The sequence below is a fragment of the Helianthus annuus genome, chromosome 1 (assembly GCF_002127325.2).
Source record: "Helianthus annuus cultivar XRQ/B chromosome 1, HanXRQr2.0-SUNRISE, whole genome shotgun sequence".
Lineage (NCBI taxonomy): Eukaryota > Viridiplantae > Streptophyta > Magnoliopsida > Asterales > Asteraceae > Helianthus > Helianthus annuus.
Genome location: NC_035433.2, coordinates 67851526 through 67995704, shown reverse-complemented (window position 1 = coordinate 67995704; position 144179 = coordinate 67851526). Strand labels below are relative to the sequence as shown.

At 36.8% G+C, this 144179-nt stretch overlaps 9 protein-coding genes, 4 long non-coding RNA genes and 1 other non-coding gene across 16 annotated transcripts; 8 read left to right on the top strand and 6 right to left on the bottom strand.

The window, feature by feature from the left end:
- The first annotated feature begins 14755 nt into the window (after nucleotides 1–14755).
- TRNAD-GUC lies at nucleotides 14756–14827 on the top strand. The gene has a single exon. It is a non-coding gene; the product is annotated as a tRNA-Asp (tRNA).
- Nucleotides 14828–20889: 6062 nt separating this feature from the next.
- Nucleotides 20890–21735, bottom strand: LOC110906545 (BCL-6 corepressor-like protein 1). The gene has a single exon (XM_022151683.1). It carries the CDS (start codon nucleotides 21733–21735, stop codon nucleotides 20890–20892), a length of 846 nt encoding a protein of 281 aa, XP_022007375.1.
- Nucleotides 21736–59931: 38196 nt separating this feature from the next.
- On the bottom strand, nucleotides 59932–61057 carry LOC118481738. Its single transcript, XR_004866060.1, has 2 exons — nucleotides 60481–61057; nucleotides 59932–60402 (listed from the first exon to the last, which is right to left on the bottom strand). It is a non-coding gene; the product is annotated as an uncharacterized LOC118481738 (long non-coding RNA).
- A 6104-nt stretch (nucleotides 61058–67161) lies between these two features.
- LOC110943319 (WUSCHEL-related homeobox 2) lies at nucleotides 67162–73338 on the top strand. Its single transcript, XM_022185069.2, has 2 exons — nucleotides 67162–67561; nucleotides 72943–73338. Exons 1-2 carry the CDS (start codon nucleotides 67201–67203, stop codon nucleotides 73305–73307), a joined length of 726 nt encoding a protein of 241 aa, XP_022040761.1. The 5' UTR covers nucleotides 67162–67200; the 3' UTR covers nucleotides 73308–73338.
- A 6566-nt stretch (nucleotides 73339–79904) lies between these two features.
- On the top strand, nucleotides 79905–85948 carry LOC110940771 (inner membrane protein PPF-1, chloroplastic). The gene is made up of 10 exons (XM_022182332.2): nucleotides 79905–80340; nucleotides 80827–80937; nucleotides 81073–81147; nucleotides 81506–81640; nucleotides 81805–81909; nucleotides 82931–83038; nucleotides 83126–83229; nucleotides 84223–84372; nucleotides 85391–85514; nucleotides 85613–85948. The coding sequence occupies exons 1-10, from the start codon at nucleotides 80002–80004 to the stop codon at nucleotides 85706–85708; spliced, it is 1347 nt and encodes a 448-aa protein (XP_022038024.1). The 5' UTR covers nucleotides 79905–80001; the 3' UTR covers nucleotides 85709–85948.
- A 1002-nt stretch (nucleotides 85949–86950) lies between these two features.
- Nucleotides 86951–88365, bottom strand: LOC110940770 (CLAVATA3/ESR (CLE)-related protein 46). Its single transcript, XM_022182331.2, has 3 exons — nucleotides 88238–88365; nucleotides 87619–87686; nucleotides 86951–87272 (listed from the first exon to the last, which is right to left on the bottom strand). Exons 1-3 carry the CDS (start codon nucleotides 88317–88319, stop codon nucleotides 87198–87200), a joined length of 225 nt encoding a protein of 74 aa, XP_022038023.1. The 5' UTR covers nucleotides 88320–88365; the 3' UTR covers nucleotides 86951–87197.
- A 4544-nt stretch (nucleotides 88366–92909) lies between these two features.
- LOC110940769 lies at nucleotides 92910–94454 on the bottom strand. Its single transcript, XM_022182330.2, has 3 exons — nucleotides 94266–94454; nucleotides 94148–94190; nucleotides 92910–93110 (listed from the first exon to the last, which is right to left on the bottom strand). Exons 1-3 carry the CDS (start codon nucleotides 94384–94386, stop codon nucleotides 93107–93109), a joined length of 168 nt encoding a protein of 55 aa, XP_022038022.1. The 5' UTR covers nucleotides 94387–94454; the 3' UTR covers nucleotides 92910–93106.
- Nucleotides 94455–98243: 3789 nt separating this feature from the next.
- LOC110940768 lies at nucleotides 98244–100718 on the top strand. Its single transcript, XR_004866059.1, has 4 exons — nucleotides 98244–98429; nucleotides 99894–99985; nucleotides 100047–100149; nucleotides 100569–100718. It is a non-coding gene; the product is annotated as an uncharacterized LOC110940768 (long non-coding RNA).
- Nucleotides 100719–101895: 1177 nt separating this feature from the next.
- On the top strand, nucleotides 101896–103713 carry LOC110940767 (structural maintenance of chromosomes protein 3). The gene is made up of 4 exons (XM_022182329.2): nucleotides 101896–102041; nucleotides 102172–102340; nucleotides 102731–102867; nucleotides 102945–103713. The coding sequence occupies exons 2-4, from the start codon at nucleotides 102194–102196 to the stop codon at nucleotides 103177–103179; spliced, it is 519 nt and encodes a 172-aa protein (XP_022038021.1). The 5' UTR covers nucleotides 101896–102041; nucleotides 102172–102193; the 3' UTR covers nucleotides 103180–103713.
- Nucleotides 103714–108615: 4902 nt separating this feature from the next.
- On the bottom strand, nucleotides 108616–110416 carry LOC110938918. 2 transcript variants are annotated; one of them, XR_002591812.2, is made up of 6 exons: nucleotides 110175–110416; nucleotides 109810–109957; nucleotides 109073–109575; nucleotides 108895–108945; nucleotides 108748–108810; nucleotides 108622–108654 (listed from the first exon to the last, which is right to left on the bottom strand). It is a non-coding gene; the product is annotated as an uncharacterized LOC110938918 (long non-coding RNA). The 2 variants fall into 2 exon arrangements; XR_002591813.2 differs by lacking the exon at nucleotides 108748–108810 and having other exon boundaries at nucleotides 108616–108654.
- Nucleotides 110417–112098: 1682 nt separating this feature from the next.
- On the top strand, nucleotides 112099–112614 carry LOC110940765 (histone H4). Its single transcript, XM_022182328.2, has one exon. The coding sequence runs from the start codon at nucleotides 112161–112163 to the stop codon at nucleotides 112470–112472; it is 312 nt and encodes a 103-aa protein (XP_022038020.1). The 5' UTR covers nucleotides 112099–112160; the 3' UTR covers nucleotides 112473–112614.
- Nucleotides 112615–115843: 3229 nt separating this feature from the next.
- Nucleotides 115844–123832, top strand: LOC118481728. Of its 2 annotated transcripts, XM_035976946.1 has the most exons (3): nucleotides 115845–116047; nucleotides 121211–121336; nucleotides 123397–123805. In XM_035976946.1, the coding sequence occupies exons 1-3, from the start codon at nucleotides 115946–115948 to the stop codon at nucleotides 123577–123579; spliced, it is 411 nt and encodes a 136-aa protein (XP_035832839.1). In that variant the 5' UTR covers nucleotides 115845–115945; the 3' UTR covers nucleotides 123580–123805. The 2 variants fall into 2 exon arrangements, 1 of the variants encoding a protein (XP_035832839.1); XR_004866058.1 differs by lacking the exon at nucleotides 121211–121336 and having other exon boundaries at nucleotides 115844–116047; nucleotides 123397–123832.
- A 14748-nt stretch (nucleotides 123833–138580) lies between these two features.
- LOC110896326 lies at nucleotides 138581–140104 on the bottom strand. The gene is made up of 3 exons (XR_002567838.2): nucleotides 139947–140104; nucleotides 139362–139429; nucleotides 138581–138771 (listed from the first exon to the last, which is right to left on the bottom strand). It is a non-coding gene; the product is annotated as an uncharacterized LOC110896326 (long non-coding RNA).
- A 550-nt stretch (nucleotides 140105–140654) lies between these two features.
- Nucleotides 140655–142059, top strand: LOC110892325. Its single transcript, XM_022139496.1, has 2 exons — nucleotides 140655–140955; nucleotides 141023–142059. The coding sequence occupies exons 1-2, from the start codon at nucleotides 140655–140657 to the stop codon at nucleotides 142057–142059; spliced, it is 1338 nt and encodes a 445-aa protein (XP_021995188.1).
- Nucleotides 142060–144179: the final 2120 nt, after the last annotated feature.

Here is a 144179-nt window from a genome sequence, read left to right as displayed (position 1 = left end):
TAAATGCTTTTTCGAAGTCGCACGGCCGTTCTCCCGATCGCACGACCGTGCACTTTAAGCATTATTGGTGGTGGGCCACCGTACTGCATGTCACACCCCAACCAATGGCGGAAACATCGGGATGAGACGAAGTGTGAAGATTGCTAGAGACATCATAACGCTATTTGTGACAATATTTAGAAATTCCAAATTTCATTTCATTTCATAACTTCAAATAGTCAACATTACAAGAAATTCAAATACAACAAGTTTAACATAACAACATGATAACATAACAAAATTTGATACAACATATTAAACCCTAACGTCTATATGTGTATCTAGGCATCAACGCTACTTCTTTTCTTAGCATCGTCCTCATCAACCTGTAACATGTTTAAAATAATTCAATGCAAAAGCAAATGCGAGTATACAAGTTTGGTACATACATAGCATAAGATAAAAATGTGAACAATTCCTCATAGCAAGCATGCGATTCAAGATAAACATTAAATATGGCATGTGTATAACATATCAAACCAAGAAAACGCAACTTGCTCATGACATAACCAAAGTTTCAGTAGAGGCGGGTCGTTAATCCTATAGCGCTACATATGTCAAGGTTTGGCTCGTACGAAGTTAATGATAAGTTCAACACATAAGAATCACCCAAATTTAAAGTATCAAGCCATCACATATACAAGCATTGTTATAGGAATGTTCGTTTGTTTAGACAAAAGTTCATGTGTAAGTTTCAATAGGTAAACATGTTACACCCCAAAAGTGGTAAAAGTAAAAGGTGAAAAGTACGAGTATACTCACAAAGTTTGCATATGTTTTCCGATTATCCAATTGTTGACGAGTAGAGATTTAGAGTCCGAATGTATAAGGGTTAAGGTTCAAGTATGTTTAGAGTCGAGATTCGGTGTTTAAAACAACATAAAAATAAGATATGAGAATAACATGGAAAATAATCATTTAGTACATATGATGCTTGTTCTTGACACTAGGAAACTCGAAGGAGTTTAGATGTTTTCATGGAACAAGGTTCCATTAGAATCGTGACAAGTTATCATAGTCTAGGATGATGTAATCTAGTACCCCGACATATGAACACTAGTTCATCATCAAAGATTCGATTATTCGAATAATATATTTAGGTTATATAATATATGTCCAATAGTTCAAGCATGAGGTAGAAGATTAAAATCTTCATTTTGGTACCTCTAAATGTCATAGAAGTCATGTAGGAGGTAGGAAGATCAAGTCTTCCATTTAGGCACCTCTATGTGTTCACCACTACACTTGATGTAAAAAAAAACAACCAAGGAGGGTCATGAACATACAATAAAGAATAAGAAATATACACAATAACTAAGAGAAATCATCAAATCATGTGAGGATTGTATGTTTGGACAACCCAAGTTGTTCCATAATCACTCATGTATCAAAGACAAAGTTTGACATGACTTGTGGGTTAAAAACCCTAAACAAAACACCAAGTTTATGAGGTTTAATCCTCTGATTTTAAATGTCTCAACCTTGTTTTTAAGCTTAACCAACCATGGGATAAGTTGTAAGCATTAGGACATAGGTATGAGATGTGTTCGACACAAGTTGCATAGGTTTAAACAAGTTTTTGATGAACATAAAAACAAACAGAAAGTTTATGGACTATTTTGGGGCATTTCCAGGTCTGATTTCTCCAAGGAGAAGTCTAGGAATCGAACCCCATGATTATACAAGCAAGTAGGAAAAAGAATCGAGTGAATCGGATAAGAATTGAGTGAGTTATGCTCATTTTCGTGAAGGGGTGTCAATCTACTCGAACCCTTACTTTCAGCTACGGTTTGGTGGATGTTTTGTGAGTTTTTAGGGTTGCAAAAGTGGTAGGGAGGCTGGTTATAAGTGGTATTTATAGGGGGAAGGATTAGGGTTTCAATGGGTTGGGCTTTGGAAGTGTTTAGAAGGGGTTACACCTTGAAACTAGCCCACAAAACCCAACTATATGGGGCTGAATTTTGCTGAATTGGGCTGCCATATTTCTTTATTTTTTTTATTTTTTTTTAAAACATTATAATGAGTAATTTTGTTAATTAAGTTGTGTAATAATATGCAACAATGTTTCCCCTAACTTGTAACAAGGTGAAATATGAAATAAAACATGATTTAACTAGGTAAAAAGTGTAATGTACAAGTTTTATTTACGAAGCAAGTTCCGTATTTTACAACGATTACGATGAAAGAATGGTTATAAGAACACAAGATTTCCAAAGATAGAATTTCACGTAAGGTTTCTAAATGTAGGATGTTTGAAAACGCAGGGCGTTACAGTCTCCCCTCCTTTAGGAAATTTCGTCCCGAAATTTATTCAAGAGGAAGGCTTGAAAGAGTTTTTGGCATAAAGGTGATCATTAAGAATTGAAACTTGGGAAGTTTGAAAGTTTTGAAAAGTACTAAATTTTGGAGAACGTCAAGGTAGATTTGCAAGGGGAAGTTTTTAAGGATAGTATAAAAAAAAATCATACTTTCGTAAGTATAGTTTCACAAGAATCAAGAATAGGGAGGCTATTTTATAGGTAACGAGGTAAGTTAGGACTCAAATGTTTAAACAAGCTGGATTGCGAACGAGTTTTGTATAAAATAATACGAGTATAGAATGAACGAATGACTCTTAAAGAGTACAAGTATGTGAATAGCATAAGTGTTGGATAGATGAACGTAGTGTGTTAAGGATGAAGTCTCGTCATGAATAATTGGATATAATGCGTTTGTGAGTTGCGTGAAGTTGTATTAGGTCCAAAAGGTCTGCAACACACTGAATTTCTCATGGCACGTTTTACGAAAGTTTGGTAACATGGTGAAAACACTTATATATAGGAAGTACCAGCGGCGTATCCACCATGTTTTAACCACATTACGTCCGTTTCGTTACTTGGGGTCATGTTACGTTCCGTGTCTTACCATACACAGTAGTACACTCTATGGTTCTCATACGCCTATCACTATAATCCCGTGTGCACCCGCGATTATACTGATTGTCGCATGATCCACATAGCTTGTACTAGTTATGTATGAATCAAGGTATACATGAATTTGAAAATAAGAATGTGTACGTAGAAGAATGTCGTATGTAAGCATGTTTATGTTTAAGCATGTATGGGACCCACGTAAGCGAATCCCTCGGATTACGCTCGCGTATAGGTACGAATGTACGAATCATGAGTAAGGATGAAAGTATGAGCATAAGTTTAAGTATGAATACGCATGTATGTATGAGCATAAACATAAAACGTGTAAGTAGTATGTGTACAAGCAGAAGCGTAAAATGTATAAGTAGTATGTGTATGAGTACAAGCATAAGACGTATGAACATAGGTGTAGGTATGAAAAATAAATATTGCGTATATGGTGTACGTTGAGACATTGCGGAGAAAAAAAAGGTTAAGTATGTAGATACGAACGATATAAATGATGTTATCGCGAGATATCGACTAAAATGTGTATGATGATGTGCATGTATAGTTGTTTAAACAAAACGTTGAGTTTGTCGAATCAAAATTAGATTGAGCTTGGTTTGAAAGGTAGAATATAGTTTGTATATGTAAAGGAACATAAAGTACTCATTGGTCATGCTTAACGTATTTTGTAATGATTGAAATGCTACTTTTGTTTAAAAAAAAGGAGTTCACGTATGTTGAAAATTGTCGGTCCCCATGAAGTCTTCTAGCCCACGTGTTTTGAAATTTGGATGACGAGTTAAGCGTTGTAGAGAAGGTTTTTTTTTTTTTTTTTAAATAACGGGTTTGTTTCATTTGCATCAAAACATGAAAATTTTGGACTTTGAAAGTTCTTGTGAAAACGTCGACCCTTAGAAAAGAAATTTAGTAAAAGGACTTAGTGATTGTTTAAAAAAATAAATTTAACAAATGATTTATTGATGTTGAAAAGAGTATTTGGTAAAACGATCATATAACATCCATGAGATCTTATAAGTAATTGAGAAAGGTTAGGTTGATTTCGATTAAGAATGGAAGTCTCTAGTATGATGATATAATGTGAGCGTATTTTAGTTAATAAGTCGGATATGAAGTTCATGGGCAAGAGATTCATTAGACCGATTAATTGATAGGTAGCATTTCATAAGGTTTTGAAATTCGTGAAATAAAATGTTTTAAGACCTGATTAAGAATCTCGTGTATATGATTTGAGTGAAAATGGATGGTAGAATAAGAAGTACGTTTGATAAACAATGTATTTTGAAATCGGTATAAGTAGGTATTTTGAATAATGATAAATGATTTAGGTATAAAACATGATCGGGTTTGCATAATAAAATATTTTGAAAGAGGAGTTTTGGTAACGGTCACCTAAGTAAGGGAATCACCCCTAACTCGTTGGTGAGGTCGTTTTAGGGGAAGAGGGGTGGAGTCAATCGTCAAGGTAAGGAAGTCACTCCAATCTCGATGATACATCTCCACTAGTTGTTACAAGGAATATGAATTTAAATTATATGAAAATCATGCATATATAAGTGTATCGAAAAGGTTCGATATGTTGTGCGTGTGAAAAGAGAAATCAAAGGTAAACTCGAGGTTGAAAGATTGCATCGTATAAAATGAACAATAGAAACACATGTTTGACCAAAGTTTGGAGTGTTCCAAACGGAACTTTGACTAACCAAAGTGGTCGAAAAGTCTTCTAAATTTGAGGAGCATGCTTTGGCCTAATAGGTAAAATACTCTCGCCGACAAGTCGGTTAACGGTATTTACCCTTCCGGTTACTACATGTCCCAAATCAATCGAAATTTCGAGACTTGGCGGGATTTATGAAAAAAATCAAGGAGTGGAACTAGCCACCAAGGTGCGGGTTTCACCCCTAACTTGACGGTTTCGTATCCTAAGTGTGGTTGGTACTCGTCGGGTCAAAATTTAATTTCAACACTTTGACGAGGGTCCACTAGAATTTGAAATTTGAACTTCTCCATCAAGGTGAGGATTTCACTCCTAACTTGATGGTGAATTTCGTGTAAAAAGAGAAGGAAAGTGGATGGATTGAGAGTTGTTCACCAAATTATGGGTTTCACGCCTATTTTGGTGAACTCGTCTCATTTGTGTAATATGTGTGTTGTCGGATTTAGAATAATCGAGTAGAACGCGTGAGGAAAAGTGTATATTAAAGATTAAACAAACAAGTATAACATGTCAAGATCATCACAATAAAAGTGAAATGATGAAACGAATATTAACGCATAAAAAGTATGTCAAGAACACACATAAAGGATAAAATGAAGAAACAAGTATTAACACATAATAAAATCAAGTATAGCATGTTAAGTGTTAACCCACAAGTGACACATATGCTTACAAGATCAAAAGAGAATAAATAAAAGCAAATAAGATAGCATGCTATTAATTTCAAGTAAAACATACGAATAAAGCTCTAGAACTATAGACTAGGTTAAAGCATTCCTACTTTTCCTAATTCCCTATAGTTATGGCTCTGATACCAATCTGTCACACCCCAACCAATGGCGGAAACATCGGGATGAGACGAAGTGTGAAGATTGCTAGAGACATCATAACGCTATTTGTGACAATATTTAGAAATTCCAAATTTCATTTCATTTCATAACTTCAAATAGTCAACATTACAAGAAATTCAAATACAACAAGTTTAACATAACAACATGATAACATAACAAAATTTGATACAACATATTAAACCCTAACGTCTATATGTGTATCTAGGCATCAACGCTACTTCTTTTCTTAGCATCGTCCTCATCAACCTGTAACATGTTTAAAATAATTCAATGCAAAAGCAAAGGCGAGTATACAAGTTTGGTACATACATAGCATAAGATAAAAATGTGAACAATTCCTCATAGCAAGCATGCGATTCAAGATAAACATTAAATATGGCATGTGTATAACATATCAAACCAAGAAAACGCAACTTGCTCATGACATAACCAAAGTTTCAGTAGAGGCGGGTCGTTAATCCTATAGCGCTACATATGTCAAGGTTTGGCTCGTACGAAGTTAATGATAAGTTCAACACATAAGAATCACCCAAATTTAAAGTATCAAGCCATCACATATACAAGCATTGTTATAGGAATGTTCGTGTGTTTAGACAAAAGTTCATGTGTAAGTTTCAATAGGTAAACATGTTACACCCCAAAAGTGGTAAAAGTAAAAGGGGAAAAGTACGAGTATACTCACAAAGTTTGCATATGTTTTCCGATTATCCAATTGTTGACGAGTAGAGATTTAGAGTCCGAATGTATAAGGGTTAAGGTTCAAGTATGTTTAGAGTCGAGATTCGGTGTTTAAAACAACATAAAAATAAGATATGAGAATAACATGGAAAATAATCATTTAGTACATATGATGCTTGTTCTTGACACTAGGAAACTCGAAAGAGTTTAGATGTTTTCATGGAACAAGGTTCCATTAGAATCGTGACAAGTTATCATAGTCTAGGATGATGTAATCTAGTACCCCGACATATGAACACTAGTTCATCATCAAAGATTCGATTATTCGAATAATATATTTAGGTTATATAATATATGTCCAATAGTTCAAGCATGAGGTAGAAGATTAAAATCTTCATTTTGGTACCTCTAAATGTCATAGAAGTCATGTAGGAGGTAGGAAGATCAAGTCTTCCATTTAGGCACCTCTATGTGTTCACCACTACACTTGATGTAAAAAAAACAACCAAGGAGGGTCATGAACATACAATAAAGAATAAGAAATATACACAATAACTAAGAGAAATCATCAAATCATGTAAGGATTGTATGTTTGGACAACCCAAGTTGTTCCATAATCACTCATGTATCAAAGACAAAGTTTGACATGACTTGTGGGTTAAAAACCCTAAACAAAACACCAAGTTTATGAGGTTTAATCCTCTGATTTTAAATGTCTCAACCTTGTTTTTAAGCTTAACCAACCATGGGATAAGTTGTAAGCATTAGGACATAGGTATGAGATGTGTTCGACACAAGTTGCATAGGTTTAAACAAGTTTTTGATGAACATAAAAACAAACAGAAAGTTTATGGACTATTTCGGGGCATTTCCAGGTCTGATTTCTCCAAGGAGAAGTCTAGGAATCGAACCCCATGATTATACAAGCAAGTAGGAAAAAGAATCGAGTGAATCGGATAAGAATTGAGTGAGTTATGCTCATTTTCGTGAAGGGGTGTCAATCTACTCGAACCCTTACTTTCAGCTACGGTTTGGTGGATGTTTTGTGAGTTTTTAGGGTTGCAAAAGTGGTAGGGAGGCTGGTTATAAGTGGTATTTATAGGGGGAAGGATTAGGGTTTCAATGGGTTGGGCTTTGGAAGTGTTTAGAAGGGGTTACACCTTGAAACTAGCCCACAAAACCCAACTATATGGGGCTGAATTTTGCTGAATTGGGCTGCCATATTTCTTTATTTTTTTTTATTTTTTTAAAACATTATAATGAGTAATTTTGTTAATTAAGTTGTGTAATAATATGCAACAATGTTTCCCCTAACTTGTAACAAGGTGAAATATGAAATAAAACATGATTTAACTAGGTAAAAAGTGTAATGTACAAGTTTTATTTACGAAGCAAGTTCCGTATTTTACAACGATTACGATGAAAGAATGGTTATAAGAACACAAGATTTCCAAAGATAGAATTTCACGTAAGGTTTCTAAATGTAGGATGTTTGAAAACGCAGGGCGTTACACTGCATGACGTCACAGATCGTTGACTAGTCTTCGGTCACGCACGGGCGTTCCACATTTGGCACGAGCGTTCCACACCGGCATTTTGTTGCACGCCTTGACTTGTGGTCGTTCAGCTCCGAGGTGTTCCTGGGATGTCGGATCCGCACGATCGTTCTTGATCGGGAACGGTCGTTCCATATCGGGCTTGCCTTGAATGCCTTGCACGGTGAGTTGCACGCCTGGTTCACTGCCGGGTCTTCTTGGTTTGTCGGATATGCACGGTCGTGCATATGGCCGCATGACCGTGCCAAACGCCCAGGTCAGTTTTCTTCACAGAATCTTCGCAGCCTTGTCGTTTTGTCCGGAAAGTCCTCGTTTTCGCTATCATCTTGTCTGGTATGCTGTTTTAGGCCTGTAAACAAAAATGTAGATAATTAAGTATCCGAATGACGGTTTTACGGCCGAAAACGCATAAAATGGGGGTAAAACGGGGGACTAAAATATGTGTAAATTAGCGAATATCAAATCTCCCCACACTTGAACCTTGCTTGTCCTCAAGCAAGCTGAACTAAAAAGCAATAAAAGATGGAACAAACAAGAACGATAATTTACACACTATTTTATTGAAAACTACTATAAACGGTTAGCCGGTTTGTCGAAAGACATCATCAAAAGACTCAAACCCAACAAGCATATGCAATTAACAGGCGACAACCAAAAAGCCGTGACTTCACATTTAATTGACTCACATGCTAATCTTCACACGACTCACAATGTTCACACACTCGGTTTTATTTATGAAACATACATAAAATGTGTATGTGTAAACACTCAACGCCTAGTCAATGAAACATGCAATATCATAAGCTTGTCATAAGATCTCGTCTCCACCAACTAACATGCAAATAAGTGTAAATCAAGAGGTCTTTACGGGTTGTAACGTTAGGCTTGGGCGAAGGGTATGGAAGTAGACATTTAAAGTGGCGAAAATGGTTAAAACTCGGTTTTAGCGTTTAACTAGCAAGAACATAATACAACTATACATACAAACGCCTTAAAAAGGCGACTAAAGCGCAATCGAGCTTATCAACGAAATTTTAACATTTAAGCATTCAAAATTGCTCGATTTCTATCAACTTCACCCTATTTTAGGGTGTTTTATTTTCTGGGTTGTGTTTTTTTTTTCTAATCTATATATATATAAATAACTATACAATAAACCGAAACAAATGCTAGTTAAACGATTATTTTGTCCGAGTTTCAATACCAAAAAGGGTTTAAAATATACAAAGGCTAAATTTGGCTAAGTGGGCGATAATGTGGGTAAACAAAGGTAAACGGGAAGGCTCGACATGGTTAATCCTAAAGGGTAATATAAGGTGAACGGAAAGCACAACACAAAGAACAAGGCTTACAACAAAAGGGGTAATCTAAGTGCCTCTATCACTTTTACACAAATTCACAAGTTCATGGTTTTAACAAGCATACTAGTGACAAGTTCTATATTACACATAACATCCGGCTCACTCCTATATCCGAAATGAACAAATATATAACAATAGGCTCAAATATGCTCACGTAACGGATGGAATGGGTAAAAGTGTGAAAACTATCATGCAAGTCTTTCTTTGTTTGTCACGCTTTCCGGTTTCCTTTTTTCAAAAATATTTTGTTTGTCGAGTTTTTATCAAGTCCGATGCTTTCTAAAACACAATCAACCTGATTATTTACTAAAATATATACAAAATACAGATATTTTTGAATGATTTTTCTGATTTTTGATTTTTTTTTATTATGAGGACAAACAAAGTTAACAAAGTTAACCCCCTCCCCACACTTGAACTTCGCATTGTCCCCAATGCGAAACCCGAAATATAGAGAAAAAGGATAATAATACTCCCCTCAAGATGATATCTGATGAATCGAGGCTTCCAAAGCTGCGTCTGTCATGTGCCCCGGTCAAAGACTTGATAGCCACAATCTGCAAATATGTCATATGGTACAGCGCAACAGAATAGTAACAGAATAAACCCAAATAAACCATAATGTACATAAATACTACTAGTCCAAACAAAGACACAACATAAAGTAAAGAGTTTTAAAATACAATACAATCCGAGGGTGTTCGAAATAGTATGCAAAAAGAACACCCGAAATAACAAGTACTAATAATAACCATAAAAACCACCAAGGAAAATCACCACCAACTCCTACTCGTCATCGCCGTCATCGTCTCTCGTGAAGGATGGGCCCGCACCACCGTAACCAGGTGGGTTCCACGGTGGGAACTGTGGAGGGTGCTGGAAGTAGTCGGGATATGCATGGTGCATCTCCCCGAATAAGTACGAAAACCCGGCACTCACCCCCTGGTATAAGCTCTCCTGGCTCTGCCTCAACTGATCCTGCGTGGCCCTGAGCTGATCCTGACTAGCCCGGATCTGGTCCTGGCTGGTCCTAATCTGATCGATGTACGCACCATGTTGTTCCTGCATGATACGCATCTGCTGGAACTGCTGATAAAACTCAGGCCAGTCCTGGTGCTGATAGAACTCATGGTGCTGCGGCTGGTGTGGCGGTGTCTGGTGTGGCGGTGTGTGTGGCTGGTGCTGCTCCTGCATCTCTACATCTTCTTCCTCTTCTTCTGCTGGGAATGGGGGTAACGGGTCCCAGACCTCGTTATTCAGCCCCCTCAACCTATCCCCGTGATCAGTCTCAACAATAACCCCCATCGCCTTCAGCGACTGATGTCAACATGCACTCCCTCAGTAATCAGGGTGAGACTCTGAAGTACCTCGTCAGTCATGAGGTGTTCGTTGTATGCAAGTTCGGTCACATATTGACCGCCATGTATCTGACTGTTAGGGGTCCTTCCTGAGCTCTTCACAAAGTATTCAGCCATACGCGCCGCTAAATTAATTGGCGCCTTCTCCACCAATGCGTAAAGAAAAATCAGATCTGGTGTTGGACAGTTACCAAGACTGTCCATGCGCCCGCATATAGTGTGGCTAAACACATGGTGCATCACCCGCACCAGAGGGTCTTTAAGTCGTGAGGCCTTTGACATCCTTGGGTTGTATGGGTCCCCAACAGCATTTGCAGCCCAAAACTCATCCCTTGCTGCATCAGACGGGAAAGTGAACTGCTCTGTGAAGACACTGGCATCATCCATGTCTTCCCTAGTGTAAATACCGAGTCTCCTTCCCAGACGACCAACCGACCACCGGTGCCATTTACCACACAATCGGAAAGCTATCCGCTCCTTGTGGCGGAATTTGGGTCTTCGCGCAGCAACTGGCTTTTCATAAGCATATGATGCAAAGAACTCTATGGTAAGCTCCAAGTACACGGGTCGGTTGCAACCGACCAGATTTATAAGTGGACGACTCATCATATTTTCTAAACGGTCGTATTGATTAAGTTCTTGCATAACTTCCCAATCAAGCCATCTAGGGACTCCGAATTGCCCCCTCCGGGCCCATAACTCGTCTCTTTTAGGAATGCACAAAGCTTCACGCTCGTTGTTAGGATCGAACTGTAGGAAGGGATGATCCATCTGTAATGGGGAACATTGTTAGAAAGACAGAAACAGGAGAAAATGGAATTGAAAACAGCCGAGCAGCAAATTATGAAGTTTCTGTCCAACTGATCTGGGCGAATGGCACGGGCGTGCGGCGATATGCACGGTCGTGCATCACCGACGATGTGCACCATCGGCCCAGTAAACTCGGAACAGCACGGCGTGCGAACATTGGAACGACCGTGCAACTCTGAACCAACATCAGAAGCACTGAACACCCAGAAAGGCACGACCGTTCCATACAAGAACGACCGTGCAACGCCGATTCTGCAGTATTTCGAACCCCTGATCTAATAATAGCCTGATTTTTCGCAAATTTCAACAAGTATTGGGCTAACAGGGGTCGGAATCACAATCGGGTGTTCACGATACTTTGATTCAACAAAGGTTAGGGTTTCGATTTGTTTATGAAGAGAACCCTAATAAATCCCTTGTTGAATCGGAGGAAATCTACCTAGAAAGCGAGAAAACAAGAAATCTAACACTAGCGACGTACCGTGCGAAGTTGGGTGCGAGACCGTGCGAAAAATCGTGCGATTTGGTGTAAAACCCGCTCTGGAACGGCTGCAGTTGCTAGGGTTCGCGAATGAGAGGTTTTGCAGCAGATGAAGGTATATATAATGTGCAAAATGACAAAAATGCCCTCAGCCTGCCGCACGGTCGTTCGCCGTTTGGCACGGTCGTGCGAATCCGACGACGCTCATTTTCCTCGGTGATGCACCGAGGGTGCGACCCACCGTGCCGGAACCTCGAAAACGCACGGTCGTGCAAATCCTGGCACGGGCGTGCATCAGCTGCAGATCAGAATTTTCTGCAGAAGATATTTCCAGCAACTGTTTTGGCCGTTTTTCGCCATTTCTTCGACACGCCTACTGTTCTAACAATGTTGCAACATAGAACCCTCGCTCGGCACGAATAGAAACTGTACAAACTAACGGAAACTACCTAACTAACCTAAATTACGCTAAAACTATAAAAACATAAAAATGGACAATTTTGCCCCTATAGCGCAAAATACGCTCTTGCTGCATTTTTAATCCACGAGTCAGCAGCGTAGACTCTCTCCTCCCTACACTTATGATGTGTGCGGGGTTTGGAGCTCAATGACCTCCATCACCGACTCTGTCGGTCCGGCAACGTATAACTTCAAGCGATGCCCGTTCAGTTTGAAAATAACGCCGTCCGCGTTCTCTATTGCAACAGTCCCATACGGAAATACCTCTTTAACCGTGTATGGGCCTGTCCAACGTGAATGAAGCTTTCCGGGAAATAAACGCAACCGCGAGTTGTAAAGAAGAACAAGATCGCCCGCTTGGAATTCTTTGTGGTCCTTCAAGCGTTTATCATGCAATCTCTTCGTGCGCTCCTTGTACAACACGGAGTTCTCATAAGCGCGCTGTCGCAACTCTTCCAACTCGTGAATCTGGAGGAACCGGGCTTCACCTCCGGCTTTTAGGTCCAGATTTGCGGTCTTTAGCGCCCACATCGCTTTATGTTCCAGCTCAACCGGTAAATGGCATGCCTTTCCGTAAACAAGCCTAAAGGGAGTAGTCCCAATAGGCGTCTTGTAAGCCGTACGGAAGGCCCACAACGCTTCATCAAGCTTATCTGACCAATCCTTGCGGTTTGCACCTACTGACCGCTCAAGGATTCTTTTCAGCCCCCGGTTCGTGACTTCCACCTGCCCGCTTGTCTGTGGATGATAGGGCGTGGATAGACGGTGATGCACACCGTAACGGGACAAGGCTCTCTCCAGCTGAGTATTGCAACAATGCGTCCCTCTGTCACTGATAAGCGCTTTCGGAGCACCGAACCGGGCAAATAAGCTTTTCAAAAATCTCACGACCACCCTGGCATCATTGGTGGGCAAGGCCTGTGCCTCCGCCCACTTCGATACATAGTCAACCGCGACCAGGATGTACTTATTACCTCGTGAGGGGGGAAATGGTCCCATGAAGTCTATCCCCCAGATATCAAAGACTTCACAAACCTGAATCCAGGTCTGAGGCATTTCATCACGTGCCGATATATTTGTCGCCCTCTGGCAAGCATCGCACGCTCTAACCCAACTCTGCGCATCACGAAATATAGTAGGCCAATAAAACCCGGAGTCCAACACTTTCTTGGCGGTAAAGTTGGCTCCATGGTGGCCTCCGGTAGGTCCCTCGTGACAGTGGCGCAGAATATCGGTCGCCTCCTTTCCTGAAACACATCTCCTAATCACCTGATCAGCACCAACCCGAAACAAGTAAGGGTCATCCCAAATGTAGTGCTTGACATCCGAAAAGAATTTCCTCTTTTGCTGGTGAGTCAACCCTTTAATCAGAATCCCGCAAGCAAGGTAGTTCGCAAGGTCAGCGAACCATGGCGACTCATCGCATATCTCAACACTCATCAAAGACTCGTGTGGGAAGTTGTCATTTATGGAATCCCAACGCGCGTCCACGATGTCTCCATGCTCTAATCGAGATAGATGGTCAGCCGCTACATTCAACGCACCCTTTTTATCTTGAATCTCAATATCAAACTCCTGCAGCAACAAGATCCACCTGATCAGACGTGGCTTAGCGTCCTGCTTGCTGAAGAGATATCGGATGGTTGCGTGATCAGTATACACAACGGTTTTCGAAAGCACCAAGTACGATCTAAATTTGTCAAATGCGAAAACGACCGCCAAGAGCTCTTTTTCAGTCGTGGTATAATGCTCTTGAGCGTCGTGAAGAGTTTTGCTCGCATAATAGATCGGATGAAAGTGCTTTTCTCTCTTTTGACCAAGAACGGCCCCTATGGCGTAATCACTCGCGTCGCACATAATTTCAAACGGCAAACTCCAGTCCGGTGCAACTAAAATAGGGGCCTCAATCAACTTTTGCTTGAGAAGGTCAAAGGCTCTCAAGCAATCATCTCCGAATATGAATGGAGCGTCTTTCTCCAACAGACGGGTCATGGCTGGCGATTTTTGAAAAATCTTTAATGAATCGCCGATAGAACCCGGCATGACCGAGAAAGCTCCGTATCGCTCTAACAGAGGTGGGAGGCGGAAGTCGTGAAATGATATCCACTTTGGCTGGATCGACCTCCATACCAGCATGCGAAATCTTGTGTCCCAGAACTATGCCCTCCTTCACCATGAAGTGGCATTTCTCCCAGTTCAGGACCAGATTCGTCTCCTCACACCTCTTCAACATCTTTCTCAAATTTTCCAAGCAGTGATCGAAGGAATCCCCAAATACCGAAAAATCATCCATGAAAACCTCCATGGAATCCTCGATCATGTCATGGAAAATTGCAACCATGCATCTCTGGAAGGTTGCTGGTGCATTACACAACCCAAAAGGCATCCGCCGGTAGGCGAATGTGCCGAAGGGGCATGTAAAGGTAGTCTTCTCCTGATCCTCAGGAGCGATAGGAATCTGAAAGTACCCAGAGAATCCGTCAAGGAAACTGTAATACAACTTCCCCGACAGACGTTCCAACATCTGGTCGTTGTAGTATAGTGGTAAGTATTCCCGCCTGTCACGCGGGTGACCCGGGTTCGATCCCCGGCAGCGGCGCCAAAAACTTGGTACGTGCGTGACTATACATATTTTTACAATGAAATTACACACGAATTGGTTTTAAATTTATAAAAGTGATTATTACTTTTACATCAAAACACACACGAAAGGGCAAGTGTACCCCGTCATATATGTAGTAAAGTATCGGTAAGAACCAAGTATCGATCCACAGGAATGGGCGGAGAAATAGTACTAGACCTTTGTCACTTAAATTATCGGTAAAAACATAAATTGTCTTGGTTTTAATTAATCTAAATTAAGCATAAATAAATACTTATAGAACATAGTAAAATATATATAAATAGCCTTGCTTAATACACAACTACAGCATGTCAACTAAGTCAGTTTTGGCACTAGAAGCATTCGGTCAATTTTCCAATTTAAGACAATTAGTATCCCTTTCGGAAATCCTAACATGACAATAATTCGGAAAGTTAAAACGATAAACACACTTTAACCACCTAAAATTGTTCTTTAACGTGCAATTGATTAATGTCTATGAAAATCTCCTAAAAATAAGTTAGTCATCCGTTAGGAGTTTTCTAACCTCACTTAATCAAGGAAAGCAACACCGATAAACACAATGCAACCACCGAGACAAGCATAAACTAGATTAAATCACAACCGAGTTCATTTTACAAATCTTGCACATAAATTCACCAAGATAGCAATTTTGGCCGAAACTACTAACTAAGCTAACAAATCATGGCAAGAATTCATAACAACACCATCTAACCCGTTAGAGTCCTTCCGTGAAGGCAAGCTTTCTTGATTAACAATAATTACATTTTATTAAACCACTAACCCGTTAGAGTATCATGGTGCCCACATTTTAACCAAGTTAAACTAGTTAACCAAATTAAAAGTTTACTAATACATGATTAAATAAGCTTCATTTTGCAACTATCTTACCTAACCAAGCACCAATCATCCAACACAATTACTTATAATCAAGAAATCAATATCAATAACAAGGTTGCAAACTAATCATCAAAGATAATCATAGAAAACACTTCCAAATTTCATTACAAACATAGATTAACATACTAATATTTATAATCAAGCAAGGGATTGTTGTGTTTTTGCCCAAAGGCTACATTAATACATAATAATCAGTCTAAATGCTTGAAACATAACAAAATAATGGAAAGATTTGAGAAACCAAACCATAAACAAGCATAAGAATGAGAATCTGGATAGTAAATGAGCAAAACCGGGCAATGTGGCTTGAATCCGAGTGAAAGCAGCAGCCTTCGGAGCCTCAAAATCGCCTACAGAGCTCCCAAAATGTCCAGAGTTACTACTAAAATGGTTCTGTTCTGTTTAAATGCTTTTTCAAAGTCGCACGGCCGTTCTCCCGATCGCACGACCGTGCACTTTAAGCATTATTGGTGGTGGGCCACAGTACTGCATGACGTCACAGATCGTTGACTAGTCTTCGGTCACGCACGGGCGTTCCACATTTGGCACGAGCGTTCCACACCGGCATTTTGTTGCACGCCTTGACTTGTGGTCGTTCAGCTCCGAGGTGTTCCTGGGATGTCGGATCCGCACGATCGTTCTTGATCGGGAACGGTCGTTCCATATCGGGCTTGCCTTGAATGCCTTGCACGGTGAGTTGCACGCCTGGTTCACTGCCGGGTCTTCTTGGTTTGTCGGATATGCACGGTCGTGCATATGGCCGCATGACCGTGCCAAACGCCCAGGTCAGTTTTCTTCACAGAATCTTCGCAGCCTTGTCGTTTTGTCCGGAAAGTCCTCATTTTCGCTATCATCTTGTCTGGTATGCTGTTTTAGGCCTGTAAACAAAAATGTAGATAATTAAGTATCCGAATGACGGTTTTACGGCCGAAAACGCATAAAATGGGGGTAAAACGGGGGACTAAAATATGTGTAAATTAGCGAATATCAAATCTCCCCACACTTGAACCTTGCTTGTCCTCAAGCAAGCTGAACTAAAAAGCAATAAAAGATGGAACAAACAAGAACGATAATTTACACACTATTTTATTGAAAACTACTATAAACGGTTAGCCGGTTTGTCGAAAGACATCATCAAAAGACTCAAACCCAACAAGCATATGCAATTAACAGGCGACAACCAAAGAGCCGTGACTTCACATTTAATTGACTCACATGCTAATCTTCACACGACTCACAATGTTCACACACTCGGTTTTATTTATGAAACATACATAAAATGTGTATGTGTAAACACTCAACGCCTAGTCAATGAAACATGCAATATCATAAGCTTTTCATAAGATCTCGTCTCCACCAACTAACATGCAAATAAGTGTAAATCAAGAGGTCTTTACGGGTTGTAACGTTAGGCTTGGGCGAAGGGTTTGGAAGTAGACATTTAAAGTGGCGAAAATGGTTAAAACTCGGTTTTAGCGTTTAACTAGCAAGAACATAATACAACTATACATACAAACGCCTTAAAAAGGCGACTAAAGCGCAATCGAGCTTATCAACGAAATTTTAACATTTAAGCATTCAAAATTGCTCGATTTCTATCAACTTCACCCTATTTTAGGGTGTTTTATTTTCTGGGTTGTGTTTTTTTTTTTTTTAATCTATATATATATAAATAACTATACAATAAACCGAAACAAATGCTAGTTAAACGATTATTTTGTCCGAGTTTCAATACCAAAAAATGTTTAAAATATACAAAGGCTAAATTTGGCTAAGTGGGCGATAATGTGGGTAAACAAAGGTAAACGGATGAATCGATAGAAATCCTTAAGATCTTGGTACATTTTATCCTAGGCCACCAATAGAAATCCTTAAGATCTTGGTACATTTTATCCGCTCCTGGATGAATCGAGTACCGTGACTTGTGAGCTTCATCAAAAATAACCTTCCTCAAACCACCAAACAAAGGAACCCAAATTCGTTTCATAAAGCATAAAGTTCCTTCCTTGTTTGGTATCAACTGCTTCTCCATCCCTCGGAGATACTCGCCCTCAATGTTCCTTTCCTTCAAAGCTTCTCTCTGCGCGGCACGAATGCGCAATGAGAGGTCTGTCTGGACAATCATTTCCAAAGCCCTAACCCTTATGAGCTTAATCCTTTCCTTTCGACTAAAGGCATCAGCGACCACATTCGCCTTCCCTGGATGGTACTTGATTTCACAATCGTAATCGTTTAACAGTTCAACCCAGCGTCTTTGCCTTATGTTAAGCTCCTTTTGGTTAAATATGTGCTGTAAGCTTTTGTGATCAGTGAAGATTGTACATCTCGTGCCATACAAATAATGTCGCCAGATCTTTAGCGCAAATACCACCGCGCCTAACTCAAAGTCGTGCGTGGTATAATTTTTCTCGTGTACCTTCAGCTGGCGCGAAGCATAGGCTATAACTTTCTGTCGCTGCATCAACACGCAACCTAAACCCTGATGCGAGGCGTCACAATATACCAGGAAGTCGTCCGTGCCTTCGGGTAGAGCTAAAATCGGTGCGTCACAAAGCTTGTTTTTCAACAATTGAAATGCTTCTAATGATACGAAACTATAATCGGCACCAGTATCAAACAGAACAGATGCAAAGCGTTGATTTATAGGGAACGTACCAGTGACAACGTTCGGGTCCTGGCGTGCTTCCCTTACCCCTATGTTGAGTACCCTTCCACGAGCTTGGTTGAGCTTTGGGCATTCCTTTTTAAAGTGTCCGACTTCTCCGCAGTTGAAACATCCTGGTCCTAGCATGTTACCATTACCACCTTGAGCATTGTTTGCTCCCCGATTCCCAGTTTGGTTTCCAACATTTCCCCGATTACCATTTCCACCATTGCGGTTCCCATTTTCGTTCCCACCGCGACTGTTGTTACCAAAACCCCTACGATCATTGTTTCCACGACCAGCACCCGTGCCAGCCCAGCAAGTATTTTTCGAATGGCCCTCCTTACCACAAGACTCGCATTTCCGCAACCTGCACTGACCCGAGTGATGGTACAGGCATATGTCACATTTGGGCAAAGCGCCCATGTAACCCTTCCCTTTACCTTCGACACCGGTTTTGGCCCTGGCCGGTGTGTTTGATTCACCCTTCTTGCTCACGCTGCTGGTTCCTTGCTTGAAGTTGGAAAATTTCCATTTGTTTTCACCAGACGACTCCACATGAGTCTCCTTCTTTTTCTGATCACCATTAGAAAACTTGTTTAGCCTGATGGCTTCTTCAGTCAGTGATATGCTCAGATCGATGGCTTCAGTAATGGTTGCCGGTTTCGACGTTGTAACCATGCTCATAATCTGAGGTGCTAACCCCCAGATGAAACGTTCCACGTGCTTGAATTCGGGCGTGACCATGTACGGCACCACATGGGACAGATCATGGAACCTTTCAACATACTCAGTGATTTTTGGGCCTTCCATCTTTAAGTTCCAAAATTCTGTTTCCAATTTCTGGATCTCAGCTCTGGAGCAATACTTCTTGCGCATCAGCTCTTTTAGTTCGGCCCAAGTCATGGTGTATGCTGCAGCCTCTCCTAAGGTTTAAACTTGGAGATTCCACCATGACAGGGCACCATCAGTAAAAAGCCTAGAGATGTATGTAACTTGTTGTCCCGGCGCACATTTGCTCATTCTTATTGTCGTTTTAGTCTTTTCAGTCCAATGGGTAAAAGCCACGGCACCTCCAGTGCCATCAAAGTTTAGCGGCTTGCAATCTAAGAATTGCTTGAAAGTACACCCTGTACAAGCAATGTCATTTACAGGAATTATTAGCAATTGCACAAGAAATGTCCAAATATAGGGTAATGTGTCTCCAGTGACTTATCATTAACATTTGGAGGGTTGTTGTTGTTGTTGTTGTTGTTGTTGTTGTTGTTGTTGTTGTTGTTGTTGTTGTTGGAGGTACTTGTGTCATTTTGGGAGGCCGCGTATTGCGCTACAGCTGCGGCGATTATCCCTTGTAGTTCCGCCTGGGTAGTAGGCATGCGTACTTCGCGTCGTGGGGGCATCTTCTAAAAGATGTTTCATATTGGTCAGGTCGTAGTAAGTATAATAAACATACATATATAGTAACATTTATCATCCACATAACATCTCGTGTTACAATCATAAAACAAATAATTTAACAAAGCATGTAATGAGAATACTGCGATTGAGCTTTTATATAATCAAGACCATAATACAATGTTTACAAGTTTTTCCAAACATATCATACAACCCAAAAGAGACTAAGGGTCACAATGCCCTTGTCTAAACTGTCTAGACAAATACAACAAGCAAAAGTCAAATATCCAGAGTCATGATGTCAAAATGTGGTCTTCAAAATGCTGTATAGTCTGGCTCAATCGCTGTCTTCTCATCAAAAGTAATCACTACCTGCAATAGACCAAAAGTAGCTATGCTGATAGCGGCGGAGGAGGTGGAAAGTGAGAGAAAAGAAACCGGCGCAAATGCACCAAGTCCTCCTCAAGAGCATAGGTGAAACGCAACAGGTAAGCAACCTGCTGGTCAAGAGGAAGGAAACGAATATCTGAGTCAGATTGTGATGGAAAAGGAGCGTGTGGTGCTGCAAACGGGGTCTGGCAGTGGCATGGATGATGTGGAGCTCTCCCCAACTCCTGAACATGTCGTCTCAGGGCGTCCTGCTGTAGCTGCAGTGACGTAAGTGTGTCCTCTATAGTGTATCCGACGTGAAATGGGTGATAAGGGTCGGATAATGGCATAACATGGGGTGATGACCATAGAAATGGCTCACCCATCGGAGCTGAAACTGGATAAGTAGTTTGTGGGGCAGATGTAAACGGCAAAGTAGTATGGGGAAACTGAGATGTGACAGGTACAGTAGACGACATGGGTGGAACAAAACCAGGATAAGGAATAAACTGGCCATCCCCTGACATAAATGGTACGTGGCCAAAAGGCTGCCTCGACGATCCCTCCTCAGGTCGTGGTGGAGGAATGTCCTGGAGGAAAGTAATTGGTAGATCGGTACGATGGGTATCAGATGTGTGTGGGTGGACAAATGGGATATCAACTGGTGCAGTAACAGGTGCGGTATGGGGAGCGACTGGGATCACATACGGAGGGTAGTCATCCTCCTCGATCACCCATTAAGGGTGTCCGCAAAACGAGGGTCTATGTGAGTAGCAAAAGGTGCATGATCGGCATGCACAGGGGTTGAATCGGGAAATAGTGGTGCAATGACTGGTAACTCAACAAAGACGGGGTCAGGCAGGGGTGCCATAACTGGAATCTCCATGACTGGTGGTGGTATGGCAGGAGCATCAATAACTGGTGGTATAAAAACGGGAGCATCTGCATGAACAGGGTCAAGAGCAGGAACGGGCTCTGGAACTATATCGGGCTCTGGATCAACAAGAGCAGGCTGATGATCAGCAGGCATATCAAGAATCTGATCATCCGGGAGAAAAGGAGCCTCAGCAGGCTGCTCCTCGAGGACTAACTCGTCCTCCATATCTATATCCTCATCATCGACAATACGAGGGAAGAAACCAAATCCCAACGGTGGAATAGAGGAAGCTACCGACTCAAAAGAATCTGGGACTGACGAATAAGAATGAGCCTCCATATCAGGACTCTCAACCAACGGAAGAGCGACATCATCCGCAATCGGGGCCCCGCCCTCATGGGCGTCCTCAGGGGGACCCTCGAAAAGATCGACGTCATCATCTGACACTACATCAAGTGGCAAATCCTCGACGGGAAGTGCAGCGAATGGAATAAGAGCAGGGATCTCCGCAAGAGGTGGATCCCCGGCTGGAATGCCATCAGCTAGCTGTATGTCGTCACCAAAATCTGGTAGCGCGAAGGGCTGAAATCCGTCATCGTCCGTACTGTCCGTGTCCGATGTGTACACCTCCGGGTCTGAGTGCATCGGGTCGTCAGAATCCACCGGCACTGGGTCAGAGACCCCATTCGATGAAGACATAGTGTCTGTAACAACACAACCACAAAGTGTGCACATACATCAATAATAGTCAAGTAAGCATGTAAGTCACAATTAATATATATAGGTAATCATCCTAGTCTTCCCCAGACTATCCCACCCAGCCTCTCAGACTGAACTCCCTAGCCTCTCAGACTACCCTGGTCTCTAAGACCAACCTCCCAGTCTCGAAGACTGAATTACCTCAGTCTCTAAGACTGAAATATAAATTTTGAAAGGTGTATTTGTGCCTTTTGTTTGTAAAACTGTTTGTGCCCTGGATCTGGACTTTTAGTGTATGCAAATATAAAAAAAATGTTTTCGTGAGAGCCCTAGTGATCATAGTCTAGACTCGAGGAAGAATCCTAGTTCGCTATGATCGAGGCTCTGATACCAAGCTGTCACACCCTGACTTTTGCGGAAGCGTGGGTTAATTTGGTGTGACTTCTTAATACCATAGCAACAATCACAACAATTACTACATGATTTAAAACATAAGATGTTCATCCATTCATTAAGACAAATACTACCACAACATCATTGTTGGAAAATGTCGACACTTACGATAAATTACAAACCATATTTGTTTAGAACATGTTTACCAGACACAACAAAAGACTTGAAATAAAAACATGGTTTAACGACATGTAACCCGTCCAAGAAAGGGACTACACCTCCTAAACCAACTACCCCAGATGACATCTTTATTCAACGCAGCTTAACATGCATGCAGACACTTGCCAGATCCTTTAGTTTCCTGAAATACATGTAGTTGGAAAAATCAACAAAAGTTGAGCGAGTTCATGTGTATGTGAGTCTGTATAAACCTTTGAAATGCGTCTGTATGTATGAAAAACCCTGGTATATAGCAATTAAGGAAATATAAAAGAGATCACCAATGGGTTGCAAAGCCACTGGTATGTGTGAAACGGTGCAGGAAGCACTCAAACCTAGCAAATTTGTACCGAGCCTCCGGCTGTAAGACACAGTCACTACTATGGGCCTCCCCGGCCTCATGGGTGTGGGCTCACTACACCCAAATAGATCTATCACTCATGTCCCTCGGTCCTACGACGAGGATTAATGGCCTTAAGTGTTGTACCCACCTTTCACATGATCTAAGCGTCTAAAAAAAACCCTCCTTAAGCTAACCTTACCATTTATAAAAGCGTCTGTAAATTGAAACATGTATTTCACCCCCGAAGTATAAAACTGAAAACAGTTAAAAGAAAAGGGGGACATGAACTCACTGAAGTGCGTCTCCTGTAACGTCAACCTCAAACTCGAACTGCTGCGTGACGACCTACGCGTACTAACGTCTATTAGACGAATGGCCGTGCCTTGGCTTAGGGTTTAGTGTTTTGAGTTGCGTTACGTTGGTGTTATACTTGTTAAAATAAGATTAATTATTTTAACTTAACCTTTGCATTTAGGAAAATAGTTAGGCAACTATTTTGTATCCACACTTCTTAATTATTTATATGTGTATTTCCTTCCCAAGGATGGGGGTATTTATACATGTATTTTGTGGTTTAAAGTATTGACATTATATATTTTTAAGTCCCACTTTAGAAAAAAAATATATAATATTTTATCTATCAAAAATAATATGTCCCAAAATATATATACTTTTCCAAAAATACAAATAATCACACAAGAGTTTTAGTAATAAATATATATTCTAAATATATATTTATCAAATTTTATTTACGAAAACCATCCTCCGGCACTTTTTTATTTTTGTAATAAAAATCATGGCGAAGTTTATTTCGAAAATAAAGTTAAAAATATCTTTGTAAATATTTGTTAGAAAAATATTTCTAAGTGTTGAAATTCTAGAAAAATTTCGCCAGAGTTTCCTTTGTAAACGGAGGCGTCCACGCTTATTAGCGTATCATTTTCTTTTAAAATCAATCAACAAACAACCTTTAAACAACTTTACATCACTAAGAGCAAAAATATACTTGTTACATAATATTCATGAACTTGATATTTCCCGAAAATGCGTAGTAACTTAGTGAAGCTTTTAGTAGGCTTAGCTACCTTCCAAAGTGTATTTATTTCGTTAAAAATCCCTTTCTAAAACGAGTTACGTTTCCACAACTTGTAAATAATATTTACAAAAATTAACTTTTTGAACTCTTCTTGTAAATAAATGTTTTTACATTTATTTTATTTATAAAAACAATGTAAGTTTTTGTAAGGTTATGATTTTTCCGATAACCGATTCCTTTACTTGGTTTATTTAGAAAGTTCCTTGTAAGACTTGAATCAACATACTCATTGTTGGGATTGAACCCTATCAGAGGAACAGATAATTAAAGCCAAAACTGGATCAGAGCAGTGGATCCTAAATAAGCAGATGTTTTCATACAAATCTCTCCCCTTGAAAGTGATTTCAACAACTACTGACCTCCTATCTGCTGATCTTGCTAAATGCTGACTTACAACTGCTGCTCAAGTAAAGACCTGATGAGAGACTAAAGCCCTGCTGATTCAATCTACTGCCTTGAGTCAAGCACTGCTGATCCGGACAAGTACTGCTGGGTTCACAGCAGTAGAAGGTTACAGCAGCTGATCAATAGTCTGTTTTGTAATGTAATGTAGTAGCAGTAGTTAACACAGCAGTGTTTGTATAGATCAGAGGTTAGAGTTTGTTAGGAGGTTAGATGTCACTTTCATGGTGACGTCAGCTAAGATGCTCAGTAGTTTGCAAGTGCCTATAAATAGTTCAGTACTTTGTACTGTTCTATTAGCTCTTTTGCACAATCGTCTTCTTTGCACGAACAAACAACTGAGCTCTGGCTGAGGGGGAGTTTGCATTCATTCATCAATCATTGTAATCGTTATTGAAATAAATTCAATCTTCCGATTCATTGTGTAAAGATGTTTGATCAAAGTATTACTCTCGTTTGATTGTATGCAAAGTTTGTTTTCATCTTAATTCCGCTGCACACTCATCCATTTTTCACTTTAATTACAAACACAAAATACAATCAGAATCAAACTCAGATCCAACAATTGGTATCAGAGCTTGGACAGTCAAATTTGATTTAACAATCATTTTGACGTAAATAGTTCAGCTCATAACAGTTGATACTGATCGTTTGTTCGTTTGTTGAAAAACAGAGCATGGATTAATCACAATTAAAGTTGATTTCTCAGTGTCTGTAAAACAACAAGAATGACGTCACAATCTCAGGATGATAAAAACAACATCGGCTCTCTTTTTAAACCACCTATGCTAAAAAGAAATGAGTACAACATCTGGCAGAGGAGGATGGGTCACATCCTCGCTCAACAAAGCACAGGTTGTTGGAGGTCTGTCGTCTTTGGTCCCCATGTTCCTACAGTGCCAAGCGCTGAAGATACTAAAAAGTTCGTTCCAAAACCAGTTGAAAACTATACCGAAACCGACTTTCAAAAGATCGAACTAGATGCTAAAGCGTTTAGCATCATAGCTTCAGCGCTGCCTAATGAAATATATGCTGGACTGTTACACTGTAACAGTGCCAAAGAGTTGTGGGACGCGCTTAAGGAACAGTTTGGGGGAACCGAAGAAGTCATAGAAAACAATAGGGAAATCCTGAACCAACAGTATGAAACATTTTGTCATGTTAAAGGTGAATCAGTAACGCAACAATTTGAGCGTTTCAGTTGTCTCATCAGTGAACTGAGGCTTGTTAAAACCACTTTTACAAATTCAACTCAAAATAGCAGGTTCCTCAGGTCACTGCCAGAAAAATGGGACACCATAGCTTTTGTCACCCGAAATTCACCTGAGTTCAAGGATCTGACCTTGACCCAACTTCACGATCGACTCCTGACCTACGAAAGGGAGTTGAACCAGAAAAGGAAGTTACAAGAGTCAGGAAAAACCGTTGATGATTATACATTCGGTAACACTGCTCTTTTGGGTCAAGAAGAATCTGGGAGTAGTGCTGAGGATCAGGGTTATGATCACTTCATTGACATAACTGCTGGTGCAAATTTTAACAACTCTGATCCTCACTCTACAAGTTATGCATTCACTGCAAACGAAAACCAGATGTCAAACAATCTAAGCTTTGAACTAAATGATCTACAGCATTTTGACCCCACTGATTTAGAGGAAATGGACATCCTGCATCAACTGGCCTTGCTAAGTGTTAGAACTAGCAAATTTTATAAAAGAACAGGGCGAAAGTTCCCAGGTTTGCATGGGAATCTAAGGGTTGGGTTGGATAAATCAAAAATTAAGTGCTACAAGTGTAATAGGTTGGGACACTTCGCTAGGGAGTGTAGGAGTCAAACTACTGGTCCCATAATCACTCATCCTAGCTCAAATCCTAGACCTCAAAATCAAGGCACTGTGCACTATGCCCAATATGCCCCAGCAGCTCAAGTGAACACTGCTCACTATGTTGCTGCCCCTGTGCCAGTGCACTATGTCCAAACCACTGTTCCACAAATCCAATATGTTCAAACCCCTGTCCCTCAGGCACAAGTGCAGCCTGCACCTCAAACCACTGCTCCAGCAGCAGTACAACCAGATCAACAAAGTTTTTTCACTCAAGGGTTTGTTGACTGGAGCAGTATGCCTGAAGACCTAAGTGATGAAAATTTTGCACTCTATGCTTCCAATGTTTCTTCTAATAATGAATTTTGTTTGATGGCATTAGAGTCAAACAGGAGGGGGTTGAAACTGAGGAGGAACAGCTGGATATTGAAACAGTGGATGAGGTGACTGAAGCAGTGGTTACTGCTGTGGCTGGTGAACTACTGTTGGAAGAAAGTTCAGGTACCCTGATTGAACCACTGACAGACCCATGGTCCGAAGAAAACAAGGAGGAGGAGAAAGAAGAAAAAGCATGTGAGAAAGAAGAAGGAGCTGAAGATGAAGAAAATCCTCAATGTGATTATGCAATGATGGCTGCTGCCAAGGTATCACCTCAAGTTCTTGAAAAACTGTGTTCTGACAATTGCATTATTGCTTTTGCTAACATCAAAGAGGTGAATGAAAACCTTCGGGATTAAATCTTATCTGATGAAGTCAAATTTGAAAGATCTCTAAAAGAACTTAAAAACAAATTGGCTGAAAAAGACAAAGAGATTAGCAGCATGAAAGAAGAGCAGAGTATAACCAAAACCCAACTCCAAACTTTGGTAGAAAAATACCAAGTTTGCAAAAAGGAGTTAGAGTCCACTCAGATCACATGTGAGAGATGGGTGGAATCATGCAAAGGGTATGAGGTTATGCTTGAAAAACAGATAAAAAGCAATGTGAAATTTGGGGTTGGTTATAGAAAACATGATTATGAAAACACTGCTTTTGAAAAATCTGTTTCAACCACTGATGTAACCACTGAGTTCATCCCCACAAACAAGAATGGCCAAGAAGTGAAAATCACTGACAAACTTGGTAACAAAATCACACTTGACAGACCATTGGGATCCTCTACTTTTGAGGAGCTTGAAAATCATCAGTTTAAACCAAAATGGTCTGATGAGTGTGATATTCTTGAAAATTTCAAGCCAATGGACTTTACATCAACTGATGGTGTTAAAGCTCCAAAAGCTAAAGTCATACCTCTCAATGGCATCCCAGCAGTGGTTAAAACCTCTGCTGCAAAGGAGTCTGAAAAGAGAAAGAAGAAAGAAAAAATTGATAACTTGTTTTGTGAATTCTGTGAGAAAAGGAATCATCTAACAAAAGACTGTTTCCACTTAAAAGCTTATGATATAAACAGAATAAGTGTCATAGTTCCAGCTGAAAGTTGCATTGTTTGTGGTAAAACAAACCACAAAACTCAAGCTTGTGTGTATCTCAAAAACTTTGATGTGAAAAAGAATGAGTACCTTGCTAAAACATCCTTGAGTCCATCATCATCATCATCTGTCAAATTCACCAAAAAACAACCACTGTTTGTACCAGTTCAAACAGCTGTCACAAAACAGCTGAACCAAACATCTGTCAAAAGAGGTGTTCAGGTTACTGATGCACCCCCTGCCAATCAGTTCAGAAAAGGCAAGGAAAAACAGTCTTACCAAAGGATTCCACACGTTTATGAGGCCTACAAAAGGCCCTCTAAACCTAAAGTGAATAGGCATCCTTTTGGTTATCAGCAGGTGATTGGTCAAGACCCTCAACAGTGGTTAGTAAGAAACAGTACTAAAACTGTCCAAACCCCTGACCAAACCACTGTCCATCACTCTGCATCCATACCAGACACTGCTGAATTCCCATCCAAAGCCCTGTTGGCTTTGGAGCCCTTAATGAACTAATCCTTTTACTTCATGTGCAGGGAGCTTCTGCATGCTTTGATAGTCATTGGTATGTAGATAGTGGAGGCTCCAGGCACATGACAGGATGTAAAGCCCTCCTCAAAGACTTTAAAATCCATGGAGGGGGTGATATATCCTTTGGGAATAATAGTAAAGGGAAAGTTCTAGGGTCTGGTATAGTGCAATCTGGAAATGTAAAATTTGAAAATGTCAATCTAATAGACAATCTAAAATTCAACCTTTTGAGTGTATCACAGATGAGTGACAAAGGGTTTGGGTCATTCTTCACAAAAGATTGTTGTAGGATTGTTAGACCAGAAATGGTCAAAAAGATTGAAGCAATAATCAAAACTGGTCAAACTAAACTTGTTGCTCAAAGAAGTGGCAATGTTTATGTTGTTGATATGTCAAAAGAGTGTCCCAAAGCTGATGCCTGTCTGTTCTCAGCTGCCTCTAACAAAGAGACAGAACTTTGGCACAGAAGGCTGGGGCACACAAATCTTAAGACAATCAGTGAAATTTCAAAAAATGGTTTGGTGAGAGGCCTACCACAAAAATTGTTTTCATGTCCTAAACATTGCATTTCCTGTTTAAAAGGAAAACAGCATAAAAGTTCTTACAAGTCCATTGAAGAGTCCAAAACAACTCAGTGTTTGCAAATGCTACACATGGATTTGTTTGGCCCAGTTCAAGTCATGAGCCTCAAAAAGAAAAGATATTGTTTGGTTATTATTGATGACTTTTCTAGGTTTACATGGACTTTCTTTTTACACTCAAAAGATGAGACTGCAGGCATTTTGCAAGACTTTGTGACACAGGTTGAAAAGCAATTTGACCTACCAGTGAAAAGTTTCAGGAGTGACAATGGCACAGAATTCAAAAATAAGGAGTTGGATGCCTTCTGTGTGAAGAAAGGGATTGTAAGGCAGTACAGCATCCCTAAAACACCAGAGCAAAATGGGGTTGTTGAAAGAAAGAACAGAACTTTGATTGAGGCTGCCAGAACTATGCTTGCAGATTCAGGTTTGCCATTAACTTTCTGGGCAGAGGCAGTAAACACTGCTTGCTATGTCCATAACAGAGTTTTAATAAATCCCAAGCACAAAAAGACTGCTTATGAAATTCTGTATAAAATCAAACCACTGATCTCATATTTCAAGGTGTTTGGCTGCCCATGCTTTATTTTGAACTTAAAAGATTCTATTTCAAAATTTGCAGCCAAAATTGATTGTGGTTATCATCTGGGATACTCAACCACTGCCAAGGCATACAAAGTGTTCAATACACGGACCAAGGCAGTGGAGGAGACTTTGAATGTAAAGTTCAATGAACTTTCATCAATGAAAATCCCAGCAAATCCTGCAGATCTGTTTGATCTTGAAAATTTTACTTTTGAAAATACTGCTGTCAAGACTAACAGTGCAGGTCCATCAGAGGATATAACACCAGACTATGGGTATGAAATCATCATCCCTCAAAGGTCTGCCACAAAGGGAAAAGCACCAGCTGTTCAAAACAGTTGTCAAAGCTCAACCACTGCTACCTCAACAGTTGTTGACCAAAGTAGCCCATCCACCACTGTTTCCACATCCTCAAACACTGCTGACAAAAGTCCTCAAACAGTGGATAAAAGTCAGCAGTTGTCCACTTCATTACCTCCTATTCCACCACCTTTTGCAGCCACTGCTGGGTCATCAAAGTCACCAGCAGTGGTTAGCTCAGATGATACACATTTGCAGCCTTCACCAACAAATGCCATCATACCATACCAAGGAGATTTAATCTTCTTGAGATCTCATCCACCTGATCAAATCATTGGCAACATCAATGAAGGGGTGCTCACAAGAAGCCAAACCCAAAACATTTGTCCTTTTGCTGGTTTTCTATCACTCCATCAGCCAGTCAAGTACCAAGAGGCACTGAAAGACAACAGCTGGGTAGAAGCCATGCAAGAGGAGCTCCAACAGTTTAAAAGACAACAAGTATGGGAGCTTGTACCACTGCCAGAAGAGGTTAGTCCCATTGGCACAAAGTGGGTCTTCAAGAACAAAACTGATGAAAGGGGCATTGTTGTCAAGAATAAAGCCAGGCTTGTGGTTCAAGGTTACAGACAGGAAGAGGGGATTAATTATGATGAAACATTCGCCTCTGTTGCAAGATTGGAAGCCATTAGACTGTTCCTGGCCTTTGCTGTCAACCACAACATGAAGGTGTTTCAAATGGATATCAAAAGTGCTTTCCTCTATGGTACAATTCAAGAAAAGGTGTATATATGTCAACCTCCAGGATTTGAGGATCCATTTTATCCTGATCATGTCTACAGGCTAAACAAAGCCTTGTATGGCCTGAAACAAGCACCAAGGGCCTGGTATGAAACTCTTTCCAACTTCTTACTCTCAAATGGTTTCAAAAGAGGTACCATTGATAAAACACTGTTTCTTAAATGGAGAGGGAAGGATTTAATGATTGTCCAAATTTATGTGGATGACATTATTTTTGGAATCACATGTAACAAAATGTGTGAAGAGTTTAGAGAACTCATGACAGCTGAGTTTGAAATGAGTGCAATGGGTGAGCTGCAATGCTTTCTTGGTCTCCAAGTACAGCAAATGCAAAATGGAACTTTCATTCATCAAAGCAAATATGCTAAAGAACTTTTGACCAAATTTGATATGAATGATTGTAAACCATGCAGCACACCCATGGCAACAAATAAGCTGGTCATGTCTGATGAAAAGGATGAGCTGATTGACCAAACACTCTATAGAAGCATGATTGGGTCTTTATTGTACCTAACTGCATCTAGACCAGACATCATGTTTGCAACATGTGTCTGTGCAACAAGTCAATCAGCTCCCAGAAAATCAAATCTCATTGCTGTAAAAAGGATCTTCAGATACATAAAAGGTGCTCCCACACTTGGTATCTGGTATCCAGCTAATGGGAATATCAAGCTTTCAGGTTTTTCAGACAGTGACTTTGCTGGATGTCAAACCACAAGGAAGTCCACTTCAGGAGGGTGCCAGTTTCTAGGTGATTGCTTAGTTTCTTGGCAAAGCAAAAAGCAAGCAGCAGTTTCAACATCCACTGCTGAGGCTGAATACATTGCTGTTGCAAGCTGTACAGCCCAACTCTTGTGGCTTCAAAATCAGTTACTGGATTTTGGTATCACTGCCTTAAAAACACCACTCATGTTGGACAGCCAGGCAGCAGAAAATATCATCAAAAATCCAGTTTCTCACTCTACCACCAAACACATCGACATCAGACATCACTTTGTGATGGATTGCTATGAAAAAGGTTTGATTTCTCTGCATCATGTCCCAACTAAAGACCAGCTGGCAGATGTGCTCACAAAAGCACTTGATACAGCCACTTTTGAAAGCTTGGTCTCTAGGATTGGGATGCTGAACATGGAATAACAAGTAACATCTTGTTTTTATTTGAATAAAAGCAACAAAATGTTTTCAGAAAATCAAAAATCCATCCTTAAAAATAGCTAAAAATGAAATTTTCATTAAAATCCTTAAAAGTCTGCCATAACCACTGATTGTTCAAAAGTTTGCTCTACTTCAAAAGTCTGTCCATTGCTGAAAGTCAACCCCTGTTCTCTCATTCCTTGGATAATCTCTGTTGTTCAAAAGCAGTGTCTTATCCACTGATATGCTATCCACTGATAGTGAAAATCATCCACTGCTTCCTTACTACTGCCTTCATCTCTCACTTTCATCAAAGTACTGTCCTTCACGTTCACCAGGGGTTGTCACGTGGGCAGTACATAGTGCTCAGACCTTTTGTAATGGCTGCCACGTCAGCACTCCCTTTCTTCCCTATAAAATCCCCCCCTCACCACCAAAACAGGGTTTTACTGTCAAATTGAATTCTTCAAAAATTCTCTTCTCAAAGCAGTTTTTCATCTCATCTTTCACAAATTTCTTCGATCATTCTACTCAAAATGACAAAATAGAAGTCTGCAAAACCCACATCCAAATCATCGTCGAAAACAGCCTTTCAAAAGGCAATCTCCACTGAAATCCAATATAAATCATCTCACAGTCTCCTGGGTCTTCTCACAAAACCAGGTACCACCGATGTCTTCGATTCCACCATTAACATCATGGCAAAATCAAAGTACAAAACTTTGTTCACCGCCAATGCACCAATCTATTTGGAGACCCAAAGGGAGTTCTGGAAGAATGCAACCCTTGCAAAACAAGGAGACACTGCAACCTCCATACACTCTTCTATAAAGGGTAAAGAAATCAAAATCACGCCACAATCCATTTCAGAGGTCTTTCAACTCGATGATCAAAAAGGTAAAACCTCTTTCACCAAAAATGAGTTACAAACTGACTTCATTGAAAGAGGGTATGAAGTCACGATGATGAAGAGACTTACCTTACAAAAAGGTTATTTTCCTTCTGCAACCAGATTTTTATTTCGTACCCTCCTACTATGTGTTTCAAACAAAACCACTTCTTTCAATGAAATCCCTTTAAAGATTCAAAATCTGGGATATGCAATTCTTCAAGAAGAAAATTTTAACTATTCTCAGGAAATCTTTAAAGATTTGGTTAATAATGTTGAAACAAAGTCATTCTTATTGTTTCCACGGTTTCTAAGTTACTATTTTGAAAAGAAATTCAGTAAGGATGATTTAGTTGTAATAAATCAAGGTGAGTCTACACAAATAAACTGTTTAACAACTGAAACTTTTTCAAGAATGTTAGCACCTTGCAAAACACAAGCAGAGGTGCCTGAGCAGAATTTAGCAGCTACCACTGCTCCTCAGGTATCTGCTGCTGAGCCCACTGCTCTAGGTGATCAAAGCAGCAGACCAACTGTTTTGAAACCCACACCTACAAATCCCAAAAAGCCAAACAAAAAGAAAAATCAAAAACCCCCCAAACCAATCAAATCGGCAACTCTGGAGGATGAGATACCAGAGCTACTGCCTGTGACAACACATATGTCACAAGAAACCACTGCTGCTACTTCCTCACAGCAGTTGGTACAAATACCTCAACCCATAACCAAAACTCCTCCTGCTTCTTCACAAAAAGAACAGGTTGTACACACAGGGCCACCACATTATGATGCTCTGGAAACACTCGTTTCCATCATCCACAGCCCAATGCCCGGGGCAAATCCTCTTTCTACAACCAACTTCACATCCACAATTCCACCAAAAACACAACTTTTGTTGGATGCAATCGATTTGAACCAGGCATTACTCAGTCCTTCTCAATCACCTGTTAATGAGAATATACCTCAACAACTGACTGAGCCTGATGTATCATTCCTTGCTAACCCTCCAACACAACCTGAAGAGGTTACACCCCTTGAGTTACAAGTAACTCTTGGTGGTAATCCAAGTGAAGCAGCCACTACAACTGTTGAACCCACCGGTTTACAGTTGGGCAGTGGTTACATCAATAAGACTTCCTTGGAGGCAATTCCTTTTATAGCACCTCTGCCAACCACCAGTGGATTTATTTATCCTACTGGCAACATCAAAAGGTTGTCAAGTGTTGAAGGGAGAAGACCCCAGTACCAAGAAAAAAGGGCATCAGTGGGTAATGTTTGGAGTATACTCCCTACCTCTACCACTGATAAAACCACTGTTAGTGGGAAATCAGATGATCCCATTCAATTGGGTGATGATTTAAAATATCAGGATTTGACGGAACGAATTGAAAAGTTGGATACATCCGTTACAGATCTTAAAAACATGCTATAGCAGGTGTTGAAAACTCAAAAGATGAAATCCACTGCTGTTCCATCTCAAGCACCTGCTCCACAACAGGCATCTGCTACAAATGAGCTCTGGAATCTATTTCAACCTTTTCTCCATCATCAAGCACAAATAGCAGATCAACAACATGAGAAACATGTTCAACAGTTGAGAAATGCAATGGAGTCAAGATTCAAGAACACTCAGGCTGATCTAAAGGCTCTCAAAACTCAGATCCTGCACACCACTGGCACTGCTCCTCCATCAGTTCTCTTCATTGATCAACTTCCCCCAGATAATGCCAAAAAAGGGGAGAAAAATCAGGAATGGAAAAGGAAGGGAATAGAGGATGGTCTCTACATTGCACCAGAAAATTCAAATATGACCAAACAGATCCCTCTGCCAGATGGAAGCAAGAAAATTGATGTGACCACAAATGCACTGGCAGAAGCAGTTGCAAGTGTAAAAAGGGATAGAGAGGCCAAAAGGAAAGCCAGGGTGGATTATCCGGATCAGGGTACTTCAGGGTCAAAAGATGATGAAAATCTTGTTGATGAAAAGAAGAAGCCTACAAGAAGAGTAAGGCTACCCAAATCCATTCCAACCAGACGTTCAAAGTCTGTTTCAAAACCACCACCTAAAACAGCTGTTGTAACTTCTGTTGTACCCACTACTGTTGGTACTTCAGTGGTTTCAACATCTGCTCCCACTTCAACACACACTACATACACTGCCTTACCACCATCACCACCAGAAACAAAATCACTTCCTGTCAAAAGACAGAAGACAGCAGTTGTTATAACATCTGCTGTAAAGACAACAGTGGTTGGAACACCAGTTGTTTCAACAACTGTTTGTCAATCACAAATCACTGCCTCTACATTCACCACCACTGTTCCATCCAAAACATCATCAGTCCCTCCTCAACCAAAGAGGAGAAGGCTAATTCTCAAAGATGATGACACTTCACCATCCCAAACATCTTCAAAATCTCTAGCTCTTGTCACAATACCAAAACCAGTTGCTATCTCTTCAGTTCAACTGCACAAGCCCTTACCTCCTGCAGGTGTTCAATTTCCTCTTGAACTAGAAGCTGTTAGAGAAGAAATAAAATCTTTTTACTATGAGGATGACCCTGCCAAAAGGAGGTTGCCATCAATAAAAGGATATCCCTGGCCTAAAAATGTTGATGAATATTTGAAGATCAAGGCCAGGCAAGCAGAGGATATCTCAAAGAGAAACACACAAGGGAAATCTGACAGAGAAATTTCTAGACACTATCAATATCTGCTCACACAAGTCAGCTCCCTAGAACGATTTGCAAAAAATGTCAGTCAACGAATTTCAGAAAGAGCAGCTGAAACTTTGAAGAAAGACTACATTGAAAGCATAATGGCTCACAAGAAGTACAAAGGAGAGAGATACATGTACAAAGAGTGGACTGTTCCTGAGCTTGAAAATGAAGCAGCAAGAATTCAAGACATGATAAAAGGGAAAGTCACTCACACTCCTCCTGACTGGGCAAAGTTTAGAAAGAATGTACCTGAAACAGGTAGAACTGAAGAGAATGAGAGAAGAACTGGTTGCTGCTGTTATGGAAACAAAAGACAAATTGCTAGATGGAAAGAAGATGTGGTCAGGACAACCTACAAAAGGTTGGAGGAATTAAGAAAGAAAGATCCAAAAGTTCCTCAAAAGCCTGACTATCCTGTAGCAGAGGTTTCAAAAAGACCATCAAAGCTGCAAAACAGGAGAACCACTGCTCCAACTGGTGCAGCCATCTACAAAAGAAGGACACACAAACAGTTGGGAGCTGAAACGGTTCAAGAAATTCTTACTGAAAAGCCATTGTACAAACAGGTGCATTGGTAATGTTGAAAGAAGAATTTGAACTAGAAAAATCTGCACATACTGCTCAGCCAGTTATGAACAGGCCAGCCTCACCAAATACCTCTGCAAATAAACATCTCCCAAGAAACCCACTAGGCTCAAAAATACAAAAGTGGGAAACTGACAAACAGACCTGCGTATTGACCTTGCTCAGGTCTGGTGGAGAAGTGGAGAAAATATCAAGGGAACAAGCTCTTGGCCTGAGTCTTGAAGATTTGAAGGATCTCCTTGATCTTCCACTTAGCAGGGATGATGAAGACACAGATGCCCTTAACTTTGAACTACAGTTTAAAGGTAAAATAAGGGAACTGTTGATGAGGCAATAAATGTCCACAATAATGAAGAGTTTTGGCATTATCTGTTCCAGGGGGAGATTGTTGGGATTGAACCCTATCAGAGGAACAGATAATTAAAGCCAAAACTGGATCAGAGCAGTGGATCCTAAATAAGCAGATGTTTTCATACAAATCTCTCCCCTTGAAAGTGATTTCAACAACTACTGACCTCCTATCTGCTGATCTTGCTAAATGCTGACTTACAACTGCTGCTCAAGTAAAGACCTGATGAGAGACTAAAGCCCTGCTGATTCAATCTACTGCCTTGAGTCAAGCACTGCTGATCCGGACAAGTACTGCTGGGTTCACAGCAGTAGAAGGTTACAGCAGCTGATCAATAGTCTGTTTTGTAATGTAATGTAGTAGCAGTAGTTAACACAGCAGTGTTTGTATAGATCAGAGGTTAGAGTTTGTTAGGAGGTTAGATGTCACTTTCATGGTGACGTCAGCTAAGATGCTCAGTAGTTTGCAAGTGCCTATAAATAGTTCAGTACTTTGTACTGTTCTATTAGCTCTTTTGCACAATCGTCTTCTTTGCACGAACAAACAACTGAGCTCTGGCTGAGGGGGAGTTTGCATTCATTCATCAATCATTGTAATCGTTATTGAAATAAATTCAATCTTCCGATTCATTGTGTAAAGATGTTTGATCAAAGTATTACTCTCGTTTGATTGTATGCAAAGTTTGTTTTCATCTTAATTCCGCTGCACACTCATCCATTTTTCACTTTAATTACAAACACAAAATACAATCAGAATCAAACTCAGATCCAACAATTGGTATCAGAGCTTGGACAGTCAAATTTGATTTAACAATCATTTTGACGTAAATAGTTCAGCTCATAACAGTTGATACTGATCGTTTGTTCGTTTGTTGAAAAACAGAGCATGGATTAATCACAATTAAAGTTGATTTCTCAGTGTCTGTAAAACAACAAGAATGACGTCACAATCTCAGGATGATAAAAACAACATCGGCTCTCTTTTTAAACCACCTATGCTAAAAAGAAATGAGTACAACATCTGGCAGAGGAGGATGGGTCACATCCTCGCTCAACAAAGCACAGGTTGTTGGAGGTCTGTCGTCTTTGGTCCCCATGTTCCTACAGTGCCAAGCGCTGAAGATACTAAAAAGTTCGTTCCAAAACCAGTTGAAAACTATACCGAAACCGACTTTCAAAAGATCGAACTAGATGCTAAAGCGTTTAGCATCATAGCTTCAGCGCTGCCTAATGAAATATATGCTGGACTGTTACACTGTAACAGTGCCAAAGAGTTGTGGGACGCGCTTAAGGAACAGTTTGGGGGAACCGAAGAAGTCATAGAAAACAATAGGGAAATCCTGAACCAACAGTATGAAACATTTTGTCATGTTAAAGGTGAATCACTAACGCAACAATTTGAGCGTTTCAGTTGTCTCATCAGTGAACTGAGGCTTGTTAAAACCACTTTTACAAATTCAACTCAAAATAGCAGGTTCCTCAGGTCACTGCCAGAAAAATGGGACACCATAGCTTTTGTCACCCGAAATTCACCTGAGTTCAAGGATCTGACCTTGACCCAACTTCACGATCGACTCCTGACCTACGAAAGGGAGTTGAACCAGAAAAGGAAGTTACAAGAGTCAGGAAAAACCGTTGATGATTATACATTCGGTAACACTGCTCTTTTGGGTCAAGAAGAATCTGGGAGTAGTGCTGAGGATCAGGGTTATGATCACTTCATTGACATAACTGCTGGTGCAAATTTTAACAACTCTGATCCTCACTCTACAAGTTATGCATTCACTGCAAACGAAAACCAGATGTCAAACAATCTAAGCTTTGAACTAAATGATCTACAGCATTTTGACCCCACTGATTTAGAGGAAATGGACATCCTGCATCAACTGGCCTTGCTAAGTGTTAGAACTAGCAAATTTTATAAAAGAACAGGGCGAAAGTTCCCAGGTTTGCATGGGAATCTAAGGGTTGGGTTGGATAAATCAAAAATTAAGTGCTACAAGTGTAATAGGTTGGGACACTTCGCTAGGGAGTGTAGGAGTCAAACTACTGGTCCCATAATCACTCATCCTAGCTCAAATCCTAGACCTCAAAATCAAGGCACTGTGCACTATGCCCAATATGCCCCAGCAGCTCAAGTGAACACTGCTCACTATGTTGCTGCCCCTGTGCCAGTGCACTATGTCCAAACCACTGTTCCACAAATCCAATATGTTCAAACCCCTGTCCCTCAGGCACAAGTGCAGCCTGCACCTCAAACCACTGCTCCAGCAGCAGTACAACCAGATCAACAAAGTTTTTTCACTCAAGGGTTTGTTGACTGGAGCAGTATGCCTGAAGACCTAAGTGATGAAAATTTTGCACTCTATGCTTCCAATGTTTCTTCTAATAATGAATTTTGTTTGATGGCATTAGAGTCAAACAGGAGGGGGTTGAAACTGAGGAGGAACAGCTGGATATTGAAACAGTGGATGAGGTGACTGAAGCAGTGGTTACTGCTGTGGCTGGTGAACTACTGTTGGAAGAAAGTTCAGGTACCCTGATTGAACCACTGACAGACCCATGGTCCGAAGAAAACAAGGAGGAGGAGAAAGAAGAAAAAGCATGTGAGAAAGAAGAAGGAGCTGAAGATGAAGAAAATCCTCAATGTGATTATGCAATGATGGCTGCTGCCAAGGTATCACCTCAAGTTCTTGAAAAACTGTGTTCTGACAATTGCATTATTGCTTTTGCTAACATCAAAGAGGTGAATGAAAACCTTCGGGATTAAATCTTATCTGATGAAGTCAAATTTGAAAGATCTCTAAAAGAACTTAAAAACAAATTGGCTGAAAAAGACAAAGAGATTAGCAGCATGAAAGAAGAGCAGAGTATAACCAAAACCCAACTCCAAACTTTGGTAGAAAAATACCAAGTTTGCAAAAAGGAGTTAGAGTCCACTCAGATCACATGTGAGAGATGGGTGGTTTAATTACAAACACAAAATACAATCAGAATCAAACTCAGATCCAACACTCATCAACTTACTAGTTGGTTTTTATTTTAGAAAAATCCGTTTTTATTCAAGTTTATGACTAAACTAGGAGGTGGTTATTTTTGTAATACATAACCATTCTCTAATCTTGTTAAATCATATTACTAAATATTATTTAACAAGATTCATTAGGTGATTAACATCACACATCCAAGATTTATCATAAAAATAACAACATACTCATAACAATATATTACTAGTCACATTATGTCATCTTCATGTTTCAATCATAAGTAAACTTTATGTTTAACTTTTATGTTTATGTTTAGTGTTCTTGTATTTTAGTTGTAACATAAGTATCATACTACATATTTTGACTAAGATCAAGATGAAACAAGGTGTAAAAATACTTACTACTAGCACAAGGCTAGGGTAGAAATTCTAGTGATGAAGATGAAGGAAAAAGATAATGAAAAAGCTAGAACAAAGCTCCTTTGAATGCCCTTCAACTTGTAACCTCCATGGATCACCTTCAAAGCTTTGAATGGAGCTTGATATTGATGAAGATGATGATGTTAAGTGGTGGTGGTGGTTTCGGTTTGGGGTGACCGAAAATGAGAGAGAGAGTGAAGGTGTGGGTGTGATCTTTGTGAAATGATGTGAGGAATGGTATGATGGTTTCATACCATACTGATAGCCACCCTACAACATATTTTTGCAACCTCAACAAGCAACATACATTAAACAATTGGAAAGAAATCAAGTTAGAAGATTAGGAAACATGGTAAAAATGATATGGTGGGTCCACTTGGGACCGATTTCGGCTTGGGGGGGGGGGGTAAAAGGGAACATTTTCTAACTAAAGTGTAAATGGTAGTTAAAATCCAAGTGTTGAACTTTTATATGTTTGTTAATTGATTTTTAGTGGGTGTTAGGGTGTTCGGGGATCACGACAAGCCAAGAAATAGTGAAACAATGTGTTTGACAAAAATTTAGTGTTCCGGGTAATGTCCGGTTATCCAGTTAGGTACTGCCCCGTTAAAGTGCTTAATTAGTCCAATAATGTCTTTTATATATATTTTTGTAACACAAATTATTCCCGGCACTTAGGAAAGTATACAGGACCATTCTGCCATATTTCTGCACTTTACTAGCATATTAAAATGCTGAATTTTATTAATAAATGTAGAATTCTGCATTTATAGTGTGTTTTAGGCACTTCCTGGCACTATAATTATCACCTAGTGACGCAGTTTTATGGTCCTCACTTCCCTACACTCCCTACTAGTGTAGTATCCTGTCTCTGGCTCATACCGGCCTCAATATAGTGTCTGTCTATGTGCTGGCATTGTCAGCATGTGTCTGAGTTATCCGCACACTGTGCTAACTATGCTTTGTGCATCAGGTTTGTCACTAAGAGTCTGTATGAAATAAATGGAGTGACTATATGTAAAGTGATGCACATGTATGTATGTAACATAAATCAATAAGCAGTTTAATTTAACAGTTGTAATCAAGCACAGTCATTAAGCACATAATTAAAATTAATTAATTGTACAGTACCTGTAATTGTGAGGGTTGTCACAGTACGAAGGCACCAGATTTGTAAGAAGCTTATGTTCTCCCACCGACACTTCAATTTCCGACCGTTTCAGCACTCTGGAGGACTTACGCTTTTGTTCCCGTATGCAGGCTGACCCGGCGCTCCCTTCAATCCACTGAGGATCGTGTTTCTTGATTAGTACACGTTCTGTGAGTTTACTCGAACCCATTTCATTTAACGCAATTTTGGGTGTTACATACGTTCTCCATCAAAACACAACACACAACGCAAACACTTTAAACGCTAACCGTTCCCGCATGCTATACGTGATTTGTTGAATGCTTATTACTATGCCTACACAGTGTTACACTAGACCACCTCTAGCAACGATAATACTATAGTTTGGACTCAGCACCTGTTTTCGCTTCGGCGAACATGTGTCGTGCAGACTCTACATCGCAGTCTCGTGGTGATGTGGTATCATTGTTGATAGTTACATGCTTCGCCCGTTATGTGTTACATGCTGGTGATGTGTAAACGCTTTTTATACTATATCTATGCAAACTTGTGTACTTACCTTTACTTTATGTGTTGACTTTTATTTTAACGTATGTGACAGGTTGATAGATTGTTCTGCTGAAATCAAGATAGGAAGTCTAGAAACTCATCTAATAAAAAAATCTAGGTTGTTGGACTTGTTTTGTTTTTGAGAACTCGCTGTCTGTAATAACTATGTGTTGAATGTTTGTTCGTTGGTACAGGACAATGAATCTTTAAAAATATTGGTAATGGATAGTTGTTATGGATTTTCTTGAGCCATTTAGATCGCCTAGTGTCGCGCCCCGATGATTCCGCCATCGGTTGGGGTGTGACAATTGCGAGTAGGGATGAGCACGGTATCCGTTCGGTACCGAATCAGTACCGGTACCGAAAGTACCAGAACCGAAAAATTGGGAAAAGTGGTACCGGTACCAAATACACTGGTTCAGTACCGGTACTTACCAGTGTTTTGCCCATAAATATCGGTACCGGTACCGAAAAACGAGGAAAATGGGAACCGATACCGAATATACCCGGTACGGTTCGGTAGCGGTACTGAGTACAAAATGCCCACCCCTAATTTCGAGGGTTCCCTTTGGGAAATCCTCGTAAAAGGCCACCGCCATCAGAGACCCCATGTACCGATACCTTCACTGCATCATTAGGTCATCGATCGTGCCCCGGTTTCACAACTGGGACAAGGTTAACCTAGGTGACCTTTTCTTTCTTTACTACATATTGTGGCGCCAGCCGTACGCTCGCGGCGTGCCTAGCGGAGTACTTTGTTGGCGCATATCATAGGCAGCAGCGTGGGAGGCCCCGTGGCGGGTCCTACATTACCACTATCGCGTGCTCACTAGGGATCGTGCCTGAGAGTAGTGACCCGCTTCTGTCCCCGGCCATTCCATCGACTACATTAGGTTGGGCGTTAGTATTGAGCATGTGTTTCATGCACATGTTTGACGGGATTGGTGTGCAGTTTTGGATGCGAGATTACCAGATTTTTCACCCATAGGTGTTGCCGGAGGTGATCCAGTTGTTATTGAGCTTATGGACGGAGTACTAGCACTTTCGGTTGTTCAGGCTGCTGCTCGGCAGGCTCAGCTTGAGGCTTTGGGTCTGGCTCAGGCTCAGGTTCAGGCTCAGCCTCCACCTCCGCTTCCGCTTCCGCATCCGCGTCTGCATTCGCCTCCGGCTGATCACGTCATTGACGACATGATCCCGCCACCGCCGACGCTGCCACCTCCGTACCCATCGCGGTACTCACAGCACATCTATGCAGACCTGTCTCCTGCTGCGCAGGCAGTGGCTCGAGACTTCGATTGACGCCTCCGACGTTCTGAGCGATACTAGTTATGGATTATTGAGACGCTCATGGAGCTCCGGGCTCACGCGGGATTGCCGCCCCATCCACTGCCACCGTCCTCGCCGCCAGTGTCACACCCCAACCGATGGCGGAAACATCGGAGTGAGACGAAATAGATTGCTCGAGACATCATAACACTAATAATTGTGACAAGTATTTAAATAATAAATTTCATTCCATTTCTAAAGAGCCAATTACAAGGATTTGAAGCAAATACAATTACATGAATAATGAAATACAATACAATAGGAGTACAAAACTTAAAGTGTGTATCTAAGCATCCCACTAGATTCCATGCATCATCAACATCATCGTTAAACCTGCAACATGTTTTAAAAGCATAGTTCAATACAAAGGTATTGGCGAGTACACTAGTTTTAGACTCGTGACATATGTATAAAAAGTATTTTCAATCCAACACAGCAATTTGGTATACAAGGTCGAACTATCATGCAAAACTAAAAGTCAAACCCAAGTGTCCACAAGAATAATAGCATCCCTCGATATAGCAATATCGAGACCGTAAAGTATGAATAATAGCATCCCTCGATACAGCAATATCGAGACCGTAAAGAATATAACTTAACAAAAACCCCGTCGGGTGGTGTGCTACTCCTATAGCGCTATAACTGTTAAGGCGGGTTAACAAGTAGTATGAATTCTAGCATGAACTTAAGCATAACAAAGCATGTATAAGGATTGATTGAATAAAGCATGTTTGTGAATCGTACATTTTAACAAGTGAAACATGTTGCACCCAAAGTGTATTAAAAGGAAAATGGGTCAAGTGTACTCACAAAATTGCTAAGTCTTCCGATTATCCAAGTGTTGACGAGTGTATGAGATTGGGAGGACGAATGTATAAGGGTTAAAGTTCAAGGTATGTTTAGAGTCGAGATTCGGAAATTAAAAAGGAATATGGAAAGTACATATGCAAAAGTAATCATCTATCACGTAATACTCATACTTGACACTATGAAACTCAAAGGAGTTTAAATGTTTTCATGGGTTAAAGTACCCATTAGAATCGTGACGAGTATTATGTTCTTAGGTGGTGTAACATACTATTTTGACAAATAACCATTAGGTTATCATCAAAAGTTTGGTTATCATAAGTATTATATACATTATATAGGTTATATCATAGACTATCAGTCCAAGATTATCACAAGAATGTCATAGAAGTAATGTAGGGGGTAGGAAGATAAATCTTCCATTTAGTTACCTCTTGTGTTTCACCAATGCACAAGTTGTCATAGACAACAAGGATGGTCATGAATACATACAATAAAGAATGGAAATACATACTATCTAACTAAGAAAACATCAAGTGATGTGTGGATTGAAGGTAGGATAGCCCAAGCTTATCCAAATAATCACACAACTTCAAGCTTTAAGCTTGTTCATCACTTGTGGGTTAAAACCCTTTTAAAAATAGAAAGTTTAGAGGATTAAAACCTCTGAATTTGTATGTTACAACCTTTTTTTAAGCGCACATAATCATAGTCTTGATTAGTGGAACAAGGACATAGGAATGTATGAAGAAAACATGATTTTTCTTCCAAAACAAAAAGATAAAAATGAGCAGAATTATAGGTGCACTTTGGACCTCAAAAATGGTGAGGTTTCACCTTAGTTTGCCCAAGCAAATTTGTGAAAACTTTCCTAGAGGTTATCCAAGTGTTAAGCAGAAAGAAACAAGAAGAAAATTGAAGTAGAAGTGAGTTAAAACTCACTTTTTATGGCTAGAACTTTCAAAAACGTGGCTGAAACTCAACTGAGTTTGGGAGAGTTTTTGAAGTGTTTGGAGGCTTGTAAAAGTGTAATAAGGAGTGGGGAATAGGGGTGTTCATAAAACTCGAGGCTCGCGACTCGCTCGAAGTTCGCTCGAAAAAAGTTTGGAAAAAGCTCGATTCGAAATCGGCTCGATTTTAAATGAGTTGGCAGCTCGGTTCGGTTTGTAAACGAGCCGAGCCCGAGCCAAGGTAAGTTCGGCTCGTGGCTCGCTCGTTATTTGGCTCGTTGGCTCGCTCGTTTGGCTCGTTTAAATTAAATTCTAAATAATATATGTATATATATTATATTATAAGTCATATATAAAAATATATAGCATATCATTTAAATTAGAGTAAACTGCCATTTTGGTCCTTTTGGTTTGGTCACTTTTACCACTTTAGTCCAAAACTCAAACTTTTTGCATCTGGGTCCCTGTGGTTTCAGTTTTATTGCCATTTTGGTCCAAAAATGAAACCAGGTCATATTTGTCTTATAAAATCCTGCAATTTTGTCATTTTCCTCAGGGGCAAATTAGGTCATATTTGTCTTATAAAATATGGTATTTATTTATAAAAAAGAAATGATCATTTTGCACCTGCGGAAAATGACAAAATAGCAGGATTTTATAAGACAAATATGACCTGATTTCATTTTCGGACCAAAATGGCAATAAAACTGAAACCACAAGGACCCAGATGCAAAAAGTTTGAGTTTTGGACTTTAGTGGCAAAAGTGACCAAACCACAGGGACCAAAATGACAGTTTACTCTATAAATTATAACCTGATTTGGATTATCTTTAGTTTATTGTATATGTTTTCTTTATTTTTAGTTAATACTCAATTTTTTGGAGCTTTCACAACTTAGTGGCACCTCAGAAATGAGAAACATGCTTAGTCAGTCATTCACAGTTTTGTAACCCTAATTCCCAAAATATGAAACCGCCGCTCACTTTACCACACTCCACAATTTACTTCTCTCACCGTCACATCCCTTTTTCCAACCATCTCTGCTCATCAAAGAACATTTGCCAACCACCAAGTAGTGAACAAGTTCAGATTCTTGAGCACTAAATCGTTTTCAACAGTATCTTCTCTTTCCCAACTTAGATCAATGATCCGATTTTTTATTTCACTTTTAATAATCGTTAAAGTCTACACCTTCCACATATCTAACTTGATTGTTTAAAAAACACGAGTCAAAACCGAGCGAGCCGAGCCAGCTCGAATTTTATACGAGTCGAGCTCGAGCTCACATTTTCAGCTCGATTGATGATTTCGAGCCGAGCCGAGCTGGCTCGTTTGAAGTTCAAACCGAGCTTGAGCTGGCCCTGGCTCAGCTCGACTTGGCTCGTTTACAGCCCCAGTGGGGAAGTGTTTATTATATAGGGAAGGGATTAGGGTTTCAATGGGTTGGGCTTTGGAAGTGTTTAGTGGGCTGAATAACTCAAAACAAAAGACTTAAGTGGGCTGATGCAAGGCTGTTAACAGCCCTATAATTTTTTTTTTTTTAACATTAGAAAGTATATATTTTATGTTTAATAAAGTGTTACATGTTGTCTAGTATGTATGTAACTTGTAACAAGGTCCAAAATGCATAAATGACATCCTTTAATTTAGCAAAAAGTGTGATAACATAGGTGCGTATAACACATGAAATGTAACAAGTATGTATGGTTTATAGTTTGGTATAATCAAGTGAAAAACATACAACTTAGTCATATAATCGAATAACCAAGTGTTTGAATGTATGGAGATTTAAGGATTACGAATACACAATGATCGTATACGAGTTAAACTTATGTTTATGAGAATTACGAGTCATGTATCAAAAGAGTGCACGTATCAATGTAGAAGATTAATTTTATTACGATCAAAGTCTCAGATACGATTACAAGGAATACAAGTTTCCAAAAATAGAATCGCACGACAAGCTTTCTAATTAAGGAAAGTTACGAATAAGCAGGGCGTTACAGCCAGTGTATCAGTAGCTTTAGTTTGTATTGTTTTCATTTTGTATTAGTTGTACTATTGTTTTATATGTACAAACTGATTTTATATATATTTATGCAGTTGTTCTATTATTACGTATGTTTGTTTGGATTGTTTGCACTTATTTCATACATCTCTTTCGCAACTTATTGTACGGTGTTTTAATTAAACATGTTCGTGTAATTCGACCAAATAAAATCGGTTAACATTTATAAAAACAATGGCATAAAGAAACGTATCTTATAAACGACTGTTATAAATCAACTATAACCGGTACACTCACGTTAAACGACCGTTATAAATCAACTTTAAATTATATATGTTTTATAAATATAAAACACAAATCTACAACTTTTGAACAAAAAAAACACAAACAAACAACAAACCAACACCCCACTTTTTACACCAAAACCCCACTTTTTCCACCCAAAAACAAACAGACACACATATGCGCTGTGCTTTGGCCAAAGCGCATCGCTTAGGTACAAGGTCAACAGACAAGGTCTGACAGGTTTAGTCCTTGTCTGTTGACTTTACATGTAAGCGTTGCGCTTTGGCCAAAGCGCATGCATATGTGTGCATAAAAAGCCAACTGGCGTGTGTGAATAACCAATGCCTATATTTATTATATATATAAAAATAAAAAAGATAGTTGTACAGTGATTGATGCTGGAGTTTTCAACTGCTCAGTGTGTTTCAGTTATCAATGCTTAAAGGTTAGTTTCTCTCTCTACACAAAGTTTTCAAAACCCCCCTTTGTCTCTATAAAATTAAAAGCATAGGTACATTGTGATGGTGGCGCCGATTCAGCGGCAGCGGAATATTGTGGTGGTCGCGGCGATTCGGCGGCGACGGGAATCTTAAGGTGGTAGCCGGCGATTGGGTAGCGCAAACTTATAGTAGTGGCCGACGACTAAGCAGTGAAATGGTGGCTGACGATTGGGTGGCGCAGACTTGTGATGGTGGCCAGCGACTGAGCAGCGGAAGCTTGTGGTGGTGACTTGATTTTTGAGGTCTCATCAGGAATGCGTTGGACATCGGTATTGCCAGTTCTGACCCTTTCTCAACTTCAGAAACAATCCATTCTAACCCTTCCTCAATTCCAGAACAACCCATTATAACTCGTTTCTAAATTTCCTTGTTTTAATTCTAACCCATTCTTAATTTTACCCAGACCCGAAATAACCCAGAAGGTCACTTTAATGACCCATTATGACCCAAAGTTAGGTTTACGGGTTACGTTTGCCAGGTATAATCCAAACCTTAGACTGTGGGGTATGGGGTGGGGGTTGGGGCGTGGGTTGGCTGAAAACGCCCAAGCCACCACCCCGGGTGGGCTTGGGTTTGGGCGTGGCCCAAGGGGCGGGAGTTTAAAGTTGGGCGTGGGGCGGGCTAGCGATCCTATATGGCCGGCTCCTATTCGCTGTTGGCTTGGTCATAGTGGGGGGCATTTAAATTTCAAATCTAACCGTTTGGCCAAGCCAAGAGGTTCACCCACCCAAATCGCTATATATATTAACCCCAACCCCACCGGCTGTCTGCTACCCCAACCCAAACACACTTGATCGAACCCGCTACCCCAACCCAAACACACTTGATCGATGGTCTCTTGGACACACGAAGAAGAGCTAGCTCTTGTCACAAGCGTTGTTGACGCAATGAAGGGCCGACAACCCGGTGAAACGCGTTACTGGCCGGAAGCTTTTGCTAGCTACCGGCATAACGTGGGAAACGACCGGCACAACTTAAACGCGTGCCAACATAAATGGCGCGAGCTACGGCCGAAGCTTGATCGTTTCAAAGCCTACTACGAAGCCGTTCTAAGCGGTGAGATAAGCCACGAAGACCGGGTGGCGGTGGCGAATATCGAGTTTCGGAGCAAGGAGCGGAAGCCGTTTGACAAGCTCGCTCTTTTTGAAATTTATCTAACGCTCTAGTTTTTTTTTTTTTAATCCTTTTTAGGTTTTTTTGTAATTTTTAGGAATTTTGTAATTTTTAGGAATTTTGTAATTTTTAGGAATTTAATAACATTTTAGGCTTTTTTTTAATATTGTGTGTATTTTTTAATTTTTATTTTTATTTCTATTTTAATAAACTGCGAAGCCACGCGGGCTAGCCACGCCCCGCCATACCCCACGGACATGTCACTCACCGGCGGGGGGGCTCGAACTCCACGTGTCAACTCATGCCCCCAATCCCCGTCCCACCATACCCTACGGTGTAAGGATGAGTTTAGTTGTTTACTCTTAATAGTATTATATTGTTTCCATACCCCACGGTTTAGTTGTTATTTTCTAATGAAAGTACTGTAAACAGTTATATAGACTAGTGAGTAATTTAGTTTATTATTTGGTTAACATGAGGCTTGAAAAAACAAAAGAACTTTAGAAACTAACCAATAACCTATTTGGTTAATATGAGGCTTGAAAAAACATAATAACTTTAGAAACTAACCAATAACCTAAATAAAAGTGTTATTTTACCCCCAAAGTATATTAGAAACTTTTTGATCGCTTAAAATTTTGTGCTAACTAAAATACACCTAAATTATAAGAAATAGATGAGTTGACAATAGTTTAGGTTGAAAAACAAACTTAATAATCATACATTCATACTCTATTTAAATTATTCATCACCTTATTAGTGAAGTGAATGTGTGGTGCTCAAACAAGTTGCAATACATAGACAAACATATTTAACATGACATTACGTTACCATAAAGTTACATTACATGACTTTACGCTATGTTAGATTACATAGCATAACCAAGAATAACATAACATTTACTGCCATTATATCATTTCTTAAAATGTATAAGAGAAAAATAAAATATGCTCAAAAGTAGTAGTACAATAATATTAATAAGTAATAATAATAACGCTCTTGAATAAAATTTATATTGAAATGTTGATAAAAATAAACACGTTGTAACGACGTACTTGAAACTTTATAAAACATCATTTCTTAAAAATAATAAGAGAATATCGTTTCTTAAAAATAATAAGAGAATACCGAAATATACTCGAAGGTAGTAACACTAAGAAAAAAAGGAATAATAATAATAATAATAATAATAATAATAATAATAATAATAATAATAATAATAATATTGTTGACGAAGGACGATGAATAGTAACTTTATTGTTACAATAATTGAAGGGTAAGGTCCTAAAAACCTTGCTTTGAGTACTTGGGATCATACCACATCCTCATCCTTCTAACCCTCTTTAGACCTTGTGCGGCCGCGCACTGGTCCTACAAAGAGAACTTAGAAGAAAAATAATGAGCAACGTCTGCGCGCCAAAACGAAACTAGCTAAACCTTGCGCCAATCTCCATAACAGCTAGGATAAAAGTGTTAGCTGACACTTCCGCATAATCAATATCCAGACTTGGATAAAAAACAACTTCTCTGCTACCACAGAATTAACATGAAGAAGAGCCACACAGGATTACAGTTGTATCCTTCTAGAAGCCTCCATGGTGCACCACCAGTCGGTTATAACCGAATGGACACGTGGCATTATCCCAGTCTCCGTTGAAGTCACGATGGTGGCACGGAATTGAAGAGAGATCTTCACTTGCCCACTTTACACGTGGCAATACCCCAACCGTTGATCAAGATAGCGATCCGTGTGCATACTCAAATCGTTAATGATTAACGGAGGGAAAATAACCGCTTACGGAAATAGCACTTTCCGTCAACTTTTCACCAACAAGTTTTCCCACCCAAACTTCGGCTATAAATAGAAGAATAATTCAGGTATAATTCTCAAGTTACATTCACTTCTTCTTCTTCATAAACCCTGTACTTATTCTCACGCCAGAGGGTGGTCATGGAGAGAACCCCCATTCTCCCCGTGGCGAGTCTAACGGTGGTTGTTTTGCAGTTATTGTGAGAGGAAGAAGAGCATTCACCCACGAACCGAACGAGAAGAGATAAACCCTTTTATGCAGATTGAAACCCCCTGGTTCAGTTGATTCTGATCAATTAAACCAGTGTTTCTTCATTGGCGCCCACCGATTTCTCAGTTTCATTCATCTCTTTTCGTTTCGATTCATTTTTTCTTTATTCTCTGTTCCATATGGCAGAGGACTCGTCAATTCACCCATCAAGTCCTCGATCTGAAATTGAGGGTACTATAACCCGAGATATCCAGATCGACGGAATCATGGGCAACGAAGAAAGCAACAAATGTCATCTGGAAGGAAATGGCCCCCTGGTACAAATGGGAGTTCGTAACCGTCCAGATCTACTCCTGTAAAAAACCCCAGAGCATTGGTTCACCAGGTTCCGCTGGGTCAAATCGCTTTCCCTGTGACTCTTTCAGATGGCGAACACTCGCGCATTGTTACAATGAATTTCATGGTTATGCCAGCAACATCGCGCCACGATGTACTGCTGGGAAGACGATCTCAGAGGGAGTTCAGCATGATTACTTCCATACCACACGCCGCTTGTGGTTTTCCGACGAAGTAGTGGCCGGCGACTAAGGAGTGAAATGGTGGCCGACGATTTGGTGGCGCAGACTTGTGATGGTGGCCAGCGACTGAGCAGCGGAAGCTTGTGGTGGTGACTTGATTTTTGAGGTCTCATCATGAATGCGTTGGACATTGGTATTGCCAGTTCTGACCCTTTCTCAACTTCAGAAACAATCCACTCTAACCCTTCCTCAATTCCAGAACAACCCATTATAACCCGTTTCTAAATTTCCTTGTTTTAATTCTACCCCGTTCTTAATTTTACCCAGACCCGAAATAACCCAGGAGATACTTTAATGACCAGGGCCGGCTCAACCATTTTGGTGGCCTAAGGCGAAGTAAAATCTTGTGGCCTTTTCCCCAAAAAAATGTATGTAATTGAAAGTTAAACTTGAAGGGCCCAAGTGTAATTATTTGAAAGATTGTGTTAAATTTTTAAAACAAGAAAAAAAATGCTGAACCAAGGATTCGAACCCGAGTCTCACCAACATCCATACATACACTAAACCACTACACTACCAACCATCAATCTGTTGATAACCCACACCCTAAATCTTTTATAACTGGACTGTGGTTTCATCTAATTATAGAGGCCCTAGAGTTTTGGTGGCCCAAGGCCCAAACCTCATTTGGCTTACCCTTAGGCCGGCCCTGTTAATGACCCATTATGACCCAAAATTAGGTTTACGGGTTACGTTTGCCAGGTATAATCCAAACCTTAAGGATGAGTTTAGTTGTTTACTCTTAATAGTATTATATTGTTTCCATTTAACTCTTCTAACGAAAGTGAGTAATTTAGTTTATTATTTGGTTAACATTAACATGTGGCTTGAAAAAACAAAAGAACTTTAGAAACTAACCAATAACCTATTTGGTTAACATGAGGCTTGAAAAACATATTAACTTTAGAAACTAACCAATAACCTAAATAAAAGTGTTATTTTACCCCCAATGTATATTAGAAACTTTTTGATCGCTTAAAATTTTGTATTAACTAAAATACACCTAAATTATAAGAAATAGATGAGTTGACAAGAGTTTAGGTTGAAAAACAAACTTAATAATCATACTCTATTTAAATTATTCATCACCTTATTAGTGAAGTGAATGTGTGGTGCTCAAACAAGTTGCAATACATAGACAAACATATTTAACATGACATTACGTTACCATAAAGTTACATTACATGACTTTACACTATTTTAGATTACATAGCATAACCAAGAATAACATAACATTTACTGCCATTATATCATTTCTTAAAATGTATAAGAGAAAAATAAAATATGCTCAAAAGTAGTAGTACAATAATATTAATAAGTAATAAGTAATAAGTGATAATAATAATAATAATAATAATAATAATAATAATAATAATAATAACGCTCTTGAATAAAATTTATATTGAAATGTTGATAAAAATAAACACGTTGTAACGACGTACTTGAAACTTTATAAAACATCGTTTCTTAAAAATAATAAGAGAATACCGAAATATACTCGAAGGTAGTAACAATAAGAAAAAAATGAATAATAATAATAATAATAATAATAATAATAATAATAATAATAATAATAATAATATTGTTGACGAAAGACGATGAATAGTAACTTTATTTTTATAATAATATATAATTTTTTTATTTATTTAATATATTATAATATTTTATTATTGTATTTACTTTTAATAACATATTTTTAATTTTTTTCCCTTTTTTAAAAGCATATATTTCCTATGCCATTTTTTAATAATTTTTTTTTTCTTTTTTAGAACATATATTAATTTATCGATTAATTTGATACTTTGTTTAATAATTTATGTTTATAACTTTTTTCTAAAAACATAAGTACGTAGTTGTGTTTGATTTTTTCCCCGACATTCTGTTATAAGTTTTATAAAAAACGAAGTTGTACTCTAAAGAAAGTATTTATTTGCTATCATAAAACGATACGATGATAAACTAAACCGTTCTAATAGTTTGGCTTTCTAAACAACGTGCTTTATTTTCAAATCACGTTTGTTTTACATTATTATTTTCTCGGTTTCGCTGAAACGCGCGACCTAAAAAAACTATTAATAATAATAACCAAAACGCACATTTCAAATTAAAAAAAAGGAGTCTAAATTTATGATTGGATCATGGATGTACCAACTTTATTTTATTTTATTTTTTTTTTTGACAGGCAACCGTATTTGACTTTGTATTTTGTATGCTTACTAATTTTGTATGCTTACTAATAATAATACCAAACATGAAAATAATAATATACCTAAATGAAAATTTATTTAAAACCTCTATATTTTAAAGAATGGTTTGGGGCTAAATGCTACGTTAGGCCCATCAGAAGGGCTCACTGATCAACCCAACCGAAATAATCGAAGTGTCAACCCCATTGGCCCATTAACCATTTTTTAGTTTTTATTTTATGTATTACCAAAGAACAACACCAACAACAACAACAATAATGTGATACTGAACGAATAAAAAATTTAGTAGCTATAAGTAGAGGAAACCAAAAAACTGTATATTTGATAGCTTGCTTATTGTCATGTTCTACATAATCAAGAAGGCATATATGGTCATCAAAAGAGATCAGACGTGAACACAAGAGGTATGAGATACAAAAAAAATTGACCAATCGCGGAATGATAACTTAGCTCGCTCTCATTGGTGATGCACTACTGAAACTTTCGCACATTATTGATTCGCTACATTTTGAAATAAGATCGGACTTTCTGCTGGTAATAGAAGTAGACTTTTAAATAAATATAACTTTTTTTTATTACGGGGGTATACTAAGGTCCTTTCATCAAAATGTATTTCGAGTTCATTGGGCTAATAGTACCGGGTACCATGAATTTGAATTTTTAAAAATAAAACTGATTTCTAACCGACTTCCAACTAGATTTAGAAAAACCTATTCGAAATCAAAAATTAAATTTGGATGGAGGTCGATTGGGTGTGGCAACCTACTCCCAGTACCAAATCACATGGAGACAAATTGTACTTTAATCTTGATATTTTTAGTAGAACTAGATGTAATCTCCACCGCATTGCGTTGGGGTTTGTTAGCAAATACAGTAATTTTCCGACATAACAAATCATGACATTTGCATTTATCAATTCAATTATTAAAATAACGGCCGATGGAAATAAAACTTTATTAAAGAAACCAAAATCAAACTAGCAAGGAGCAACGAGCTAGGTTGCACCACAATACAGCACCAAAGACAACCTATAGTAGAGAAGCAAAACACCAAAAAGCTATATTAAAAAGTTGGGACCTTTGGAAAGTGGGGGCCAAAGCTAAGGGGAGGGGTGGTCACTAGTGACCATTTTTCCATCACTCACAATATCCAATCATGTTCCGCCATGTCACAGCAACCATTTTTTCATCACTCACAACATTTTTTAGTGGGGGTGGTCATCACTCACCACCACACCCAACAATTTCCCCCCAACCAACAATTACCCTCACAAATAAAACCATCACGGCGTGGAAAAAGTAACGAAATCGTGTTTTTGTTATACTATAACGCGTTATACTTTCTTGTGGGGGTGGGAAAATGGATTTATCACGCGTTATATTTGATTTCGTGGAAAAAATAACGGACTGCCCCCTTATGCCTAATACTTTGATACACTTGCCCTTCGGTTGTCCCTACGACCATACGGAGTGGAAGGGCTTGAAGATGGGGCGTTATGCGACATGTAGACGCCACGTAAGCACGCGTCAGAAAAGTGGCGTAGTGGAAAAAAGGGAGTGTGGGATGGGGCGTGGAAGGGTGGCGTGCTGATACACGTGGCATACACTTTTTATAATTATTTTCAATTTAAAAAACAAAGAAAATCAATAAAAAAACTCACCACCGAATGAGAAGCCTCCACATCAAATATTACCCAACCTCCATGGCGGTGGATAACATGCCACCCTTCCCTCCACGCCATCCTAAACGCCAACAGCAGGGTGGTGTTGTGGCGTGGTTAAGGCCTCCACGCCAAAAACCATGCCCCACACCGTATGGTCTAAGAATAAATACTCACATCATGTATCCTTAATACCTATAGATTGACAAACAGAAGAAAATGATGTTGCAAATACCAAATGCCATAAAAAATGCTAAATGTTGGCAGCTAACTTGCTAAAAAAAATGTATATGCAAAAGGAATGTCCAAGATTCTAACTTTACTATTTCTCCTGTATGCAACTCAAATGTTAAAATTATATAAAGGGGGACGCTTCTATTAAATAATCAATTTTCCACCCAATGATTTATTTTATCCAACTCAGGACATAATAAACTGACATAAACGGATCCTAAGTCTCGGCCGGTGGTTCGGGTCTGGGTCCAGGAACCACTGTCACAGTCCCTCATAAAGATCAACTAAATAAAAAATGATTATCAATAATTTGATCTAAGCATCTAATCTGAATAATAGAGAAAGTGTACACCAACTTTAGCTTAACAATCTGTATAAACATTACCAATATCTCAAGGTTTGGATGTGTATTTCATAGGTTTAAAATACATGTACTTTTACTGAATAATCAAAAATTGTAAAAATCAAGATATCTTTTTGGAAAACTCTAATTATCTAGAAAATGTATAGATGCAAATCCAAACCTGATTAATCATGTGCATATTTCATTGAAGAAACAGCGGTTAACCAGGTGGTTAGTCCACGGGTCGAGTCTCGTTAGATAGGGTTGTCGAGGTATGACCCGGTTCGCCCAGGTCAAACCGGTCAACACTTGTTATAACCCGATTGCGCCATAACTGACTCGGTTAAATATGATAAATATATATCAGAAAGTAAACGAATCTCCAATAAATATGGAGATCCTAAAATATAGACTACATCTCCTATTTTGTGTAACAGTATCCCAACTCAATTACGATTCCTAAAATAGGGGAAACCCTAATTACCACCAACTATAAATAGGGGACTCATCCACAATATTCTACATGTTGTATTCTAACCCTAGAACTCTCTCTTTACATATTATCGCATATGAATACAATACTGACTTGATGGTCGGAGGGTGGTCCAGAGACTCCGGTCTCTGACCCCTTCTAACGTGTTTACTGTTTTGCAGATCTGGATCGAGACAGAGAAGGCGAGGTGCGATTGTGATTCATCTTTATCGTGGAAATATGTACCAGTATCGGTACGTGTTTCTACACAAATAAATTTGGAGGCAAATGGTGGGCCAGACCTTTCGTTATTATATCGACGATTCATATTTATTGTAGTTTAGTAGACTAAACTAATAATATATGGACTCTTGGATAAGTTTTTATGTTTAATATACTTTATCTACCAAACGAGAAAACCATTAAGTGTAAGACCCTAATACGTATTTGACAAAAAGTCGCAGCGGAAATTTGTGCCATAAAAATTTCTTTCATTAAAAACATCTCGACTTACTTGAACGTTCGTTTTAATATGTATCTTTTACAAAAATAAAGTATAAGTCCTGTTTACTAAAGTACATACTCAATTATCCTCGTACAATCTATCTTATGACTCGGTCTTCGATCTCTATTGCTCGTGATAACCGTCCGTGATTCGTACAACCTGCACTCACCACATACATTCATAACATTAGTACATAATACATAAACAAGATTCAGTCTCGTACACTTCCCATTTCGTTATCTTTCTGACTTTAAGCAATTCATCTGCGTATCCATATCCTGGTGAGGCTTTGATAATGTACCTGCATTACTTTTCATTCTCAAGGCACACTATTAATAACGTATTACTCGTCGTATCTCTATCATACATACATACATTCTTACATGCATACCTACACATCTACATACGTACATAGCTTCCTATATCTCTACATACATGCATACACTCATACGTACCTTCATATATACCAAATACATATCTGCATACACACATACATTACTACGTCTCTACATATGTACATATACACATACGTATCTTCACATATACATAAATACACATCTACATACGTACATACATTACTACGTCTCTACTTACTTTCATACACCCATACGTGCCTTCATACATACTTAAATACACGTCTACATATGTACATGCACTCTTACGTACACGTTCAAGATCTTACATACCTCTTGTATATCCATATATTAATCACGTGGTACTTAGACTTAGATTTATAGCTCATAGACGTCAAAAGAACGATCAAAATCATGTTTGGGAGGCCCGCCATGGTCCACGGATAATAAACCGAAGCCTACTATACCCAAATCAACTTAGGTAACAATTTTCAGGTTTTTGAACATGGGGAGGCCGTCGGCGACGGCCCTTGCATAAGTTAAAAGGTGTTCTGTTGAACTCCTTTTATGTTAAGATGTGTTTCTTTTGCACTCCTCTTAAGTTAAGAGGTGTTTCTTTTGCACTCCTCTTAAGTTAAGAGGTGTTTCTTTTGCACTCCTCTTAAGTTAAGAGGTGTTTTTGCTGCAGCTACGTTTCGTCGTCCGTACGCACTAAAACGCACATAACTTTTGAACCGTTTACCCGTTTAACCTCCCTTTTCTTCCTACATGCTTGTAAATTCACATTCTATTATATGAACTTGAAATCCAACATCCGGTTTAAGGAAAATATTCACTTAAGCTCTCGGCTTTATATACCCGCTTTCACTTATTCGACCCGTTCATGTTTTCATCAAACCACTCATTTGTTTTAACCCAAAACTTACATAAACGTTATAGCTATAATACTTTTACATTATCCGGGGTTCGTACTTGGGATTTATGCACCCGATACCCAGTATGCGTTAAACCTATTCATGTCATTCATTTATACGAAAGCAAACTTTGTTAATACAATTTCAAATGCGAAATTGTTTGTCTATTAACCATGACTCACAACCGAGTCTTTAGACTATCAATCCGCGTCTCTGATTCTTGGATAGCGTACTTATGTACAATTCTACCCATACCCGGTTATAGTACCGTAATCAATTACTTATACAACCCTTCCGGTATAGTAATAAAACCACAATTTTGCCCCATTCGGCCTACTTAACGTAAATCATCAATTTCATACAACCCTTCTTATTTGACTTCAATTATCATGCCTAATTAACTAGAACATAACCTTACTTAACAAACTAAGAAGTGATTCGGAAATCACTTAATTACCTTGTGCATCCGTGTCCGTATCCACTTCCTTGCCTCCTCTTGACCCGTTAGCCTTTCATGTTTGAGTCCATCTTGATATGATTCCTCTACTTTCATGCCACCAATTCACATTCTCGTTAGCATACACAATTGTACATGTTAAAGATCATATCAATTGCATATTTCACATTTGACTTTCATTAGTCAATTATAAGAAGTATAAGACATATACCCAATTTCACATCCTTTCAAACTCATACAATTTACCATGTCATTGCATATAACGCGTATAGATGTAACATGTACTATACGACTTTCTAATATCCTACCTTTACAACAACAAGTCAAATTGTGCTTCCTATTCGTAGTTGACTTTCAGAAGTCAACAGTTTATCATATGAACTTCCGACTTATTCACCTATATCCGTAACATCATTTATGCTATATTAAAGACACTATATATATTTCTTACTCACGATGCAAATGTGCTTACAATCACATGATCACCTAGTGATATAAAACACAATGTACAAGTCCTTAATGCATAGTCTTGACCAAGACACACATTCAACCCGAATTCTTGTATGAGTTCCATCTAAAGCACATTCTTCAAGTTAGTATACTACTAATTACATCATTACCTCATTTCATTCATATATATATCGAGCCATTTCATACAATCTCACATCTTAACTTCACTTAGACATTTCATCAAACACTTGGTGTGCGTACCACTACCTTAGCACAATGTACAACTAATTAAAGCACATTCTTCCTAGTTCAATCATGGATTAACATAATCTTTCACAAATCATCATCATAACCAAGCATCATATGTCTATATCAATTTATCCATCTAACTACTTTCTATAACACTACTCTAACATCAACATTACACAATTCATCATAAATCTTCACTATACTTCATCTTCCTACAATTCTAAGTGGGTTTTATCCTAACTCATCAATACCATCCAAATTAAGCATATTACAACTTTAACACATTGATATTAACTAACATTCATATTCAATTTCATAATATATTCACGGATTACACATAACCCACTTCATCAAATATCACCAAAACATTAAATTCAACTTACCACTTGCTTATTAGAGCTAGATGATGAGAGATCTTCATCCATGCAATGTTTTTCCTTTGATCTTGGGTTTGATTTGACTGAATTTGCATTCTTGTTCTTGAGATGATTTATCCTCTTTCTTCCTCTCCATATACGACACACACACACACACACTACACATAGTAAAATTATGCCTTTTACATTTAATCCAAACTTCATCCTAAATCTCCAAATTCAGCCCCTCATGTTTGTTATGTATTCATAATTGTCCCAAATTCATTCTTTATTTGTTTTAACTAAACCATTTAAATGGTTAAATAGTCTAGTCATTTTGTTTTATGTTTCATCATATGGAATCGTATGATGAATGCAAATATTTGAGTTTTGGGGCGTTACATTAAGGCTTCTGTTTTATCTTTTATTAAAAAAAAATGGAAGCGGGTCTTCTAGTATGGTTACCGACATTCCCTCAATGTTGCCACAACATATCTATAGACTGGGTTGGAATTGCTTCCAAGTGAACCATCCCTAGCCTCTCGACTAGTAAACGATATGCCACAACAAGATTGGTTTAAGGCCATCTTGGTTTTATTATCTTTTTTATAACTTAATTAGTTTGTGCTTTTTATCATGCTCACAAATTGGATCACGGTTAGGATCTTATTAAATACCGGAGCAATATTAAATTTGTTAAGTTACCGAATGAACAAAGTAAAAACCCTTTTTACCGGTTCTTATTACTTTGACGAATTACCTAATCCCCCATTAATCAACTCTTCTTAACTTTTACCCCCAATCGGATCTTGTGCATTACCAGAAGCCTCCTTAAGGATCTTGATGTAATATTAGAAGCTTTTTATTACCCCAAGATCTGATTCGATACTAGAAGCTTGTCACCCGAACCTGGTTCAATACTAGAAAACCCCTAGTAAGATCTTGGTCAAATGCCAGAAACTTACACCAGGACCTGATTAAAGTTACCAGAAGTCGTACGCACACCCAGTCAAGTTAAGTTATATTAGATTAATTTAGTTGAATTAAGTTGTTAAGTTAATTTAGTTTCAAAGAGACCAGATAATCATATCACAAAAGGAAATAGACTAAGAATTAGTAAAAGGATAAACACATTTGATAAAAAAAAATACTATTTTAATAAGATTAACCAATCCAATAGTTTGAGAAGACATGAATATTACAATTTACAACCATATGAGATCTTAACACTTTTACCCATGGCATTTATCGTTCTTCCATGATCTTCAAGCTCAAGTATAAGTGTGTGTAACAAGTGTATTCAAATCTCATTTATTACATATATTTGGTGAACTAATCTACCGATAACTTATTCTTAACATGGATGATCAAAGATAGAATGTTGGAACTCTAACTTTAGAGAGGCTTCGGTTGGCATTAAGATCTTCCATAAGTATCAATGTCTTATCTTCCAAGCAAAGAACGCTTAGGAAGCATCATGACCATGGCATACTTGGACATTGAGGAACCAATATCTATGGATCACCCACACTTTTCCAAGGAACGAGAGCCTTTAAGGAAAAGAGAACAAGGCCTAGAAGGCACAAGTCTATTAGCTTTGGGACTGTAGAAAACAAGTAACAAGAGAGAAAATAAGGGAAAGACTTGATACCTGTAAGTATGGTCTAACAAAAACTCCAAAGTACTTGTCACTCGACGGATCTGTGACTATGGTCATATCACACATTGGCTAACTCATTGTCCAATTATGAAGGTTATCAAGTACTGTATACAAACAACATAATACTGGCAGTAATTGTAGAATACAAAGACTTAATCCCTGTAAGTATAACTAAAAACATTTAGGGTTTTGCAAAGCATGTAGTAAAAAGAAAGAATGATTCACTTTATAACTTTAGGGTTTAACTACAGGCCTCCTGGTATAACCTTTGGTATAACTCCTGAGCTCTTAAAATATACATTGCACTCGTGTTAGTATAATAACCCAATTCAACTTTATCAATACATCGCGAGATTAGAACCCCAACGTAGTTTACAAAGCATAGTCTTAATCAGGCAATGCCTTGACATCCGTTGTTGGGTTCAAGATCAATCGGACAGGGTATCGAATCAGTAATCAGGGGTTAAAACACTTAAAACGGGGCAGAGCTTTGTAGGATTTATGGGGTGAAATACTAAGAAAAATAGGGTATAGAAGAGCAGAGAGGGGGCGAGACAGAAAGAAGGAAAGGAAAGTTGAGCAGTTTGAATGTGTTCTGCTACTTCTATATTTATAGTTGAAATGTAAACTTGGAGTACACGCCAAACTCAATTGCTCTGATCTTTTGCAAGACACGTAGACAAGAATTGAATTCAATTGTTAAGTTTATTTATTATTATTTTATTATTATAATTAATTCAGCTGCTTCACTCATTTATCGCTTATAACTTATAAAATATGACGTTTTATAAAACGATGAATATGTCATTACAACGAGAATATTTTTATCTACATTTTGACCTAAGTTTCATTAAAAACGGAGTAAGGTCAATTATAATGTATTTTTATTATTTATTTATTAAACGGATCCTATGTTCGTCTAAATATCTCATATCTCTATCAGTCAACTAACTCATATTCTACACGTTTAATAATATAAGTTTTAAATAAAAAAATGAAAATGTTACACTTTAATAAACGTAATGTTAGAATTTGATAGTATTTAAATGTTTGCTTTGAATGATTTTTTGTTTATGTTTGTATCATTTCCAACCTCCCATAACCACTAAAGATATTTATCATTTAAAAACTGAATAGAAACACCCATGTTCTAGGTCTCAGTTGGATTTTTTTTAAAGGAAAACTTTAAAATGCGCCAAAACCCGAAAACCGGGCGGCCAATACTACAACCCTACATAATTACAAAGTTACACCAATTATCCCAAGTCAAAGACTTAAGATTCGACCTATTCTTCACCCAAAGGAAACCTACCGATCTAATATTAACTAAAAATCGTAAACATTAGCTCTTTTTCCGGAAAAAAATCTAATCGTTCCTTGCCTTCCAAATGTTCTAGCAAGTAAGGATCGCAATGGCATGGACGATCTTCTTGCTATAACCCGAAAGGCCGCTGTACTCATGGAGCTCAAGGATGTATTTAACCGAGAAAAGAAAACAATTCTGGATCCTGCACCTCGCAGCCACCTTCTGCCACAACATAGCTGCCATACTGCAGCCGGTAAAGAGATGCACAACCATTTCATCGGCAGATTTTCGTAAACAGCACACCTCATCCGTGACCGCAACGTTCCATCTCTTGAGCGCCACCTTGGTCGGAATTCTATCCATTTCTGCTCTCCAAACGAAGAGATTACATTTGAGGGGAACCCAATTACACCACTTCATAACGAATCGGTTACTAGAGTTAACACTGGAATTGATTGAATGCTTCACCGCCGCCACACTGTAACTATCGTCATTGAAGCCCAACTACCTCCATCTATCCTTAACACCTGAAAGTTGCACCAAACTCAAGCACTGACATAAACCACCCATTCTGCCAACTCGATGTTAGAGGAAGGCTCCGCTCTCCATCTCCAAGAACCCGATGGAATCGAAAATGGACGAACGATTCTCTCTTTCACCGAACAATTTTTCTCATTTTCAAGTCTAAAAAGTTTAGGATAACCTACCTTGAGGAGTTTGGTTTTAACCCATGGGTCAAGCCAAAACTTAATGTCGCAGCCGTCTCCAACTTCACCCCTCATCAACTCCCTGAGGTTAAAATTAAACGTAGTTGGTCTTGATATGAGCCTCACTATGTTCGACCACACACTATAGTGATTAGCCCGAAAAGGGAGAACTCCCAACACACACGATGAGAATGGATAGCGTCTATAACTTTAACCCACAAGTTCTTTTTCCGGTCTTGTATCTCCAACCCCATTTCGACAGAAGGGCGAAATTAGTATTCCGCAGTTTGCATAACTCGAGCCCTCCAAGATTTTTTGGCAAAGCAGCCCGATCCCAAGCCACCCAATGCATCTTCTTCGAGTCATCATTACCTCCCCACAAGAACTTGCGCATAATCGACTCTAAATCTTTCATGACTTTGATAGGAACATTGTAGAGAGAAAAATAATAATTTGGCAGACATTCCAAGACAGATTTGATCAAAGTCGACCTGCCCCCCAATAGACAGAACTGACGCCTTCCAAAGATTGAGTCTAGCCTCGAAAACTTCAAAAATAGGCCTCCAATTATTAACCATGTTCATATTCGCCCCTACCGTCAGACCAAGGTAGTTGAAAGGCAGAGACCCGGCCTTACAACCCACCACAGTGGCCAGCTACCCCACGCTTGACCCATCCACCCCTAACCCGTAAAGGTTGGACTTAAAAAGATTAATTTTAAGAAGAGAACAAATGTGGAAACACCGTAAGCGCCGGACAACACTACACACATTCTCCCTCGACCATTCTCTGAAGATGATACCGTCATTGGCGTATAGAAGGTGCAAAATATTGATGTAACAAATTAGTTCACTGTATGTTGTTTTTCTGTTTGAATACGGTGAGTTGTAGGGGATGGGTTTAGTATCTTACTAGCCTCAATGTTTGTATTCTTTTGGTGTTTTTTTTAACGGCAAATTTGGATCGCCGACGAACCACTGGAGTATCATCGTGCCACCAGCGGAACCACCCGATCATATCCATCTCCACTGGGCATAATGCCTATACACCAATTCAGGAGGAAACCCAATAAACGTGGGAAAACCCCCTTTGTAGGAATCGAACTCAAAACCTATTGATCACAAAGTCTTATCTCACCGATAAGACGCCACTAGACTATAAAGCCATGGGCTTTATTCTTTTGTGTTGTATTCTTTTGGTGTCAATGAGATTGCAGTTTGCTGTGTGCAAAATATTATAATTAAATATTTAATAGATAAAATCATAATTCTGAATTTTGATTACGTGTGCACCAATTTTGAGGGCAAAATGCCACGCCTGTGATAGGTGATCACATTTTACAAACCAATGATACTTTAAAAGAAAAAAAGTCAATGAATAAATGGAATATTTTGTGAATACATATACTTTGGATGAGGCCAACCCAATGATGGAAAACAACAAAAAAAAAGCAAAGAAATTAATAGGTCACTTAACTAAATTCACACTATTCAAAGTAAATCAATTTACTCGTATCATCATGAGATTGAGCCTTTTAAAGATACAAATATTAATAAAATCTATCATTTTATAAGTTAAAACAAATAACGAACCTAAAATCTAACTGTTATTATACATGTAAAAAAGGAACATTATAGTAAAATGGGATTGATATGATCCTTAAGAAAAGTAGATGAATTTTAAGGAAAAAAACTAATCACTCTACCATTACGTCTTTTTTTCAAGGTTAAGACTATATTTTGTGGGAAAGATTAGCCTCGCCATTACAGCATCGGCGTCAAAGGACGCTACCCCAAGAGGCGTGACTAGTCTCACATGTTCAAGGGGCGATAGCCCCACCACATCATCCCTCCTTGCGTATAGTATCATTACACTGCCAATTCATTTTCTAACTTATTATTCCATTATTTAATTTAAGACTCACCTTTTATATTACCATAGCACACATAGGTGAAACTAGTAAATTGTCTCGCGCGTTGCCGCGACGTTAAAACATACAGTACCTTAAATTTATACCATCTAATGGAAACATATTATATTTAGCCTGATTGGTTTCTGGAAAATATGACATCAAAACGTAGACCAACTGAAAACGTACATAACAATAAGCATGAAAAGGTGTATATTTGATCCAACGTATTTCCAAAGAAAATTTATGTCGAAACGTAAACCAACTTGAATTTATACCGACACGTGCATAAAAATAAGCATGAAAGAAGTTAAAGAATGGTACGACGTGTTGCAGCGGTGTAAAAACGTAAAGTGACTCGTATTTATATCGTCTAATAAAAACATATTATATTTGACCCTACTCGTTTCCGAACAAAATTTACGTCAAAACGTAGACCAATCGAAAACGTACATAAAAATAAGTACAAAAACATATTATATATGACCCGACTCATTTCTGGAAAAAAATAAAATTTGCGTCAAAACATAGATGATCAACTGAAAACGTACATAATAATAAGCATAAGAACATATTATATTTAACTCAACTCATTTCTGGGATATAATTATGTCGAAATGTAAATTAACTTGAATCTATACCGACACGTACATAAACACGTAAAACTCGATTACAAAATATTTAAAAAGTTAATGAGTTGTAAGTGTTAATGTTGAAAGTTGAAGAGTAAAGATATATCAAAATACAAAAACACAAAAAAAACAAAACAAAAAGTCAATTTACTGTTCATGTAAGTTGGTAATTATAATATTACTAAGGGGGTCGGGGCGGTCGTGTGATACACAACCATTACGCTAGTGATGGCATGATACACCGCCGCAAACGGGGTGTATCACTTGGTTATGGGGTTCTTTGCGATGCGTATCACGTTGATGAAGGTTTATGTCAAATGGTCGCCTCTGGTTTATACTTACCCCACACGGAGTGGTGGGTGTTGGGGTGATGTGGAAGGCTCTATTATGCCGGCACATCGCCTCTACCTTGGTCGGGTGGTAGAAGTCTCACCGATGTGACGTGGAGGGCAAACGGTGTGGTGATGTGTTGGCGTTTCATTGCTAGGTGAATTTTGATTGATTTTTGTTTTTTTAATAAAAACACCACTTTCACGCTTCTCCCACCTTGTGTTTTCTTACTATGCCTCTTGCTTACGTCACGCTTAATACCTTCTCTTCATACCCTTCCACACCGTATATTTTTAATATAATCTAAAAATAGGTATGATAATTTATAAATGTGGTATAAAATCATGTGAGTAATATGCAAAGAGATGACACATGGAGATTGATGATTCATTAAACTCACCTCCAAAGAGTCACCTCGTCCTCGGTCTCCAGCTCCAGGCCATCCATCATCATGTCATCTCATCTCCTTCAATTCCCAATAACCTACTCACTTTCCCATTCTACCCCTACTCCCTTTCTCTCCTCTTCTTTCATTCCCAAGATTCCCACCTTGTTGCCTTTTGTAGGGGTCTTTTCGTCTTTTCATACTCTCCCATTTTAGCCGCTACCCTCCATGTTTTCAGAGATCTCTGCACCAAAAAACAACATATATAACTCAACGAATATATGATTGATTGTTTTCAAAACTGAATTTGCACTTCGCCACCCTTTACTTTCGTCTTTGAATTTTTCCAACCCCAAATAATCAAGACTAACCGGTTCTAAGACATATTAGGCTATTTCAACTGTTTTCTTGTGCCTTCTACATATACCAACACTTATACTTAGATGTAGATAGAGTTTAGTTTTTTTTTTTTTTTTTTAGCGTGGCTAATTTACAAACACTCACTAATCCTCCTTTTAAATATGTACTTAACACTCACTAATCCTCCTTTTAAATATGTACTTTTTGTCCGCTACATGATTGAAAGTCTCAACTCCACAAGGAAGGACGTGTTTCCATCACATCTTAGTGATGTCACAAGCACATTGATAGGTTGAGTTTATATAATGGTAAGTTTTAGTAAATCTTGGTCATATGAGATGAACCATAGTTAAACATGGACATATATGGTTCATTGAGGCCCATCATGTCATGTTATGACTCCTTGCGACCCATTATGACATGAATGATGGAACATGACCTATCAAACGAGACAATATACACCAAATGATATAGATTTATAAAATTTACAATGCATATAAAAATTAGTGACTAATTTTGTTATGTGAGGATCGTTTCTCTAGTTAATCGTCATTCCAAAAAACAAAAAAGTAAAATTTGTTAACTTGGTTTAGCCTTCTGGGTTTAATCTAGTATCCTTTAAATCCCTTGAACACAAGAAGACCGTCACAACTAAGTAATGCATGTACATCGGCAAAGACCTCTTTATACGATAATTTTTCTTACTTCTAAATACTACTTAATTAACTTGCATTCGATTTAAACCCACCGGAGCAATTATCAATGCCACTAGACGACAACGCGATGTACATAAACGTTTTTATCTATTATAATTAAACATATTGAGTTTAGTTTTATGTTCATTTGGATTTTGGAAATCACTTTAGAGATAATATTCCACCTACACCTAAAAACATAGGGGGGTTAAAGTGCTAAAAGAAAAAAAGTTCAAGGAGCATATTTAGTTAATAAAAAAAAATCTAAACCTTAAATGATCATTGGTTCTCTCTTTTTCTCTATAAAAGAGGAGTAATATTTCGTAAAGCCCATGCAAACACTAAAAAGCTAAAGAAACCAAACAGTCTCAATCTTTCTCTGTGATCATGGAAGCCAATAGCAGCAAGGAAACAATCATTACGGTGGCCGGAAAAGAAACCACCACCGCCGCACCCACGCCATGCAGGTGGAATCCGACGAAAGAACAGATAGACATGCTGGAGAATTTATATAAACAAGGTGTGAGAACACCAACAGCTGATCAGATTCAAGAGATTACAACCAAATTACAAACTTTTGGTCACATTGAAGGCAAAAATGTGTTTTATTGGTTTCAAAATCATAAGGCAAGACAAAGACAGAAGCAAAAACAAGATCATCTCTCTTATTTTCATCAATATTATCTGCATCACAACCACCACCCTGCGGTGCCCCCCGGGATCTATCCGGTACCCCATCATCCAAACGGTCCGTATCTATATCTGTATCTATTCTATATAAATAATATAGAAACTAAAGCGAAAAAAGTTAAAGTCACACCATCTATCGATCTAAAAAAAATAAAATTTAGATCATGTTAGTTTGTTATCATTTATTTATTGTTTTACATGATCAGATGATGAATTTATATTACTGTTTACTTTTTCAAGGTCTTATATGCTGCAAATGTCATTGTACTAGGTAGAGTACAAGGTCTACCATCTAAGTATCTAAGTACATTTTCGAAATCTTTAAGTTAACCTAATTAGTTGTTAATATCTTTCTAGGATAAAACTAATCTGCTTTTAATAATAAATATTTATATTTGTTATGTATAATTGTATTATAACTACAGTTAAATATTTGTATAATTGTATTATAAGTATTTATTATTTTTTTTTTTTGAACGGCCAACAAAATTTTATTATAAAATTAAAACACCGGTCAACCAATCGTTAACCCGGCATCATTACATCCACCAAAAACAAAAGAAAAACAAGTTATATGCCCATGGACCCTAACTTGAAATTACACCAATCATCCCACGATAGGGCAACGCATTTCGCCCTATTTTTTATCCAAAGATAACTGTATGTTTTGATCTCCTCCTTTATCCTTTCAAGGTTTGCTTGTTTGTGTCTAAATACGATATCATTCCGAGTTTTCCATAACACCCAAATGGCTACTTGGACGACCGACAAGATCACCCTATGCCACTTTTTTGACCCCCTATTTCTATTGTGGATATCAACAAAATCTTTGAGCTCAAGAATAAAAAAAGGCCTTATCTTGCACCAACCCACCACAAATTCCCACACCTGCTGAGCCAAATTACAAGTTACAAAAATATGCACTGCTGTCTCATTTTCTTCTCCACACACCTTGCAATTTACATCTTGGATATTAATGTTCCTATGCACCAGATCCATTGCTGTTGGAAGTCTATTTAACACAAGCCTCCACACCACAAAGTTAACCTTTATAGGAACCCATCCATTCCATCTAAATCCAATCCCCAGGTCCGCAAAAGAAGCCCGCTCAATCAATCGCCGAATGCTACTTACCGAAAACACCCCCGTCGTATCCGGTTTCCACATCCACCTGTCATCCCCAGCCCCAAACGTGAAGGCCGTAACAGCTGCAGTAAGATCATTTAATTCCGCCAATTCCAACTGAGAACTCGGCTGCCTCGACCAGTTAAACTCGAGGCTTATACCCCCACCCACCACCCTTACTCGGTCCAAAATCCCAACATTTTTTTGTCGTTCAAGCTGAAATAAATTTGGAAACTTACTGTCTAGAGGTTCTTCAATCAGCCAAGATTCCTTCCAAAATGACATCATACAGTTGCAACCTGGAACGCCTCGAAATAAACTGGGTAAGTTTATTCCCAGGTTCTCTAGATCACTAGAAATTTTTACTATTTGCTTCCACAGCCCCGGAACGGATAACTTGACCGGTATGAAGTTCCAAGATCTCGAATTATTGTGGAGACTCCATATAACTTTCCGCCATAAGCTATTCCGATCCACTTTGAACCGCCACCACCACTTCACCAACATAGCCACGTTTGCATCCCTAAGTGACCCGAAACCCAAACCTCCAAACTCTTTCGGAGTCATGATACTCTTCCAAGCTACCCACTTCATTTTCCCCTGTTCCGGAGTCGCACCCCATAAAAACTCTCTTCGAAGCTTTTCCAATTGATTTATCACTTGACTAGGAGCTTTATACAATGAAAAATAATATGTAGGGAGTGCATTTAACACCGACCTAACCAACGTTATCCGACCACCAAATGATAAAGTATTTGCCTTCCATACCGCTAGGCGTTTCCGAAACACACTCACTACCGGGTCCCAATTTTTTACTAAATTCATATTAGCCCCAACTTGGAGGCCAAGGTGCTTAAAAGGGAGTGAACCGGGCTTGCACCTCAAAAGGGTGGCCAACGTATGAACTTGATTTTCATCCACCCCAACCCCAAAAATACTACTCTTTGCCAAGTTCACCCTAAGGCCCGATGATAAATAAAAACATCGCAAAATTCTATTTAAATTTAGAGCATTTTGGGTCGACCATTCACCAATAAAAACCACATCATCCGCGTATAGAAAGTGCGATAACTCCGGGCCTTGTGTAGGAACCTTTATACCTTTGAACAAACCAATAGAACATGCCTTCTTCATTACACCGGTAAGCGCCTCCATTGCCAAAATGAATAGAAAGGGTGACAACGGATCCCCTTGCCTTAAACCCCTATGGCATAGGAATTCTTGGGTCGGGGAACCATTTACGAGAACCGAGGCTCTCGCGGTAGAAACTATTGCCATTATCCAAGTTCTCCATTTTAAGGGGAAGTTCATTTGCACCATCATTAAGTTGAGAAATCCCCAATTTAAAGAATCATACGCCTTTTCGATGTCCACCTTAAATATTAATCCTTCCTTTCTATTTTGCTTCATCCATGAAATGACCTCATTTAGAATTAACGGTCCGTCTAATATACTTCTATTAGCGAGAAAACCCGTTTGCTCCTCCGAGATGAGACCATGTATCACGTTCTTCAATCTATTCGCCAAAACTTTTGAGATAACTTTATTTATACACCCGATTAAACTAATCGGTCTATAATCCTCAAGCCCCCCGGGATCCTTTCGTTTTGGAATCAAAGCAATAAACGAAGACGTGCACCCACTACTCAAAGACCCCTTCCAATAAAACTCTTCAAAAAGTTTCATGAAGTCCCCTTGCAGATAATTCCAACATTTCTTAATAAAGTGAAAATTTATACCATCGGGCCCGGGTGCCCGATCCCCTTCACATTCCCAAACCGCATTTTTTATTTCCAAAGAAGAAAAATGACATATCAACCCATCCGCTTCTGAATCTGATAAAGAAGAAAGGTTTGGACAATCAAGAATCGGCCTATTCACCATAGTTTCCTGAAATTTATCATGAAAAAAACTGAACACCGTATCCTTTATCAAAGTTGGAAAAGTAATATTATGTGTTTGAATATTAAATATTTGAATAATCATATTATGCTTGTTTAGTTTATGTAAAATTATAGCAGAAATAATTACAGATTAATACTGTCATGAAATTAAACTGAACACCGTATCCTTTATCAAATTAAACTGAACACCGTAATGTAATATTATGTGTTTGAATATTAAATATTTGAATAATCATATTATGCTTGTTTAATTGTAATATGTAATATAACATTCTGGATTTCTGGTAACTAAATAGCAGCAATAGTTACTGATAATTAGTACGTACATTCTATAAATTTTTATGTCAGGAAAAAAATTTATATTTTCCAATATATATCAGTAGTAAAGATTAATCATTTATATTTTACAATTATGAATACCGTTTTACATTTATGATACTTGCATCAGTTTTAAATATCAAAGTGTGTCTAGTGACCTTTAAAAGTTAATTACAACCGGTAACAAAAACTACATAAAACTAACAATATATTTATGTGTTATTAGGCTATACTCTCTATATATAGCATGGTCATCTTTGTTTAGTATAATCATCTAACCATCTAACTGTCTTTTAAAATGTAAATATGCATTTTAAAATTACTAATCCTTTAATAAAGTTAATTAATTATTATAAAGAATAATACATTTTTTAACAGCCTTACAATTTCAAATATATATATATATATATATATATATATATATATATATATAAAATACATCTCAGTTATTTTAAGCAGCTAAAATCGATTTCTAATAATTTAATGAATATTTCTTGAGTGAGTATTGTAAAACACTAACTTTATTTCATAATTTATATTACGACAAAATCTTTTCAACAGTTTAATTTGTTGCATTGAAGTTTTTAAAACCTGTTTAGCAAGAACGTCTATTTTATTCTATAAATGTTCAGTAATTTTACTATGTCAAGTTTTTTTAAGATGTTTTTTATATGTAAAATACTAATTTAGTGTTTTTTATTTAACCCATAAAACTATATGTCACGTGTGTATAGTAACATTGAATTTTGAATATAAACTACCATAATCCTTTGCAAACATGTGATCAAAGTTAAACTTATTTACCAATAAACCAAGTAATTAATAATTTATGTATTTGCAAAAATCTAAAACAAAAAATATCAACAACCAAAGAATCGTAGTCAATAAGAACAGTAGCCAGCCAGTGTGACTGCATTAGGGTTAATAAATAATTTAGTACTTTGTCAAATATTAAAAGTCTGCCAGCCGTGTCTGTCTCTATCCATCTGTTAGTTTGTACTGTAAATGTAATCCAAAGGTTTCTGATTTTTGTTTGTTTATGGCCTTTGCTCATAAGCTTTGTCAATCTTTGTCAAATTATTTCCACTCTCAATACCAACAAATCTACCCATATTGTCTGACAATTGTTTTGTTTTGTTTTTTCAAGACTTCTTGTGTACCATGTATCTTCCTTCAATCAACTTCACTTAACAACCCTTTCTACATATATATTTTTTTTTTGCAATTATTTTGGGGCTTTATTCCTAACCAAAAGTTTGTATTTGCAATGTCTATTGTTAGTTGAGGCTTTATACTCTTTCTTAAGGTCATATTGTAATGTCTATTAGTTCTATATTGGAGCTCCTAGATTCAAATTTATATACCAAAACTTTCTAATCAAAACCAGTTCAACCACTGAACCGCATGACAGTGACGGATCTAGAAAATCCTTATAGAACCACCGTTTCAAAAAAAAGGGTAACGAAACCAAAGAGACGTTATTTTTTTTTTCAAAATTTACACTACCGTGGGAGCGTTAAGGGGCAACGGAGGTTACCCCTGTTATAAGGTAGGTCCGCCCCTGCCGCATGAACCACCACTTTTCAAAAACCAACGAGTTTAGATTAACCCATGCAAACCGATCCGATTAGAGATTAGATTTCCCAGTAACCAGTCCGCTTTTAGCAACATTATATATTTATATATGTATGTGTTTCACACCTCAGTAGAAACTTGTTTCTATAATATTTGGACTTTGTGTTTGGTTGTTTGTTCAAGATGAGCATTAGAATCTGAATAAAGTATGTTACATGCACTTGTTTACTATAATTAAATTAATTGTTAAAAGAGTATGTTTAAACAATGCTAATATAAACATTTAAATCTGAATAAAGTATTGCATTGACCAAAACTTATTTTATTGAATATGTTTCAGTCCAAGTTGAACCAACTTGATTCTTATAAATAGCATACTTTAATATTTTTCACCAAGTAGTACAATTTCAGTGAAAACCAGGCTTCAGTCTTTTCTTCTGATTGATTTTATATAATATAAACTGTCCTTTATATAATTTAATTTAATTTATTTTATTTTCTTGGAATATTTCTCTAGTTTTATATGGCCAATGCTACATACCACAACGTGACATAGGGTTCTACAATCAGTACCCAAAGATGCTACTACCTAGTGCCACCACAACCAAGAGAAGATCACCACGGACCACCACCCGAACCAAGGCGTCTTTCGGTGCAGGAACCATCGCCGGAGGGAATAATATGATCAAGTCAAAGATGGTCAATGGCAAAAACTACAATCATCAAGAGACTTTGGATCTTTTCCCACTTCACCCGACCGGGATATTGCAACAAAAGGAAGCCAATGCAAACAATGTTAACGTTTGTGATTCGAATGCTTGTACGTCGGGTCCCTCTGTTCGTTCACAAGACCAACATTTTTTTGACTTTTTCTCTATTTAATTTAATGGCATAAGAGTTGACATTTGGTTCAAAATCGGTCTAAGGAAATGATTAAAGCTAATTCTTCATTAACAATGCATGCAAGTGTGTTGATTTATGTTTTATATGTTCTAATCTAAAAAATAAAGTAAATGCGATGTGTTTTTGTAGTGATGAGCACTTTTTACCCATGTTTAATATTTAGCTGAATGGATAATATCAGCTTGTTTTTATGAATATATTTCAAAATTCCTAAGATAATAACAAAAGGTTTACAGACATCATTATCTAAGTGACTAAGTCTTAAGACTAAAGTGGACCGAAAATATTGTTCTCCAAATATTTTAAAGAGTAAATTACGTTTTTGGCCCATGTGGTTATGTCAGTTTTTGGCCCATGTGGTTATGTCAGTTTTACTATATTAGCTCAAAATAAGAATTTTTAACGTATATGCCCCCATGGTTCCTATATCTAACCATATTGGCCCCTAATTCTAACCAAACTCCAACTCTGGTTAACTTCTTGGTCACATAGGTTGCACATGATGGGTAAAATTGTAATTTCTCATCCCCTTTACTTTTACTAACTTTATAAAAAAAATAAAAGAAACAATAATTATCATCTGCACATTAGATCTTCAAACCACTTTCAAACCTAGATCTTCAAGAACATCTTCGTCTTCTTACCCAGATATTCAAGAACATATCATCATCAAACCCAGATCTTCAAAAACATATCCATCATCATCATTCCCTGAATTTGACTAAAAATAGCAAAATAACTGAAAGATTGCCATGATATAAATAAATAATTCCTAGAATAACTAAAACTAGCAATACCCACTAACAACATTAACAAGCACTTAAAAAAAAACCACAAACAAATATTAAACTTTCTCTTCACTACTACTGGGATCTAATCCCTTTTTCTCCATAAACTTTCTCTGCATCTTCTCTGCTCAAAACACAGAAACCCCTCTTCAGATCTGATCTGATCTAACTCTAATTGAATCTTTACTAAAATCCAACCAAAAATTAAAAATAAAAAGGGATTCCAACAAAAAGATTAAAGAAGAACAAACCAAAACCCACATTTCAGAGGTGGTGAGAAGTCAAACATGTAGATTGACCAAATCGATGAGCAAATGCAGCTTGAAATCATGGAAGGAGGTAAATAACAAAGATCCGATTTTCAGTTTCGATTTTGATGTGCTGTTGCCCTTTACTTTCGTGACAACCACCCAAATCCACCTTGGACTGCCACCGGAGATACGAAGGGAAAGAATAAGGGTGGGGCCACCGCTGTGCACCACCATGCGCCGCCACCTACGGCTGCCATGGGTGGCTAGAAATCCACTGGTTTCATCTTTCTCTCTCGATCTCTCTGGTAACTACACATGCAAGTGTGTGTTATATGGTGTGAAAATGGAGATAAGGTGTGAGTGTTGTAGAAAAAAAATAGGAAGTTGGGGTTAGGGTTTTGAGAAAGTGGAGGGGAAGGAAAGAGATGAAGATCATGCTGGTTTGTTGAAGATCTGAGATTTTGTGTTTCTTTTATTTTTTTATAAAGTTAGTAAAAGTAAAGGGGGAGGGGAAATTACAACTTTACCCATCATATGCAACCCATGTGACCAAGGAGTTAACCAGAGTTGGGGTTTGGTTAGAAGTAGGGGCCAAAATGGTTAGATATAGGGACCATGGGGGCAGATACGTTAAAAATTCTTATTTTAGGCTAATATAGTAAAACTGACATAATCACAGGGGCCAAAAACATAATTTACTCTATTTTAAATTTTATATACGGGCTGGCCCATGTAGATAGATTTTATTTTCTTGATATAGGGTCCTCATTGTGTATACGGGCTGGCCCATGTAGATAGATTTTATTTTCTTGATATTCTATTCTAATAGTTTATAAAGTTTGACGATACGTCTATAGAAATTAATAATACCCAATGAAGCAAATGCAAAAATTAACCGCAGTAGGATGAATGTCAACACATAAATTTGAAAATCTTATAGCCAATAGTTAGAACTATGATACTAGTAAAGGTTCGTTGACAACTTTGGTCTATTGATGTACTATGTTGTTTAACAACAACTAAAATATTTTTTAAACTATACGCATCTTTAATAAGAATCAATAAATCTTTTATTCACGATTGAGATGACCTTAGGGGAGGAGGGGTGGTTCACTAGTGATAGTTTCTATCACTCTCACTATCCAATCAAATCAAATCATGCCATGTCATCACCCAATATTCTATCACTAGTGATAGAAATGTAGGGGGGGTGGTATGGTATCACTAGTGATGGGATTCCATTGTACAAGTATTAATGCACAATGTACAAGATACACATTCATCACCAAAGTTTTTCAACGCGTTATATATATAACGAGTGATACTCTATCACTCGTTATGGAATTGGGCGGGGCGGTGTTCAACGAGTGATAGAAATCTATCACGGTAAATAACGATGCCACCCCGTGTGGCCTTATAAGAGGGTAGAGCACTCCACTAGTGATGGAATTCCATCATTCACAACATCAAATCAAGTTCCGTCACGTCATCGAGCTTTATTCCATCACTAGTGATGGATTTTAGTAGAAATGTCCATCACTCAGAACCCACGGATCAATAAATCCAAAACCCATATAAATATACAAACAATAAGAAGATGATAACGCGTCATATTCACCACGTGTGGAACAAGGTGGTGGCGGCGGTGTTTCACGGCCAATAACTCGTTGAATTCTGGCCATCACGTGACGCCCCGGGTGCTCTAATTATGAATGTATTTTGGGTCATCTTTTGAACGCCTTGTAAGCCTCACTACAAGGCTGTTTCAATGCTTATTGAAAACCAACACCCTTTTAGGGTTTGTCAAATGTGTTCTTGTTCTTCAAGTGTCATTCACAATGGCTAAAACATCATATGGCGGCATTAAAGCTCCGGTAGAAAGACGAGAACAAACACTACAAACAAATCCCACTAATTAGTAGATGTGGTAGGCCTCCTGCGTTGGATAATTTTTATGGTCCCATCAGGCTAGAAACAGTATTGAAAACTTAATGAAAATGCGTCATCTGTTAATCGGGGATATATATAATTGGATATACTTATGGTACGTGATTGTGTTTTTAACATCACCTTAACGGTTCAGAGTTAGCTAATGTGAATATTTCTCCTAAACTCACATTATACTATAATAATAAATATAATTATAAACTAGGTTAGAGCCCACGTATACACGTGGTTTAACAAATGAAAATACTTTGAATTTGTTTGGTTTTAATTAAAATAATAAAAATAATTTTAATATAAATAAAATAAACTTAAAAACCCATATGATAGGTAAAAAATACAACGAATAATTCAGATTTCACTAAAAAAAATTCAGTACACCACATTGGTTGTCTTATTTGTAATATTCTCATTGTTATCTAATTTGAATGTTTAATGACCTTGATTGAAACTAAAATTAAACGTGCATAAAAGAAAGTTGCATACACATACTACATAAGTCTAATGACAAAGTGAAAGTATCTCAGCTCATTTGTCACTCGATTGTTGCATATCGTTACCATATGGAAGTATACGATCTCGCCTATAAAAGCAACCAATTAAAAATGATTAATTTGTAAAAATAACTAACAATAAAAAAATTCAAAAAAATTCTAAACAAAATAATCTCATATGGATTACGCCTACCAACTTTAGTTCTTATATATTTATTTTATTATTACTTATATTTTATTGATATTTTTACATTAAAAGTCTAAAACGTTAGTAAAGCCATTAGTTATTTACATGTTTATTTTATTATAATTGAATTTTATTAATCTCTACTATAAAGCAAAGATATGAAAAATATAAATGGAAAACAAAATGGTAAAAGATAAAGTTTATGGATTAAAATAATATATTTTTTATTTGAGATATAATCTATATCTATTTATTTAGGGTAAAGGATAAAAAGATAAAATTCATGTATTAAAATAATATTTCTTTTATTTGAATCTTATTAAAAAAATAATATCTATATCTATTTATTTAGGAGGGAAAAAATAATTGAGATTAACTCATAAAATGCCATGTGTCCTCATGTGATTTACTTTATTATATGTATAGATATTATTAAGGGTGAGGATACAATAGGAAGTTTATTTGGCTAGGAAGGCTAGGAAGTGATCTTAACTATCCATTAAGTTAATCAAGGGCTAAAATTAAATCAGAGAAACTGAAAGGAAGAAAAGGGGCGCGTGAGTTTGTTTAAGGGCATTCTAGTCAATCCAAGCCAATAGTTTCTCTCTCCTCCAATTCCCCTCAATTTTTTAAACGTTAATAACTCTTTCATACGACATTATTTTTTTTATAAAAACTGCACCAAAAAAACGAGCGTTTTTTTATCTTTAAAACGAGTATACTATTGCTATATTTAAAAAAAAATTTAAAACCCAGTTGCGTAAAACGCAATAGAAAAACCACCAGTTACGTAAAACGCAATAGAAAAACCACCAGTTACGTAAAACGCAATAGAAAAAAAAACCTAAAAAATGACATTTTTCTAAAACGCAATGCACCAAAAACACAAAGAAATGACTTATTTGTAAAACACAATGGCCAGAACACACATAAAAATGTGTTTTACCTAAAAAGCAATGCACCAAAAACACATAAAAAGGTGTTTTACCTAAAACGCAATGCACCAAAAACACAAATAAATGTCTTATTTGTAAAACGCAATGGCCAGAAAACACTTAAAATGTCTGTTTTCTAAAACGCAATGGACTGAAAACACATAAAAAAGTGTTTTACCTAAAACGCAATGCACCAAAAACACAAAGAAATGTCTTATTTGTAAAACGCAGTGGCCAGAAAACACTTAAAAATGACTCATTCTAAAACGCAATGGACTGAAAACACCTAAAAAATGTGTTTTACCTAAAACGCAATGACTAAAAACACTTAAAAATGTGTTTTTTTTTCTAAAACGCAATAGCCAGAAACCACATAAAACTCTCTTATTTCTAAAACGCAATGGACACATAAAATTGTCTGTCACTGTGAACTGTCTGAATTGTCTACGAATTACTGTCTTCGAAATGAGCCAATTTCTGGAAAATAAATTTTTCTGATGCATTTTTAGTACAGCAGTTTAATCGAAAAAAAATTTTTCAACCCCAGCCAGGGGCTCTGCCCCTTGGACCCCGCCAGGGGCTGCCGCCCCCGGACCCCCGCCAAGATCGTAAAACGCAATGACTAAATAAAAAAGCCAGATCGTGAAAATGAAATTAAAGAATTTCTTACATGGATCGAAGCCGATTTCTTCATCAATTGACGAAATTTGAATGATAGAAACACTTATCAACGCTCGAATCGAGTGATTATCTCCAAAATCACCAGAAAAAACGAGATTTTTTTATGAAATTAAACTGGGTTTTCTTCAAAAAAAAAGTTGAAGAACACGTTGATCGGGTTTTGAATCATTGATTGGTGATGAAAATCGCACTATAATATAGTGATTATTGAGATAGAAAGTGAAAAAATGGTTGAAGATGGTGGGTTTTGAAAATGGTGGGTTTTGAAGTTACTGGGTTTTGAAAAAGGAAGAAGAAGGAGTTGGATTGACTAAAATACCCTTTTTCTTTATTTTAAATGTTGCCACATATCATAATCCTATGGCTTCCTATCCTTCCTAGCCAAAATTAACTTACTATTTGATCTTTTCCCATATTATTAAATAACAACTTGCTTTTGTAATAGCGTCCGTCAAATTGGTGCTATTTTCTTTTTTTTTCTTTAATGTAATTTATACACTTGCACCCGATGCACTTTAATTATTTACACTTTCGGTCCTTGCACTTTAATCAAGTTTTTTTTTTCTTTCTTTAATCAATTTAGTTCTATCTCTAAACTTTAATAGGGTTATCATATAACTCCTAGACTTTAATGATTATCTTTTCAAACAAATTTATGTTAATACCCTTGAATTTAATAGAGTTATCATACAACTCTTGAAGTTTAATAACATTATTTTTTTTAACCAATATTTTTTTCGTTTTCCTTTTTTCACACGTTTAATTCTTTTTTTATTTAACATATTACAACTAAAGTTAAGTTTTGACTTAGATGTGTTTACTTAACCACGTAGCTTGCATATTGTTACTGTCATTTCAATGTTACTGACCCTTACATACTTTTCACCGGATCTACACCCCCGTCGCAACATGTACTTAATTCGTTTTTATCTATTCCATTCGACTTAAAACATGTGTCCAAATCTTTTTGGACGACTTTATTTTTTGGGTTTACTATTTCTTTCACTACACTGAGTGTCGGTAATGTATGAATATCATAATAAATCAAATAGATACCGTTTTCTCGGTTTTCATTTAAGTTTTTTTCTAAATCACTCTATCTGAAGTGTGAATCTAACCCACTAGTTTAACAAGAAGAATCAACTATTGAGTGCAAGATTTTCCAATCTTTTTACTTCAGATGACGTGGCGTAACCTTATAGGCTGTTGTGTAACATCCCACTTCACACAATCACACACGTCATTTCCACCACATTATTATTTTTTTAATTTTCATTATTTCTCATAATAATATCACAAAAACCGGATAACACAACACGCACTCTCCCCCTCACCTTCATCTTCCTTCTTCTTCTTCATGAGAAAGTGAGACTGAATTTGCAGAGATTCATCAATGGCGAAATCTCTCATTTCATCTCCTTCCTCTTTCACCGGCACACCCTTACCTCCACTACCTCTTCACCGCGGTTATTCTCACCGGACTAAACTCATATCCACCAGAATCAAGTTCAGTTTTAACGGAATTCCTCCAATTTCTCCGTTTGAACCTGGCGCATCACTCGATTTTGCTGCGATTGCTAGCCGAGCCGAGAGTTTGATGTACACGTTAGCTGATGCGGCTGTTGCTGTTGACTCCGCGGCTTCGGGTGGTGATTCGGCTGCTGCTACGACGGTGCAGAAGTCAGGTGGATGGTTCGGTTTCATATCGGATGCTATGGAAGTTGTTTTGAAGGTAGTTTGTTACAATTGTTTGCTGATTATTTGTGCGAATAGTTATTTTGTACTATTATTATATATATGTGATCAGATCAGAATATCAGATTAATAAGAAGCATTAACGTTGGCCATATTCTATTACTTATTTAGGTGTTTTAGTAATTGGATGTAATGGTTTGGATCATAGGAGATAGTGTTTGGATTTAGGTTTTAATAATATGCTCTGATTGGATGATAGTTTGACATATCGATCGAGTCTACTGATTAAACATTGAAAATTGATGATTACTGTATATATGAGGTTAAAATGAGCAGATAACTAGTTCCAAAAGGGCAAAAGGCACATCCAAACAATCCTTTACCAAGTTGATATGGATTACGGACTAAGATTGATTCATTTTGTTTAGCACAGATTTGAACTGGTGATGAACTAGATGTTTTACTGCCTCAGTGGTTAATTTGAGTCGGTTATGTTGATGTTAACTTGCACTGTCTTTGCCAGATACTGAAGGATGGACTGTCTGCAGTTCATGTGCCATATTCTTATGGATTTGCAATTATATTGCTTACTGTTGTTGTTAAAATTGCAACATTGCCATTGACAAAGCAACAGGTGACCCACCTCGCAAATCATATCTTTATATTGTCGAGATATATGTGATTTGTCTTACTGCTTTATGAAATTAAATTATATTCTTTCTTTTTCTCAATCTTACATGAACTGTTTGATGCATTTACTTGTTAAAAGGTTGAGTCCACTCTGGCAATGCAAAACTTGCAGCCAAAGATCAAAGCAATTCAGCAGAGATATGCAGGAAATCAGGTGCGCTATTATAAATTATAGCCGTGTATGCAAATGTAAACATATCATGCAACAAAACTCTTATGCTCGAAGTACTTCCTTGATGAACATGACTATTTAACAAATAGTAACACAATTTAATATATGAATTTCTGGTTGTCCAACATGAGCTAACAGTTAACACATGATAGTTCAACCTTAAAAGATCAGTGGGCCATGATTGAACGTACAACCATGATGTTCTATGGCCAATAGTAATTTAAATGGGGACCAATTTATAGTTGTCAACTTGTCTCCCCACGCTCTATGTTTGTATGCGTATGTATGTATACAGTATACGTGTGTGTGTGTGTGTTTGACAATATTGGTATCATTTCAGGAGAGAATACAACTTGAGACATCGCGGTTATATACGAAGGCAGGGGTTAATCCTTTGGCAGGATGTTTACCTACGTTGGCCACAATACCAGTATGGATAGGCTTGTATCAAGCTCTTTCAAATGTTGCAAATGAGGTATAGAACTATAGACAATTATTACTATGTTAGTATTTGCCTTTTTGCACATTAGTAATCATGTCAAATATCGATGTACTTGATTTTAGTCCACAAGAAGAGATATTTTGTATTAGCTAACAAATAGAAGAACTAATTTCTTTATTCGTTTACGTTTCCTTAAGGGACTGCTGACGGAGGGATTTTTCTGGATTCCGTCTTTGGGGGGGCCCACGACGATTGCTGCTCGGCAAAGTGGATCAGGAATTTCTTGGCTTTTTCCATTTGTGGTAATAAAAGTTCCTTCGGCATCATAGCTTGAATTATATTACAAACGCAGTGAGACTATATATTCGTGAGCAACGTGAGAAGCAAAGTGATTCACTAGTTTTGTAACGTTGATTCACAGTTTTTTCATATATTCATAATAAAAGTGAATCAACGTTACAAAATTAGTGATTTTTTAAAAAAGACTACAAAATTAGCGATTTAGTTTGGATCCACATCTGAAAGTTCACTTTTCGGATCGAATCGATTGAATTCAGTAAAATAAACGAGAGATTCGGTAAATAAACGTGACGCAAACGAACCGACACAGATTGTATTACCGACACCAGGAGATTACCTTTCCCTCACAGTCTCTCTCACACACACTTTCTCTCTCTAGAAAGATCTAACAATGAAAGTTAAAATGAGAAATGCAAATGATCTTGCTGTTTATAGGTGGTGAGATCATTTAAGCTTTAAATGATCTCACTCCACACCTTAAAACATTTAGCTTGAGATCATTTGCTTACAATTCTCCTATTCAACATACACGACTACACTTAGTCTATTCGTACAGCAACGGACATACAAAAATGCACTAACAACATCTAATCAAGATCTATTTTGTGTGTGTGTGTGTGCAGTGGTTGGTTCAATTGAGAACCACTAAACATATAGTGTATTCACCGGTGAATACAATGTTTTTAAAAATTTAGTGGTTGTCATTTGTGTGCGTGTGTGTATTGAACATAACCTTTGTTCCGGAAGGTAAATGGTTCTAATTAAATACGGAGTTCACACTTCGCCGGTTTGACCAAGAAAGTCAATTGTTGTCTCGTTTTTTCTACGATCACCATTTTCATATTTAAAATGAATTCTCACGTTCACTTTGTAATTAATGAAATACGTGATTCACAAGTAAGAAACTTTGTGTAAGTTTACCAAACAAGTATACTTAAGTAAAATAAAACGACTACATTATACGATTACTGGTTATATACTTATATTTAAATAGTTGTTTAAATTTCATCTTTATATTGGCAGGATGGGCATCCACCTCTAGGCTGGCATGACACAGCAGCGTACCTCGTTTTACCTGTACTTCTTGTTCTTTCTCAATATGTATCAATGGAAATTATGAAGCCACCCCAAGTGAGAACCTACCTTTTTATTTTATATTTTAATATCTAAAAAGTTCTCGTTTTCTTATATCCTCCAAAACTGCCCTGTTTTTTACAGACTGATGATCCAACACAGAAAAACACTCTTCTTGTCTTCAAGTTCCTTCCGCTCATGATTGGATACTTCTCTTTGTCCGTCCCATCAGGGTTATCAATTTACTGGTCAGTTTAAACAAGCAAAAATTTGATTAATTTTGCTTAACTTCACGTACATGACTTACCATAATATAAACAAAAAAAAAAATCCCATACTAGATGCCTATGCAGTTAATGCGGTAAAAAATTGGATATCAGTCGAGGACCGATATTTGAGATATCAGTTATCGTGGTGGGATATCGGTAATTTTAATGTCATGCAGAATTTTTATATATAGCAATTTAACACTAACAACTGTAGCAAGTAGGAACTGATTAAGACTTAAAACACTAACAATTAACACTTAAAACGCTAATAGCAGCAATAAGAAGGAAGACGAATGCTAGAACTAAAAAGAAAGGTACTGATATCGGGAAAATCGGTGATATATCCGTCCAATATCGTCGATAACATCAGTACCGATATTTTACATGGGGACCGATAGTTGATCACCGATATTAACTGCATAGCTAAAAGCAACATTGTCTACTTAAAAAGTCATTATCTAAATCATTGGTGTAACAACATGTGGATTCAACTTAAAAAATACGCTTTCCCATTATTTTGTAGCGAAGATACTCTTTAGTTTTTTTTTTTATTTTGTATTTTACCTTTTGAGTTATTTTAGTTACTCGCTCACATAATATTATTATTAGATATATATACAAATCAAGTTGAGGCATGCAAAGTCAAATATGTAACGAAAACCAAGTTGATAGTGTTCATTGATAAAATTGTTCTTCATTTCTTGGGAAGTGGGACTCAGAAAGCATAATAATTCTATTAACAAGATGTGAATAAAAAGTAATCGACATATATTCAACACATTTTGAAGTTGATTATGTTTAGTTCAAAAGCGTTGTAACATAGAACACATTGTATGGATACTGTAGCAATGATGTTAAGTGATTCCTTCTAGATTGTTCACAAAAGTATATCATAGTGATATACATAATGCCTTATCCTTATTAATAGTTATACAATAGCATCTTAATACTTCTTTTTTATCACCAATTAAGGTTCACAAACAATGTGCTTAGCACTGCTCAACAAGTATGGTTAAGGAAATTAGGAGGTGCAAAACCTGTTGTGAATGAGAATGCAAGTGGAATTATAAGTGCAGGACAGGCAAAAAGATCGTCTTCTCAACCATCTGAGACCGGTGCTAGGTTGGTCTTTCTTTCTTTTTTGTTGTATATAAATACTATTTGCATAAGAAAGGCAACCAACTTTGGACTATACATTTCCTAATAAATAAATAGAATCAGTAGCTTATCATAACAAACTGTTTCACTGAATAAATAAATCAATAGGAGAACAACTTGTGATTTGTGAATCATCACATCTCATAATGTTCTCTTTGTTTATTCATTGAACCTTACTGTTGTAAGTAGCTGATTTTGATTTATTTACCATGAAATTTACAAGTGATAATTTTATTATTTTGAAAGGCTGGATTTATGAAATTCTGAAGTTTTAGAAGGATATATTTTACGTTGTCCCTTTTTTCATAAAAATATCTTTAAATCTCCAAAGTTTTTGTTCAAAAACATCAAAAATAAAATCATTCAAGGTAAATTGTACATGCTATAGATCAACAATGATTACGGGTATGTTTGGCATGGAGCTTTTAGAAGCTTCTAGCTTTAAGCTTTTATGAAAAAGCTCCTACTCAATAAAAAGCCTTGTTTGGTTGAAGGAGCTTGAAGCTTTTAGGTTAGGAGCTTGAAGCTTTTGGTTGAACGCTCCTACTAGTAACGTTTAGAAGTAGCTACAAGCTTTTAGGGAAAAAATGACTATTTTAACCTCTAAAGATAATAAACTTTTGTTATGTTTTTATAGTTATGTCCATTTTGGTCATTTTATACATTTTATTAAAAGCTCCAGTTACTCTGCCAAACAACAAATATATCTAAAAAGCTACAGCTACCAGCTACCAGCCACCAGCTACCAGCCACCAGCCATTAGCTACTTTTGCCAAACATACCCTACTGACGTGTCGATACGTTTGACTATGCTGACTCTTTTGTCGTGGCACTGAAAAGAGTTTTTTCGGGTGCAAACCCGAAATGGAAGTTTTACTAAAGTTGGTTGTAGTTTATGCCAGTTGGCCTCTTTTTTTTATTAATTGCATTTTAGATGGTTAAAAATAATTTTGCTAATCAAAGGGAATTAAAATGTGAATAGGTTTAAACAGCTAAAAGAAGAAGAGAAAAGAAAATCAAATAAGGCACTTCCCGGCCAAGATATTCAGGTTTTGGCATCGACATCTGATACTGAAGATGAAACCGACGAAGAGACAAAGCCGACGGTAACTTGCTTTATTATATATTTAATTAATAACAATATGATACTCTTATGAGATTATGAATTCAAAGAAAATGTGACATATAATCTTCAAATATTCAGGTCTTGGAGGAGGCGTATGCTTCAAGCACCACGAAACAAGTTCCAGAATCGGGACCAAGGAGGAGTAAGAGATCAAAGAAAAAGCGTTCGGTATGATAGGAGATATGTGACTAGATTTTTTAAACCTCTATTTTGTAAAATCCATATTTTTAGTTAACATATAGCTGTTTACTACCAACAAATCATATGTTTGTTAGGTAGCTTTTGGTATAATTGAATCAGAGAAGAGAAGGAATGGAATGAAAACAAGTTGTTTGTCTTGTTTAATGCAGTGATATATAGTTTTTCATTCCATGACATATGTTTGTGAAATATATAAAGTTTTGATTTAATGCATCTTGTATTGTAATCTTATTTGAGGTTTAAATCAAGGGTTTTTCTACATATTTCCCCTCCTATGCTGGTTTATTACGTATTTTCAAAAAAAAAAAAAAAACAAAAAAAAAAACAAAACAATTACATATTTCCTCTTCCTTTTTTTTTAACGGCCAACAGAATTAATCTCGAGCACTCTCGGGGCACCCACTGGACCAAACGGAGTACTCCGGAGTAACCCGAGTCCACCACCAATTCCGGGGAAATCCCGGTAACCTACCCGCTCGTAGGCACAACGGTGAAATTACCAGTAAAATCCGTTTGGCTCAAGGATCGAACCCAGGTTTCCTTGTGTCTCCTATCATTGCCCACCAATGTCTCACTCTACACCAAGTGGGAGTTGAACTTGCATCTCTCAAGAGAAATGCAAGCCTTCCACCACTTGATCTAGAGATCATTGGCTTTTCATATTACATATTTCCGCTTTTTATTAAAATTACTCTTAGAATGACTATTTTACCTTTAATAAACTATTAAATGAATATTTGCATATTTTCCCTATCTAATATCATTAATCAATTACATATTTCTCCTGTCTTAAAAGTTAAACTAGATGCTGGGGGAGGGAGGAAATACTACATGAATTGGGGAAATATATAATTGATTGATGATATTAGATAGCGGAAATATGCAAATATTCATTTAATAGTTCATTAAGGGTAAAATAGTCATTCTAAGAGTAATTTTAATGAAAATGAGAAATATGTAATTGTTTTTTTTTTTTTTTTTTTTTTGTGGGGGGGGGGGGGGGGGGGCGGGGGGCATAGAAAATTCAAAAGCTTTTATCAAACAATAATAAATAGCAAAGGTCTCAGGTTTGGATTTAGCTTTCACTGATTTTGTACTTTTAACCCCCTTGAAGGCCACATGTTGTATGCAAGCTGCGATTTATCTTATCTCATTGGTTAGCAGGGTATTGATGGGCAGTTTTCCATAACGGGTTATCGCGATTACCAAAAAGAAGAACCGAAGAAATAAATGTATTTATAGAACTTATTTAGAACCATGAGAAAGTGACTTAAATGCTATTACAACAGAATGACCTAACCCACCAATGCTTTTTACATAGACTGGGATATAGAAAACCCTTGTTATAATGGATCATCTTTATACAATCAGAATGGCCTCCATTTCTCTAACTTATTTCCTTCAGAAAAATATTATAAATTATTTTAGTTTTTTCACGAAGAAACGGCATCATGACATGTATTCATCTGCTTGAAGGCGGACGATTATTCCCTGATGGGTTTGGTCCAGATGGCTGTTTATAAACTTTCTTCTCTTCCTGCAAGCAAGATAACGCGAACAATTTACTCAGATGTGGCAAAATGGATGGTTGGATAATGGGGATCAAAGTGGGAAATTTCTAGTGTGATCAGCGGGTTGGGTAAGGGTCAAAATGGGTAATTTATAGTATGGGTCGCAGGTTGGATAATGGGTCAAAATGGGAAATTTCTTGTGCTAGTCATGCTGGCACACAACACTTGTATTTACTTTTCTAGATTCAATAAACAACTGATGTTTTATATAACATTTTGTGCATTATGAACACAAAACTGACCTGTTGAACCAACCTGTTTTCGTTTCAAGTAAGTTTACATATTAGCCAGCTCGAATTGACCTATAAGTACCTGTGGAGTGGAGCCGCGTATGATGCCTGGCTTTGAGTTACGTTGAGCTGCCCAAACCTCGAAATCAACTATAAATAGGTGAACAAGCAAATTCAATATGATTGAATCACAAAACACTTTTAAAAATTTCTCATGGGTACTATTACAATAATAATAATCTAATTCTTTGAATAAATATAATTACGATAGTTGACTTCTGAAGGGGTACTTAATGTTTTGACTTTTGACGGTATACTTTAAATTTCATGTAAGAACGAAACGTAACACCCTCGGCAAATCCTAAGAATAACACCAACGTGAACGCCACTAATTGTGGATGAGAGAAGAATTAAAGAGTTAAGTATATTTTGGTGAGAGCAACCTCAGGATGGGTGATTTCGTGGTAACTGGTAAGTTTATGCTCATGCAACCAAAAACAAATTTTTGTGCTCATAGTAGACAAAACATACAATATTGATTGGTATGAATGTCGAATGTTACACGAAAAAAAAATCATTGACTACCTTTAATAAGATGTGGCCATACAAGAAAAAAAAGGACATAAAAACATGATGAACTCTGACTCAAGAAAGTAATGAATTTGACCATAAAAGTGATAAAGAAAAGGTTGCATATATACCTGATTTACTTGCATAACCTTTAGATGGCAATAACAAGAGGCAAATTAGGAGGAGATGAGATAGAATGTGTAGCTTCTTCATTTTGAAAATGTAATGGTTTCAAGTGTGATGAAACTGAAGATAGAAATGGGACCTTGATTTAGGTGTATGATGATTAGACTCTTAATAAGTTGTCTAGTAATCATATTTGTGTTTGAAAGTTTTAATTCTTATTAATAACTATGTAACACTCAGGATCCAATGCTAATCATTTGTATATAGACCTGTTCACCATTGGGTAAAATTATAATCAATATTTTTTTTTGTTTTGCTTTAAAAAAGCTTAAAGATTTACTCTAGTCTACCCAAATGGAAACTTCCTAAAAGATCATTTATCATATAGAGTTAAGTGTGGTCGAAACGGATTAATGCATTTTCTTTATTTTGGGTAGAGCTCGATCAATCATTGTAATCTGGGCACGCCATTATAAACTATCCTGACTCACAGCTCAAAATTACATGACTCGTCGTTATAAAAAAAAAAAAACTTGACTCATCGTTTTAACTTTTTTGTATAACAATACTATTAATCAAATTAAAGATTAAAAAAATATTCGATTTATAGTTTAACATTTAAGCAAATAACGCATGAAAACGTAATTAACGTTAAAAAGAAATGAGGGAATTTTATAAAAGTCAACAAGGATGTGTTACTCAAAAATATCCATCAAGCTCTTAAATCATTGTTTGCATCCTATGTAGTAACGTGACATCCTCTACCTATCGGCTATCTCAATCATTGATTTCTTTTTTTATCACACACATATGTGTATGTTGGAAGCTATGGTAATACTCTTTCCAGGGAAAGAATTGTAATCTATTTTTATTTTATTTTATTATTTTTTTTTTTTTTTTTTTGACCCTGGAAAGATGAATTATAAATCAATACTAGCAATGAGCTAGAAAAAATAAAACCAAATTGACCACTCTATGGGTGATATTTTTGCCCAATGTTTTAATCATGAAAATAAGAATGATGAAGCCTTGATATTATGGGGTTCTCTTTGTTGTGCATTGACTTTTCTTTAACAAATCATTAAAAGATCTACAAATTTCAAGTGTTAAATGATTTCTGTCGTCGGCATGCTTATATAGTTGTCGATGTACGGCTTTGGCTACTTTTTTTCTTTGTTTTTCTATGGACAAGTAATTTTGTCTCCTCAAGAAAAGAGTATTATGCCTCATGTGATTACTAATATGTTGGAATACATACGAGAATGTTAATATGTTGGAATATATACGAGAATATATTGTTGTAATATATAACTAAACCCGAGTTATTTTTATTTAACGTTTCAACATGAATTTATAAGGTCGATTTTAAAACACCCCGCTGTTTTAATGTATTTTTAAAGCGTTTGATTTTTCAAACTGTACGACGCTCATCTCTAAATACACCATTACAACATGTTTTTATTCAACGTTCAAACCGACCCGTTGTAATGACCTACCGTCGTGTTTATCTTTATATACGTTTTAGTACAAATTTTGTTCGAGTAACTTGGCTTTTAATACAATAACGTAACTTTTCTATAACTTTCGAATATATTGCCACGATGTGGTTTTTTTGCCTCACGTTTGCGGTTTATTTATATTTATTTACGTTTCGAACCCGTCACAAAACGCGGGTGAAAAAAATATCAGAAGGAGAAATGGCACGTATATATCAAAAGATTGCACGAATTAAATCACATATTTTAGAAAACAGAATCAAGTCAGTATCACGACTATTACAACTAGAATCAAGTGGTGGGAGGTGTGTATTTTTCTTGGGAGATGCGGTTTGACCCTCATTTGGCACAGAGTGAGGCACTGATTGGAATGATAGGAAGGTGACCCAGAGAAATTTAGGTTCGATTCTTGAGCCAAACGAGTTTTACCGATAATTCCACCGTCGTGCCCCTACGGACGGACGGGTTACCGGGTTTTCCCCGAAATTGGTAGTGGACCCGGGCTACTCTTGGAATACTTAGTTTGGTCCAATGGGTGCTTTGAGAGTGCTCGAGATGGATTCTGTTGGCCAATAAAAAAATAACAAGTGTACATTGAAGCTTAAAGTATTTAAAGATGTATTTACCTTACTTTAAAAGCATTTATGACGATCACACTATGTGTACTAAACGTTAAGAAGGTATCACCTCTTCTCCATGATGCGCCAAACACCACGACACAACACCATTAACGGGGAGTCATGTGTTTAACGAGCGTTAAAGTGGTGAGAATTTGAGGGATGTGAGAGAGTGAAAGATCCTTTTTTTTTAATTTTGAGTCAATTACTTGTTGTCACATCACCCACATTTATTTATTTAGTTTTAGTTAAACCAATACACACTTCTGAAAAGTTTTAACTAAGCCAATACACACTTTTAAAATTTAGTTAGGCCAAAGAATGTGGTACACTAATGAACACCCATCACTTTCCTACATCTAATCACCACGTAAGCATTCTCTTCCACTGTCCATGGGTGTGGTTCATTATCCCTCCTTTATGACCTCTTTTTTTAAATTAATTATTCACTTAAATTACTTTTCATCACACTCGTGACCTTTGTGGAGATCTTCACCATCATCACCATTCACCAAAAGGAGATGCGGTGTTCCACTAATGGCCATGAAGCCACATTATCCCCCAACCACCCTTTACTACCCATACCGTTTAGCCTTAGTGAGAGTCTTGCCTACATGGTAGTAATGTGACGGTGATATGAGAGTCAGTTTTATTCTTTTTAATTAAACCACTACACAATCTTAAATATTACTTTTAAGAATTTCTTCGAATTAATATATTGTTTTCCCAATCCAACAACACAAGATGGCTTGCAAAAAAAGTATCAAGTATTTGTTTCACTAAACAATTTTCATCTAACTTATTTTAACAAAAAAAATCCAAAATTATAAATTTCGTTTCGACAGAAATGAACATTGTTTCTAGTCGTTAAAGACTTTGGTTCACAACAAGTTGGTTATGAGTTCGAATATGTGTTGTAACAACCTTTTTATCTGTTTTTATGATAAAAACTTCAAAACATTAGGGTTTTTCTTTTCAACGTTGCCCTTTGCCCCTTCATTGACGATTTCACGAGTCACGACCAAACACAAACCAAGAGAAAGAGGGCGAAAGCGATCAACAGATAACCGTGAATTTTTCTTACATTGACGAGATTTCTTAATTTTTATGGTATAAATGTCAATATTTTAATATACATCACCAAACCTGAATAATCCGAAATATACAATGTATTGAATATTTGAATATTAAGCCTTGACTGTGGAGATGTTAATGGGTCAACTTAACCAACCCTCATGGGTGATGAAAGAAAATTATGCGTCAACTTGACCAAAACTCATTGAAGCCCATTTGGAAAAAAGATGTATTGTTTCTAAAGCCAGCTCCTTTTGGTCTGTTACTCAAATAATAAACGTAAGTGACTAATTATATACCACTTTATTTAACTTTAGCTAATTTTAAAATTGTATAAATACCTAAAGTGAATTAAGATTCAAGTATAAATCAATATCACAAAACTAGTTCCAATCCCTCCATTTCTGATTTGTCACGTCTAAACAAACCAAACAAATACAAACAATGTCTTGTCCGTGTTCTTTTATTAAGAAATGTGTGTTTATATACACCTTTAAAATTAAATCTGCATTTTTCATAAGAAAAGTTACGAACCCACCAAAAATAAATAACTAACATAGCTATTCGAGCATACTTGAAATAATTATCATAAACATAATTAACACAAAAAATAAGCATTTTGTCAAATCATTAACACAAATTTGAATTGAAATTGTCAAATAAAAGATGTTGGCGGAGCCGTATGGTATAATTGTGGCTTCAAATTTTTTAAAGTAGTAAATTGCCAAAATCGTCCCTGAGGTTTGAGCATGTTTGACAATTTCATCCAAAGCAACTTTTTTTACCATATTGTCCTACACTTTTGATATTTTTTGCCATTTTCATCCAAATGCCATTTTCATTTAGGTTATTTTTTCTGTCATATATTTGGATGAAAATGTCAAAAAATCTCAAACCTCATTGGACGATTTTAGCAATAAAGGTTAGACGTTTGCATAAAAATGGAAAAAAAATCTCAAAAGTGAAGGGCAATATGATACAAAAAAGTTGTTTTGGATGAAACTGACAAACATATCCAAACCTCGGGGACGATTTTGCCAATTTACTCTTTTTAAAAACTAAAACCAATAAAATAAAAATATAACATAAAAAACCTTTAAATGAATGAACATAAACAAGTAAACAGAAAATGAGCACATTACCGAACGTTCACAAACATAAATGAACAAACGCAGCCTCTATTCATGTATGTTTGTTTGTTTAACTTATCAAACGAAATTTCGTGTTCATGTATTAAACGAACTTCCTACCGAACAGTTTCACAAACTATTCGTTGAACGTTTGGTTCGTTTAATGTAATTCAATTTTACAAATGTTTTAAGATCGTATATTTTCATAACCCTATGCATGATTCAATTATAAAATAAAGGTCACCGTAACTTATAGAAAGGTCAATTGTGAGAAATCTTTAAACTAAAAGTATGGAAATGTTTGCAGTTCAAATCAAACAACTCAGTTCATGCATGAATCAGTTGATCATCAGAACCCAGTCACCAAACGTATTTTCGGAATGATTAAAAGCACCAAAAACTATAAATCAAACAACAATTTCAATTCATTGAGATTAAAGAAATGTAATGTGCTGATGCATATTCAAAATAAAAATCACATCTTAAATCTTTTTATTACCATTGGAGACAATAAGAAGCAATGTTCGCATATACTCACATCACCGCTACAGAGCCATTTAACTGCAAAACAAACGGAACTTATAAGAACAAAACTTGACAAATCCTAAATCTTGTCATCATTTGCACAGTAGATGAAACATACTACAAGCCTACACCTATGATTAAGTCCAAATATATAATCTTTTGTTGTTTTCTATCCTAAGTTGCATTAGCAACAAGGCATGGAACTCATAGACAAATCCTAAATATTTGCATTATAGAATATGATGGTGCCTAATAAGTGTAACATAAGACATGTCCAAACAAAATTAGCCGGGCTAAAAGCGGCATGAACCAGGTCACTTTCCAAAATGAATTACATGAAGCAATGTGGGATCAAAACCACATTCATACAAAAAGTAAAAACACTTTCCGGACTGTGTTTTAAAGGAAGATTATAGTATTATACTACATTATATGCAGTTAATATTGGTGATATATCGGTTATATCAGTCATATCGGTCCATTAGTAAAATATTGGTGTCAAATATCGGTCAGAATATCAGTACCGATATATCACCAATTTTTGACCGGTATAACCAATATATCACTGAATTATTAGCGTTAAATTGCTATATATAAAAATTCTGCATTATATTAAAATTACAGATATCTCACGAGATAACCTATATCTCAAATATCGGTCATTGACGGATACCCGATAGTTTACCACATTAACTGCATAGACTACATATTTTATTAATATTGGTAAATGTACTACTACTACATTATAAAAGTTGTATGTCATATATGTGTTTTCAAGACATTACCAAACAGATAAATTCATGTTGCTTTCTATCCTAAACAATAATTGCAAACTCAAACATCTGAAAACTCCACTAGTAATTCTATCCTAACTCAATAACTAACCAGTTCCTAGATCTTTATAAGATGCACATAATAAACTACATTAATAATCCACTACTATTCATTTCCACAAACCCTAATTATCATTCTAAATCCCCAAACAACAAATCAACACATGAGAATTGAAAATATAAGATCCAGATCTAGGGTTTCAAAAACATAGATTGATATTAAAAAACGTGGCGTGGTACCTCTTGTGCCTCTGAGCAAACACTGAGTTTTTCTTATCTTCTTCTGCAATTACACAAAAAAATTAACCTAAATCACAAGATTTCCGATGGAGAAATTGAACATAAATCGGATACGAACCAGTAAGGCCGAGGGAGAACTTGGTGATGATGGTTCCGGTGATGGCGAATCCGACGAGGAAGGGCCAGTTCCGGTTGAATTCTCTCTTGAAGAAGACGTTCCACGGATCGAATTTCCTCATTTTGTCTGTCTGATCAAATGTTTCTCAAGCCTGACGCAAGGTTTGGTTTGGTTTGGCCGTTTGGGGTAGTATACTTACATATATAACATGGATTTGGGCTCATGTATGGGCTCTTATGTTTCCAGCCCATAGCCTATTTAAATTTTAAGTTAACCACACCTATATATCAAGTTTTTTTATTCTATGGTTTCAATTTTGTAATATTTTACAGTATTAACACTAATGTTCGATAATTTTTCTGTTAATTGAAGGACATTTCAGTCATTTAACATTGGAATATTAGATTTTAATAATCTCAATTATTCGTCGTTGGCCGCCAACAGTCCCAACTTTAAAAATAACCACTAATAGTCCCAACTGTTAACATATTGGTCTTCAATGGACCCTGACTGACAGATCCCTAACGATGTTAGTCTTCGGTAGCCGGAAAAAGTCTCCTAAGAGTCCGTTCTAAGGTTATAAAGAGGTTTTGGACGAAAATGTTGAGTTTTCCGGTCAAAAAGTTGAGTTTTCCAAGCAAAAAGAAGTTTTCTAACTACCTCGATAACTGTAGCTTTTACTAGAAAATGGTTCCTAAAGGTTTATAATAAGGTTACCAAGAGGTTTCGGATGAAAAGGTTGAGTTTTCCGACCAAAAAATAGTTTTCCAACAAAGATAAGTTTTTTTTCCGACGACCGGAGACTAATGGAGTTAGGGTTCTGTTAGCCAGGGTCCATTTGAGGTCAATATGTTAATAGTTGGGACTGCCAGTGGTTATTTTTTAAGTTGGGACTATTGGCGGCCAACGACAAATAGCTAGGATTATTAAAAACCAATATTCCTTTAATATTTGAAGGACTAATATATATAACTTTCTAATACGGAATGACTGTTAACGTATTTTGTACAAAATATTAAAAGATAAAGAAATAAGAAAATATTAGAAGTGTTGGTGATGACTATAGTTGTTTCTTGCACCTTTTTGTTGCTGGTTCTAGCACTTTCGTCATTTCCTTCACTGGTTCTGGCACCTTCTCTTTTATTGTTGGTGGTGTCGTGGCGGTTTTTCAGCTTCTTTACACTCAACTGTAGGTTTGACAGCTCTGATGTCGATGGAGGAGTCGATTCATCTTTCCCAACCATCTCATCACATGCCTTAACTTCTTCAACAACCACCACAGGTTTCTCTTCCTCCGCTAGCGTCTCCTTCTTCACCTATAATGTTCCAAAACACAGTGTTCCAAGCCATGCAGAAGCACTACCGATTTAAGACGTGATCATTCACCAACTGAAAACCCCTAAATGAACGAGTAAGTCGAAATCACTAAAGAACCACCATAACTTGGTACTGATTTCCTCAATTGAAGCATGTAAGTACAATTAACCCCGTTGTTTGAATGAACACCCATCGAATGTTGTTAAATCTAATTGCTAACATCAACGATCACTAAGGGTGAGCAGAAAACCGAAAATACCGAACTGAAACCGAAAAAATCGATTTAACCGAACCGAAATTTACGATTCGGTCATGGTCTTGCATTTTTTTAAACCGAGTAACCTAAAAATCATTTTTTTAATGTTTTTATATATATTGAATTAGGAATTATTAATTTTACTCTTGAATATCAAGTATTTATAATAAGAAATTAACATTTTATTTATCTTTGAAATGATTTATCTATTGCTTGTAAGAAATAACAAAATTAACATAAAGGTTAAATGATTTTTAAAGTATTATAAAAGAAAATGTCTTAATAAAAACTTTGAAGAAATATAACGATAGATTAGAATGTTAGGTTTATGTGAACAATGTTAATTAAAAATGTTAAATATAATAAATTAAATGTAAACATCTAAGAACGTCTCTTCAATTTGGGACTATACTTTTTATTTTTGAATCTTGTGTAATTTTGTTCTAAAAACCGAAAAAAACGAACCAAAACATGCACACCCCTATAATCACACGAGAATGAAAAAATGAAAGGAATAGTTCGGTTTGGTAAGAAAAGGATGTTAAGCCCAAGGCTTGTTGGACCATTTGAAATCATTAAACGAATAGGACCAGTAGCATATCAACTAAAGTTACCAGAATAGATGATTGGATGTATATCATGTATGCAACTTACGAAAATGTTTAGCTGATGAATCTTTATTCATACCTCTTCAAGATATAGAGGTAAATGAAAAATTGAAATTTGTTGAGGAACTCATACAGATCAAATATAGGAAGATCAAGAATATCAAACATAAAGATTAGTTCTGGTCAAAGTGAAGTGGGATTCAAAACGTAGACCAAAATTGGGAATTGGAATCGGAGATAAAACAAAAATATCCATACTTGTTTCAGTGAATCTCGAGGATGAGATTTAAAACAAGGCGAGGAGAATGTAACAACCCTAAAAATGTCCAGAATAAACCCGTAATCGAAACAGTGACGCGACGAAGCTTAGGGAACCTGTCGCATGGCGCGACATGGAGAGATTCCACATGGTGCCACATGTTGCCACGTGGCAAGCCTACGTGGCTGAGTAAGCTGACCTAGCCCTAATTTGCTTCTTCGCGTGGTGTGATGACGTCAAAAATCAGGTATATATATAGGGAGGGTCTTGGGCAGTCTCATTTGCTCACTCTTGCTTCGAAATCTCGTGCTCTCGAGTCTCTGTCTCATATTTCGTGTATCAAAACCCTAAATCGCTTGAACGATACCCTATCCGATTGGTCTAAAACCCTATCAACGGAGCCAATGTTCTGCCTGCATAAGGTGATACTTTGTTAACCTACGTTGTGGTTTTGATATCGTGATTATCGTTAAGTTTGCTTTGGTCTATACAATAATACATTTGACATTCTATGTAGTTATGGCTTAGGACAATAAGGCCAGATTAAACTAAAAGTATAACAAAGTGAGTCATTCTCTTTTATTAAATGCTTTCAAGACACTAAATGTTTTTCAATTATTACTTATATTTATAGTGATTAAGTCTTTCGATTCTTACTGAAATAACTACTGTCGGTATATGGGGTTTTGTATACATTACCTGATAAGCTTTGTTAATTGGAGAATGACCAATAGTGATATGACCATACACTACAAGAAATTAGGGTGTTTACCCAGACATAATTTACCTACACATGTAAATGTGTGGGTATTTACCTACACATGTTTGTATATGTGTGGGTAATGGTTGATAATATATTTTAATAAATGATTAACACTTAATATGTGTTGGTAATGGATTTTAGCTACACTTGGTGTTGGTGGGAAAATTTCCCCCCAAAATTGGCAATCAATTAAATATTAAATTACCTACACATGTGGCAAATTTTCTTCATTTGTAGGTAAATTATCTACACATATGTAAAAACCTAATATATGTGTAGGTAAATGATTATGTTTGCCAACACATAATTTTTTTTAAAAAAATACGTAGATAAACTAAGTTAATATGTATTTATTTTATTTTTTAAAAATGACGTGGCAAATTAAATGGCTACACATTTTTAAATGTACAATATGTGTAGATATTAGATATATATAAAATAAGTAAATATATATTTTTTGATGACGTGGCAAAACAAATATCTACACATACTACTACAAAATTGGGCAATTGTTACCAAAATTTGCCCAAAAAAAACCATAGTAAATTTAGCCATCAATTTTCCACGACGAAGTAAATTAAGCGTATTTGACATGGCATGGTAGCTAACTGGTCAAAAATTCTGTGACCATTTATTTTTTATTGCAAATTCGTGAGAAAAAATGATAATTTATAAAATAATGTCGCCAAATCATCTGAAAAAAAAATGATGTGGCTGAATTGCCACCGTATTTGCGACCGGTGAAATTTGAGCGGGTTATTTCTAATTTTTTATCCAGCGCGCCATCATACATTATCCACGTTTCACATAACCGACCTCTCCCCATATTAGGGTTTCAATCCAGTTTTACTTGAAGAAAGATATCAACCTCCCTATACACCATTCTAGGTCTAAATCAAAGAACACAACCATCGACCTGTCTGCTCCATATATTAGGGTTTTGTTGCTTCACCATTCCATGGTATGATTCTTGATTTCCCATGACTTTTTTATCCTATGCCTTTCCAAAAATTTAATTTCAAATGATGTACACTTCAACAAGCCTAAATTTAACAGTTAATCAAATGAATTAAATCTTGCTCTTTTCAAGATTTCTTGTGTGGATTTTTAATTGCTACTTAGATAAACCCTAGATATTGGAATTATTATGCGATTATTGAATTAATGGCGACTCAATCCACTTAAAGACTCCAACTTCTGAATTATTATGCGATTGTTTTTTGGAGGGTGTTTGATTTTACTAAAATATTCAAGTTTATGTAGGTCATATCTTGATTTTATAGGTTTACATTTATACAAGATTATGGGTAGGTTTATATATTGGAATTGGGAATCTGAGTTCTTGGTACGATCAGTTTTGATCAGTGATTGAAAGAATCTGATATGAATTTTGATTTTGTTGGACTGGTATCGATCTTTGAAACTAGGGATGAGCATTTGGTACCGGGTGCGGGTACCGAACCATACCGGGTATATTCAGTACCAGTACAGGTTCCTATTTTTCCCGTTTTTCGGTACCGGTACAGTACCGATATTTACGGGTAAAGTAAATACCGGTACTGTATAGGTACCGGTAACGAACCGGTATATTCGGTACCGGTACCAATTTTCCCCGTTTTTTGGTTCCGGTACTTTCCGTACCGAACGGGTACCGTGCTAATCTATATTTGCAACCGGTGATTGTTGCCAAACATGGAATCAAGGATTCTTTCATGTTTCAAATGTTTTTCTGGGTATTAATAGATGCTAAATGCATTGTGTTTTTTATAGGTTTTAGTCAAACATAGTATGGAACAAATATCTGAAACATACATTATATTTTAATCAATCATATTTCCTTTTTATATATCTATCTTACATTCAAAATTGGTTTTCAGATTAAATCTTCAACATTTTTTTAAAAAAACAGTGTTATATGTTCTTTTAATGGTATTGGTACTTTTAATGGTACCATACCGACTAAAGATACCCGTGTTTGGTTTTGACTTTAACTCAATTTCGGTTGTCTGCGCTATGCAGTACAGTACCGGTACTTTTAACGGTACGGTACCATAGCCTACCTAACATAATGGGTATAGTATTAGATTTTGAATTTACTTCAATTTCGGTAACATCACTATGCAGTATGGCGCAAGTTTGGGACTTTTAAAGGGTATTTTACCATACTAGAACCGACCAAAACATACGAGATAATCCTGATAGGAAATTATATGTTTGATAGGTATTTCCAAATCTGAGAAAATAACCTAGATAAACCATAGTTGTCAATAGCGAGCGTAGTGATCGCTATAGCGCACTACATAGCGTATAGGTCTAGGCTCGCTATTAGGGTTGTAGCGATAATAGCGGTTTTTTTGTTTTTTTAATATAACTAGCAATTAAATATTTGAGTTTTAAAACTACTATATTTGCAATGCATGTGCAGCTCAGGTGTTCGATAAAATGCTTGTACCAGATCGTTGAAGAAATTGGATTCGTTGAACAAAAAACGGCTCTATATTTTCCTTTGGTCATCAGGTAATCGATTACTTAATAGTTTCTACTTTCATCACTTGTATCTAATCTTTTCTACACACAGCTCGTCAAAATTAGGGGCTTTTTTGGATTGGAATTTGGTGCATTTGGAGTCATGAGCACTGGGGATTTCCTCAACTTTTATTTTTCTAAACTTAAGTTTCCATGTAAGTTTTTAGGCTTTATTTTAATGTTACCACTGTTCTTTTGATGATGTCGTTTATTCAAGCTAAGCTATCTTAGATATCAACCAACAAATTTGGATTAAATATTACATCTTCTAATCATACACTAGCAGTAGCGATAGTCTGGGGTTCACTTAGTTCCAAATAGGTCAATTAGGATGGATGTGTTTATCTCAAATTTAGGTGAAATGTAAAAATTAAATAAACAAGGACAGGTCAAACATGTTAGTTTTTTCAAAATATAATCTTATTATTACGATCTTCTAAAGGCATTCATTCAAATATTCATGTTATTATTATTATTATTATTATTATTATTATTATTATTATTATTATTATTATTATTATTATTATTATTATAGTAATAAACTAATATTATTGTTTTTGCATGTTTCATCAAGTCGTCACTGAGTTCTTATCATTGGGGTCTCTCGAAAGCTATCGGAACACTCTAGTTAATTAACTATATTTAAAAATAGATAAATGGATGAGAAGTTTTGTTGGTCAACCAAAAGAAGCAGCCATGCCCGAGCAGCCGCATAGTCGATATAATTAGCAAATGATAATGTTGAGTTATTTATTACTTTTACAGCTAAAGATGGGATGGTGGATGGCAACATGCTGCGATGGCTGCAATGGTGAATGGCAGCGGTGCTGCAAGCAACCTCGTGGTCGATCCATAGGTCAATAGTAAGTTTTTTATTGCTTTGAGACAAACTTAAAAAACCATTGCAAATGGAAATTTTGAATTTTTTAATGCTTTTGTAGATTACAAGAAGATAATTGGTATGTCAAAGTTTCTATTAACCAACACAAGCAACTTGAAGGATCTCTATTCTCTCCTTTCTTCTGGAATTTTCATCCATCATGAAAAACTGGTGATTCAATCTCCTAAACCACGTATGTTTTCTGCTTTCCACACGTTTACTTTTTTTTTTCTTCCAGCACGTCTACTTTGTCCGATCGATGCTATCATCCTTAACAATGCGAAATTAACATTAACTAAACTTAAAATAAACTAGAAAGGAGGTTTTTGCGGCTCTATCAGAGTAGAAAGTTTAATGCGGCATTGATATAAGTTTTTTTTTCTTTATGTAATTATAAGTTAGGAATCGTTAGAGGACACTATAAATTTTAAGTTTACATACATGTTTTTTTTATTCCTCTTCTGTCTTGTATTTGTTTTCTTTTCTAAAAGAAGGCTTCAAATGGTGCCAATGCAATGCAGTCACTTCTTAACATGCTAACTTTATTGACAAAGTTGGCACATCTTTTTATCTTCCTTTATATCTTGCTACAAATGTGATTTACCTATATCCTTTGAAAGATGGCTGAATACATAATATATATGTGTGTGTGTGTGTGTGTGTGTGGGGGGGGGGGGGGGAGAAAGCAAAGCGAGTGGGACAATTTCGCGAGTTGGATTGTGAATTAAGTTGCTAGAAAAGCAGCTGAGCTATCAGAAACAAGGGCGTGCGACCCAGTTTCACTCTAAAGCTGCGCGTGATTAATGGCTTCAAAAAGATATTGATAAGTATGAAAAGCTTCTGTCTTTAAATGAGAAGCAGGTAATCATTGTATTGTTTAAATATAGACATTCAAGCATTGGATTATGAAAGAATAGATAAGGTAATGGAATATGAAATTAAAGACATATATATTTAGTCTTTTACGGTCACTAAATCATGTTTGGTTTTCTTGTACATTATAGGAACTGAATGATAATATAGTAAACTTGAAAGAGATTTGGCAGCACAAACACATGTCAAAGGTCGTGAAGCAGAGATAGCTGCTTTGGAAGCTAGAATATCAGGTTATCGAAAAGGTTTTAATCGGCAAAAGGCAAAGAGGGACGAACTTCATGATAAGCGAAAGTACACCTGCATTTTTTTCTATTAATTTATCAATTTAGAGGTGTGCAATGTAACTATATTGGTCTGAACGAAGAACATGATTTTTGCAATAACCAGAACTGATTATACTGGTTCCGGTTTGGTTGTACAGTTCTGTCCTAATTTTGCATCTCATGGTTCGATTTATTGCACCAGACACTGAAGGTCATTACTTAGGTAGGTTATTGTGGGGGACAGAAAGTGCAGTTAATGCTGAAATTGTGCGTCTTAAAGCTGAAGTTGTGAAGGCAGAAAAAGCCTTAGATCATGCTACTCCTAGGGTATGTTTATATCCGATCATACAAATTTTATGCATCAGCTTTATTCTCTTAAATCTATTTTAGCTTCTAGGAGGTGTGAATGTTGTTACATACATGTAGGTGTTGATAGATGATATACATGTACTGATGTACATTGATTTACCTAGACACATATCCATATATGAAGAAGTACTTGTATTCACTACATATGTATGTGAACATACTTCTATCAGTGTTTTAGAACTCCTGCTTTGAACTATTGAACCCCATTAAGTATCTGCATACACATATGTTCGGACATATATACTTGTATACTCACATAAATAATATGGAGATGTATCTTCACGTGTACGTATACCTAGATACATATCCTAAGTTTTATCTCATTTACTCATATGGTGATATCAACAGGACATAAGAAGGGGAATCAATTGTATTTGGAGAATCTGCAGGGAGTACAACATTTCCGGAGTGTATGGTTCAATTATTGAGTTGCTTGAATGTGATGAAAACTTATTTACTGCTGTTGAAGTGACCGTTGGAAACAGGTTTACATAGTCTTTTGACGTACTGGTTTTCATAATTGCCTGCTTCTTTCTATACATTTATATGTTTGTCTGTGCAGCTTATTCCATGTTGTGGTTGAAAGTGATGAAATATCAACTCAAGTAAATCGACACCTTAGTGGAGAGAAAGTTGGTAGAGTTACATTTATACCCCTTAACAGGGTTAAGGCTCCTTATGTCACTTATCCACCAACTTCTGATGCCATTCCTCTTCTTAAGAAACTGAAATATTCCCACAGTTATCATCAAGCATTTTCTCTAGGGCTGTTCGTGAGCCGAGCCGAGACGAGCTAGGGCATGCTCGGGCTCGACTAGATTATAAACCGAGCTAGCTCGGCTCGGATTTGAAACCGAGCTGAAAATCTAAGCTCAGGCTCGGCTTGGTTTTAAACCGAACTGGCTCGGCTCGGCTAGCTTTGCGCTCGGTTGGTTGATCACAAACGGAACTGGTCTAGCCTCGTACCCGATTGACACAGTGCGAAGAAGAATGATGATGACATCTGGGGAAGCCGTCAAGTACTAGAACATATTTGACGCGTTCAACCAAATCGTGAAAAAGGAAGGTGTCAAATCATTGTTCAAGGGTGGAGGTGCTAACATTCTCAGAGCTAGAGCTGTGGCTGGTGCAGGTGTGCTTGCCGGTTGACAATGGTCAAGATCCAACTCTTGATTCTCTTGTTAACTTGGCAAGCCTTTTGATTATTTATGATTTTATTGCCTTGTAGTTTACATTTGTTTCATGTATTAATCAAATTGGCACTTTGTTTCATGTATTAATCAATGGTGACGTTTGTGACATTATGTATGATTTTACTACCTTTTAGTTTACATTTGTTTCAACACATATTAAGATCAATACCAACACATCTTTAACATTTACCTACACATAATATTACTTTTACCTACATATAAGATTACCTTTACTTACACATATATTCATGCCACGTCATCTGCCACGTCAGATGCCATGTCACTTGCCACGTCGGATGCCACATCACCTGCCATGTCAGATGCCACGTCACCTGCCACGTCAAATGCCTTCTAAACAAATTGTTTTACTTTTAACCACACATATAAATGACTTTTAGCCACACATATATGTGTAGGTATAGCTTGCTATATACCTACACATAACTTATGTGTGGGTAATGGCCTATATCCACAGTCACGAGTCTACACATCATTACACTTAATTTATGTGTAGGTAAAGACAACTACCAACACTCTATATGCTTTTTCCCACGCATACTTTGTGTTGGTAAAGCACTAAATTTCTTGTAGTGATAGTCAAATGAATTGTCGAGTGACAAATACCTTTGGGTAGTTGTAAGATATAAACAAATATAAAAACTCTCAATGTTGTAATTATAAGAATGTGTCATTTATACAAATGAATGATCTCATCAGTATTCCTTTTAACCAAATGTTTTTAAACGCGTTTTAGGTGATTTATTGTGAAAAAGAATGGGAAGTGCAACAAGGTACCGGAAGCTTAAATAAGTGTTTATGTCACCTGAACAAAGAAATGTGTTTTGTACTTTAGGGTTTATCCGTAGAAAAACCTTTTATGTAAACATGGCTCTATCCTAAGGATGAGCACGGTACGCGTTCGGTACCGAAAGTACCGGTACCGAATATTGATGCGTGGTCGAAAATCGATGTTCTAATATGTTTAAGTTGATGTTTTTACGTAACTTTTAGTTTCGAATAGCCTACTTTTGATTGGAATTGTGTTTTGCAAATCTAACGGAGTCTAAGGAGCTATTCGGAGCATCGGGACGGAAAACGGGTCAACCGGGAATGCGAAAATGGAAAAACAGAAACCAAGAAAAGGAGGCATCGTCGCCGACGCCCTCCTAGGACGTTGGCGACGCCACTTTGTTAGTCCCGTCGGCTAGAAAGTCTCGTAAGCAATGGATTAGCAAGTCGGACAAAACTGAAGAAACTAGGCAGCGTCGCCGACGCCTTCGGCTAATGTGCGTCGTGAATTTTCGGTTTCCAACGATTTGGGACTGGTTATATTGATTGTTTTCACCATATTTTGGGGAGTTACGTATTGTTGGAGTTTGAAACACCATCTTGGAGCCAATAACACACCACTTCCTAGTCTTCCATTCATCATCCTTTCGATCATAACCCTAATCCACTACCATTACCATCATCATCATTCCATCTTCAATCCATTCATCACAACCACCAACCACAGACCCTAATCATCATACATCTCCATCATCAAGTTTCAAGATGTTCAAGTTCAAGATTCCATCAATCGTTGATCACGTTCCATTCACCATGAGCGACTAATTCTCGCGGGTTTCACCCCGGTGTAGGTTTTTGTAAGTTTCTAGGGTTAAACATTGTTTGAGATTTGATTCCTGACAAGTTGTATTTTGATTTTGAAACCTTTGATAATTGTCATGTATTTGAATTGAATTTGTGAATTGTCGAATGATTATAAAATTTGACTTTGCGAAATGAATGTGTGCACTTATGCCTAGTCTAGGTTAGGATTTACATGTTCTTGGTAACGAAGTGCATTGCGGCCCGTCGTCTACGACGTTGATATCTCTTGGCACCTAAGCCACGCAGCACTAATTCCGTTAATCACTTCTGCAATTGAATTGAATCTAAAACGTGTAGAAACCCTAGGTCTTCAATTACCGAATCGGGTGTGAACCTTGTTCCAAATTATTGTTTTAATCAAGAATCAAGTTTTCGCGTAACCAAAAGCATTCAAGATTAGTAGTAATCATTTTAGTACCAAACTCGTCGGTTTGATCCGACATCTCTTTACAACCAGACAAATTAATCAATTTCATAGCAGACTTCATAATAATTGTGACATTCTTTAAAATCAATCTCGTCCATACACAGACCACAAACTCTTCCTGGTTCGACCCCGTACTACCACTAGCTCATAGTTAAGGGTAAACCAGGTATATAAATATTATATTGACGGGGCGCGACACTCCGATCAAATATACCGGTGTTTTACCCGTAAATACCGGTACCGAAAAACGAGGAAAGTGGGTATCGGTACCGAATATACCCGGTACCAAATGCTTATCCCTACTCTATGCTACTTATTATGAATTAAAAATCTCGGTGTTTTGTAACTCTTATATTCTTCATAACTTACAGTCCTGATGAAGTTTTCCGCTGCTAAAGTTTTAATAAACACTGGTACCATTGGATCTGCTCATGACTCCCATTTGGGGTAGGATCGGTGGTTGTGACAGAAGGTAAAGAGATGTGACATGATACTGAGGTGACATTATCGGGGTGTCACAATTGGCCAACACAACTGAGGTTTCAACAATCTGGAGGTTCAACTCTTGTTATAGGCGAAGGAAGAGTGTCAGGTGATTAGTCACGACTGTAAGCTTAAAGGTTACTGGTTAGAGTAAGAAAACCGTCAACAAGCATGCTTTTTTAAGCGGCTCATTTACTCACCACCCTCATTAATCATAGTCCTAAATCTACACATTTTATTCACTAGGGAACTAGAACTCTCAACCTTACGGGAACAATAAGTTATCAAAATTTTAAAATACCCGAAATACAAATGCACATGAAAGCTGGATGGAACAAAAATAGCTACAAACTCTATACAAAATATGAACTAGATACACGAAAACGTAATTAGCACACAAATTCGTATCATGTATTACCATGATTCCTAAATGAAAGGATGTTTTTTTACCATACACATGAAAAACACACAATTAAGGCCATATGTAGTCATAAAGCCCCTTGTGGGGCGTTATGCGACACGTGTCGTGCCACGTCACACAGGGGCTTTATGGGGTGTCATATCACTAGAGCCCGTAGTCATAAAGCCCATACCCATCATTACCTAATTATTAATTTTCAATTTTATTAATTAATTATAAAAACCCTTAAAACCTTTTGATTCGTGAAACCCTTAAATCTTTCTCACATCACGCCGCGAAGAGGATAGCGCCGCCCCCCATTTTCACCCCCATACCGCCCTTCGTGGCGGTGTTGTATGGCGTTTTCCGGCGCTATGTGGGGGCATAGCGCCCCACTACGTTTGATCTAAGAATAAACTAGAATACACATTTCATTACCATAGGCACAAATTATTACTTTACTATATGTTAATACTAGTGGGAACGCCCGTACGTTGCTGCGGGTGCGCCTAAACTAAACACCTTTTACACCCGCCAAAGTCAAGAAACAGTGACAAAGAAAAAGATGTGTCACATAACTTTTAGACTTGAGAATATCATCGAATTAAACCCACATTTGAGTACTAAAAGTTGAATGTGCATATCATCGAATTAAACCCCGACAAAAAAAAATAGTTAAAAAAAATAATTATAAAAATGCCACTAAAAAGGGTGTTAAGAAAATGTTCGCTCGTTGCTGCAAGTAGTTATGTTTTTTTGACGCATGTTTTGTGGTGGGTTTCAAGTTGCTATGCCATCACATTAAGTAAAAAAGTCTCTTATTCACTGTTTTGAGGTGTACAGTCATATTTAATGTAGCAAGAAAAGTAAAAAATGGCTATAGGGAAAAATAGTCAAACATGATCAATGCTACATGATAAAAAGTCCAAACATTATCAATAGCTGGCACCTTTTACTGAACATGTAACCAAGTCAATCTCTATATACTTTGATTCTATGTTTTGCAGTATAAATACGGAAAAACACAACTGTTCCATCATTTTCATTGGCCTGTTTTGGGAGAAATAAGTCGTTCAGTGTTTATAAGTTTAGTGCTTGAGAAAATATAGAGTTCATTCAAGCAAAATGCACAATTAGCAATAAAAATACCATAAAAACATGATACATAAATTTTGAATTCTTCATATTCTCTCTGCCCAAAAAGGAACAAAGTAACAATTTTTACTCGAGAAATAGTAAAGAATTGAAGATTATTTGCGTCAAATGGTTTCTACCTTCATAGCTCGACGGTCTTTGACAAAAGTTGGCTGAAGTTTGTGTTTGAGGTAGTCAATTTTTTGGCAAAAATACCATTCAGGAGCTCTGGGCTCTATGTTATATTTCTTGCAAAAGTAAACCCATTTTTTTGCAAACTCAGACTCGGTCAGAGCTTCGAAAGTCAACATAGCAGCTCCGTCATCAGAAACATAGCATGAAACCTTGTCAACCGGATAGTCAACTGCAAGTATAGATAGAACAGTGTTTGCTGTCACAAGAGGCGGTTCCTTTAAGGGATCCATAATACTAACAAATATGTCAACAGCAGCTAACTGTGACGGTTCTCCTTCCTGGTCATACCTGTTACATTGATTTTGGACAAGTCCCAACTTGACCCGTATAAAAATACCCATTTGACCCGTACCCAGACCACCGTACCCACCCATTTTATCACTTATATAAGATTGGTTCCTTACCAATCAGCAAACTGCACGGTGCATTGGGTTTAGATTGTAGCAACACCAGCATTGACATCTTTGGGAACGACGTTTCCACAGAACATCAAACAACAAGCCATAAGATTTCCATGCCTAGGATCACATTTAGCCATCATGCTTGCAGGCTCTAAAACTGAACTTGTGATTTTAAGAACGGAAAGCTGCTGATGGCAAGCTTTCTCAACTGAGATCACAGATGCATATGAAGAAAGCATGAAATGGGTACAATGGTATGGCACAAAATAGTCTGGAACTCTGTAATATCATCGTTAATGGCTCCATTAAAATGCAGGGATGTATTCAAAGATGAAATGACCTGAGAAATCAATCAGTTCAAGTTGGTATAAGTTACCCTTCAATGTCTACATAAAACAACAGTATTGTAGTTATAATACAAATCTTTATACAAATATAGATTTACTACGGATGAACATCACCCTAGTCAATGAGTTGACCTGATTGGCCTAAAACACAACCCAAGTCAAGTAATAAACACGTAAATGAGTAGAAATTGCCACCTGTAAAAACAGATGGTATACGGATAGTCGAATAGGTAATGTATATGTAGCTTGAGAAAACAAATAGTGACACGATGTATATACCTGAGGAGATGATAGCAGGATTATGTTTTTGAAACTTTCCAAAGTCTTTTGCTGAAAATATAATAACACGAAATGGAGTTTTTAAGTGAATAAACTAAAAGAAAGAAATTTGAGAACTAAAAAAGAAAAATTAACCAGAAAATGAACTGTTTAGATTCAAAAGTATAATAGAATGAACCTTGGATAGATTGTAGAAGAAGGTATTCTCGAGATCTATGTCATCAGTGAAAGTCGGCTGATGAATGCAACGGGTGTTTTTAAGCTTCTTCAACAGCCATAATCCAGAATTGAAAAGAGAATTGGAACTGTAGAGATAACCTAAATGTGGGCCCGATAAAGAAACGTATGTATGCAGGTACCTATGGTATGGCTCCATGATGCTCTCTGCAAGTTTAAATTACAAGATTATAAATAGAACCTTTAGCATTATAGAAGTGCATATTCGACCTCTTTAACGGCTCAAATGCGTAACTTGAAAAACTTGATTATTATTGAAACTTTTGAAACAGGTCAAACGGGTCGAAAGTGACGCGAAATATCCTATATATCATTCAAACGGTTGTACTGAATACGCTTGTGAGCGCATCCCTAAGGCGCACTGCTTCTTCTTGTCCTGCTTGGCCACCTTAAGTGTTTGGCCTCACACTTTTCCAGCATGATCCAATGATCCGTGAACCTTTCCTATTATCAAATTAAACAATAACAGACTTCACTGACCGGTTAATACAACTACATATTAAAAAACAAACGAAGAGATATAACTAACTAAAAATCAAATACCAACTACAAAATCCCTAAAGAATCAGCTAAGGTTGATAAAACTAACCAAAAATCAAATAATTCTCATTCTTTATAACTTCAATTTTATGTAACATTTACATAGTTCAATCATATTTGACCAATGTATGCACTTACCAGTCTCTTCATCAGACCGTGATTTCCACCCTTCACACCTATGAGCCGATTCCCATTGTATCCTATAACACATATGTTGTTCGATCTTTCCCCATGGCCGGATCCGAGCGATTAATTATGAACGAACCATACCGTTGGTCGCCTTCAACTGGCAATGAACCATCAATATGCCGTTTGGATGCAATAAACAGAAGTGTCAATAGTTATTAAACCAGGGAAACAAATTAACAAATAACAAACCTAGACATATTTTAGGGTTTTGTAATCAAATCTACAAAAGCCAATAAACACTCCAAACAATCAAAATCAAATTAATAGAGAAAGAAAAAACCAAACAAATCGAAACACCTAGAGTTACAGGTTACCTGTTTCTGAATCTTCATAGGTGGATCTCAAATAAACTTGAATCTTCGTTTTCACCTTGTAGTTCTGACAACGAACCATAGATTTTTTGAACTCAGCAGTTCCCATGTCATGAGATATGGTCGATTGAGGTAAGAATCGAAAAAACAGGTTAGGGAGAAGATGAGATTCATCGTTATTGATGGAATCTTTAAGAATCAAAAATCAGGTTATAGGGGAGATGGGAACTGTGGAGTACCTAAAGGTCGCATTAAACGATGGCGATTGATGTTCAACAAACGGCCGATGAGTTGTAGGGTGAAATCCCAATTTTAACCCTACGGGCGTCTTAAAAATAAAGCCAAATCCTATTATATTGGCTTGCATTTCCTTGTAAATGTTGCTTAATAACTTGTACTTGTAGTAAAATTACAAATTGGTACATCACTTCTCCTTTTTAATATATTATAGATTAATATTAATAATTATTAATATTAATATTAATAATTAATAATTAATAATTAATAATAATAATTAATAAATTAATAATTAATAATTAATAATTAATAATTAATAATTAATAAATGAAGTTAAATGAACAGTGATTATAATAATATAATAATATGTAGTTTTTAAATACTTTTATTATTTTAATATTATAATTATAATATTAGTTATTTTTATTACTATTTAACTTTAATTTTTTTTTAATATCAAGGGTTGGGCTAAGTTTGGTGTCAATCGATATCGAACCAGTACTAGTATCGAAAATACCGGGACGGTCCTGTTCGGTATCATGAACGTAAAAACCGGCACTAATACAGAAAACGCCAAAAGTTGGTGCCGAATTGATGTTGGAAAATCTTTTGGTTCGGGAAATTCAGTACTGCTACCCGGTACCATTTGCTCATTTCTGATCATGGTTACCGTACGAACAATGGTTTCGTACAACTTTTTTTTGTTGATTTTCTTCAACTTTTATTTTTTTCTTTTTTTAGTTTCAGGGGTAGGGATGAGCTCGGTGCCAACCGATACAGAATCGGTACTGATACCGAAAATACCGGTTAGGGTACCGGTATATGAAGGTAAAAAACGGTAGTGAACCGGTACTAGGAATGCTAAAAGTCGTTACCGAATTGGTACTTAAGATCTTTCGGTTCGGCAAATTTGGTACTGGTACCTAGAACAATATGCTCATCTCTGACCACGGGTTTCATACGAACAACATTGTTACCATACAACTTTTTTGGTTGTTTTTTTTTCGGTTATCATTAGTGTTTTTTTTCTACATTTTTTTATTCTTGTCAGCAGTTCTGTTCGTAACACGCTCGTAACGATTTCAAAACACATGTAAACTTACACAGACTAAATAACAAAAGAAATTCGCCGCAATGCGGCAAACTTCTTTAAACCTAGTTTTCTATGATACGGGCAAAGAGATATAACAAGCATACTAGCTATGTAAATTTCTAATTATTTAAGCATTAGTGAAGACACATACGCTATGTAAAAAACCCTAGTTTAATTTGAATTATTTAAGCATTAGTCTATAATTGTCTTTGTTTTATTGAATTAAAATTTAATTGATAAAAAACTCTTTTAACATTTGAATTAGTAGTAATGTTATGCTAGATTATATTGTTCAGTAATTAAACATCACTATGCAGTTGATAAATACCTTTGAATCGTTTAAATGAAACTAAAAACATACAGTAAACAAATTATTTTATATTAAGCACCAATTTAAAAATATAAAATAAATTTAAAGCGTATCGGCCTACAATAGAAAACACACCACAAGGATCACAATCCGTAAACACTTATCCACCGTCGGATCAAACTAAATCAACGACCATCATCAACCCCCAATTCTTCCACACGGATCACCAACCCAACCCCAAAAAAAACTTTGAAATCCCCCGCCTATAAAAACCACCCAATTGCACCAATCCACCCACCACCAAAAACCAAAACCCCAATCCCAAATCTCATCTCCACCGTTGAGAAAAATGTCAGGACGCGGAAAGGGAGGAAAAGGGTTAGGAAAGGGCGGAGCAAAGCGTCACAGGAAGGTTCTCAGAGACAACATTCAGGGGATCACGAAGCCAGCGATTCGAAGACTGGCTCGTAGAGGCGGAGTGAAGCGGATCAGTGGGTTGATATACGAAGAGACACGTGGAGTGTTGAAGATATTTCTAGAGAATGTTATTAGAGATGCTGTTACCTACACCGAGCATGCCAGGAGGAAGACTGTTACTGCTATGGACGTGGTTTATGCGTTGAAGAGGCAGGGTAGGACTTTGTACGGATTTGGCGGGTAAATTGGGGAATGGAAGTAGTTGTTTTAGGCTATGTATTTTGTTTTGTGTTGTGTTGAATTTCAGTGAATCCTATCTCAGGGTTTGTGGGTATTATGATGTTGTTTTGGACACTTTTAATACAAGTTTCGGTTGCTGAATTGAATGTTGTTTGTTATGTTTACTATTTTTTTGTTTTGTTTTATGCAGTTGTTAATTTTAGTGTTGCTGATGAATTAGGTTAATTGAACCTGTAACTTGATATTAGTCAACGCATGTACCCAGATTTACAGAGATCTTATTATGTTATAGTTGAATTGTTTAGGATTTGTTAGTGTTAGTGTTAGACTAGAGGGTATGGTGATGGTCCTCTAAAGGGAGGATGATTCGTCACGTAGGTGTCACGTCATAGTTCTCCCAAGATGGTCCATCCTATAAAACTAGAGGGTATGAAAGGATGGTCCTAGATGATTCTACCCCAACAAAACCATGTACAAGTATTAATGTCTAATGTACAAATCTCATTCATAAACAAACAAACAAAGCTGGACCCACCATTTGGATCGTTCTGAACGTTGACATCTTGACGCTGAAGACGGGGACGTGATGAAGACGGAGGGGGGCGGGATGGGATGACGCCGGCGCTGATGGAGGACGGACCAGGACGGAGGTCCATATCGTGCACCCTTAGAAGATCGTTTGGTTTATTTATTGTTTGAAGATCAATCATAGTTTTTTAAACAACAAAAATAGAAGCGCTAAATTCAATGAAACATATATACAAGTCATATGTTGGAAAATTGGGATTCTTCAATTGACATTGAAGATACCGTACTACTGTATGGTTTACATACATGTCGTATGTTAGGGTAGGGGTGGTCATCACTTATTACTCACTCACAATTTCTAATTAAATTCCATTATATCATTAAGCATTATTCCATCATTAGTGATAAATTTTAGTGGAATGCCAATCACTCACCACCACATCAAACAATTTCTCTCACCACCCAACACTTTTTCACGAGTGTGATAATTTCCATGTGCAGGGCCGACTTAACCATTTTGGTGGCCTAAGGCGAAGTAAAATCTAGTGGTCTTTTCCCCCAAAAAATGTATGTAATTGAAAGTTAAACTTGAAGGGCCCAAATGTAATTATTTGAAAGATTGTGTTAAAATTTAAAAACAAGTAAAAAAATCGCTGAACCAGGGATTCGAACCCAGGTCTCACCAACATCCATACATATTCAGAACCACTACACTACCAACCATCAATCTGTTGATAACCCACACCCTAAATCTTTTATAAATGGACTATGGTTTCATCAAATTGTGGAGACCCTATAGTTTTGGTGGCCCAAGGCCCAAGCCTCATTTGGCTTACCCTTGGGCCGGCCCTGTCCACGTGTTTTAAATTTGACGCGTCATATACATGGGTGGCGGTGGTGTTTTGTTTTGTATAACTCGTTATATATCATCATCATGGGCTAAAAGATAACCGCCCCGGGTGGCCTAAAAGATCTTGACGACCGTATTGAGGAGAAAGAGTGTCCATGGGAGGACCTCCGTACAAGGCCTACGATTTCGAGGGGCATGCGATTTAAAAAAAATCCGATACGTATATGTTATTTTTTTTAATTAGTAAACACATACCACTTTCAATTAGGGTTGTTCATGAGCCGAGTCGAGCCGAGCCAGGGTAAGCTCGGGCTCGGCTCGGATTTGAAACCGAGCTGAAAATCTAAGCTCGGGCTCGGCTTGGTTTTAAACCGAGCTGGCTCGGCTTGGTTTGGCTCGATTTAATATATATATATATATAACTCTCAAAATTCAGTAGTCTAATATATTATTCAATAATTCAAAAAACATAATCAAAATACGTTTATCCTAATATATTACAAGCCAAAATCATGTTCAACAACGAAAAATAAGTTTTAAATTTCAATGAAATACAATATTAGTTCATTACTAAGGTAATTAAGATTCAAATATGCCATAGATATCAAATTACAAGCCTAAATACATAAATAATAACAAGTTTTTTGTAATATATTATAATGTATATAAAAATAAATATATTGTAAATAAAATAAGCCGAGCTGAGCTACCAAACGAGCCAAACCGAGCCAATTCGGCTCGTTACGAGCGGAGCCGAGCTGGCGCACTTTCTAACCGAGCCGAGCTGGCTCGGCTCACTTTCAAACCGAGCCATATCGAGCGAGCTTTTTCCGAGCTAAATCCGAGCAAGCTCCGAGCTGCGAGCTTTTTGGTCAACCCTATTTTCAATATAGGCCCATTTACAAATCATTTTTTATGGATTAAAATTTAGCACACTTAGAATTAGGTTTATTAAGCCCAATACTGATTTGATCTTTTTTAAATAATAATAAAACATAAGAGAAGGGCACATTTTTTGAATCTCGAAAAGATACGTGAATTCATAGAGAACCCTTTGAAGAGTTTCCTTTCACATTTATGGATAAAGAGTAACACATATTCTTTCTCCCCTACCACTCTGAAAAGTACTATGCCGTTCATAAAAAAAAAAAAACCCACTTTTAGAAGGTATTGTAAGGAGCAAGTGAAGATTCCGAAGGCCAATTGCATTACATTCGGTTAGGAGATGTAGAGTCAGGATTAGACTTTGAGTGTGTTATCGGTCTAATACTAAGGGTAAGCTTTTTGAAATAACTTATTGACTTATTGGCTTTTTGAAAAGTCATAAGCTCTAAAATGATGTTTGGCAAAGAGGGTGTATGTGAGGGGAAAAAGCCAATAAGTCAATAAGTCACAAAATCCTGACTTTTCTAAGAAACCAATAAGTCAATAAGTTGTTTCAATAAGCTTACCCAAACATGCCCTAAATAATGAAAGTTGAAGTTATTTAAATCAAATACTCTTTATAATATAAAAGGTGAAATAAAAAATAAAATAATAAAAATAATTTAAAAATAATAAAGAAAAATTAAGAAAAGTAATGTTCACAGTTCACAACTTCACATCAAAAATTTTTTAACGGTTTTCTTATATAAGGCTATTGTACTCCCGATTTAGAGAGCCTCATTGCCCCATTTCGACGAGACTATTTGTTTTACCATGAGTTTGTACTCATCGCCAACGGAATTGTTCTTGAAAATGTATTGTTGGATCGACCATTGGGCTTCCCATCCGTGATTTGATACCTTATTGTACCATTTCTTTTTATAGAAACACATGTCGTGGAACCTTGTACACTTTTTTTTTAACTAGTTAAACACTGTAAATAAGCAACAACTTTGGACATAGGTTGGTTGTACACTTGGCTTAGGGTGATTTTCAAAAAAAAAAAATTGGGTTATGTGGTTCTGTTTTATACACGTCTCCACACATCTACCATCTTTCCATCATAAAACCCTTCTCTCATCAAAATTATTTGTGTGTCCCCTGTCTAACATGAATTTGAATTAGGTTTTGTTGTTGCTTTGTGTAGGAATCGCGTGAATCGCAACAGGGGATATATGGCTCATGAGATTTTGGTAGAGCGTTTGCTTCGATCAACAGTTCTCAGTTTTCCATGGATGAGAACACTCAAGGAAGCTATGGTTGAAGAGATAATTGATGTAAGAACTTTCTTTTTTAAGCAGATTTAAAATTGGCATGTTTCATATGTGGTTGAGGATAATGATTATGACCAGTATATTGCTTTTAGTGTAGATGATGTGGCCACATTTTATAAGCTTAATCTAGACAGAGATATGCGTTGATGAAGGTCTCATATTTTTTTGTTTTCTCCTATGAGACTTTTTTTTCGGATTCATTTTGCTTAAAAAAATTGCACAGGTTCATTTTGCATTCTGTGATGTTTTTGTGAAAAATGGTAAACCAGAGACAGATCTACCCAAACCAAGATTTATTAACCCAGATAAAATCTATACAACTGAACAAGACGAACTCAAACAATCACTCACAATATAATCCTCACTTTGCAGATTATCAATATGATAATCTGCTTAGACAACAACAAGGGAATAACAACTCAAAAAAGAATCAAAGAGATTCACTGAAACCAAACCCTAATCGCCTAAGAGAACAAAGAGAACAACGAGTGAAAGATAACCACACAAATGATTGAGTTAGGTGTGGAAATATCTCCTCAAAGCTTTAAATAGATCTGGACAACATCCGTAGAGGACTGGACCTCCTTTTCCATGCAGCTCCTAAGCCCATTTAGCTCCTAAGCCCACTTTAGCTCCTAAGCCCAATATTACTTGATGTAGAAGCCCAATGCAAATCCAGCTCAATGCAAACGACATGTAAAACCAAACAAAAATAATTAAGGAAATATAGAGAAAAAAGAATTAAAAGAAAAATGGAATTGACCAAAAAATATAAAGTCAAGTCAGTACTTTTAACACCCCCCCACAATTCCATTATCTAAACATGTCATACAACTGTAATTTTTCACACAAACTCTGATGATCTTTAACCAAAACCCCTTTTGTAAAGACATCAGCTATTTGCATTTCAGATTTTATACCAACACACTTTACAGTCCCTTTAGAAATCAAATCTCTTAGAAAAAATAGATCTAATTCAAAATGTTTGGTCCGATCATGGAAAACTGGGTTTGCTGCTATGGAAATAGCAGCAGTATTATCACAGAACAGTTTAATAGGAACTTCTACATTGACCTCTAACTCACTAAGCAAATTTTTTAACCAAATAGACTCACACGCAGCCGCACACATAGACCTGTATTCAGCTTCAGCTGAAGATCTTGACACAGTTGCCTACTTCTTACTTTTCCAAGATACTAATGAGTTACCAAGAAACACACAAAACCCAGTAACAGATTTCCTGGACACCAAGCACTTGGCCCAGTCAGAATCAGCAAAAACAGTCAAGTTAAAAGACCTGCTCTTACGAAATATTAACCCTTTTCCAGGAGCAGACTTTAAATATCTCAATAAATGGAAAGCAAGTTTTAGATGTCCTTCAGTAGGACTATGCATGAATTGACTCAAAATATGAACCGTATATGAAATATCAGGCCTAGTGTGAGAAAGGTATATAAGTTTTCCTACTAACTGTTGATACCCAGTTATATTTTGTAAAGGACCAGAGTTATTTTCAAGTAAAGCATTGACAACATGACTTTGATCAATTGGAACACTTACCGGTTTGCATCCAAGCATTCCATATTCAGTCAAAAGGTCAGTACAATACTTCCGTTGTGACAGACATAACCCTTCATCACAAGTTAAAACCTCTATACCTAAAAAATATTGTAACAACCCTAGATCTTTAATCAAAAACTGAGTTTTTAGGCTTTGTTTTACTTTTTCAATTTCAGACATAGAGTTACCAGTAACTACTATATCATCAACATAAACTAAAAGCACAACAAATACATTATCAGTATTTTTAACAAATAAGGATGTATCACATTTGCTTTGAACAAACCCAGAATTAAGCAAAACTCCCACAAGTTTTTCATTCCACATACGAGGGGCCTGTTTTAGCCCATATAAAGACTTATTCAACTTACATACTTTAGATCTATCACTGTCTTCATATCCTTCAGGTAAAAACATATAAACATCCTCATTCAGGTCACCATATAAAAACGCATTATTAACATCTAATTGATACAAATTCCAGTTATTTTGAACAGCTAAAGCAACAATGCATCGAACAGTAACAAGCTTGACTACAGGTGAAAAAGTCTCCTCATAATCAACACCCTCTTTTTGACTAAACCCTTTAGCAACAAGCCTAGCTTTATATCTTTCTATCTCACCAGATGCCTTATATTTTATTTTATAAATCCATTTGCACCCAACAATATTCCTATTCTTAGGTCTATCAACCACATCCCAAGTATGGTTTCTATGCAAAGCTTGAATTTCATCATTCATTGCAGAAACCCAATTAGGATCTTTGATAGCCTCATTAAAATGTTTAGGTTCAATTGTTTTAGAAAGACTAGAAGCAAAGCATTTATTTTCACAAGTAAGCTTAGCAAAATTTACAACCTTTTCAATGCCATATTTGACTTTACTGTCAACAACAAAATCATTCAATTTCTTTGGAAAGTTTGACACTCTTGTGGACCTTCTAGGAACCACCGGAGATGCTGAGCATTCTGTGTCTCCCTCAGAAGGTAACTGAGCTTCATCTGTGATACTCACCGGGTCTGCCATGTCAGGTGAATCTTGAACCTCACCAGTCTGCTGTTCATCAGCCATGACAGTAGGGTTATCAAGATTCACCGACTGCTGAGCCTCCTGTGTTCTCACATCAGCCTCACCTCTAACCCTTCTTTCATCATCGGGATCATCCACAGATTGAAAATGATTATGCTCAGTGTTTTCATACAAGTCAAAAAAATTAAGAGTATTGATGTCTTTAATGGGATTAGAATCATAACTTTTAAAAATTGATTGTTCTTTGAAAGGAAAAACAGACTCATAGAATTTCACGTCTCTTGAAAAAACTATAGTCCTTGAATCAAGACTAAACAATTTATATCCCTTTTTATCCAATGAATACCCAATAAAGACACATTTTTCTACCCTACTATTCAATTTATCATGTTCATTTAAAACTGTACAAAAACACAGGCAACCAAACACTTTCAAGTGATCTAAGAAGGGTTTGAATTTGTATACAAGCTCATATGGGGTTTTTCCAGCAAGCACAGATGAGGGTGTCCTATTAATAAGATAAGCAGAAGTTAACACACATTCATGCCAAAACCTTACAGGCAAGTTACTTTCAAATAACAAAGCTCTAGTAACATTCAATAAGTGCCTGTGCTTTCTCTCAACAATTCCATTTTGTTGAGGAGTATAAGCACAGGAAGTCTGATGGACAATCCCATGTTCATTACAAAATACTTTCATGTGATTATTTACAAATTCAGAACCATTATCAGACCTAAAACACTTAACAGTTTTATGAAACTGAGTTTTGACAATGTTAACAAATCCTTTAATGTTTTCAAAAACTTCAGTTTTGTTCTTCATAAGATACACCCAAACAGCCCTGGAATAGTCATCTACAATGGTCAGAAAATACTTATGACCATCCCTGCTAGCAACCTTGTAAGGACCCCATACATCCAAGTGAACAAGTTCTCCCAACTGAGTACTTTTATGTTCACTTAATGGAAAAGGCTCCCGGTGCTGCTTGGCCCTATGACACACATCACAGGGTCCATGATCAGGCCTTGAATGAATGTTTAAAGTATCCTTAAACATTCTCATAGCTTGATCAGCAGGATGCCCAAGCCTAGCATGCCACAATTTATACAAAGAAGCATCAAACTTAGACACATTAGACACAACAGTATTACCACAGAAATATAGACCTTCAAGCTGACTACCAATCACCAGGATTTTCTTGGTTAACAAATCCTGTATATAACATTTATGTTCATCAAACCCAATAAACAATTTATTATCTCTAGCCAACTTATGTACAGAAATCAGATTAACACTATACTCAGGGACAACAAATACATCATGTAAAACCACACCTTCAGCAAGTTTAAAAGATCCTATCTTGGTTACATAGGCCATTGTACCATTAGGATGTTTCACTTGTATTTTCAACTCAGAAACATCAATATAATTGCTTAAATTAGTTTCAGATTTTACCATATGATTATTAGCCCCTGAGTCAATAATCCAACCTGATCCCTTCCCCACATCATAGCCAAAAGAATAAACAGGACTACTGAACACATTAGAACACATAAACCCACCTGAAACATTGCAGCTTTGAGAGGTTTCAGGTGCCCTGTCCTTAATTAAACTAAGCAACTTAGTCAACTGATCAGAAGTCAAAGAAGTAACAGGCACACTAGAATCATCAACACATGCATTGTTACTTGAACTACTCTTTTTACTTTGATTCCCTCTTGGAGGTTTCATCCAAGAGGGATACCCTATCAACTCAAAACATTTCTCTATTGTATGCCCATTCTTATTACAATTTGTACACTTTAAATTCTGATTAGAAGTTTTAATATTCTTCTTTTTATTATCAACAACAGAATTAGCTTTAGCAAACAACCCAACAGACCTATCATTAGTTGCAGACACATTTGAATTCCTATGAGACTCTTCTCTGGACACAATAGAGAAAGCATCTTGCAGACTAGGGAGAGGTTCCCTAATAAGCAAGTTAGTTCTAACAGTATGATATACATTGTCAAGACCCATCAAAAATTGCATCAACTTGATTAAATGATTAAAACTATTAAACTGAGTTGAAGCATTGCATGTACAGACAGGTATTTGCAATATTTGATCTAATTGTTTCCACATTATATTTAACTTGTGATAGTACTCAGCCACAGTTAAACTATTTTGCTTGAATGCATTGATTTTTTGATATAGATCAAACACAACAGACCCATCAATTTTATCATATGTATCCCTAAGTTCTTTCCAAACCTCTGCTGCAGATTTGGAGTAAACATGTCCCAAATACAATTCTTCTGAAACTGAATTCAGAATCCATGTAAGTACTACAGAATTACACCGTTCCCATTGAGTTTCAAGAACAGGATTATCCACAGGTTTTTCAAAAGTTCCATCAATAAATCCAACCTTGTTCTTGATTCTCAATGCTAAAATCATAGCATTTGCCCACACAGTGTAATTCTCAGTACCTTTAAGTTTAATACCAACCACAGTTAGAGTAGTAGAGTCACTAGCATGCAAATACAAAGGATTATCAGGTTCCAACTTACTAACCAAAGTTTCACCAAACAGATTTACCAAATCAGCCATGAGAAAATATCAGATGATCAAGAAACAATCAAGCAAGAAAAGACACAACAAATAAATCCTACATTGCGAAGCTGTGCCAGGAACCAGATAGTAGGATCGTCACTCAAGGTGCCTACCCATGCCTTTGCACAGGAGCTGTATGCTAGACTCACAAAACCAACAAACAAAGCAAAAATATACACAAACAAGAACAAGATAACAACAATCAGTCAAACAGCACACAAATGCAACAGACTGAACCCTGTCTGTGTCCCAAAACAACAAACCGGCCCAACTAGTCCGGTAATCAAGATGCCTAAAATGCAAGACAGAAAATAAAAGAGAGGAATAAAGAACGATCTCACCGAGGGTGCAAAACCTTGAGAATCAGACTTGCAGCCTTCACTTAGGGCTACAAGAACTGATTAGAAGACAATCAGCAACAAAGATTCAGTCAGTTTGCTTTGTAACCTTCTAGGGTTACAAAGACCAACATGAATCTACAGATCAGCACCAAGAACGTCACAAACCCTAGATTAGGGTTTTGAATCTTCAAGATCTTCAAGATCCCCCAAATATCTTCACCAGGCACACACACCAAGAAATGATCGGAGAAGAATACCACCGGAAAACCACTAGATCGGAGACAAGAAACACCGATCCAAGTCAGATCCAATTAGATCTGAACAGATCCAACTCAAGAACTCACAGCGGAATAACGAAACACCCAAGAGCTTATGAAAGCTCTGATACCATGTGAAAAATGGTAAACCAGAGACAGATCTACCCAAACCAAGATTTATTAACCCAGATAAAATCTATACAACTGAACAAGACGAACTCAAACAATCACTCACAATATAATCCTCACTTTGCAGATTATCAATATGATAATCTGCTTAGACAACAACAAGGGAATAACAACTCAAAAAAGAATCAAAGAGATTCACTGAAACCAAACCCTAATCGCCTAAGAGAACAAAGAGAACAACGAGTGAAAGATAACCACACAAATGATTGAGTTAGGTGTGGAAATATCTCCTCAAAGCTTTAAATAGATCTGGACAACATCCGTAGAGGACTGGACCTCCTTTTCCATGCAGCTCCTAAGCCCATTTAGCTCCTAAGCCCACTTTAGCTCCTAAGCCCAATATTACTTGATGTAGAAGCCCAATGCAAATCCAGCTCAATGCAAACGACATGTAAAACCAAACAAAAATAATTAAGGAAATATAGAGAAAAAAGAATTAAAAGAAAAATGGAATTGACCAAAAAATATAAAGTCAAGTCAGTACTTTTAACAGTTTTAGCACCATAGGTTTGACTTTTTTCTTTACTTACTTCTTTGGTTATTTATTTTGTTGAAAAAGAGGGGATCTTTGCCTAATCCCTTATATCACCCAGCTATAGGGGTTTTCTAATCTGTGTTTAGTATTGGTATACTTAGCAAAAAGCGTGGGTCAGGTAGGGCGGGTAGCGGGTCGAAACGCTTTCTTGTCAGAAAACTTTGTGACTAAAATGAGTGCGGATCATAACGGGTAAAAAAATGTGAATTTACAAATCTTGATGGTCAGGTTCAGTCTGTTATTCTAGCAAATCTGCAGCTATTAGGGGATCAAACAGCTATGACAAGTCGCCTTAATTAACAAGTATCCATTTTTATCTATTGTCTCACCAAGAACCTTTAATTTTTTCCCAAAATTTAGCATAATAATTTGCTGTAAAAATACTACAAAGAAGGCTGATGAATACTACAGAAGAAGAATTAAGACTTCCAAGAAGCAATGGTTATAACTGAAGTTTTTTGTTTTACAATTCAGGATTGTAAATATATGATGGAAGTGAAAAAAATTCTTTTTAAAAGTGTGCTAGGATAAAGAAACAACAGATAAGAGGAGATCATACTTTGGAGAGCAAGTTGAAACAAAAGATAAGTTGAGATCATACTTTGGAAAGCAAGTTGTGTCTCATCGTGGATAGATGATTCCCATGAGAACAATCTTTTTTTTTTCATCTTATATGATTGGCTTCATTTGGCCATTACAATCTTTTTTTGTCATTAACACTTTATTTTTTTCTTTCTTGAATAGCATTAACACTTGATAAAATGTGTTTGGGTGCTTCCGACACTTGATAAAATGTGTTGGGTTCGTTCGACCCGCCTAATGATTTTGTAGCTATGATATTAGGGCTTCTTTGGGGTGTACGATGGACAAGGTGGTAGTAAGGCTGCGGAGTATGTGGTGAAGAATATGCACTCGAATGTGTTTGATCTATGCATAACAACAAGGGGGAACTTGATAAGCGAGAGACTTAAGCGCCTCCACAAGATCACGATACAAGTTATACTCCGCTTCATAATCATCAGATGAAGCTCAGCTTTCTTTCTGATTCGCGTGATAGTGATGCTTAGCCAAATTCGACTTCCCAATTGTGTTCTTTTGTCATATTTCATATAGATGGTATATTCGACATGCCATAAATTACGGAGTTCGTTTATACACACAAACGTCGTACCGCTGAATAACACTTTATGGATGTTTTCAACCTAGCGTTTATGCTTTATTTGAGCATGCGATGTCTTAATTTCTAAGCCCCCGGCCGCATCGCGGCGGGGCCTCCATCTAGTGGAAACTTAATACACTTGTGGCAGGAAAATAATATACCTATGCAAGCGAAAACAGCTTTATTATATATATTAATATGAAAAAAATAGTAAATTAAAGTTTTAATAATATTATATTATATTTATTTTGATTTATTCTAATTTGATTGTTTTTATAATTGAAAATGAATAGTAATTTATTTATATTTATCGTAAAGTGCCCATAATAATATTAAAAAACACATATTTTTTGTATCATAAACTATACGAATATTTGATACGTCACTAACCGAATCGATTTCAAGTGGACAACATCGGTAGTATCGGAACCAATATTTTTTTATGGTTTTCAACTGATATAAAACATGTATCACGATACTAATTGAGTTCCCGCCGCATAGCGCGGGGGAAAACCACTAGTTATTATTATAATAAAACTATTGTATTACAGTACCAAACTCTGTAAATTTGAATTCTGCATTACTCTTATTATAAAATTATAAAATCATAATTATGGATCAATTTTAGATTAGTTTTAATATTTTTTTTTTGCTGTATGTTTGATTTGATATATAATAATAAAAACTAGGGTTAAGACCCGCCCACATTGCGGTGCGGGTACATCGTAAATATTGAATGGATTAGTCCAAACATTATATGATGCATTAACCATATGAAAACACACATTTCGACGTATCCAGTTGAACTCAATGTAACTTGTATAAGCATTGTGATTTGATCAAACATAAAGTAAATCAAATTCATATCGAACAATCATAACGTATTATATGTGACCCAACTCATACATAGAAAACGTAACAGGTATGAAGGAAAATATGCACTTGTAATCGAAAAGGATTAATTAGAGCTTTCGAAAAAATGGGAGAAAAAGAAACCATAATTTGACTTCACTCGGTTCGAAACAAACTTTACGAAACATATATAAAATAAACACGAAAACATATTATATTTGACATGAATCATTTCCCAAAAAAGTTTACGTCGAAACATAGAACAACTTGAATTTATACGAAAATGTACATAAAAATATGCACGTAAAAATGGTTTCTTTAAACGAAAACGTATTATATTTGACCTGACTCGTCTATAAAAAAAGTTTACGTCGGGATGTAGAACAAATCATATTTATACATACCCGTACATAAAATATGCACGTAAAAAATACTTTTTAAGTAAAGGAAGTATAGGTGTAAACCGAAACAAAATATTAGTAAAAAATTTAATAGGTTAAAAACGTTCGTAAAACCGTGCCAAATAGCACCAATGCGACAACCACATCGACTCTCAGCATCGTAAAAATAGAATAGATAAAATGGTAAAAATTACACTAAACGAAAAGAAGACTAAAATCGTTGAACCAAGCACACCCGTTACAGTGTGTTAATGCGAGGAAATTAACCAGAAACGTAAAACGTAGAAAATGATAACTTAGTCGATCTAGGACCCGCCCGTTGCGGCAAACTTTTCAAAAGGAAAAAAATTGACGCGTTGTGACGGGTCTGTCAAATATGAAAAAATAGAGCAAAAAATGTTGAACCTCACATGCACGCTACGAAATGTTAACTCGCAAAATTTAGAACGAAATGTAAAATGAAAACTTGCGAAAGATAAAAAGTATGGATGATCAAAGTTGTAAATAATAAAGTGTTGTGTTAAATTACAAAAGATGAAAAACTTTTAGTTAAAAGTAAAAATTTCAAATAGGTTAAAATGTAAAAGACAAAACTTTTAGGTTGAAAGTGAAATATCAAAGTTTTTTTTTTTTTTTTGAAAAACTTCTCAAGTTTGGGGTACAACTCCTAATGCATACAAAAGTTGCTAATTTATATATGGAATAATGGTAATAGGATTTTGGATATTATTTTTCAATAATACTTGTAACGAAATTAATGCATTCCATTATCATATTTATGTCCATAGGCCACTAAATAACTTTAGAGCTTTTAGAATAAGTTCTATGTAAATAATCAATGTAGCTGGCTTGGTACAAGTGGGGATACAAGTTCATCCTATTTAATGTGTAAAACGCTTATTTATTAATTATCATATATTCATATTTAGAAAATGGTTTTTAGGCCTAAGCCACAGGCAAACCAAATCAACACATGGTTTTCAATAAACAAATTTACCGAACTCTTTATAATCAAAATCAAATAGTTATGAAAATCCATAAACAAAAAGATTGGTTATAGATTCAGTTTTTCTCATAACTGAATCAGTTGGACTGATGTTTACACCAATCAGGGCGGAGCTTAAACGAAAAATCAGTAGGGGTCAGAATCTCAAAATCTAAATTAGTGGTGGCCGGACTCTTTAAAATGTAATCTTTTACACTACAAAAATTAGTGGGCGTCAGAATCTCAAAATCTAAATTAGTGGTGGCCAGACTCTTAAAAATGTAATATTTTACACTACAAAAAATAGATAAAAATAACACTATGAACGAAAAATCAGTGGAGCACCCCGGACCACAATTAACTTCTACCACTAACACCAACTAATTAAAAGTACTTTTATATGGTTTCGTTTGTATGTTAAAACTGAACATATTAATTAATTAATCATATTTAAAAGAACAAGAGTAAACATGTGTTAATCAACCCAATCATGAAACACACTATCCATTTTAACTTATAGGTGAAATTTGAGTAAACCACAGGTACTATTCGAACACTTTTCTATTATGTTATTGTTAGTTATGTTATGAGCCCATTTTAACTACGGAAAAAATATATAAGAAACTCAAAAAACATGTTGGAAGTTTGGTGTGAATGAAAGTCTCAATTGGTAATTCACCTTGTCCCACGTTGGTGTGGGAACAAAAGGAAATGCTACTTATAAGGAAAAATCTTGACTAAGTCTTTGAAGCTTTATGACATGTTTTACCACAAGTCCTACCCGCGCGCGCAGGGGGTGCAAAAAATGCGTTTCGGAACTGGAATTCGGTTGAATTCGTGCGCGTCCTGCGGACACGAATGCAGCTCCGAAAACCTGGGCTCGCGTGAGGCAGTTTTTGCACTCGAGGCTCATAACTGATGCACTAATGACCATTATTTGGTTTTAAAATTCTCTGCAATGATGGCCAGAATTCACTTATGTTCGGTGACTATAAAACTAGATCAAGCTGATCAGTTTAGACACACCAGAATTCAGTTATGTTTCGGAGACTATAAAACTAACTAGATCAAGATGATCAGTTTAGACACACCAGAATTCAGTTATGTTTCGGTGACTATAAAACTATAAAACTAGATCAAGCTGATCAGTTTAGACACACCAATAAACAACTTCTTCTCTTCTCTGGGAACAGTTAGAACCAGTGTTGCAAAAGTCGCTAGGCGGTCCCTAGTCGGCCGACTGGGAAGTTGGGAGTAATCGGAGTACTCGGGGAGTACGCGGACATGATAAATATAAATAAAAAATTAATTGGTGTATATTATATATATGTTAAAAGAAGCACAATTCATGTCAAAATGAGTATAATTTAAAATGAAACATGTTTGAAGTTCAAATCTCACCGAGTATAAGGCCGAGTAGTCCGAGTAGAAGGCCAAGTAGGCCGAGTAGTCTGAGTACAAGGCTAAGTAGGCCGAGTACAAGTCCGAAGTATTTTGTATACAAGGCCGACTAGTCTGAGTACAACGCCGAGTAGTCCGAGTACAGGCCGAGTAGGCCGATTTTGACCGCCGCCGACTAGTTAAGTCCGACTAGGATAAACTCGCCTCGGAGGTGGTCCGAGGACCGAGTACTCGCCGAGTACAAGGCCGAGTAGGCCGACTTTTACAACACTGGTTAGAACAAACGGCGTACCCTGGGAACAGACGGCCAGTTATGTTTCGGTGACTATAAAACTAGATCAAGCTGATCAGTTTTGACACACCAGAATTCAATTATGTTTCGGTGACTATATAAAACTAACTTGATCAAGCTGATCAGTTTAGACACACCAGAATTCAGTTATGTTTCAGTGACTATAAAACTATAAAACTATAAAACTAGATCAAGCTGATCAGTTTAGACACACCAACAAACAGCTTCTTCTCTTCTCTGGGAACAGTTAGAACAGACGGCGTACCCTGGGAACAGACGGTAAATTTGTTTAAGGGAATTGTGTCAAATACAAGCCCGGTTCACTATTATCATTAACTGTTTCTTTATTTCTGTTCCAGATTATTTTGAAGTTCTTATCAACAACAGTTTTTTCTAGCAAAACAAACATAAACAAAATGAGTCATGAAGCCTTTTTGTTCTTTCAAAAAAAAAAAGTAAATTTTTTTCTTTTTTGAGCTGCATTAATAATGTTGCAATGGAAATACCAAAGCTACCTTTTTGCTCCATTAATTAACTGGAGCTACTAAATAAACAAAAATAGCATTTACGGTGTGCACATGTCGACTCTTGAGCCGTAAAACAATAACTGAACTTATCCATTACACTAGTAGTTGTGGAGTGGCTTTCATCTCAACCCACCCCTAAACGAGCCTAACACCATCATTAAAGTCTTAACGGGGGTATCAAGAGGGAAGACGTTTTCCTCTTAGGTTTTATAGTACGGTTAAACTAAAAGATATGATAAGTGATAACATCCTGTAGGCAATGAACTTTAATCAACCATACTTTAATAAGCGTGTTACGGTTTAACTAAAAAAGTGTAATAAAAGAAAAAAATTAGCAAAAATAAATAAAATGTGTGTGTGATTGTGATTGGTGGACTCCACCCACACTCTGTGTTAACAAACGTTTGGGGTAACGCCCAAAGTGTGTGGGGCGTTAAGGGGCTAATGCCCTTTGGTGATGATGGTGTTGTGATTTGTTAGTGCTTCCTTCGTTAAAATGGTAGCGAGATGGTAGAGGTGTCACTAGTCACCACACAACAGTTAGTCTAAAAGGAGAGGTGAGGTTCATTACCCTCCACCAATTACATGCACACACACACATTCGTTTTTTTAATTTATTTATTTTAGTTAAATCACGACTTCATTTTTAAATGATGAGTTAATTAAAATTCATTGCTTACATAGTAACGGCGTAACAAGACATCATGCACTTTTTAATTAGCTCACAAGTGAAATATGTTTATGCCCATTTTAACAAAGGGTTTTTTTTTTTTTTTTTTTTTTTTTTTTGTTTTCTTTTCATTATTAATTGTCTCTTACAAATTCGCATGCTTAATAGTTAATGCCATTCCTTTTCAAATAAAGATGCAAATTTAATAGTGTATGTACAAACAAAGTAACAATTATGTATCCAGCCAATACCCATTTACAAAAACAATAACTATGCCTGACGTGACCATTTGTTTTGCTCATGTTTTTAGTTTGGGTCGTATTATTTTCACATGCTAAATAGTATAGTATAGTATAGTATAGTATAGTATAGTATAGTATAGTATAGTATAGTATAGTATAGTATAGTATAGTATAGCATAGCATAGTATAGTATTGTACTATACAGTACAATATAGTAATAGTATAATATAATATAGTATAAGTTTAGTATATAATAAAGTTATAACATAGATAGTATAGTATAATAAACACGTACCATACTATATAATAATTTTTTAAAAATATTTTTTGTTTAAAAAATAAAGAGTAAATTTCACTTTTGTCCTTTATGTATTACCTGAATTTTGAAACATGCCATTTAAAGGTTTTAATTTTAGTTTATGTCCTTAAATCACATGTTTTATATCACTTTAAGTCCTTTACACCAAATTGAGTTAAATAATTCAGTTAGGTTTATTTAATGCAAGGGTATTATGGGTATTTCACCTTAGTTATTTTGTTTTTAAAGATAAATCAAAACAATTAAAGGTGGGACCCATTTTACAAAGTTTCAAGGCTTTATCTTTCCCACACCCCCATGTTTTCCGGTCATCTTCTCCGGCTCCGGTCATCTTCTCCAGCGGGCTTTTCATTTCCGGCAACAATATATTAAAGGACAACTCGTAACAACGAAAGACTCGGTTGAAATCGATAAGTTGTGATTGCCCTTCTAATATACATCCAGGTCATCTTGCTCGATTGAACCACTAGAAATGAAATTCAAGTTTACCCAGAATCAGAACTGGCGGTAAAAGCAAAACATCGAACAGTTGGTGTGCAGAAAGAATAAGATAACTTGTGATTTCGATTTCTCTTCTCTAGGTAATCTTACACACACAATCATGAATTATGTTTCTTCATGACCTACAATCAATTTCTCAACACATCCATATACAACATATACATTTACTTCTCAAGAAAATCATAATAAAGTGCAAGTACAAACCATTCATAAAGAAATCAGACCTAAAACCTTGAAAATCGATGGGAAAACACACCTTGATGACCGCAGATATATAAGAGGAATAATGATCAAGAAATTATAAACAGAGGTTTAAGATTCAATTGAAACCTGGTGTGAGCGGTGGCGCAGTCGCTGCGCGAGTATAGCCGTATAGAACGCCGGTGCGGTGGTGTAGGGCGGATGACAGAGTGGTGGATGTCACACCCCAACCAATGGCGGAAACATCGGGATGAGACGAAGTGTGAAGATTGCTAGAGACATCATAACGCTATTTGTGACAATATTTAGAAAATCCAAATTTCATTTCATTTCATAACTTCAAATAGTCAACATTACAAGAAATTCAAATACGACAAGTTTAACAAAACAACATGATAACATAACAAAATTTTGATACAACATTTTAAACCCTAACGTCTATATGTGTATCTAGGCATCAACGCTACTTCATTTCATAGCATCATCGTCCTCAACCTGTAACATGTTTAAAATAAAGTTCAATGCAAAAGCAAAGGCGAGTATACAAGTTTGATACGTACATAGCAAAAGATAAGTTTGAACAGTTCCTCATAGCAAGCATGTGATTCAAGATAAACATTTAAACATGGCATGTGTCTAACATATCAAACCAAGAAAACGCAACTTGCTCATGACATAACCAAAGTTTCAGTAGAGGCGGGTCGTTAATCCTATAGCGCTACATATGTCAAGGTTTGGCTCGTACGAAGTTAATGATAAGTTCAACACATAAGAATCACCCAAATTTAAAGTATCAAGTCATCACATATACAAGCATGTTATAGGAATGTTCATGTGTTTAGACAAAAGTTCATGTGTAAGTTTCAATAGGTAAACATGTTAAACCCCAAAAGTAGTAAAAGTAAAAAGGGGAAAAGTACGAGTATACTCACAAAGTTTGCATATGTTTTCCGATTATCCAATTGTTGACGAGTAGAGATTTAGAGTCCGAATGTATAAGGGTTAAGGTTCAAGTATGTTTAGAGTCGAGATTCGGTGTTTAAAACAACATAAAAATAACATATGAGAATAACATGGAAAATAATCATTTAGTACATATGATGCTTGTTCTTGACACTAGGAAACTCGAAGGAGTTTAGATGTTTTCATGGAACAAGGTTCCATTAGAATCGTGACAAGTTATCATAGTCTAGGATGATGTAATCTAGTACCCCGACATATGAACACTAGTTCATCATCAAAGATTCGATTATTCGAATAATATATTTAGGTTATATAATATATGTCCAATAGTTCAAGCATGAGGTAGAAGATTAAAATCTTCATTTTGGTACCTCTAAATGTCATAGAAGTCATGTAGGAGGTAGGAAGATCAAGTCTTCCATTTAGGCACCTCTATGTGTTCACCACTACACTTGATGTAAAAAAAACAACCAAGGAGGGTCATGAACATACAATAAAGAATAAGAAATATACACACTAACTAAGAGAAATCATCAAATCATGTGAGGATTGTATGTTTGGACAACCCAAGTTGTTCCATAATCACTCATGTATCAAAGACAAAGTTTGACATGACTTGTGGGTTAAAAACCCTAAACAAAACACCAAGTTTATGAGGTTTAATCCTCTGATTTTAAATGTCTCAACCTTGTTTTTAAGCTTAACCAACCATGGGATAAGTTGTAAGCATTAGGACATAGGTATGAGATGTGTTAGACACAAGTTGCATAGGTTTAAACAAGTTTTTGATGAACATAAAAACAAACAAAAAGTTTATGGACTATTTCGGGGCATTTCCAGGTCTGATTTCTCCAAGGAGAAGTCTAGGAATCGAACCCCATGATTATACAAGCAAGTAGGAAAAAGAATCGAGTGAATCGGATAAGAATTGAGTGAGTTATGCTCATTTTCGTGAAGGGGTGTCAATCTACTCGAACCCTTGCTTTCAGCTACGGTTTGGTGGATGTTTTGTGAGTTTTTAGGGTTGCAAAAGTGGTAGGGAGGCTGGTTATAAGTGGTATTTATAGGGGGAAGGATTAGGGTTTCAATGGGTTAGGCTTTGGAAGTGTTTAGAAGAGGTTACACCTTGAAACTAGCCCACAAAACCCAACTATATGGGGCTGAATTTTGCTGAATTGGGCTGCCATATTTCTTTATTTTTTTTATTTTTTTAAAACATTATAATGAGTAATTTTGTTAATTAAGTTGTGTAATAATATGCAACAATGTTTCCCCTAACTTGTAACAAGGTGAAATATGAAATAAAACATGATTTAACTAGGTAAAAAGTGTAATGTACAAGTTTTATTTACGAAGCAAGTTCCGTATTTTACAACGATTACGATGAAAGAATAGTTATAAGAACACAAGATTTCCAAAGATAGAATTTCACGTAAGGTTTCTAAATGTAGGATGTTTGAAAACGCAGGGCGTTACAGTGGATTCCAGTTCCAGTTCGACTGAGAAGGGGGTCTTGGCTCATTAAAAAAAGCTAAAAATCTTTGGGATACTGAGCAGGGTATAATATATTGTTGCCGGAAATGAAGAGCCCGCCGGAGAAGATGACCGAAAACATGGGGGCCTTGAAACTTTGTAAAGTGGGTCCCACCTTTAATTGTTTTGATTTATTTTTAAAAACAAACTAACTAAGGTGAAATACCAATAATACCCTTGCATTAAATAAACCTAACTGAATTATTTAACTCAGTTTGGTGTAAAGGACTTAAAGTGATATAAAACATGTGATTTAAGGACATAAACTGAAACTAAAACTTTTAAAGGGCACTTTTCAAAATTCAGGTAATACATAAAGGACAAAAAGTGAAATTTACTCAAAAATAAAAGAATTATTTTATTAAAACTATGATTTAATGTTTACAAAAATTTATAAAAAAGTGTAGTATATAATACGGTTATAACATAGATAGTATAATATAATAAACATGTGCCAAACCTATACTATATGATAAATTTTTATTTTTTTTTGTTTAAAAAAATAAAAGAATTCTTTTATTAAACTTTGTTAAAACTATGAATAAATGTATATAAAAATTTGTAAAAAAAAAACCAATGCAATACGACCCGTATAGGTCCAGCCAGCCGCCAGACAAGACACATGCAGATTTGACTTTTGACTTTTGAACTTATACGACCTGTATAGGCCTATACGATACGTATTGAAAAAGCAAAATGTGTGAATAGATTGGCTGGCGTGCCAATAGAATTCTCCTTTTAGTTAATTATCAAAAAGTTATTTTAGTTTCAAATTTGATATAAAACTAGACATTAACAACAGATCCAATTTCGCAGCTGATACAAAATCTTAATGTATATGTTTAATAAATTTCACTAAAAGATCAATTGACCTATTGTATGCTCAAATGGTTTTTACTTGGGGGTCGTTTGGTTTACATAATAGTTTCTTAAAGGAATTGAAAGTTGAATTGGAATTAGAATTAGAATTTAAATGTAATTTTCTAAAATTGATAAGTGTTTGATTTGTAAATTTGATAATTTTAATTTTTTTTAATTTTTAAATATTTAAATTACTAAATTACCCTATATCAAAATAGCATTCCCTTCTTTATCAATCATCCCTCCCAAGTCCAGATTCCATTTACCATATAATAATGATACCAAAAAAAAAAAAAAAATTTCATTTGTTTGATAAACAACAATTATTATATATATAGTTAGTGAAGAAGGACGATCAATAGTAACATTGTTTTTAAAATAATAGATAGTTTTTTATATTATTTTATTTCATATATTATAATAGTTTATTATTATATTTACTTTATAATACCATATTTTATTTTTTTCCTTTTTTAAAATCATATATTTTCTTTACCATTTTTAATAATTCTTTTTTCTTTTTTAGAACATATATTAATTTATCAAATAATTTGATACTTCTTTAATAACCTACGTGTATAACTTTATTCTAAAAACTTAAGCACGTAATAACCTACGTGTATAACTTTATTCTAAAAACTTAAGCACGAAGTTGTACTCAAAATAAAGTATTTATTTTGTATTATAAAACGGTACAATGATAAATTAAACCGTTCTAATGCTCTGTCTTTCTAAACAACATGTTTTATTTTCAAATCACGTTTGTTTTACATTATCATTTGCTCGGTTTCACCGCGACGCGTGACGTACAAAAACTAGTTTTGATCAATTGTAATTTAATAAATAACTAGTAATATGACCCACGGGCGATGTGCCGCGGGCCCGTTGCAAACATCGAGTGGATTAGTCCAAGCGTTGTGTGATGCGTTAACTACATGAAAACCGTGTGTGTCGACGTATCCAATCTAACCAGTGGCGGACCCAGGATCTTTTTCCTGGGGTGCGGAAATTTTTTAAAGATTTTAGACCCCTAGCTATATAAAAAAATTCGGTTCATAGCGGGCCGGATCGGGTCAGGTCATGTAAAATAAGTAAACACAAAGAAACAAAGTTTCATAGCGGGTCAGATCAGATCGGGTCGGGTCAATTTCAGTTTTCAAACAATCAAACCCTAGTTCCTACCTTCCTATTACATTAACAAACAAAAAAACATCAAAGTTTAAACCCTCCCTACTTCTATTTCTCTTAATCATTAAATAAAAGAACAAAAAAACTTATCTAAAACATACCTTGGTCTATAATTAGAAGAATTCGGCAAAAACCACTTTCCTCTTGAGAAATTGCGCCATAACATCCATACTCATGGTTCCTATCACAAACAAAGTGATCCATGACCATTAGTTCATCGTTTCATAATATAATGTTTCAATTTTAATTTTCAACTACTCAAGCAATCAAGCTCTAGAATTGTGTAATCACCCCTAAAAATCATCTAAATAACATAATCATCCTAAAAATCATATAAACAACCATATGCAACGTCAAAATACACGATTTTCATACCTATTTAAGTTTTTTATTACCCCTTTTCTCATGTAATATTAAGAAAAATCATATAAAAAACATAAAAACTTACCGTTTGTTGGTGTTGGTTTGGAGCGGATTCCGGTCACGTTTGTCACACCCCAACCGATGACGGAAACATCGGGGCGCGACACTGAGCGAAACAGATTGTCCAGGAGAATCCATAACAACTATTAATTATAATATATTAAAGGTTCATGTCCCATACCACAAACATATAAAATAAAACAGTTATTATAGACGTTGTTCTCAAAGACAAATATCCATTCCGACAACTCAGATTTTATTTAGTTTGTTCCTAGACTCTCTTAGCTTGATTCCATAGCAGTTAACAAGCAAAAGCATCCTAAACACCTGTCACATACGTTAAAATAAAAGTCAATACACATTGTGTAAAGGTGAGCATACAAGTTTAATAGTATAATAGATAGCGAAATCGTTTACGCGTAACCAACATGTAACACGTAGTAATACGAAGCTAGTAGGTTATCGACAATGAAATATGCACAGATGTGACTGCGAGTTGTAGAGTGCGCAACACATATCACCACTGTGACATGTGAGAAATACCCTTAGCAACCCCCGCCCACGACAGGTGCTGAGTCCAAACTATAGTACTATCGTTGCTAAGGTGTCAGGCAACAATCACTGTGTAAACATAACATACAAGCATTCATCGAATAGCAAGTATAACATACGATATCAGTTAGCGTATAAAATGTGTTTGCGTTGTGTGCTCGATGTGATTTGATATAGGTAACGTATGTAACACCCAAAAGTGCGTAAAACAAAAAGGGATCGAGTATACTCACAGATTGTGTTAAATGAATAACACAGCTTTGGATTGAATTGAATGGAGCGCTGGAAAGTTAGCCTGAACACAGTACGATAGCATAAGCGATGAGCGGTGCGTGAAACGGTGCGTTAAACGGCGTGACGGAGTGATGGGGGACGGATGGTCATCCGGACGGATGGCCATTCGCTCCGAGGGTTGTCCGTTTGGGATGGATGTGTTTGTGTATGATGGAACTTTGAAGTTTTTGTTGTAGCATTTTCAAAATGGAGGAGTGTTTCTACAAATCAGGTCATCCGGCCGGACGGATGGTCGTCCGATCGGTTGGCGATTCGTTTGAAACTAAATCCTTGGAAACTTTGTGAAATTTGTTAAGTGTTAAAAGGTCACAAGTCATCCGATCGGACGACAGTCCGTTCAACAACCTGTTCGTTTTGAAACTTGTAAAAATTTGTTAAATTGTAAAGTTTTGCGATTGAGCTGAGACGGTATGACAACGTGTCAAACAACGGAAACTCCATCAATGTTCAAGTCGTTCGATCGGATGGGAACCACCCCGTCCGATCGGTTAACTGTTCTTGATGGTATTTCATGTTCAACCCGTGAATCGGTCGTCTTCTCCGATAGAAATCCATCCTTAGTCCAACACTTCACTATGGAACGAGTAGAAGGCCTGAACGAGCTCAGATTCCATCGGTTTTTATGTGAAAAGTTAAGAATAATGAGGAAAAATGAAAATCAGATGGAAAATGTTTAGATTATGGCGAAATCAGTGTTTAAACGTGTTGAAATCTCTTAGATCTGAGTTGTTCTTGGTGGAATGAGGTCACACTTTGAAGTTCATGAGAACCCATGATGACATCACCCTAGAACAGCCCAAATCAGCCGATTTCATGGTGAAAAGTTAAGATTTGATGGTGAAAAGTATGAGAAAGTGTGTGTAGATCATTGAAGTACAAGATTTGAGTGGAAAACTTACAAGAATCATGAGGAATCGAGAGAAAATAGGGCTGGAACGTGCTGGTCGGACGAGAGAGCTGTCACATCACTGTTCATGATGTGACATGTGCTATTATTAGGTGAAAGGGTGAGTGAGGCGGTGCAAGGTGACGGATCGGAGGGCGGTCTGATCAGATGGTCATCCGGACGGATAACCATTCGATCAAAGGGCTCCAGCGAGTTGGTTTCCGACTTTCCGTTTCATGCGTTGAGCGTTGCGATGCGTTTGCGCGAGTGTCGATTAAGCGATGCGATGGGTTTAAATACTAGTTACATAAATAACATAAGTAACATACAACAACATAAATAAACTTGCGTTTCCAGTTCGCGATGAGATTGCGTTGCGATAGAGTTGCAATTGCGTTTTCGACTAATCACCACAAAACAAATATAAACATGCACAAGTAACACATAATAGCACACACACGTAAAACAATATCCAGAACATGCGATTCGATAGCGATGAGATAGCGATTAGATAGTGTTAAGTCGATTAGCGATTAAACTGCGATTATTACATTTACTCCAAATAATACAACCAAAGTAACCTAAAATAGAGTATCGATACAAGTCAAAGAGTACAATCAATAATTAAGCAAGGAGCGACAGATCGCTTGATGTGTGACAGGTTGTCACTGTCAGTTGTACGTTGTGGCTTTCACGCGCGCGTGAACTCGCGTCATTGTTTATTCCCACTCGCCCCTGATGCTTGGATAACCGTGTCTACCCTGAAAAAGGTGTTATTGCAGTTATCTAGGTTATTTATGGCGGTGGGTATATAAATCTTTCAATTGCCCATTTTTGTCAATCATTTCCATTTGAAAACCTTTTCTTCTTCGTCTTCCCTGCCAGTTCTTTGAGAAAATTTGTAATTTCCCTTTCTATGTCAACCGGAGACCATCACGAAGATTCTTCAGAAGAAATGGCTGCTGGTCTTCCTCCATTGAAGTGGTCTAAAGATACCTTTGATGGTATGGTCGAAACTTTAAGTTCACTGACAGTTCGGACGCTCGATACCCTGACGAGGGTCAAACGGCGGCGGACGCTCCGGCTGGATACATCACTCTCTTTTGGGATTTCTTTTCTGCAGGCAATTTTCGATTGCCTGTAACGAAGTTTTTTTCTTGAAATTTTTTCATTTTACAAATTTCACCATTCTCAAATGCACCCTATTGGGATGGTTAGGGTTCGTCATTTTGAGTTTGATTGTCATACAATGCATATTGAGCCGACGGTTACCTGTTTCCGGGTGTTTCACCAGATGCGCTGTTCCCAAGGGTTCTACTCGTTTGTGCAACGGGCATCGGCGAAGAAGATCTTGCTGCAACCCACGAAATCTTTTCATGATTGGAAACAAAAATTCTTCTTTATTAAAGTCGGAGTGATTCCGATGAAGATGATTTTTAGGGGTAAAGAAGACGTTCCGACTGAAACCATACAAACTCCTTTCTCAAAGAATTGGTACCAAGATCTAAAGGATGTTCCATCGATTGCTCTGCCAGAGAAAGCCTTGGTTGGTGCTGCTATGAGCCTTTGCTGGTGGATGAATCGGGAGGAGAAGCCAGTGTATATGGAGGACGGTAAAGGTAAGATTTGGGGTTTCCTTACCCTGTTTGCTGCCCTTTCTTTCTTTTTGTTTGTTTGTTTTTTTTGAATTTGTGTCTGCTTCTCTCTTTTGCAGTTGTGTTACACCCTTATATTTATACTAGAATTTAATAACTATTTTATACCAAAAGCCGATAGAAGTTACATAAGTTTCAAAACTTTTACTAGTTAGCCTACTAAAAACAAAAGTAGAACGTAATATTGTTGTTTAAGACTTTGATTACAACAAAAGAAACACTGTTTAACAAGTTCAACATAGCGGAAGCTTCGAAGTGGAGTGTTCGGTTCATTCATCTTCTCGCTTGATCGCCATCCTTGACTTCTAATTACCTAAGAATCAACAATTAGATCGTTAGCTCTTGATGTTTAAGAATGATAAGGTTTAAAGACTTAACTCCCCATTAAAAAGAATAAGAATATAAAAGTGTTCCAGGCTCCACCGTAATTTACGGTACCATCGTAAATTACGGTGAGTGCTGGAAATTCCTGGTTGCACCGTAACACAGGAGAAAACCACCGTAAATCAAAACCCTCTACCGACACCGTAATTTACGGTAGCACCTGGGAATTCATGCTTTTGTTTGGTTTGAGCATTTCAACCAAAATTCCAACTTTCGGGTTTCAACATCCTGCGTTATCAATGTAGTAAAGGTCTAATATTTCTAGTACATCATACTATAGCCACTACATACATCAATTTATCATGTTCAGAATATAGATCATGTTTACTTGATTGTTTGACCCGTTTGGCTTGCCTACGGAATTTCCTTCCTTCATGGCAACTACCAACGAGCTAAATTCGTCATTCATACTAGTATTCAAATACGACAACGCCTTCGCTCCAATCCAATTTAACTAGAAACTTGATAAACAACTACAACGATCTAAATTTACATAATGTAACGAGACATGTTACATACCTTTCAAAGCGAGCCCTTCAAACGAGCGTCCACACCGGTTTGTCCACTAGATGCCCCGGCTTCTTTTCCTAAAGAGTTCAAGCACTTTATGTTTAGAACTCCATGTTTTACTCACATAACGCACGTTCGTGATACTTCGTATTTATGCGTTTAAACTTTACAATTCAGTTTTCTTTTAAAACCTTCTTTGAGGCATTTCAACGAACATTATGGAGGCAGAATTTCTATTTCATTTGTTTTCATGTTTATAAGTTGCTAACTAGCCAACTTAACTTCAATTAAGCTATCACATGTCATGTAAACATCACCTCTTTCCTGGAACTATCTTCTAAGGTCAATTTTACTAGATTAACCTCTAAGAACCCTAGAATTCATCATCACCTTGTAAAACCCACAACCCACCTTCAAGGTGTTCATGGAGTTTTCTGAATTTAGTCATGATTTCACATGTAATTGGTTGAATTTAACTTCTAAACACCAAATTGATTCTAAATTAACCAAATAACACTCATGCAACAACAATTTTCCAGATTTCATAACATCATGAGAAATTCAAGCAAGAAATTAACACAAGTTTTTACATACCTTAGAATCCTTTCGTGATGAGGATCACTAATCTATGTTTAGATTTCGTTTTAGAACAGATTTGGGCTTTCAATTTGAGGTTTTTGTGAGTTTAGGGTTTTGGAATGGGGTGTCGCCCCCTTCTTCTGTTCTGATCGACCAACACTCCAAAATTTGGAGTGTTTGGTTACTAATGGTGATTTAATTTTAGTTTTGACAATTCCAGCCCCTCAACTTTGTTCCACACTTTATTTAATAGGTTTTAACCTTTTATGAGTTATTTCTAGTCTATCAACTAACTAGGTTAAAGGTTCCTATTTAGTAAATTCCCGTTTATTAATAATTTATAACTTTAACATAAAGTTTTATATTTTCGGGGTGTTACAAGTTGTTTCTTTGTGTGTTGTTGCATTCGAGAGAGAAGGTGGGAAGATGGCTACTATTCCCAAAAAGGATGATTAGGAGCTTTGGTATCTTCTGATTGTGAAGAATTTTGTTCTTCCGCGGGATGAGGATTTGGCTGCGCCCAACCCGCAACTGGTGCTGGTAATTTTACCATAACTGCAATACTATTTCTTGCTGCTTTTGCGCGTTGACTAATTTTTGCAAGTTTTGTGTTTTTCTGGTGCTGGTAATTTTACCATAGCTGCCACTGCTACGCCAAGAAAGAATGATGCGGAGAAGACTCAATCATCCAATGCCAAAAATGTGAGAGGAGAGAAGAAAGGTATGGGCCATTCCTCTGACTCCTGGTGTGATTATGTGGTGGTATCTGACTCATTGGAGGGTCTTGCGCCTGCAGTTGTGAGGAAACCTAAGGCGGAACCTAGGGATACTGCTGACATCCCTCCGTCAAATCCTGATGACCCTATTGACTTAGAGTCAAGTCCCGAGCATTTGTTGAAGCCAAAGGCGGGAAAGAGAAAACAGACTGATACTGAGGCTGAAGGGCAGCCTGCCAAGAAGGTTCAAAGGAAGAAAATCACCAGAAGAGGCAAACTTGATGCCTTCATTGCGAAACCGGTTCTTGGTAAGTCTTTCTTTGTTTGCTTTCTATGCGCATTGCATGTTTGTAATATATATTTTTGTTTTTGCAGAAAAACCAAGTTCTCCTGTTCACGCGGAGCCATCATCCGCGGTTAATGAAGATCTTCCGCCCTCACCTCCTCGCGCCCCGATTAGCGAGCAGTTAGAGAGCACTAAAGCTGCTGGCGATGATGAGGTGGAGAAGACTGCTGGGGCAGAGAACCCTGAGGTTGAAAAACCTGCTGATGTTGCTGCGGAATCGGAGAAAGTTATTAGCCCGGAGACTGTGGATGTTGATGTTGGGCGTCCAAAGTCTCCTGAAGTTGTTGCGCGGGACCCGGAGAAAGGAAAATCTGCTCAAGAGATTCCTATAACAATTTCTCCTTCCGCGGCTTTTGGTTCTGTCCATGAGAATATCGAGAGGAATCCTGGTGGAGACCAGGGTTCTTTTATTCAAGCTGATGAAAATTCTCGTATCCGCCCGGATGAAACTCCAGGGGATTATTATTATAGATGCTACTCGGAGAAACAGGCGGATGAGGTTCATACGCCGGTGTGGAAGTTGAAGACAGGGGATACTTTCTCTGATTGGCACGTGTGCCATGAGTGGTTGCAGGGAACTTTTCCTCCTGGGGAAATTAAGTTCCAAGAGGGGCGTCCTCCTGAGCAGACTTATCATGCCTACCTTGAAGAAGCTGCTACTTATACATCCACTATGCATCGTATAGTGTGTGAATGGCGTAGTATGCACAAGGAATGGGCTGCTTTTGAAGCGTCTCAGAAGAAAGCTGCTGAGGATGAGGCCCGAGCTGCCCTATTGAGGGCTAAGTTAGAATCCGATCGAGCCAAGTTTGAGAATGATCAAAAGACTGAGGAATGGTCTATTGCGGGGTGGAAGAGGAAGGCAGAGGCTGAAGCTGCTCTCCTTTCCAAAGAGCATAAAAATTGGAAGGAAATTTGTGAGAAAGATAATAAAGAAAAAATGGGTCTTCGCAATACCATTAATAATCTCAAAGCTGAGGCTGAGAGATTAAAGAAACAAGATGCAGAGATTGAGAGATTAAAACAAGAGAAGGCTGAAGCCGAAGCAGCGCGTGATGAGGTGTAACACCTCGAATTTTTGTGTCCAATGATGTGTTAACACGTGTCATTTGTTTACACGTGGCATCTATAATAAATAAAGGACTAATTTTGACAAACCTTGAAAGTATATAAATTCGAGGGTTATAAATGTCAACAAGGGTAAATATACTGTATAGTATCCCTAAATAATGCTTAAACCTTCAAACGAATAAATTATAGATCGTACAAAAACAAAACGCGGAAGAAAGTGGGCGATTACAAACTACAGGGGTTAACTGTGTCAACATGTTTAATAATACCTCTGAGTGACCCTTTAACGTTCCAAAGACTTTGTAACGGTATTATACCCTCACTAAAATAATATATACGAATTTCGCGAAGTTTCGATATGAAACGAGAAAGTTACGATCGAATTCGTAGAAGAAGGGTTAAAAGCGTCAACAGTGAAAGTTAAGGCTTTCCAATATAATTTATAAATAAACCGGGGACTTAATAATGCGGGTAAATAACACGAGGCCCCTATCGGTAAATAACCGAGGGCCAAACCGCAAAGTTACCCCTTCAAACCCGAAAGGTCAGGTAAATCATTACGAAAGATTTCGTTATTAATGGCCAGATTCTGTAATCATAACAAAAGATTTTAAAATTCTGAAATCTTAACCTCTCGCGACCCGCGTGAAGGTTATGGTTAAGTTGAGGCGGGCCGCGAGCCACCTCAAATACGCGCCTGATTTCTTAAACTCAAGCGACCCGCGTTAAAGCGCATGGGAACTCCCATGCGGGCCGCGTGAAGTGCCCAGATGCAGAAAGTTGTAGTTTCTTGCCTTTTGGAGCTTTTGAACGATCAAACAACCAATTAATGGAGCATGGGTGCCCCCTACACGACCCATACCACTTAGGGACACCTGCCCATGATCCATGATCAATTGTAGACTGTTGTGTAATGATCTTGAAGGCTCTTGAGCACTATAAATAAGCTACATTGGCTCATAACATTCACACAACTCAAAAATACACCTCTGATCATTTCAAGAGCTCTCAAGTCCTCTTCTCTGCTCCATAAGCAAGAACACAACTTCTGTAAGTGATCTAACCCTTTGTGGTGTCACATTTCCTTAGTAAATGGCTAAGAACCAAACCGTCGTAACTACGGTTTGACTTTACAATAAATCAGTAATGGTTCAGTCTTATGACGAATCAAAAGTGGTTATGAGTTGGTATTTATGTGGGTAATAAACCTCTAAAATGGTTCCCCCTGATCACCACTCTAACTATGTCAAATGTCGAGTCAAACGTGCGGTTAAAAAGTCAACAGAAAGCTATTTTAGCGATTTATGCATAATCTGTAATGTATATGTTATGGAACCTGTTTTGATAATCATAAAACATGATAATAAGTATATAAACATGTTTGCGCTCGTTTGAATCGATCATTTACTATATTGAACCGGTTCGGAGCCGAAAGTCGCATAAGTTTGACTTTTGCTTTGACTTCAGTTCTGACCCGTTTTAGTGAGGTATAAATATACCTTAGGACTCTCTTAGGACCAGGTCACATGTTGGTATACGCCTCTGTGGTCGGTTCATGAGTTATCCGAGTCTTTTACGTATTTCCGTCATTCGCCTAAAAGTTGACCGTAACGGCCTTTTAAAATTAAAACGAGTATTTCGGACACGTGAACGGACCAAAACCTTGCTTGTTAAATTATAAGCATGTCCTTAAAGTTTCACGTCAATCCGAGGCCTAGAATGAGAGTTATGCTAAAAGGCGCACTTTTAAGAAAGTTTTGTAATTAACGGCGCAATTAGCATAACGCCCATCTAACCCAAGTTTTCGTCACCAAAACTTTTACCCACTGTGGTAAAATAATATTTTGGGAATTTTAAAGATTTTTAAAAATTTTTACCTTGCTCATAACCTGCGGTTATGGCTACGGTTCGGTTAATACCGAATATGCCCTTTTTGGCCAAAACGGGAGTTCTACAAGGTCTTTTGACCCGATTCCAGTTGCTACTGGTTTTAAATAATAAATAAAGTATTTTAAGCTTTATAAGCTGTTCGGGAAACTCAGATTTCCTGTAGAACTCGAAAAGCCCTTTTAAAGTCTTTAAAATGACCGAAAAGCCCCTACGGGGCATAATATT

What these genes read in the sequence shown, in the direction of transcription:
- LOC110906545 (XM_022151683.1), bottom strand. Translation starts at nt 21,735, where the DNA reads ATGTCTTCATCGAATGGGGTCTCTGACCCAGTGCCGGTGGATTCTGAC.
- LOC110943319 (XM_022185069.2), top strand. Translation starts at nt 67,201, where the DNA reads ATGGAAGCCAATAGCAGCAAGGAAACAATCATTACGGTGGCCGGAAAA. An exon ending in GGTACCCCATCATCCAAACG is followed by an intron (nt 67,562 to 72,942) that starts GTCCGTATCTAT and finishes ATATTTCTCTAG; the next exon opens with TTTTATATGGCCAATGCTAC.
- LOC110940771 (XM_022182332.2), top strand. Translation starts at nt 80,002, where the DNA reads ATGGCGAAATCTCTCATTTCATCTCCTTCCTCTTTCACCGGCACACCC. An exon ending in TGCCATTGACAAAGCAACAG is followed by an intron (nt 80,938 to 81,072) that starts GTGACCCACCTC and finishes ACTTGTTAAAAG; the next exon opens with GTTGAGTCCACTCTGGCAAT. An exon ending in TTTCAAATGTTGCAAATGAG is followed by an intron (nt 81,641 to 81,804) that starts GTATAGAACTAT and finishes CGTTTCCTTAAG; the next exon opens with GGACTGCTGACGGAGGGATT.
- LOC110940770 (XM_022182331.2), bottom strand. Translation starts at nt 88,319, where the DNA reads ATGAAGAAGCTACACATTCTATCTCATCTCCTCCTAATTTGCCTCTTG. An exon ending in AGGTTATGCAAGTAAATCAG is followed by an intron (nt 87,687 to 88,237) that starts GTATATATGCAA and finishes ACCTATTTATAG; the next exon opens with TTGATTTCGAGGTTTGGGCA. An exon ending in TACGCGGCTCCACTCCACAG is followed by an intron (nt 87,273 to 87,618) that starts GTACTTATAGGT and finishes TCTTGCTTGCAG; the next exon opens with GAAGAGAAGAAAGTTTATAA.
- LOC110940769 (XM_022182330.2), bottom strand. Translation starts at nt 94,386, where the DNA reads ATGAGGAAATTCGATCCGTGGAACGTCTTCTTCAAGAGAGAATTCAAC. An exon ending in GTTCTCCCTCGGCCTTACTG is followed by an intron (nt 94,191 to 94,265) that starts GTTCGTATCCGA and finishes GTGTAATTGCAG; the next exon opens with AAGAAGATAAGAAAAACTCA.
- LOC110940767 (XM_022182329.2), top strand. Translation starts at nt 102,194, where the DNA reads ATGGTTCGATTTATTGCACCAGACACTGAAGGTCATTACTTAGGTAGG. An exon ending in TAGATCATGCTACTCCTAGG is followed by an intron (nt 102,341 to 102,730) that starts GTATGTTTATAT and finishes TGATATCAACAG; the next exon opens with GACATAAGAAGGGGAATCAA. An exon ending in GAAGTGACCGTTGGAAACAG is followed by an intron (nt 102,868 to 102,944) that starts GTTTACATAGTC and finishes TTGTCTGTGCAG; the next exon opens with CTTATTCCATGTTGTGGTTG.
- LOC110940765 (XM_022182328.2), top strand. Translation starts at nt 112,161, where the DNA reads ATGTCAGGACGCGGAAAGGGAGGAAAAGGGTTAGGAAAGGGCGGAGCA.
- LOC118481728 (XM_035976946.1), top strand. Translation starts at nt 115,946, where the DNA reads ATGGCTCATGAGATTTTGGTAGAGCGTTTGCTTCGATCAACAGTTCTC. An exon ending in TGGTTGAAGAGATAATTGAT is followed by an intron (nt 116,048 to 121,210) that starts GTAAGAACTTTC and finishes TTCACCAAACAG; the next exon opens with ATTTACCAAATCAGCCATGA. An exon ending in TAGTAGGATCGTCACTCAAG is followed by an intron (nt 121,337 to 123,396) that starts GTGCCTACCCAT and finishes CTATGATATTAG; the next exon opens with GGCTTCTTTGGGGTGTACGA.
- LOC110892325 (XM_022139496.1), top strand. Translation starts at nt 140,655, where the DNA reads ATGGGCCATTCCTCTGACTCCTGGTGTGATTATGTGGTGGTATCTGAC. An exon ending in CATTGCGAAACCGGTTCTTG is followed by an intron (nt 140,956 to 141,022) that starts GTAAGTCTTTCT and finishes TTGTTTTTGCAG; the next exon opens with AAAAACCAAGTTCTCCTGTT.